Source organism: Ascaphus truei, chromosome 3 (genome assembly GCF_040206685.1).
Source record: "Ascaphus truei isolate aAscTru1 chromosome 3, aAscTru1.hap1, whole genome shotgun sequence".
NCBI lineage: Eukaryota > Metazoa > Chordata > Amphibia > Anura > Ascaphidae > Ascaphus > Ascaphus truei.
In genome coordinates, this window is record NC_134485.1 from 329,023,547 (window position 1) to 329,165,161 (window position 141,615).

The following is a 141,615-nucleotide window of genomic DNA, read 5'->3' on the forward strand; positions in this document are numbered from 1 at the left end:
ATCTCCTCTCTTCATTGGGTTTATTTGGCTGTTAAGCTCCTCATTTTACCATATTATAATTCCTCCTGAATTACGGCCTCGTTTTACACCTTTGTGTTTTTGGGCTGGGACTAGGAGCTGCCTATAACCCATAGGTATGGTAGACATCTCCTCCGATTGGATCCATGTTTCGTGGAGAATAAAAATGTCTATGCTCGTCAACTTGTTTATGAAGTCTGGATCTTGTGGTTTAGAACCAAATGCTGACGCATTCAGGCCCTGAATGTTCCAGCTGCAAATTTTAAAAGATCCCATCTTGGATTTTGTATAGGTTATATATCTTGTGTTATGCCTTCCAGTGAGCTAATTTGCAAGTTTTTTGTTTTTTTTTTTTTGTTTTTTTTTACACTAGTCTTTGTTGATACAATAAATGTAGGTACGTTCATTTTTCTTATTTCTGTACTTCTCTTTCTCTGCATGTAATGGTGTATGCTTGTTTGTGGTAGTGATTTTGGTAGGATTATGCATTTTTACATCAGTCTGGTGCAGATGGTAGTGAGCAGTTCCCGGATTTCCTTTAGTTCGTTGCTAGCCGTTAGTCTGGTTCTGGAGGTTGTTGTTGTGATGCTTTTCTGTGATGCTGTGTGGTTGTCCCAATGCTGCTGTCTACAGTATGTGGGTATCCCTGTGTCTTGTGAGATCTGTGTAGTCTAGGTCCCTGATGCAGTTTCCTGTCCTGCAGTGGGTATTTGGCTGTTCTCTCCAAGGTGACATCTTTCAGGGTCTTTGCAAAGTAGCGTATCCCTTGCTGGTTGAGGTGCACGTGGTCATACAGGTGTTGTGGTATGATGGAGTCATGTTTAGCCAGGTGTACATGGGGGAGAGATGTGCATGTTTTTGGCAACTCTGTGTTGATGTTCTGGATGGTATCAGTTGGGATATCTCTTCTTGGTAGTAGGGTATGGGAGGAGAGAGGAAGGAACCCTATATGATGCACTCAACCCTACTAGATGAAAATAATAAACTTTTATTAATGTAATGGAAAAAAGCAAACATAACAAATATATTTAAAACCTAAAAAGTGTACTGTGCAGTTCTGATGTGCAATCACTCTGTATGACCAAGTAGTGTCATAACTAGTGTGAAGCACAGTAGAATAGAGTAACTGTAGATTCTCACAATACTTGTATGGAAGTGGTTCAGTAGATGCACAATAAATATAACCCTGTCAGGGAAGTAACTGGTGTGCAATATACATGGGTATTGTGATACACACGAACACTGGGAGCATTGATAGTGCAGCACTGTGTTACAAAACTGCAGTAGGGCACATAGCACTGCTGCATACACAGGAAGCCAAATGCAAACCCAGGCAGGGAAGGACCCCGCTGGTAATAGATCAATGGGAGCGCTGCTGGGAGGTGGGTGCAAGTAAGTATATCCCGTGGTCAACCTGTAAAAATGCCGTTAACCCCCCTGGAAGACCTATTGTCTCCGGCATAGAATCCCTCAATGAACCTGCCAGTACCTATCTGGACCAGGTTTTGAGACCATACGTGACCAATCTTCCTTCCCACACAATAGACACCACAGACATTCTAAGGAGAATAAACGGTATACAGGTATCCAAAGATACATTCTTGGCATCGCTCGATGTGGAATCCCTGTATACCAGTATCCAACATGATGTGGGAATCAGATCTGTGTCACACTTTCTGAGAACTCGCAGCTCTGATTGTAATAATCATAATGAATTCATACTTGAGCTCTTGGATTATGTTCTAAAGCACAATTATTTTTTGTTTAAGGGCACCTTCTACCACCAACTCCAGGGTACTGCAATGGGCACCACGTGTGCCCCCACGTATGCAAATATCTACCTGGGCTGGTGGGAGGAGATGACAGTCTTCTCTCAGGAGATGCTGACACATACACAGCACTTCGAACTATGGTCACGCTACATTGATGACGTGCTGTGTCTGTGAAATGGGACAGTGGCAGAATTTAATGCCTTCGTGACAGCACTAAACTGTAATGATCACAACTTACGCCTAACAAGTGAAATTAACCAGGACCAGATTACATTCTTGGACCTGGTAATTTTCAAGGATAACGATGGCATCCTACAGTCTACAGTCCACACCAAGGCCACTGCCACCAATAACTTGTTGTTATTCACTAGTCATCATCCCAGACCACAGGTTGAGGGCATCCCAGTGGGACAGTTTCTAAGAGCAAAAAAAAACTGCTCCACAAGTAGTGACTTTGAGAAACAATGTCAAATCATGAGCCAGAAGTTTATGGATAGAGGCTACAGTAAGAGCTGTATTAACAGAGCTTATAAACGAGCCAAATATTCAGACCACAACATGCTACTGTATGGCAAAAAACAAATGGTGAACGAACCAAGTACAGTAAGAATAATTGGCACGTACAGCAGACAGTGGAGAGAGATCAAAAGGGTTCTCAATAAACACTGGCACATCCTCTTGGAGGATGATGTACACAAGTCAGTGCTTACTGATACTCCATCCATTACATACAGGAGACCCAAAAACCTGTCTGATACTTTAGTACACAGCCACTACAAAACTCCAACCACAACAACTTGGCTCAGTAACACCACAAAGGGCACTTTCAAGTGCGGGACTTGTAAGGCTTGTAGTTTCATTAACTCACAAAAAACATTCAAAAATGCCACTGGTTCATCCACATATACAATTAGGGACTACTTCAACTGTAAAACAAGTGCTGTGATTTATCTAGCGACATGTAGATGCGGTTTGATGTACTGTATGTGGGCAAAACCTCTCGCCAACTACGTCGCCACATCCTGGAACATGCAAGCACCATCAGGAATGAAGTAGATACGCCACTGGCACGACACATCAATCTGTCACATCACGGTGACACCACATCAGTGGCCTTTCAAGGCATTGAACATGTATCACTCGGTCTCCGTGGAGGCGATATTGACAATGCCCAACTGAGGAAAGAGGCTAGATGGATTTTTATTCTGGGCACGCAGGCACCTCATGGTTTGAATGAGGATTTCAACTATAGTGCATTCCTGTGAGATCCTCTCCACCATGTGCCCTATCTAACCTCCTAGCCCTTCAACACACCTATGGATAGGATTACCAATACTTACCTTAGAACCATTGTGTACACCTATGCTAATGTATGCATCCACTCAAATGCCCAGATTCCCATAACATAGTAATCATTAGAGGGCACATATATGCATTACATTTACACAATCACAGTATAAGTACTCAGATCTTAATAATACAGTAATTATAAGAGGGTACATTCATGCATCACATCATTCAATAAGGCAACCAGTCATTTTGCGTGCATCTGCTTTATTAAAGTTTTTTAACCACCATATCTATTTTTAACCACAGGACACCCCTGCTATAGACCCTGTTTGTGTAACTGATACCAGGGGCCGCGCTGACAGCATTAGGTAAAGGAGGAGCTTTCCTCTGAATGTGTTACCAGCGCTCCATGGCAACAACAGGGTATATAAGGCAGGTCTATGCAGGGCGTCCTCCCTCCCCGGAAGAAGTTCCCTTGTCTGGAACGAAACGCGCGTCGGGATGACGTCATAGCGACGCCGGCTGTACTGCTGCAGTGTCAAACTCATAGGAGTTTGCTTACGCTCTGTAGAATAGCTTAATACTTTGATGTGGGCCACAGATGTGGATCCCACTAGCTAGCAACTAGGTATATTAGACCTCCTGCTGGCACTGGCTAGCCCAAAGTATATTTACACAGTAGGGTTGTGATAATACTCCCCCCCCCCCGGAAGGAGCTGCAAAAGCGTGAGTTCTGGCTATTAGTCTGGGGTCCCCCCAAGCCCTGTTGAAACAGGTTGACCACGGGATATACTTACTTGCACCCACCTCCCAGCAGCGCTCCCATTGATCTATTACCAGGGGGGTCCTTCCCTGCCTGGGTTTGCATTTGGCTTCCTGTGTATGCAGCAGTGCTATGTGCCCTACTGCAGTTTTGTAACACAGTGCTGCACTATCAATGCTCCCAGTGTTCGTGTGTATCACAATACCCATGTAGATTGCAGACCAGTTACTTCCCTGACAGGGTTATATTTATTGTGCATCTACTGAACCACTTCCATACAAGTATTGTGAGAATCTACAGTTACTCTATTCTACTGTGCTTCACACTAGTTATGACACTACTTGGTCATCCAGAGTGATTGCACATCAGAACTGCACAGTACACTTTTTAGGTTTTAAATATATTTGTTATGTTTGCTTTTTTCCATTACATTAATAAAAGTTTATTATTTTCATCTAGTAGGGTTGAGTGCATCATATAGGGTTCCTTCCTCTCTCCTCCCATACGCTTATGTTTCACCCTGATAGCACCTCCCTAGAAAGTCTATTTTGAGCTGAGCAGGATTTAGGGTTGGGGGCAGGACTAGGGGCGGGGTTGGGGGCGGGACTAGGTGGCGAGTAGATTTTTTGGTTGGGCGAGTAGATTTTTGGGTGATTTGTCGAACACTGACTATATATATATACACACACACACACACACACACACACACACACACACACACACACACACACACACACACACACACACACACACACACACACACACACACACAGAAGAAGGACGGACAGAGTGAGACTCAGTGAGCAGTGTGGCACCGCAATGGAGGACAGGACAGCACCAGGTGAGGCAGTGACATGTACCTGGCTGCATTAGAGACTTGGACTTGACTTGCGAGTTGGGGGCACTTGAGAGCGCTCGTGCGTGCTTGCGCACATCATGCTCCACCACAGTCATCCAATCCTCTGCCGCCCGGTTCCTCTCATTCACGTGAGCACGCCACTGCTCACTGCCACACTGCTCCTCTCGTTCACGTGAGCGCGCCACTGCTCACTGCCGCACTGCTCCTCTCATTCACGTGAGCGCGCCATTGCTCACTGCCGCCCGGCTCCTCTCATTCACGTGAGCGCGCCACTGCTCACTGCCGCCCGGCTCCTCTCATTCACGTGAGCGCGCCACTGCTCACTGCCGCCCGGCTCCTCTCATTCACGTGAGCGCGCCACTGCTCACTGCCGCCCGGCTCCTCTCATTCACTGGCTGTTACTTCCCCTCCATCCCACATTGCGAGCAGGGGGGGAAAGGGAGCAGGGGGGGCGGGCCCAGCGCATGCGCGCCGGGACTGCGGGGAATCGCCGCCATTTTTTTAAACTTTTTTTTATTTTTTATTTAATTAATTAACTGGCGCCCAGCCAGAGTCATCGCGGGCCATGGGCCGTATGTTGTGCAGGCCTGGGCAAAGACATTCACTTTGCCATCTGCTGGACACATGTGGAACTGCAACCACACAAATCAGAATTCAGTCTGACATCTACAGTTGAAAATACAGATGTGATTAACAACTCACCAGCTTGCCGCGAGTTAGAGGGAATGTATATTGATTATATTACCTACGAAACATGACAAATGGCCATGCTTTTGTCCCGTGAAGTGGTAGTGAACAGGCAGCTACATCTGTACGTCCAGTTTTACATGTTTGATGTGCCTACGATATATTGACACTTTGTGAGAGCACATTTTTGAGATTCTTTATCTTTTGTATCACATTTTTATACAGTATTGCACTATTTGCATATTTTTTTATTATCTCTTTCCAGTATTTGCGCTACCCTTGTTTCTAAGAACTCAATTCTCCTGGAGTGTCAACTTAAATTCCCATGGTTAGTATAGCTAAGTGGGTAATACCAATGACGCTAGACATAGGTGATCCTGGTGTTGTATCATGTGGTGCAGTAGTACTGCAGTCTGTGAGAACTGTATTTGTGTTGATTCCACTGTCCCTAGGATATTGTGTACATAGAGAGGAGGCATTTGTTTGATTATTTTGTTATGTTTGAAGATGTTCCTAACAAGATCAATAGGGACATCAAGTTTGTTTTTTTAGCAGAGGGAGGATATAACCCCCTGAGTGATGCAAGCAAAACACACACACTGCCCCCTGTCAGGTGTGTGCATATATATATATATATATATATATATATATATATATATATATATATATATATATATATATATATATATATATATATCATTGGTTATATCACACCCATTGTAGTTTTTCCCGTGTTCTTACTTCAAGCCAAGTGTGGCATATAATTTAGTCATAAAGGACTCAGGCCCCCTGCTCAGCAATAGGTATCAGTCTGGGACCTGGAAAAGGAGGAGTTACACTAATATCATAAGGCTCCCTTGTAGCTATTATTTTAAGCTCCCCCATTCTATCTGTCAGGTTTTTCGCCTTAGCAAGCAAGCATTTAAGATTTTTTTCCCCAGCCTGTGCTACTGTTATCTTATCTGCTCCTGCCTTTCTACTCCAATTGGATTTAGTCTTTAGAAGTTTTCTAGTATTATCGGTATTTAATATGGGTGTCTCCCTGCTTGCCAAACTCCCACTTGCCCCCGTTCTTCCTCCATGATCCCTTGCTATTTCCCTATTCTGTCTACTTTATTATCTGGTTTTTGTCTCTCCCCCCCCCCCCTTTCATTTAATTAAAATGTAAGAAATATACGTTTAAGTTTCACTTAGTGTAGGTACAAATCATACTGAATGAAGTCTGGCAAAAGTTGCATGTGAATTACAGTATACTAGCAAATAAAGTCACCCAGGAGGTACATTCATATTAAGAAACATTATATTTGATATCACATGGCAAGCAGGTTATTTTCTGTTGACAGGTTCAGATAATTATACTCTTTATGTTCATGTGTCTATATTAAATAATGTTATGTTTCATAATGCAGCTTCATCATTTTGCCATCTGATCATGGTATAAGGGAACTTGTTGCTGAATGTGATGTTTGGTTGTCTATAGGTTTCTATAAGAAGAAAGAATGGTATCCAAATTGGTCCCTTGTGTGAAAAAAAGGAAACTTAAATGGACTAATACATGATTTACATTATACAAGCCTCACACATATCAGCTGTCAAGTAGCATTTAGAACCATGTGAGAATCTGTAGGTAGAAGGTAGAACTCTGAGTTTCAAAAGCTTCTATACTATAAACCATGTGTTAGTTCAATAAATGGTATCATACTCGCTATTGTTTCTATTAATTGGCCTATATACACGTAACACTGAAAGGACAATCTGTATTGTGTATTGTTGAGCCCTCAGAAATAATATTACTCTGCTCTCTGAGCTGGTTTGGGTGCAGCGCGACATAGCACATAATCAGATAGAATTGTAGGGAGGTAAGAAACAGGAATGTAGAAGAGTTTGCAGTCCCAGCCAGCGGAGTATCTCGTCCAGGGGTAAACCGCAATCAGGGCATGCTCCATGCAGTCTGTGACCTTGTACAGCTTGGAGTTAGCAGTTTCAACCACATTGTCCAGGTTCTGGACCCCTGTGTGCACATAAAAGACAGAAATGAAACATTATTAGGATTGTTAATAAAACCCAGCATCACCTTAGTTTAGTCAATTTATTTCTCATTGTTGCTTAGAGGTAACAAAACTAATTGTAAGTGTAGCCAGGCCACCTATGGCTACCATTCTACCCTTCTCCCGGCAGTAAGCCGGGGAGACGTAATTGTTCTACCGTGGGAGATCACCTTCAGTTCCCTGGTGCCTACCGCAGATGGAGACACTGCACTTATACCCCAGAAGCCTAGTCCTGTGTCCCCACTACCATCGGTGGATGACTCAGCCCTCCTGTTACCAGCAGGTATCATGCACCACAGACGTACTGTAGTAATGGCCATAATCTCCCACCGGGTGGGGGAAACACCAATACATTTGGAGGCGCTGCTGAGATCTGTTACCTAACAGGACAGACTTTCAGCGAAACAAGGCTGGAAGTAACAAGGTATGCTTCCAGAACAAATGCTGAAATTGAAGGAGGGAGGCTAGGTGTAGCGTCTGGGTGATCCGCCCAGTGAACGGAGCTACGGCCTATACTGCCCTATCGGGTGAATGGTCTGGAGACACAAAGGCTATTGCTGTTCTAAGAAGTGCTGAGGTGGGTAGTCGGGATGCCTAAAGGGGGTGCTCTGGTTAACTGAGTCCCAGTGACCTCTGGGGAAGGTCAGCGATACTGGCAGCCTGGAGGGGCACGTAAGGGTACTGGATAGGGAGTATCTTAGGTGGTGTGTCTGAAGTACAAGGTGTCTAGACCCCCAGAGTGCCACTAGCCTTAGCCAGACCATGGAACCACAGAGTGCTTGTAATGGGCAGTAATCATGTGCAGCGTATCAAGATGGAGCTGTGCTAGCCTGGGGTTTAAATCTACTCTTGGTAGACCATGTGCTGTAAAGATCCACAGGAAATAGATTCCCGTTGGAATTATGATTCCTATACAGTCGGACAATGGACTGTGCTCAAAATGGAGGTTCACTTGTCCGGGAATTCACCACGTGAGGCACATCATCCAAAATAGTGGTAACAACCGAGAATGGGAAATGCATTGGAGGTTTGCAGAAAATCTGCAAGTTCTGCAAGGTTCTGGCGTGAAAGCCAGGACCCCACCTAAGAGACTTGACTGGCTCAGCCAGGAGTCAGAGTCACGCCCAGTCCATGTTGCCGAGAGCCCCTCCTCTAATCTCCACCAGAGGGAGGGGGCACACCAATAGCCAATGCCTTAAGACTTTGGAGAATAAGGGAGGTACCGGATGTAGAGGACCGCACCTCTGTTATTTGGAGCCTGGCAAGCAAGAGGAGTGAGCTACCCATTACTCGTGTCCGTGCTTACAGAGAAAGCTGACCATGTCAAGCGATATGGACTTTACGCACTATCGACTACCAGGAGGACTCCTGGTGGTGAACATAGAAGGGAAGAGGTACTGCAGATGCCTATGTCCCAAGTGTGATTTCCCAGGTGGCGAACTGACCTGGGGAGCCAAGTGTGCTCACTGCGGAGCACGTTTCCTGAAGCCCACACTGATGCAGCCTACGAGATTTGCTGAAAAAGATGAGACTGACCCCACTACTTGGGTGGGCAATGATGCTAAAACAAATTAGTCTACCTCAACTATGGAGGCTTCGGAGGGCCCGTGTGCCCTAAATGAGGCCCAAAGGAACAGAGTATCCCAGTGACTACAGAGCAGGCTAATACGGTTCCAGACCCGGTCCCCGCAGAGGAACCAGAGATAGTCGGGGAATTGGAACCAGCCCACGAGCACCCGGGTAAGGTGACTGCCTTGGGTGATGAGACACCGTTGTTCTCAGAAGCGCATGAGCCGGGACCAGCTCTGCTGATTGCCACTGGTGGTTCGGAAATAATCCGGTGTCTCTCCCCTGCGGAGGTGTCCCCGCCTTCCTCCCATGCCAGCAGCAGAAGGTCTTCCGTGGTGTTTTGACCACTGTCAAATCTGCTGATGTAACGCCTGAATACCCGCAGACCTGGCCAGTCCCCAATACTGAGGTGTGTAAGGTTAAAACTGTCTCTTATCAGCTCTATTCCCCTCAGGGATTAATAAGGTTAAACAACAGTAGATGCTGGCCTTGCTATTTCTCTGAGACTATTGTAAATAGCTTTGAAAGCAGCTGTTTTGAGCCTGTCATATGCTGTTAAAGCAAGACTACCAGAAGACAGGACTGCCTTATAAGACACCATTGTATATCTCTTGCTCAGCAGCTAAATGTTTTAAGATTTACAGAAAAGGCATTATGTAAAGGTTACATGTAAATTTAGATGTGTAATCCATGTTTGTAACAGATGACAACGGTTTTTTTGTCCCTGCCTTATGTATAAAAAACTGCTTTGTGAACCATTAAAGTCAGTTGTAAGAACTCAGCCATAGTCTCCTCTGAATTCATACAGCTCAGGGCCCGTCTGCTATACTATTTGAGACAAACACATATCCGTGCCCTATGAAGCTCCCGGGAGAAATTGTGTGTGTGTGTATTTAGCTTGCCCTAACGGATGACCTGATCTGTAGAGATCTAACAAGGTGGGTAAGGGTATAACACGCACCCACAGCAGTGAGGGCGTGCCCGGAGTATGGTATGATTGTAGAGGGAGAGGGGGATTGGCCCGGTATTAAACGGGTTGCACCCCATTTGGCCACCCCTGACCTCACCATGGAGGCAAGGGGTTAACTGGACTGCGGTCCAGGAATGTGGTTTTTAACTTTCTGCAACATGAAAATGTGTGTTCCCCTGTTCTATTGTATTATCACCATGTAAGTGTCTGCACCACACACACACACTGGGATCCATCCGGGAGGACAAGGGTTAATAGTTAGGAAGTGATTATAGCCCTTTGTTTAATGTTCCCGCCTTTTCAGGCTCCATTTTGCAGGGTCCCATAGGCCGCCATTGCAGCTCCATTCATTTCAATGGCGAATTCAGCGATTTTCGACCTGTTTCCCTCGAAGACCAGCAGGTGGCGTCCGAGAGGAGGAGCGGCGGTTTCCCATTGTAAGTCAATGGGCCCATTGACTTCCATGGGGATTCCTCGACGTTGACCTCCAGGAACGAGTTGGCAGCCGTCCAAATCACAGACCGCAAAAGCGGACACAATGTCTTTTAAAAGAGCCTTTTTCACTATCAGTCAAGGTCAACGACAATTGGCGTGGGAACCCTAGGTTCTAGGGCACCTGGGAATAAAATTCTTTTTGCCCCTAGCTCCTAGGCCTCCCCACACACGACACCACCGGGTCCGAGAATCCAGGACCCCTGTAAAGGGTCGCGCGCTCTAAGAGGGTCGCGCCATTGACTTCAGTGGCGGAGCAAAGAGCAGCGCGAGAAAACGGCTAAGTCCGAAATCCTGAAATGTGTAAGCCCATATCTCCGGTTCTGGAAGGATCAGAGGGCCGGTATTTGGGGTGCATGCAGTCACGGTTCCGGCATGACTGCAGGTCTATTTCCGACCCTCTCCGACCAACCAGACGGAGTATGGGCAACTGTAAAATGAGTTTTCCCATAGACATCAATGGCGGCGGTTCCCCATTGAAAGGCTATGGCAGAGATGTCCCTTTGACTCCAATGGCGGCATTTCCCCATTGAAAGTCTATGGCGGCGGAACCCATAGGCACCAATGGCAGAGTTTCCCATTGAAAGTCTATGGCGACGGAGGCTGTTGATTTCAATGGGAAATGAGTGAAAAACCGAGATTTATTTTAAAGCGGAGAATACTATGATAAAGAAATAAAAGGTTTAAATTGTATTTGCGTATCTCTGGTCTGGAAGGTCGCAACGGGCTGAAACTTGGCCACAATGGAGAGTCACTTCCGGCCTGAAGGACTGGCCCGTTTCGACCCGCTGGGCACAACAGAACCGGTTCTTTTAATATGTCTGTATATTAAAAATTGTATTGAAAGCCCGCGAAGATTCCTGCATGCTGAGGAATGCAAATGTTCAGGGGGGCGACCTAATCTCTAGGAACAGACCCCTTGATCAAAGGCTCAGCCTCCGTAGCTGTTTATATTAGGGTGGAGAAGTGCAGGGCTTGAGTGGTTTGTAGGTGCTATAACTCACACCTACAAACAAAGAGTATCCTGACCAGATACCCCATCTGGTAGAATGGCTGGCACCCTGACTTGGGCGTGGGGCTGCAGAAATGAGACCCCCATGGCCCCAGTACACATGTGCCATCTAGCTGGGGGGCATGGGTTAACAATATTCCCACGTTAGAGATTAGGTACAGATAATTGTTCTCCAATAGCCTGCACTCAATTGTAAGTATAGGGCTGAAAATATATATAAACTGTTGCCAGCCTATATTCAATGTCTTCTTTTTACCAACTGATTGATGCCTGATTGCTGGAGAATTGCTATTGATTACTTCTTCATTCCAACCTCCTAAGTAAGTGTGACCTTCTTCTTATTTGTTATTTGCACTATCTGCTGTGTTCACCTATCTAAGGAATAAATATACTTTATTATATCTAAAGCCGTGTTCAGTTCAACCCAGTTATTTGGTGTATATTATATCTTGTCATAAGTTACCGTGACAATGATGCGTTGCCGGGCCTGGCGAGAAAGGGTTAACTTGATACTTGCTGTGTCCAGGGTGCCAGAAGTCAGAGGGTAGAGATCTGAGAGCCGTAGGTCAGGGGCAGGAGAGGGCAGCGTAGTAAGGTCCAAAGTCGAGTCCAGGGAGTAGCGAGGTACACGAAGTCAACGAGAGCCAAGATCAAATCCAAGAGTATCCAACGGGGGCAGGGACAGGAACTAGAGCTGTAATACAGAAGAGAGCCAGGCATAGACGACCGAACAACCGAAGCCACAGAAGAACTATGCAGAGTGAGGAAGGAGAGGGCAGACTGGGGTTATATATGCAGGAGGACCAATGAGAGCAAGAAGTGGAGCGGAGGCCTGTCTGAGCAAGCCCAGGGATAGGATCAGGTGCCCAGAGTGGAAGTCAGCCAGGTGAGTGGCGGAGACAGTCTGTAGCTGATGGGAGGTGGAGCCAGCGGTACGGGAGGATGGCAAAGAGGATTGGGTGCGCGCGCGCCCTGTAAGGTTCCCAGCCGCGTGTGGGAGGATGCGGCGTGCGCCGTGGAGGAGCGGCATGGCGTCCGACCGGAGGAAGTAAGGAGCCGACGGGAAGGGGGTCTGGGACGAGCGGCCGCACTGGGAGCTTGGGTGATGGGGACCCGCTGAGAGGCGCGTGTCCCCCAATCCCTTACAGTACCCCCCCCTAGAGGATCGGACTCCGGACGATCCTCCCAAGGTTTGTGAGGAAATTTCCGACGAAATTCTTTAAGAAGAGCTGGGGCATGAATGTGATGACATGGTACCCAGGAACGTTCCTCCGGACCATATCCCTTCCAATGAACGAGGAACTGAAATTTGCCCATAGAAAAACGTGAATCGAGAATGGAGTGAACCTCAAATTCTTGTTGCCCTTGTATTACGATTAGGTTGGGCCTATGAGAACTGTCCGGAAAATGTACATTCTGAATGAAGGGTTTCAGAAGGGAGATTGGAACACTGAGGGTATCCTCATGGTGGGAGGTAGCGAAAGTCGATAGGCTACTGGATTGATCCGTTCAAGGACCTTTAAGGGACCCAAGAATCTGGGCGCCAGCTTCTGAGAAGGAGTTTTAAGTTTAATATTTTTTGAAGAAAGCCAGACTCTGTCTCCAGGTTTGTACTCCGGAGCCACCTGACGTCGCCGATCTGCCTTAGCCTTTTGTTTTTGGACGGCCCCTTGCAAGGCTTTTTGAATCTTTTTCCAGGAGTCTTGTAGATTAGAAACTTGGATATCTGCTGCAGGTACACCAGAGGGCAGGGAAGAGAGAGGAAGGCTGCATGGGTGGAACCCAAAATTAATGAAGAAAGGCGACTCTTGTGTGGATTCATTCTTCAACGAATTAATTGCGAACTCCGCCCAGGGTAGTAGGTCTACCCAGCTTACTTGAGATTCTGACACAAAGCATCTGAGATACTGCTCCAAGATCTGATTCAGTCTCTCCATCTGGCCATTGGTCTGCGGGTGGTAACCCGAGGAGAAGAGGAGGGATATGCCAAGTCTCTGAGAGAATGCTCGCCAAAACGTAGAAATGAATTGAGTACTCCTGTCCGAGACAATGGTGAGTGGAACGCCGTGTACCCTGAAAATTTGTTTAGAAAATATGTGATCCAAAGTAACTGAATTGGGGAGACCCTTGAGGGGTACAAAGTGTGTGTGCTTGGAAAATCTGTCCACTACTACAAGGATCGTATTCATCCCCTTAGAAGGAGGAAGTTCCACGATAAAGTCCATGGAAATATGCTTCCAAGGCCGTTCCGGAATAGGAAGGGGAAGGAGAAGACCGGATGGCTTGTGTCGGGCGGACTTGCTATGAGCACAGACTGGACAAGCTCTGGTGAAATCAAAAATGTCTTTGCTCATATCAGGCCACCAAAAGGTCCGTTTAATAAGATCCACTGTCCTCTTGAAGCCAGGATGACCAGCTGATCTGGAAGAATGCCCCCACTCCAAGATCTTGTGGCGAAAACGTGGAGCAGCGAACAGACATCCTTCTGGCACCTTAAATCTCCTAGGGATATGAGCCTGGGCTTTGGTGATCTCATCCAGGATGTCGAAAGTATTGGCAGAAATAATGTATTTTGCAGGAAGAATAGACTCTGAAGATTCCTTAGATCCTTCCTCTGTAGAGAACTGGTGAGAAAGTGCATCGGCCTTGATATTCTTGGTACCCGGAATATAAGAAATCGTGTAATTGAAACGAGAAAAAAAAGTGCCCAACGTGCTTGACGGGATCCCAGATGACGAGCCCCTTCAATATACAATAAGTTTTTGTGATTGGTGAGAATTGCTACTGCCTCTTTGGTATCCTCGAGGAGGTGTCTCCATTCTTGCAAGGCTAACTTGATAGCCAAAAGTTCACGGTTCCCGTCATCATAATTTCACTCGGCCAAAGAGAATTTCCTAAAAAAGAATCCACAAGGATAGAGTCTTTCTTGGGGTGAGGACCTTTGCGAGAGTACCGCCCCAGCTCCCACATCCGAAGCGTCAACCTCAAGAGTGAAAGGAAGAGACGTGTCCGGGTGACGAAGGATGGGGGCACAGACGAAAGCTTTTTTAAGAAATTCAAAGGCTTTGATGGCATCTGGGGACCATGCTGCTGGATCAGCCCCATTTTTGGTGAGAGCGGTAATGGGTAGAGCGATAGTGGAGAAATTACGGATGAATTTCCGATAGTAGTTTGAAAACCCAAAGAAACGCTGGACGGCTTTTAAGGAGTTCGGCAACGGCCAATCTAGAACAGCCTTCAATTTCTCAGGATCCATGGTGAAGCCTTTGTCAGAAATTATATAGCCAAGGAAGGCTGTGGATGATCGGTGGAAGAGACAATTTTCCATCTTCGCGTAGAGGCTATTGGCACGAAGCCGAGCGAGGACCACCCTGGTGTGACGAATGTGCTCCTCCAGGTTTTTGGAGAAAATGCGGATATCATTTAGGTATACGATGACGAAAACACCCAAAATGTCCCGGAAGATGTCATTCATAAATTCTTGGAAGACGGCTGGGGCATTGCAGAGGCCGAACGGCATCACTAGGCATTCATAATGACCCGTGTTGAATGCAATCTTCCACTCGTCACCCTCGCGTATTCGGATTAGATTGTAAGCTCCTCTCAGGTCGAGTTTGGAAAATATAGAGGCTCCTTGGAGCCGGTCAAAGAGTTCCGAGATTAGAGGAAGAGGATACCGGTTTTTAACCGTGATTTTGTTAAGCCCACGAAAGTCGATACAGGTCTTAGGGAGCCATCCTTCTTCTTCACGAAGAAGAAACCCGCCCCGGCCGAGGAAGTGGAATTCCGAATAAAACCTCAGGCCGGGTAGAGAGAGGAGGTGAAGAAGCGTCGAGACCAGAGAGCACGGTAACGGGAGGAATGACCGTCTCCTTCAAGGTAGGACACCACTGGATCGGTAATTTGTCTGTCCAATTGACACGCGGGTTGTGAAGCTGGAGCCACGGCAATCCCTAATTGATCTGGACAGTAGGTGAGTGGAAGACATCAAAGATGATTACCTCCGAATGACCATCCGCGGTGGTCAGGGTGAGAGGAACAGATTCCAATATTATAAACGCTGGTTGGAGCGGTCGACCGTCGATAGCCTCAAAACCGTAGGTGACTTCTTCTTGACTAACGGAATTTGATTTTTGCAAGCATAGTCGTGATCCAAGAAGTTGCCACCAGACCCGGAGTCGATGAAGGCTTCCACTGCTACCCGGACATTGGGACCCTCGAGAGTTATGGGCAGAAGAATTCTCTTCGGTAGCTCTTTGGGAGGAGAGGGGCAAGGAGAGATGGTACCCAGTAAAAGCCCCTCAACCTTTACTGGGCGTTCTTGTTTCCCGGTCGCAGGCGTCAGTGATGTAGTTGATGTTCCGGGGACCCACAGTAGAAGCAGAGACCCTCATTTTGGTGGCGTGTTCTCTCAGCAGTCCGGAGCTGCTGGCTACCGATCTGCATCGGTTCAGGGGCGTCCAATGCAGGAAGTGCCAAGGGAGGGGACCTAGGAGAAGCAGACGAGGCCAGCATAAAACGGGGACACTGGCGCTCCTGGCGTCTCTCTTGAATGCGCTGATCCATCCGGATGCTGAGGGCAATAAGGTCCTCTAGAGATGAGGGATGAGCGTGAGCTTCCAGGTCGTCCTCGAGGGATTCGGACAATCCCTGCCAATATGCCGCGGAAAGGGCTTCATCATTCCACTGAGTCTCCGCAGCGATGGTGCAGAACTCCACCGCATATCTTGCAGCCGACCTGCGACCCTGGGAGAGATGAAACAAGGAAGACCTGCTGGAACTCTTGCCGAAATCTGGGGTAGTCTTGTGTTATCTCAGCTCTGTGCTCCCAGAGAGGTGAAGCCCAAGCGAGAGCGTCGCCCGTCAGCAGGGCGTAGACATAGGCCACCTTAGAGCGATCTGTGGGAAACTGAGATGGGGACATCTCGACCTGGACATCACATTGGTTCAAGAATCCCCGGCAAGTAAGGGGGTCTCCGGCATACCGGTTGGGAGGTGGAATACGTGACTCCGAGAGGCCCATAGGTACTGGGGCAGGAGGGGACGGTGCAGCTGGCGAGTCCCGTAGGGAGAGGTTAGAAAGCTGCTGTGCCACGGCCGTGACTTGATCGCTTAAAAATTGAAAGTGATCCATAGATACACCTTGGCCCACCTCAGGGGGGTCTGCATTTGTTGAGCTCTGCAAAATGTAACGCCTGAATGCCCGCAGAGGTGGCCAGTCCCCAATACTGAGGTGGGTAAGGGTATAACACGCACCCACAGCAGTGAGGGCGTGCCCGGAGTGTGGTTTGATGCATTGCCGGGCCTGGCGAGAAAGACTTAACTTGATACTTGCTGTGTCCGGGGTGCCAGAAGTCCGAGGGTAGAGATCCGAGAGCCGTTGGGGGGGGGGGGGCAGGAGAGAGCAGCGTAGTAAGGTCCAAGGTCGAGTCCAGGGAGTAACGAAGTACACAAAGTCAACGTGAGCCAAGGGTATCCAACGGGGGCAGGGACAGGAACTAGAGCTGTAATACAGAAGAGAGCCAGGCATAGACGACCGAACAACCGAAGCCACAGAAGAACTATGCAGAGTGAGGAAGGAGAGGGCAGATTGGGGTTATCTATGCAGGAGGACCAATGAGAGCAAGAGATGGAGCGGAGGCCTGTCTGAGCAAGCCCAGGGATAGGTTCAGGTGCCCAGAGTGGGAGTCAGCCAGGTGAGTGGCGGAGACAGCCTGTAGCTGATGAGAGGCGGAGTCAGCGGTGCGGGATGATGGCAAAGAGGATTGGGTGCGCGCGCGCCCTGTAAGGTTCCCGTGCGCGCGCCCCGGCCGCATGTGGGAGGATGCGTCGTGTGCCGCGGAGGAGCGGCATGGCGTCCGACCGGAGGAGGTAAGGAGCCGACGGGTAGGGGCTCTGAGACGAGCGGCCGCACTGGGAGCCTTGGTGACGGGGACCCACTGAGAGGCGCGTATCCCCCGATCCCTTACAGCTGTCTGATGATGTTAAGGAACCGAACATCCTAATGGCTCCGAGAGATGGAGGAGCCCGGCAACCATAACCGCGAGACCTGAGAGTCGGATGAGCCTGCCCCTTTTGGAGGTATCCAGAGGCCGATCCAGGGGTACAGATGGATGTGCCTTCCGGTGCCGATGTCCATGTGGATGACGCCGATGCCATACCCGTGCAACGACCAGATGTCGATGTGTTTCAGGTGTTGGATCTGGAGTTGTTCCAGGACCCCGCGATACCTGCCGGAGATGACGTCCCACTACTAGTGACCGCTGGGGCAGAGGAGAAGCCTTTGATTTCCACTCCGGTGGGTACCGCTATATCTCCGGTTAAAGGAGCTGCCTTTATGCAATCACTGAAGGAGCGTTTGGCCCGTAAGCAAGCGGCTACTGCAGTAGCCCATACAGCTTTGACCCCTTAGACAGATAGCCCTCCGGTATGGCCGGATGTTTCAACCGCTGCTTTTTTGGACCCAGTACCGGAAATATGTAATGGACCATTGGCTTATGCCCAAACTGGCACCTACACCCCATGTTTTCCGCATCACATTGGTGTCAGGTCCGGGCCTTATATCCACAAAGACTGCTGACCAGGACTCTGTTAGTTTCAGGCCCGTTACCCCATGACCCAGACCGCTGATTCCCATGTACGTTGCCTGTCCCCTTTTTTCCACAACCCCTAAGAAGATTTCCGATGAGGAAACCCAAACTACCAGGCCGGCCGAGGGTGGTGTGCTGCCGGGTGAGGCAGATCTGGCTGACTGGGACTATTATTCTTTAAGGAGGAGTAAGAGTGTGGCCCAGTCTCTCCAGCCTTCCTCTGACTATTGAGTGTGATGAAATGATTATGATAGAGGGTATGATGCTGCAGAGAGTGTTGCGTCTGGGGGAAGTCAAAAAGCAATGTCGGTAGTATCTAATTTGTCAGGGTTCTCATGCACCACCACACACACAGGGTACGTGTCGTACATGGATTGCAAAAGATTTCTACTAGAGATGGATGATGTGGTAGATCTTGGTGGGTGGAAGGAAAGTTCAGTCCCGTGGAGGCCGTAGAGGCTATGAGACGCAGAGGAAGGGAGATAAGGTTGGGTATAGTACAACCCAAGGGAGTGGCCTTAGACGATTACGAACCCCCGATTCAAGAACCAACGTTCTAGGTTCAGCCAGGCCAGGCTGAAGGTCATCGGTTAACTAAAATTAGCCGAGCGGCATGTTGTACAGAAGTACATACTCACATGGGTTCAAGTACCTCTATGTCCCTGAACCGTTGATGAGGGAGATTGACGAGAATAGGGAAACATGGCTGATCGAGGCCGTTAAGGCCTATGCTCTAGAACATAGTAGGAATAACTTCCATAATTTGGAAGAAAGAGTGACCTACGTAGTCGGAGTGTAGAAAGTAGGGAGATCAGTGTACATGGACCGGGTGGAGTATGTATCTGAACGATACCCTAAGCGGATGTTCTGTGACTGATGATTCAGGAGCCTTAGTTAGAAAACTGGACCCTGAGCACTATTATTGAGGAGGCAGCTATTTTATGGTTGTAGTCAAATAAAGCTGCTAATGGTTCCAGTAAGCTGTAATGACTGTGTTCACAGAGATGTATCATGTACTGTATAGTAAATGTGATATCAATCATGTGAATGTTTTGTTGTTCTGTTCAGGTTACCTTCAAGGATGGCACCTGAAAATTTAGGTCCAAAATGGGGTCGTTGAGAGTCCACCAGAAGGAGAGTGTAGTCAGGTCACTTATGGCTACTATTATACCCTTCTCCTTGCAGTAAGCCCTGATACAATCAGGCTGCCAGTAGATGATATGGGGTTTCCCCTTTCTTGGTGCTGGACTTGAGTGACAGCGGGAGACGGTGACATCAGACCTGGGCATGACCAATCATGAGACAGACCTGGTGCCCTCCTCCTAGCTATACTTTAGGGCAGTGCCGCCAAAAATTCAGGAGTGCCTTCCCCCACTTGAGGAAGGCAGGTCACACCCCCCCCTCCGGGGGAGAGTGAGTGTGGACCATACCGCTGCCTCTGCTAGGAAGGCAGGGAAAAGCTAGGATGGCTGCGGGTGCCCTTGGCCTCTGGTGACGGCAAAGGAACCATCCTTCAGTGGGTACCTGATAGTTGCTGCATTGGGCAGAACCCTGCCGTGTACTGTACTGTACAGAAGAGATAATAAACCATTCCTGTTGTTATACCTCCTGCCTGGTGCGTGACCTTACTGGGGAGAGGTAATTGTTCTACCTTGGGAGATCACCTTCAGTTCCCTGGAGCCTACGGCAGATGGAAGTGCTGCACTGCTAAATATATGTGGGTATGAACCCCAGAAGCCTAGTCCTGCGTCCCACTACCATCGGCGGACGACTCAGCCCTCCTGTTACTAACAGGTATAATGCAACATAGAAGTAGTAATGGCCATAATCTCCCACTGGGTGGTTGAAACACCATTCGTAAGTGTAGCCAGGTTCCCCCCTTGGTCCCTTACCTTGTGGCGTGCAGGGAGGTTACGGCTGCATGCTGCATGTTGAAGGGGCCGTGCGCCTGCACAGTAGTGAGGCTGCCATGTTAGGGAGGTGCGCATGCACAAAAGATTGCAAGCAGCGGCGGCCATGTTAGAACATGATCCGCGGGGAACTACAAGTCCTATAGTTCTAGGGTCACATATACGTAGGCACCCAGCCAATAAGGCAACTCAGATCCTCTGAGGTGAAGTTGGATACATTTGGCGCGCTTAGCTCACGCTGGCAGTTGAAGCCACGATAGGGAAGGGGAAGGTAGGGTCTGGGTGTCAGTGGCACCCAGACTAGACCAGATTACCCCCTTAGGTCCAAGATAGGCCCTACTCACCTGATAGATTGTGGTTGCTAAAGAGAATCCCATAGCTGGGACATTTCACCTGTAGCTCCCTATAGTTTGCGTATCGCACCAGTGAAGATGCCACGCGGTGACTTAAAGCCTGTGATCTGTGACCAGACCATCTACATTAAGAGACTCTCAAAGATGAGACCCTCCAAACGCAGAGGCGGACACCTTCGTGGATGACGACGTCTCTGGATCAGTGGATCCCTGTTGCTAGTTGGCCGGGTACTGGAGTACCCGGCAGGTACCTCAACTAAAGTGCACTAATGTTCCACAGGTAGCGTTACCATACACACTTTTGGGTGGGCTTTGACATTGGGTAAAAGGACATCAATGTATTGGTGCCAAGCACCCTTTGTATTGTGGGGTCACTTGTGGTGTATTGGGGTTGGGAGTGCTGTATGCTGTGTGGTCTAGGTATAAGATATATATGTGTTCAGTAATACCCGTTATTACATACTTGTGGTATAGTGGCGGCCGAGCTGAGTCTCATTCGGCCGCCACCACAATGCGCGGGAAAACGCGGCTTGTTTTTTTTAAACGCAGCGTGCCGCGCGTCACCGATGCGCGGTCACGCGGTACAGGGTGCGTGCGCGTGTGGCGCGCGTGCCCAGGGCTCCCCGAAGGTGGAGCGGGGTAAGGGGGGGATGTAGGAAGGCAGAGGGGGACCCGGGGGACCCAGAGAAGGCAGAGAAGAGAGAGCGAGGGGCGAGGAATGACCGGAGAAGATCCGGCTGGTGCGCGGCCAAGTTCGGCGCCAGCCCGAAAACAGCCGCGGGAGAAGCCGGGTGAGTGTTAGACTCAGCTCGGCCGCAACAGTATGATCATTGCCGTTATTTAGCTCCTGTGCGGGGATCATATCAAGGCAGACAATTGACACCCCAGGCTCCCAGAGGCAGAAGCTCAGGCCATCTGCCAGCCAGACAGGTAACAGCAGTACCGGTAGTCCCTTTAGTCAGGGGGAAGGAGGGCTACATAAGCTTCATAGGCAGATATTTAATGTGACTTTTGTGTTCCTGTTCTCCGATGTGCAGCGCGTGGCACAATATTACAAAGGGAGGAATACAAATGACTCCTGTAAATGTGTGACCTGGAAGTGTCCACTTCAGAAGGCATGTGATCACTGCAATCCTCATGCTGTCCCCTTCTACGTCTCTCTTCAAATGGAAATATTCCCTTCTACCCTTAATTCCAAATAGACAAGCAGAGGGTCTCACAGTTCTGGTAATACTGCTCTCCGTAGTCCTTCTTGACCTCTGCAGGTAGATTCTCCCACAGCCGCTTCAGATATTTCTTATGAGATTCTGAGACAGCCATTGCGGTTCTGAAAACGCCAGGCTCAATGATGGACACTTTTACCCCAAAATCACAAAACTCCCGTCTGCAGTGGGGGAAAAATAAGAAAAATACATCATTACTATCGTTATGAAAGCAACTGTTCCATCAAGTACCTAGAATGGAGTTGTGATAAGTATTTACCCATGCAACACCTCTGCTGTTTTATTTGTTCACAAACTAAATGGCACAGTTACTAGTATTAGCCTACATTAAACCTATACACTTTTGACTAGGATCCTGATTGTAATTGACAAAGCAATGCAGCAACAAATAGGGCAGATTTATAAAGTGGTTCTGAAATTAAACATAATAGTGGCCATCTTTAATGAGTATTGCTAATATTATGTTCCATTCATGTTTTTCCATACAAGATAAGAGAGGAGTTTCCAATGTGATATGGATGAAGTCACACTAGTATTAATTTTTAATGTCTGTTTTTGGTCTGTGTATGAACAGCACTCCTAATGGGAATTGTGATCTTATATACTATATTTGTGAAAGCACTGTATGCCTGTCTGGATGTCCTGTGTCCCTAGGGGAAATCTCATTGGTCCCTTGGCCCGCCCGCCCCCGCACAACTCTCATTGGCCTGAGGCGGAGTGACGGGCCAAAGGACACACAGACACACACACACACACACACACACACACACACACACACACACACACACACACACACACACACACACACACACACACACACACACACACACACACACACACACACACACACACACACACTAGGAGGGGGGGTTCCATACAATGTATTACCCGGGGGTGGGGCTCACAGTGTTAGCAGCACATCTCCCGGTCTCTTACACGCCGGTCCCGGAGGCTCCGCCTCTTCCTCACTCATCGTGACCCATGCGCACCTCCTCCTCTCCTCGTGTCTCCCTGTTTCCCGCGCTTTCACCCCCCCCCCCCCCCGGCGCCGCTACAGTCAGCGGGGAAGCGGAGCGAGAGCGCCCGGGATACAGCGGGGTACTCTCAAATCCCCACGGCTCTCACCACACATAGGCCACTCCCTCACCCGGCGCTCTCGCTCACCCCCTCCCCACCCACCCACACACAGAGCACGCACTGTGCGTCTCTCCCCGTCCCCGAGGGCGCTCCTCTGGCTGTCTCCGCCTCTCCCCGTGAAAGACACAGCACTTCCTCACTGGAGCGTCTCAGCCTCTCCGCTGAGGAGCCCGAGGTGGAGGAGGACGGCGGCCGGTACCCGTAGGAACAGGAGCGCGGCCGTGTGCAAGGTGAGTAAACGCAGGGGAATGGGTTATTTAATGCGTCCAACACTCACCCTGCCCTTTGCCCCCCCGACCCTCCCTGCTCCCCTGCCCTCCCTCCCCCTGCCCTTTGCCCCCCCTGACTCCCTCCCCCTGCCCTTTGCCCCCCCTGCCCTCCTTCCTCCTGCCCTTTGCCCCCATGCCCTCCCTCCCCCTGCCCTTTGTCCCCCCCCATTCCCTGCCCTTTGACCCCCCCTCCCTGCCCTTTGATCCCCCTCCCTGCCCTTTGACCCCCCCCTCCCTGCCCTTTGCCCCCCCTCCCTGCCCTTTGCCCCCCCTCCCTGCCCTTTGCCCCCCCCGCCCTTCCACTCCATGCCCCCTGCCCTTTCACGCCCGGGCAACGCCGGGTATATCAGCTAGTACTTTATAAATATATACGTGATAGCATCAGTATTTTACCATTAAAGGAATAGCTTTTGTCTGCAACAACTCATTGAGTCATAACGTTTATGCAACTAATGATTAATTGTTTTTGAGTTCTGGTCTGAAGTGTTTTTTTCATATATTTATATATCAACATCTATCTTGTAGGGGGATTTGTATAATGCCATCATTAGAGTGTTAGTTCCCTAAAGAGAATGCTTTTTTACCGTGTTTTGTAGTGTGGGACAGACACACTTATTTTCTTAGTGTATTACTAGACCCGAGGAAGATTAGAACTCGTGAAAGCTTGTCCTAAATTATCAATTATTAGTCCAAATTTAAAAAAAGTATCACAGAATACTGAAGTACTCCTATATTTTGCCCTATTACAACTAGACGAACATGGCTAAATTTTTTCGATTCATTTTTTGTGTAGGCTGGGCTGTATTCAGTCATTGTTATAAGGTTGTTGTGCCATCTATTGGTTGTTTAGAGGCACTAACTACATTATCTATTTTTCTGTTTTCAACCAGCCTAAACATAAAGTATGATTTTGTCTTCTGTTGCGTAGGCATCTACAGCTAGCAATCTGGTGACCAATGTCAGGGTTCATCTGTGTATCCTCTATTGCTGGAGCTGCAGCAGGGGGTGCTTGCTTGTGTCTGACCCATTTCTGTGTTTATAGTGTAGGAAGCATTGGCCTACTTCAATTATTGTAAAGAAGATAAATTGGAAATATCACTGCCATTGAGAGTCCTATATTACTGTATCTTTAAGACCTTAGGTGCCTATTTTAATGACCAAAGCTTAGCAAGTTGTTTAAGCACAAAAGAGGCTACCAACTTCCTTTAATATACACCTTCAATATGTGTCCTTGCTTTTTCTGCCCTAATTGTTGCTTTCCTCATTTGTAACCAAAGTGTCTCATTTGCCTAGATCCACTAAGCTTTGATGCAGAGTATTGCACTGTGATCCCGCATTCTTTTCCACATATTATTGCTGAGAATTGTCCACCCAGTAGAGGTGCAATTTTTTCATCTTCAACTCGATTGATGTGAGTGTTCTCTATTAACTATAGTTGAAGATTTAATACGGGATAATATTCAGGAATACCTAAGGGAAAACAAAATTATTAGTAATAGTCAGCATGGATTTATGAAGGATAGATCTTGCCAAATTAACCTTATTTGTTTCTTTGTAAGTAGGCATTTAGACCAGGGTAATGCAGTTGATATGGTCTACTTAGATTTTGCAAAGGCTTTTGATACGGTTTCACACAAGAGGTTGGTGTACAAAATAAAGAAAATTGGACTCAGTAATAATATATGCACCTCGATTGAAAACTGTTTAAAGGATAGACAACAGAGGGTTGTCATAAATTGAACTTTTTCAGGTTGGGCTAAAGTCGTGAGTGGAGTACCTCAGGGATCGGTACTGGGACCCCTGCTTTTTAACTTGTTTATTAATGAGCTTGAGGTTGGGATCGAGAGCAAAGTCTCCGTCTTTGCTGATGATACTAAATTGTGTAAGGTAGTAGAATCAGAGCAGGATGTCATTTCTCTTCAGAAGGACTTGGAGAGACTGGAAACGTGGGCAGGTAAATGGCAGATGAGGTTTAATACAGATAAATGTAAGGTTATGCATTTGGGATGCAAGAATAAAAAGGCGACTTACAAATTAAATGGAGATATATTGGGGGAATCCTTGATGGAGAAGAATTTAGGAGTGCTTGTAGACAGCAGGCTTAGCAATAGTGCCAATGTCATGCAGTAGCTGCAAAGGCAAACAAGATCTTATCTTGCATCAAACGGGCAATGGATGGAAGGGAAGTAAACATAATTATGCCCCTTTACAAAGCATTAGTAAGACCACACCTTGAATATGGAGTACAATTTTGGGCACCAATCCTAAGAAAAGATATTATGGAACTAGAGGGAGTGCAGAAAAGAGCCACCAAATTAATAAAGGGGATGGACATTCTAACTTATGAGGAGAGGCTGCTAAATTAGATTTATTTACATTAGAAAAGAGGCGTCTAAGAGGGGATATAACTATATACAAATATATTCAGGGACAATACAAGGAGCTTTCAAAAGAACTATTCATCCCATGGGCAGTACAAAGGACTCGGGCCATCCCTTAAGGTTGGAGGAAAGGAAATTTCACCAGCAACAAAGGAAAGGGTTCTTTACAGTAAGGGCAGTTAAAATGTGGAATTCATTACCCATGGAGACTGTGAAGGCAGATACAATAGATTTGTTCAAAAAAAGGTTGGACATCTTTTTAGATGGGAAAGGTATACAGGGATATACCAAATAAGTATACATGGGAAGGATGTTGATCCAGGGATTAATCTGATTGCCAAATCTTGGAGTCAGGAAGGAATTAATTTTTCCCCTTAATGGTTTTTTTTGTTTGCCTTCCTCTGGATCAATAAGTAAGTATAGATATAGGATAAAGTATCTGTTGTCTAAATTTAACATAGGTTGAACTAGATGGACCTACGTCTTTCTTCAACCTCATCTACTATGTAACTATGTAGCTATGTAACTATCATTCACGGTGTAATCTAAAAGTACTATGGTGTAATAGGATACATCTTAATTGATTGGGTAACCCATTGATTACTGATCCAGGCTGTAAAAGGTTAACTGCTTGGTGGTGGTGTGTGTATGTTTATGGTCATTTCCATCACTATTTCTGGAGTGTTTAGGGTGAAATAGTATCTAGTGTTACCATTTTCACAGAGGTGACAGCATCTTTAATTAAGAGTGCTAGTCCTCATTGTTTCTCTACGTTTTTATATTTTTCATGCATTGTATTGAGCACGAGTGAAAGTTCTAGTGCCAAGGAGGACTCTATTTGCAAAGACTTAGTACATTTTACACATTGGATACCACGGTCTATTTGGCTCTCATCCACAGAGCTGTAACGTTGCTGACTGCAAACAGGATACGGACCCGCAGGGCAGAGGTAGGGAGTAATACACCGACCTTGGCCTGGGTTCAGAGGCCTGGGATGCAGAGGTAATCAGGTAAGTTCCAGGGTCTAGGCAGGCAGCAGGCAAAGGGTAGTAAGGTCTGGTTCTGAGGTCGAGGCAGGCAGCAGGCAAAGGGTAGTAAGGTCCGGTTCCGAGGTCGAGGCAGGCAGCAGGCAAGAGTTAGTCAGGTCCGGTTCCAAGGTCGAGGTAGACAGCAGGCAAATCAAAGGCAAGAGAGAGCTCAGACAGACAAGGTATCCAGTACTTTGCATGAACAAAGACTAGTAGCAACTGTCTGCCTTTTAAAGGCCAGAGGCAGCTGCAGGAAATGACAACCAAAGAGAGGCTGATCTCCTGTCAGGGGAGTAAGGGCAAGATTTGCCAGGAAGCAAGATGGCCGTGGTGGCTTCGGACCAGATGATATCACTTCCTATCAGTATTCATCCTGAATGTTCAGACAGACAGATAAGAGCTCAGTGAAGTCATATAATATGATGTTAACCTAAATTATCATCACGTTCATATTAACGGTGTATCTTTAAAGGACTAAAATAAAATAATTTTTTCCCTGTAGAGATCATAGTGTTAACTATAACGGATGTTAGTGATAATAAGATGCAAATAATATGCAAATTAGGCATTATCGTAAAACATCACATAAAATCAGTGAAGGTTAAGACAGGGACTTAACATTGTTAGTTATACCTAAACTTGTCATTACTCACATCCAACTCTCCACAAATTGTTGGAAACAAATCCTCACCGGAGGTTTTGAGCAAATTTCACCCAGATATAAATTTAATTATCTACACGTTCACGAATCACTTAATCAACTAAATATTATTTTGATCATTTATTGTGTTGTGTGAAAGCGCCGCGCAATATCACTTTTTAGTGTTCATTGCTCATTATTAGCATTATAAGCACAGATTTATTTGAGCTTTGTGGATCTAGCCCTTAATGCTCATTGTAAGGACCTTATTCAATATACTGTAGTGAGAAGCCGTGTGACACATGGTTAATAAAGCATTACCGCTCATTGAGTATCTTATCAATCACTATACTGAATTTGTTAGGAGGATTAGTAATCTCAAGCAACAAAACTTTAAGTAGCAGTTTTTTTCATGCACCTGTGGAAAAATGGACTAAGACATTTCTCCCTCTATTACAGAGGTAAATGAGAATATTCACAGTTAGTGTTAGGACCTGCAAAGTGGCCATGCCGTGACGTGGCTGCAGGCTTAAAACGTTTTGGCCAAAGAGTTTAACTAAATGACCCTTACTTATGAGAAGACAAACAGATCAGTATTTAACTATAAACTTTGTCATTTGGATGTTGCATTTGGGCTTTTTGTGTTTTTGTTGTACAGTATACCGTACATTTGGTCACACCCAATAGCACCCCTTTTGACTCTATATATATATTGTGACAGAAACCAGGGGATGGTAATAAATTCCATATATAGGGCTCCCAGGATACTGAACAGTTTCTATCCTGTTTAGGCTGGAAAGTGCAGCCTCAGAATGCATGCACTCCATCCCACAGTTTGGCAAGTGCTGGAACTGAGGGATGAGGGATTCAGACCAGAGTTTGTCTGCTGCCTGATTTCTGTCACCTGTCCTGCTAGATAGAGATCAGGTATTTAAGGCTGATTGCCTGGTTCCTCTCCCCTCTCCCCAAGAGACTGGAGGCAGGAAGGCTGCTGGAAGCAGAGAGGGGAAAAGCCTCTCCCCAAACAGGTTAAATCATTCTGTTCCTTTTTTCTAAAATTGCAAAGTTCCTTATTTTTGTTGTTGGAAGCGGATAAGCCGCTCCAACCCCAGTCAGGGTGAACCTTAGTTAAGTTATTGCTCAGGTGACAGGGTTTTGTTTTGCTTGTGTTTTGTTTTGTATTCAGTGTGGCAGTCTCAGTGCCTGGGACTGAATAAACCAGGCAGTAGCCTGTTTAAAGGAACAGCACGTTACGCCTCGTCATTTAACCTACCTTAAAAGACTGTGTTCTAACAGTTCCGGAGAGACGGCAGAGCCCCGGAGTAAGCCGTTTGTCACAATATATATATATATATATACGTGTGCTCATTTGCATGTCATTTCCCAGATCCCTTGTTGCAGTGGAAGTGCTGTGTGCTGGGTGATAATTGTGAAAGACAGGGTTGCAGACCTGTCTAAGACATGCAAATGAATATACAGGAATATTTACAGTTGCTTTATGTTTTACTGTGGAGGGTTTTAGTCACCTTTTTTTACCCACCATAACCTTAATAAATGTGGTGATTACCTACTCTTTAATCTCATCTGAGCAAATGTCAGCAGCCAACCACACACTGATGATACCCATCAAGGTTGAAACATGTCTGTGAGTGGATTTACTGACTTTGTATCTCCCAAGCCCTTGCTTAAAAGCTGTGTTTAAAGCAGCATGCATTGGATAAGGGTTGCCCATGTAATGTGAGCATGAGATAAAAGGTGGCACTGTGTGGTCATTAGCATGTCATTTCCCAGAATCCCTTGCTGCAGTGAAAGCACTGTGCTGGGTGATAATGGTGAAAGGCAGGGTTGCAGACCTGTCTAAGACATGCAAATGAATATACAGGAATATTTACAGCTGCTTTATGCTTTACTGTGGAGGGTTTTAGTCACCTTTTTTTACCCACCATAACCTTAATATATATATATATATATATATATATATATATATATATATTGCCAAATGGAAAAATTAAAGGTATATACACATACCAAATGGTATGAGGCTGTCAGCATCAGCTGATAATAACATGAGCACGTCAAACAAGCATTAAAGTATGAATAAGTGTGGCACCAAACAATAATACCAGAATAAAGTGCAAATTAGTGATACCCAACAAATGTGAACATATATAAACTGAGATGCTGGCTGAATAAGAATGTATAAAAATACACAAAAAATGATTAAATTAATAAACATATATTCTGTGTGAACATCACCTTGAGAAAGGTCCCGTGTGGAGGACCGAAACATTGGTTTTTATGTCTCCCTAAATACAAGATCTTTTGACTACCTCGTGGAGTGCTGCCTCTGATATTCGGTCACACGGTATCATATTACCTATTTGGTTTATATAGGATTTGCACCCCCTTTTATCTACCAGACGGAGTGCCTTGCTCTTATCTATTTATTATATATATATATATAGCAACTGTAAATATTACTGTATGCTCATTTGCATGTCTTAGACAGGTCTGCAACCCTGTCTTTCCCCATTATCGCCCAGCATACAGTGCTTCCACTGTAGCAAGGGATTCTGGAAATTACATGCAAATGAGCACTCAGTGCCACCTTTTGTCTCAAACTCGTATTACACAAGCAAATCCTCAAGCCAATGCATGCTGTTTTAAACACAGCTTTTAGACAGAGGCTGGGATGAGATGCAAAGCCATTAAACCCACTCACAGACATGTTTCAACCTTGATTTTTTTATTTTTTTTTATTCATACATATTATTAATTTGCATAATTAACGGTTCACATATTAACAACCAGTAAGTATCCCTTTACAAAAGGTAACAAGCAAAAAACCATCACTATACATTTCTTTTATTGCCAAGACAGAAAACAAACACAACAGCAAAAAAAACATTACATTTTATACTTTCTGTATTTCCCTGTCTTTAAGGATCCTTTCTACTTGCTCTAACATACCCCGTGCCTTTGCATTGCTCTGTGCGATGCCCTTTATAAATTCATAAAAATTCTCTAATGTAGCGAAACCAAGTCCTTCCCTATACTTCCTCATATGCTCTGTTTCCACTGCTCTTACTCTCTGTCCCTGACACCCCTTACTTTCCCTATTCTCTCCACTTCCACTCTCACTCCTACTTTCCCCCATTACCTTATGTTCAGATGCTTTCACCTCCCCTCCTGAGTCCTCCTTTTTCTTTGGTTCTTTCTTACCAACAATTATCCTCTTCCCTAATTCTCCTTCACTCTCACTTCTGCTTACTTTCTCCCTCTTTTCTGTATCTATCTCAACCACTTTCCCCTTACTATCTCCCGCTGAATTTGCCTCTTTTGCCTGTGCAATCCCTTTTTGGCCTGCCTTTTCTTCACTTTCATTCCCACTTACTCCACTTACACTTCTCTGTTTTTTAGTTCCCTCCACGTTTATCTGACTTTGTGAGGACGAGCTATTGCTCTCACTTCTCTCCTTCTCCCTCACCTCTCCCCTAGCCTCTTATTTCAACCCACTGCACATGCTCCTTTTTTAGTTCTTCATATTGCTCTTTTGTCAGCTGTTTTCTTTGGTACATCATTTTTTCTAATCTTTCTATTATCTGTTCCTCACTACTTCCCCCATGCTGCTTCCGAAAAATACCAACCCAAAATAGAACATCTCCCACTGTGTCCTCAAAATGTTCCATCTTCTCTTTTAGGGTTACTTTCCCTGATACTTTTCCAACTTTACCCTCTACACCTTCCTCTCTAGGCTCCACTTTACTCTGGCTATCCTTATCTTCCTTTGTTTCTATCCCTTGCAGAATTTTACGCTTTTGAGCTTTTTCCCCTCCTATTTCCATTTCCTCCTCCAAGACATCTTGGGGACCTTCCCTCCCCCTCTGTGCATCTTGAAACTCCATACTTTCCGCCCAGCTAGGTTCCACCACACTCAATGACCGTATTTCCCCCTCCCCCGCATCTTTCTGATGGACTGCTCCCGTCTCCTCCCCTCCCCCCACCTCCGGTTTCTGGGCCAAGGAGTCCAGGAAGAGATCTTCCTCTTTTTTCTCCAAGATATCGCTTATAGAACCCGCCAAAGTTTCTTCAATTTTTTCTCCTGAAGTTTCTCCTTGTAGAAACTCAGGGGTTTCCTCCACTTCTGAGATCCCCCCCTCCTGTAAGTCCATCCTTCCCTCTTCCATTTGTCCCTTCCCAAAGATCAGTCCAACAAACTCTGCGGTATCTCCAGGCTCACTACCCCTTGCTGCTTGGGCGTAAGATTTTCTTTTTGTGCACTGCCGTGCAAAATGTCCACGTTCCTCACACAAGTCGCACTTTTTTGGGACTCGACAAGCCATTGCTGTGTGTCCTTCTTCTCCGCAATTGCGGCATACAGTCCCAACTTTGTCACACTCCTCCTTGGTATGTCCATATTTGTGACAATTCCTGCAATAAACCGGCTGGCCAGGGTAGTTTAAGAAGCCCCTTTCCCCACCAATGGCAAAACTTGCCGGCGGTTGCATTACTCCTCTTCCTCGTTCTGGGTCAGGCTTAAAATGCACCCAAAAACGCAGTTGTCCGTTAAAAAAGCCATAAGCGTTTCTTAACATTTCTCCTCCCCTTACCAGAGAACAATATCTCCTCAGGAAACACACAATGTCTTCCTTCTGTACAAAAGGGTTATACATATGTACAACAAGCAGCTTGTCCTCCAGCATAAGGCTCGGGGCCACGCTGATTCCCAACAGCCTTGGGCTCCTCTTTCCTCTCACGACACATTTCATAGATGTTCCAGCAATCCTCATCTGTATTCAGGGTCAGGTCATAAATGTCCTGCCTCGGGAAGTCTTGGAGGCAGTACACCTTCGTCTCATCCAGCTCCAGCATCTCTCCAAGGACTTTCTCCACCACATGTTGCAGTCTCACGCGGTCTCTCGCGGCTTCCTCGACCAGGAAACGGACTGTATTCCTCATCCCACCGAAAGCCATCGTCCGCCTTGAATAAGCTCAGGTGCGGCACCCAAATTGCAGCAGGTGGGTTAATCCCTTTCAGGCGATCCCACCAGGCAAAGGCGCCGGCCCCTCACTTCCGCATCTGCTCGCTCAGAATCGCTCGCTCAGGATCACTCCTCTCAGCTCGAGATGGCGTGCCCCCCCAAAAGCAGCAGGAGTCTTTAGTCCCCGAAGGGACGATGACTCAAGGCGAAGGGGACACAGTCTCAGCTACACAGCTGTTTCGACGTTGATGGGTCTCATCAGTGTGGGGTTGGTTGTAATGGCTAAGTTGGTTTTGGGACTATAGACTAGGTAATCACCACAATTATTAAGGTTATGATGGGTAAAAAAAGTGACAAAAACCCTCCACAGTAAAGCATAAAGCAACTGTAAATATTACTGTATGTTCATTTGCATGTCTTAGACAGGTCTGCAACCCTGTCTTTCCCCATTATCACCCAGCATACAGCGCTTCCACTGCAGCAAGGGATTCTGGGAAATGACATGCAAATGAGCACTCAGAGCCACCTTTTGTCTCATGCTCGTATTACACAAGCAAATCTCAAGCCAATGCATGCTGTTTTAAACACAGCTGTTAGACAGGTATATATACACACACACTGTATGTGGTGGGTGTTGGATTCAGAGCTGGCAGGGATTCTGTGTGTTTGATTAGTTATCTTCACTGATACTGTCTAAAGCACTTTTGTGCTGAAAAAACCTCATGTACCATCATGTTGGTTCAATGTAGAACATCATGACTGCAATCTGAATTGATGAAAGCCAAGATTAACATTAGGCATTATTAGCATGTAACACCGATACCACAAGTTACTATACAGTGTTTAATCTTAGCAAACCTTATGTCCCATTAACATGAATGTGACTTACAATGTTTTTTAATTACACATACAGTATAATGTTCCAATCTTTTCAGCCTTTTTTCAACAAATGTGCAGAAAACAATTATTTTGTCAACACGTAATTTTATCCCGTTTTTAGATTTTGGATTTAAAAAATACTAGCTACATTTTATCTGGTTCGTGTTTATTCACTAAAGCAATGAGAGAAAACTCGTTTCACATGAAACTATTTGGTTTGTAAAAGATAATTAAGATACTGTATGGAAAATGTCTCTATTTCTTCCAGTGCTTGGATTAAACTGTTATTATGTTATCCTTCTTTAAAGAAGGACGTGCACATGATCTCATGACTGAGCATGTAATGTCCTATCTGGGGATAATAGAAACTTTTATAAAAAGAGTTAGGTAATCCATGGAAATATTGTGATTACGTTCTAAAGGGTTAGATACTCTGATGGCCACCCAACTACAGTCATAGTTCATGGCCATGCTCTGTAATGTTCCCTGTTTATGTTGCTCACCTTAGACTATCGGAGAATGCTTCCACGCCAAACTTAGATATGCAGTACCCTCCACCAGCAATAGACAGTCTCCCTGCCATACTAGAAACATTGACAATACGTCCCTGGGCTTTTCTGATGAGATGCAGCAGATTCAGCGTCACGTCAATCATCCCCAGCAAATTCACGTCCAGCACCTTGGCAAAATCTTCCTTCTTTTGCCATTCATTGGGGCCTACGGCAATCGCAAACCCAGCATTATTTACTAAACCCCAGAGTCCTGCAAGATATGGAATAAGAGGGAAGTGTAGAAGGACATCAATAATAAAAACAATGTTTTTTTTCTGTGTTTTGACACCAAATAAATGAGAGATCCTTAATCATATTCAGAACATGCAAGTTTAATTGGAGCGCTCCTTCTGAGAACATGTCACTTTTTTCTTCTTGAATTTCTTTATTTGGTGCATTCAAAGAAAATACCGTACATGTTTGCATGAGGTACATTGCAAGATTTTTGGTACAAGCATAGTGACACCATACAACATACTGTATTAGCAGTGTTACCCTTCATTGTATTTTATATCAATGCCTCCTATATCTGTGAATGAACAAGTCACTTATAAGGACATTTGCACAGCATTTCCCTACTGATGCTGTAAAGTATGTCTATACACTACACAAAAATTCCCCTTTTTGTGAGTGATCCCTATGACTAAATAACATTTTCTCGTGACATAAAGCTTCACTCACCTGCATCTCCTACAGTGCTAGTGACCCACTTGGCAGCAGAGCTCACACTCTGGCTGTCTGTAACATCCAGGATTACTGTTTGTAGTCTGCTGGATGTCTCCTTCTTCAGGTCCTCTGCCCCTTTCTCTGTCAGACAAGTAGCCAGCACGCGCAGCCCACGCCGGTCCAGCTGCTTCGCCAGCAGGTTCCCAAATCCAGTGTCACATCCAGTGATCAGCACATATTTATCTGAGAGATTCTGCAGTGTCTGTCTCCCCCTGTGCCACCTGTACAGGAAAATCAGAGCCAGGAGCACCAGCAGAGGGAGCCACATGATGGGGGGTTCAGCTTCTTACTGTAATACAAATACTGTACATAACAGCAAAGTGTTTAAGAATTATTAAATACAGTTATATTTATCTCACTGGTTGTACAACTTTCTTTCTGTACTATCACGGCAAGTGCAGAGCTGCGAGGTCTGTATGTTATTTTATAAAATTAAAATGAATTTTTCCCCTCCAGTGCTGTGGAATCAGATAGTTGAGAAGTGTCTGACTATAGTGTGAACACAGTAAAAGCAATGTTCCTGCGGATAGGCCTGGTATAGCAATGTGTGTTATGTATACGGGATGGAAGCTAGCACTAAATACCAGTGACAGACTGGCCATCTAGGTAGGGCCAGTAAGGGGTCCATACACCACTTAACTTTAAATAAAGATTCCTTTATTACTCGGACTTGGAAAAAGTTTTTTGCTCATACTTTGCTCAGCAGTGCAAACGTCATAGATGTATGTATGTACTGTATGTCTTTATTTGTATAGCCCAGATAATAGAGAGAAATGCCGCACACCTCAAAAGAAAAAAGAATTGATACAGTTACCGGTGCTCCAGTGTTAGAACGAAATCCTGCAGTCAGTCCTGGATATATGAAAAAAGGAACATAGGGCACAACGGATTCAGCATATCCAAACTAATTGTTGGCTCAATAAATGAGTTTGGATATGCTAAATCCGTTGTGCCCTATGTTCCTTTTTTTATTTGTATAGCGCCATTAGTGTACATAACGCTTCACAGCAGTAATACACGTGACAGTCATATTACTAACAAATAGTACAAATAACAGGTTATGGGAATAAGTGCTTCAGACATAAAAGTAACGTTGAGGAAAAGGAGTCCCTGCTTTGAAGAGGTTACAATCTAATTGGTAGGTAGGAAGAACGTACAGAGACAGTAGGAGGGAGTTCTGGTAAATGCGTCTGCAGGGGGCCAATGTTTATGTATACGGTGCAAAGTATCAGCCACGGAGCTACTCATATGCTTCGCTAAGTAGGTGTGTTTTAAGGTGGGTCTTTAAAGGTGGATAGAGAGAGTGCTAGTTGGATATTGAGGGGAAGGGCATTCCAGAGGTGTGGGGCAGCCAGTGAGAAAGGTTTAAGGCGGGAGAGGGCTTTAGATACAAAGGGGGTAGAAAGAAGACATCCTTGAGCAGAACGCAAGAGTCGGGATGGTGTATAGCAAGAAATTAGGGCTGAGATGTAAGGAGGAGCAGAAGAGTGTAAAGCTTTAAAAGTTAGGAGGAGGATTGTGTGTGTGATACAGGGCTTGATAGGAAGCCAGGAGAGGGATTTCAGCAGGGGAAATGCTGAGAGATTTAGGAAAGAGTAGAGTGATTCTGGCAGCAGCATTTAGGATAGATTGTAGGGGAGACAGGTGAGAGGCAGGAAGGCCAGACAGCAGGAGGTTACAGTAGTCAAGATGGGAGAGAATGAGGGCCTGTGTAAGAGTTTTAGCAGTCAAGCAAAAGAGAAAAGGGCGTATATTTGTAATATTGCGGAGAAAAAAACACCAGGTTTTGGCTACCATTTTTGAATGTGAGATAAGAATGTGAGAGTGGAGTCGAGAGTAACTCTGAGACAGCATGCTTGTGCTACGGGGTGTATGATAGTACTTCCAATGGTAATGTGGAAGGAGGTAGTATGGCCAAATTTGGGAGGAAATATGAGGAACTCCGTTTTTGACATGTTAAGTCAAAGTTTAAGTCAGCGAAGGGCAATTCAGTATGATATAGCGGAGAGACAGTCAGAAACTTTGGTCTGCAGAGCAGGTGTAAGGGCAGGGGTTTAAAAATTAATTGTGTGTCATCAGCATAGAGGTGATATTTGAACCCAAGAGATGTGATTAGATCACCTAGAGAGTGTGTAAAGAGAAAAGAGAAGAGGTCCCAGGAAAGACCTGAGGTACCCCCACATAGTTATCTATAGAGGAGGAGGTGTTAACAAAAGAGACGCTGCAAGTACGATGGGGAGGTAAGAGGAGATTCAGGATACAGCTTTGTTATCAATACAAAGAGTGTGGAGAATGTGAAGGAGAAGAGGGTGGTCCACAGTATCAAATGCTGCAAAGAGGTAAAGTAACGTGAGTGTAATGACCATTTTCTTTGGCAGCATGGAGGTCATTAGTTATTTTAGTGAGGGCTGTTTCAGTTCAGTGAGTAGTGAGGAAGCCAGATTGTAGTGGGTCTTGGAGAGAATAGGTGGTGAGCAAATGAAGCGAGTGAATACAAGACATTCAATCCATCAGTTTGAGGATGGTAGACTGAGGTTCGGATGGATTTAACCTCCAATAACTTCAGGACTGTGAGGAATCAGGGATCGCGGCGTCCGCGCCCTGGTTCCTCTGCTCCTATATTCACCCCTGCTGCCGTGGCGCGTGTCTCTCGCCAGCGCCACTCACCTCCGGCGGTTCTGGGGGTTCCCCGTCGTCCTCGGCATCCCCGTCTCGCAGCAGTACCTCACGCGGCCGCCATGTTGCCCGGGCGCGCGCCTGAACAGCGTGCGCCGGGCGAAGTTAATTTATTCACTGCTCTGGCAGTGAAGATCCGCCCCCAACACAGGAATAAGATCTCCTGTCAAGACAAGAGTCCTCACCTGCCTGCCAATCAAGGGAACCTATCCAGGATGGCTCCACGCAGTCCTCCAGGTCTGCCTTCACTTCTGATTGGTCAGCCACACTTTATAATGCCAGTCCTTCCTATCATTCATTGCTCGACATAGTTTTCACTTGGATTACTACTCTGGCGTTTTCTCTCTTATTCTGTCAGGTTACGACTTGGCTTGGCGGACGTCTCTCTCTCTGGCTCTCGACCCCTGCTTGGACAAACGACCTTCCGGAATTCTCCAATCCCAGACTTTGGCTAACGGCAACGACAACGGCATTTCTACACCGGTACCGGCAAGTATTGCTAGCTAAATAACAGCTGGCCTGGCAACGCCAAATCACCACACTCCGGACACGCTCCCTTTGCTGCGGGTGCGTGCTTCTATACGTTCCTCACCTCAGTGAAAGGAACGGGTCTGGTCTGCGGGCAGCACCGGCGTAACATTATGTCGAGCCCACAAGACGCAGACCAGACTGTGGACTCTATGATGACGGCCATGTACCAACAAATACAGGCCTTAACGGATCAAGTGGCTCTCCTCTCCCAGCAGATATTGGACCGCCCTTTACAGGCACCGCCTGCGGCTGCACCCCCGGCGCAGCCTGACTTATCTTCCACTTCATTTTCAGTTCCGAAGATTCCGGCTCCAAGGCCCTACGCAGGGGATCCACACGCCTGTCGTGGCTTTCTCAACCAGTGCGAGATCCAGTTCGAGATGGCTCCCCAGTTGTATGCTACTGGCCGGAAAAAGGTAGCCTACGTATATAGTCTGCTCACAGGTAATGCACTGGCATGTGCCTCTCCGATCTGGGAACTATGCCCTGATATTACCCGCGATTACGCGGCCTTCAGACGGGACTTTCGACAGGTTTTTGATACCCCCGCACGTCAAGAGACTGCTTCTGATACCCTGCTAGAGCTTACACAGGGACGTCGGCCTGTGGGCCAATACGCCTTGGAATTCAGAACTATAGCAGCTGAGACTCATTGGGGTCAGGAGGCCTTAGTCGCCGTCTTCTGGAAAGGTCTATCGGAGTCTCTGAAGGATGAACTTGCTTCTCACACCAGGCCAGAGTCACTGGAGGATCTCATCTCCCTGGCTACTCGTATGGATCAGCGCCTTCAGGTACGCCGCGCTCAGCGTCAGCTTCCCCGGTCTACGCCTTTCCGTGCTTCCTTTTCCAGGTTCTCTACTAACCAGAGACCCGTCTTCTCCCCGTTACCGGTGCTGGAGCCCCCAGAGCCGATGCAACTTGGAGTTCAGCAACCTCGGGCACCGTCACGACAACTTCGCTCTACTGGGGAGTCGTGCCATCATTGCGGAGCTTCTGAGCAGCGCACCCGTAACCATCCACCATCTCCGGGAAACGACTAAGCCCAGTGAGTACGAAGGGGCGCTCTCTGGGTACTGAATCTCCTTGTCCCCCTCCCAGAAGGGAACTTCCCAAAAGATTGACTATTCCCGTCTCCCTTTCAGGACCGACTTTCCGCACCTCCACAGCTGCATTTATCAATTCCGGCGCAGGAGGGAACTTCATAGATCAAACCTTTTCTGAACAAAATCAGATTCCACTTTCCAGGAAGGACTCTCCCGTTGCCTTGGTCGGGATTGATAATCGACCTCTCACCCCGGCTTATATCTCCTTAGAAACTGGACCTATCACCCTTTCTACTCATTCTCACAAAGAGACTCTGGGTTTTGATGTTATTCATGCCCCGGGAACACCTATCACGCTTGGCTTGCCCTGGTTACAGAAGCATAATCCACTCATCGATTGGGTTTCTCCTAACCCTATTAACTGGAGGTCAAGATCAGAGGAACCTTCTTTCTCTATCAAGCAACCATCCTTTCTATTAGCCAACACATCCAGTTCTCTGAGGGAGTTACCTTCTCCATACGCCGAATTCTTGGACGTTTTCAGCAAGACACAGTCTGAACTTCTACCTCCTCATCGTTCCTACGATTGTCCGATTGATCTGGTACCTGGTTATACCTTGCCTAAAGCCAAATCTTATCCTCTCTCGTTGCCCGAGACCGAAGCTATGGACGAATATATTCGTGAGAATCTTAAGCGGGGCTTCATACGTCATTCCAATTCTCCTGCGGGGGCTGGATTCTTCTTTGTCAAAAAGAAAGATGGTACCCTCAGACCATGTATTGATTACCGGGGTCTGAACCATATCACGGTGAAGAATCGTTATCCACTCCCACTCATTTCCGAACTCTTTGATAGACTTCAGGGGGCCAATCTCTTTACTAAACTGGATCTTCGTGGGGCATACAACCTCATCCGCATCCGGGAGGGCGATGAATGGAAGACTGCCTTCAACACCCGTAGCGGACACTACGAATATCTAGTGATGCCCTTCGGGTTATGCAACGCACTGGCTGTTTTTCAGGACTTCATCAATGACATCTTTCTGGACGTACTTAATCGATTTGTCATTGTATACCTGGATGACATCCTTATTTTTTCTCAAAACTTACAGGATCATATCATCCATACGAAGTTTGTGCTTTCACGCCTCCGAGAGAACCGGTTGTTTGCTAAAATGGAGAAATGCATTTTTCATCAGTCTACCACTTCCTTTCTCGGATACATCATCTCCAACAAAGGCTTGGCCATGGATCCAGAGAAGCTAAAGGCCGTCGTGGATTGGCCACAACCCAATTCCCTCAAATCTATTCAACGGTTTTTAGGTTTTTCTAACTATTACCGGAAGTTTATCCGCAACTTTTCTACCATTGTCGCTCCTATCACGGCACTGACCAAAAAAGGTGCAGACCCTTCATCTTGGTCTCCAGAGGCTGTCACGGCATTCGAGACACTGAAACAAACTTTTGTCTCTGCTCCCATCCTTCGACACCCTAACACGAATTTCCCCTTCACCTTAGAGGTTGACGCTTCGGACTGTGGGGCTGGGGCGGTTCTGTCGCAGAAATTTTCTTCCCAGGATAAACTTCAACCTTGCGGGTTTTTCTCCAAAAAATTCTCCTCTGCAGAGAGAAATTATGACGTGGGCAATAGGGAACTTCTGGCCGTCAAGTTGGCTCTTCAAGAATGGAGACATCTTCTGGAGGGGTCTAAAGAGCCATTCACTATTCTCACGGACCATAAAAACTTATTGTATATTGAGAATGCCCGTCGTTTATGTCCCCGCCAAGCTTGCTGGTCGCTTTTTTTTTATAGATTTAATTTTGTGCTCTCATATATTCCTGGCACTAAGAACGTCAAAGCGGATGCTCTCTCCCGGCAATACTCTTCGGAAGAGAGATCAGAAAAGATCACCGAGTCCATCCTTCCTAAACAAAGAATCTTAGCAGCTGTAGCATTCAAGAATCTGGAGAGGACCATCAAATCTCAAGAGAATCTCCCGATCGGTCTGGTTGTTCCTAAAGACTCCTTGTACGTGGAACCCAAATTCATTCCTGAAATACTGGATTGGGGACATGCCGCCCGTTCGGCGGGACATCCTGGATTCAAGAAGACGTTGGACCTCATCCGTCGCACTTTCTGGTGGCCCAATATGGTAAAGACCATTTTTGAATTTACTCGGTCTTGTCCGGTATGTGCACGGAACAAGACTCCTCGTCAGAAACCGCAGGGTCTCCTCTTACCTTTACCTATTCCGGAACGTCCCTGGTCCCACATATCGATGGATTTTATTGTGGAGTTGCCAAAGTCGAATGGCATGAATACCATTCTTGTGGTAGTGGATCGGTTTTCCAAGATGGCACACTTTATTCCTCTCAAAGGTTTACCCTCCTCACCCGCCCTAGCTGATATTTTCTCCAAAGAGATTTTTCGGATCCATGGGATTCCCATATCCATCGTGTCTGATCGGGGTTCACAGTTCGTCTCCAAGTTCTGGAGAAATTTCACCAAGAGACTGGGTATCTCATCTTCCTTCTCTTCTGGTTATCACCCTCAATCTAACGGACAGACCGAGAGAGTTAATCAATCCCTCGAGAAATACTTAAGGTGCTTCGTCTCGAATTCTCAGGATGACTGGGCAGAATTACTTATCTGGGCTGAGTTCGCCTTTAATTCTTCCAGGAATGAGTCTACCCACGAGACCCCCTTCTTCATCAACTATGGATTCCATCCGGCTCGTCTACCTATTTCTAAAAATTCCTCTGGAATACCAGCCATAGACGAGCACATTGCCCTCTTACAGGACTCTTGGTTCAGAATCCAATCCGCACTACAAAAAGCATCATTGTCTTCCAAGAACCAGGCTGATCGTCACCGTCGTCCGGCACCTAATTACAAGATCGGAGACAAGGTTTGGCTATCATCCAAGAGCATCCATCTCAAAACTCCTTCCATCAAATTGGCTCCTAAGTTTCTGGGTCCCTTTTCCATCTTGGAGCAGGTAAATCCGGTTTCCTTCCGACTCCAACTTCCTCAAAGCATGAGAATTCCGAATGTCTTTCACACCTCGCTTCTCAAACCATTCATCTCCAGTAGCCTCTTTCCGGACCACACTTCTAAACTAGATCCGGTGATGGTACAGGGTAACGAAGAATACGAGATTCAAGCTTTACTGGATTCCCGTCTTTCAAGAGGTAAAGTCCACTTTTTGGTACACTGGAGAGGTTTTGGACCCGAAGAGAGGTCATGGGTACCCCTGAAAGATATTCATGCTCCAGGACTCCTCAAACGCTTCCGAGAGAAGTTTCCATCAAAACCATGGAAGGATCGTCCTGAGGCCGATCCTGAGGGGGGGGGGTACTGTGAGGAATCAGGGATCGCGGCATCCGTGCCCTGGTTCCTCTGCTCCTATATTCACCCCTGCTGCTGCGGCGCGCGTCTCTCGCCAGCGCCACTCACCTCCGGCGGTTCTGGGGGTTCCCCGTCGTCCTCGGCATCCCCGTCTCCCAGCAGTACCTCACGCGGCCGCCATGTTGCCCGGGCGCGCGCCTGAACAGCGCGCGCCGGGCGAAGTTAATTTATTCACTGCTCTGGCAGTGAAGATCCGCCTCCAACACAGGAATAAGATCTCCTGTCAAGACAAGAGTCCTCACCTGCCTGCCAATCAAGGGAACCTATCCAGGATGGCTCCACGCAGTCCTCCAGGTCTGCCTTCACTTCTGATTGGTCAGCCACACTTTATAATGCCAGTCCTTCCTATCATTCATTGCTCGACATAGTTTTCACTTGGATTACTACTCTGGCGTTTTCTCTCTTATTCTCTCAGGTTACGACTTGGCTTGGCGGACGTCTCTCTCTCTGGCTCTCGACCCCTGCTTGGACAAACGACCTTCCGGAATTCTCCAATCCCAGACTTTGGCTAACGGCAACGACAACGGCATTTCTACACCGGTACCGGCAAGTATTGCTAGCTAAATAACAACTGGCCTGGCAACGCCAAATCACCACACTCCGGACACGCTCCCTTTGCTGCGGGTGCGTGCTTCTATACGTTCCTCACCTCAGTGAAAGGAACGGGTCTGGTCTGCGGGCAGCACCGGCGTAACAAGGACATCCTGAATTAACTTTGCCATGAAATTTGTTCCCTGGTCAGTTTACATTACTTGGGGAAGTCCTAGCCGAGAGAATAGCTCTAACAGCCTGTGAGTAACCTGTTTAGCAGTGGTTGATCTCAGAGGGAAGGCCTCAGGATATCTGGTGGCATAATCTACGACAACTAGTATGAACTTATGTCCCTTCGCAGAGGGTTCTTAAGGTCCTACAAGATCTACACCAATCCTCTCGAATGGGACGGATACGAAGGGCAGAGGAACCAAAGAAGCCGGCTTCTGTCCCTTTTGGCTAGTTAACTGGCATTCTGGACATGTCTCACATAGTTTCATGATGTCACCATGTATGCCTGGCCAGTAAAACCGGGACGAGATGCGGTACGTTGTCTTATCTCTGCCCAAATGACCACTCCATGGGAGAGTATGGGCAAGGGTAAACACTGTTTTAATCAAACCTTTAGGGACTAATATTTGTCGAATGACCTCCCCTGTTTGTGTAACTTATTCACACGATATAGGATGTCATTCAATAGTTCGAAATGTGGAAACACTCTTACACCTTGTTCTTCCATTATATTGTCGTTTACCCGTACTACCTTCTCATATTGTCTAGCCAGAGCTGGGTCTTCCCTCTGCCTCTGACGGAAGTCAGGAAGATCCAGGTTTGGCAAAATAACCGTATCTATCTGTTCCTCACCCTGGTCATCTCCTGCCATGACTTGCAGTCTTTTGGGCTGACTAACGTTACCAAGTGTCCCAGCCTTTCTTAACCAGTCCTCTTTTTCCGCACGTCTCTGTTTACGTATCTTTGGGACGCGTGTCTATGGGGAAAAATCTCTGGGGAAAAAGGGAACAAGTCCCCGGGCTTCTCCGGAACCAGGGAAGTAGGCTCTGTAGGAGTAGGGGCTAACAATGTTACGAAGTGGGGCCAGTCTCAGCCAATTAGAACAGGAGCAGGTAGCCACGGAGCAACTCCTACTAGCAGTCTAGCCTCTGGATCATTGATGCGGAGGAGGATGTTCGCCATCTGGTATTTCTTTGTATCCCCATGGATACATTCGATATTCCATGGAGCTTCATAAGAAAGTCGGTTGTTTGGAATTAGACCCTCCAGGATCAGGATTTTACCAGATCACGAATCCACCAGGGCTTTCACTGTTTTCCCCTCCAGAGATGCAGGGACCAACCACAGATCGTTGTCCCCTCGGAGAGAAGCCGTGGCAGTCGTCAAACTCGGTCGTCAGCGGAATCTCTCTACGGGGTTCGCCGTTTGGACCTCTCCGCTGTGGGACGGGATCCTCCCTTCTGTTTGGTGGTGGAATCCTCTCCACCGGATGGGTGACGGGAGTCCAGGTTCTCAGGGAATACTGTGGGTGGCATCCTCCCTTGAGTGATCCAATGGCCTCGGATCCGGGATTGGCGTCTCTGCGGGAGTTTGTACCAGGACCCCTCCGAGATGGGAAAGGGTCTTCCAATCTGGTTGACTGGACCTCCCAAGCTGGCGGGTTGTAGATCCCTCAATTGTATGCTCTCCTGCCTCTGGCATCACAGGAAGCAGCTGGTGTTTGCACGGACCGATCCCAGCTATCCTGTTGGCTGTCGTCGCCAAGAAAGTTTTCCAGCAAGCGGACTGCTGAATTCAGGGAAGTTGCAGCATGTCTTTTTACCCAGGAATGGGAGGAGGGGGGCAGTATTTGTATGAACTGCTCAAGCACAAATTGTTCCAGGATCTCTGCCTTGGTATGCTTTTCTGGTTGCATCCACCTGGTACATAAGTCTACTAAGCAGTGGGCTATGACCCGGGGTCTGTCTCTGTGTGACGACTCCGGAGATTCCTTCCCCTCCTTGTACCTCTCTCCCATCTCCTGTTGTTCCTTCTACTCCTTCCCACTCCTCTCCATTGCCTTCTACCTCTCTCCCTTTGCCGCAGCGCGTCCCCCGCAGGTCTTGCATGCCCACGTGGTCCCTGAGTCTCTGCTACAATCCTCCCTGCTCCCTCTCTCCCGCGGTGCCTGCATTACCTGCCCCAGTTGTGGCGTCCATCCCATTGCCTCCTCCCTGCGTGGTGCCCGCGGCATGGCATTCCGCACTCCTGGTGACGCGTCCGGTGCATGCGCTCCCTCAGCCCACGGAGGACGCGCGCACACGCTCCTCCGCTGGTCTCCCTGACCCACCTGCTCCCTCCTCTCTGCCTCTGCGTGCCGTCTCGCGGTCGCAGGTCACGCGCGCGTTCCCCTCCTCTGGGCCCTGTGCCTTTCCTGCGTCCTCCCCTCGGTCCGTGCGGGCCATCTCTGTGTTGCAGCCTGTGCGCGCGCATCCCCAGCTTACAGAGGGCGTGCGCACATGCTTCTCTTATCGTTTTCCCCATGTCTCCGCCTCCCAAGCTCTACAGGCCATTCCCCTGACTGCCCCTTCTGCCTCCTCTTCTCTCCCTGTCCTATCCCTATAGGTATGCCCTCCTTTATAACCCCTGTCTGTCCACTTCTTCCCCACTCTGCATAGTTCCTGTTTCCCTGTGTGTACCTGGCCTATGCTGTGCTCCCTCTGTGTTCTTGTTGTTTCCTGCTCCTGTGTTTTCTTGGATTTCCCTGGTTTTGACCCCTGCTTGTCCTGGACTACTCTGCTCTCTCGTATCCCTTTGAACCCAGCTACGCATACCACTTCGCTTACCTCTGGCTTCCTAGGACCTGGCTTATACTCTGACGATTCTACCCTCTGGACTACTGAATATTGGCACACGGACACGACTATTCTTACGGACATCCCCAAGCGTTGCGAGTATATACTAACACTCTTCCTACAGGCCCAGCAACGCTATACCACACTCCAGGCTTGCTCCCACTGCTGTGGGTGTGTGGTATCATACCTTTCCCACCTCAGTACTGGGGTCTAGCCAGGTCTGCGGGCATACAGGCATGACATTATGCAGAGCCCAACAAACGCAGACCCCCCTGAGGTGGGTACAAGTATTACCATAGATGCCTTACATTTTGTTAGGGATCAGCTGTCCACGGTCTCCCAGCAATTGGCCACATTTTTCCATCAGGTGGGTTCCACGGCTTCTGTGCCATCAATGTCTACTACCTACGCCAGCCCTGGTCCACAGATTCCCTCTCCGAATCGCTATGATGGGGACCCCCTCGTCTGCCGCAGTTTCTTAAACCAATGTGAGGTGCAGTTTGCAATGTCTCCCTCCCTGTTTCCTACTGGCCGTGCTAAGATTGCTTATATATATGCTCTGCTCACCGGAGACGCTCTTGCTTGGGCCTCCCCCCTATGGGAGCGTAAAAGCGAAATAACGCAAGATTATCCGTTGTTCAGACTTGAATTTCAACTTGTGTTTGATACCCCCGCACGGCGTGAGACAGCCACCTTCTCCCTGTTTCATATTTCTCAGGGCCGAAGATCAGCTGCCAAATACGCCATCGCGTTCCGTACGCTGGCCGCCGAAGTACAATGGAATAATGAGGCCCTCACTGCTGCATACTGGCACGGACTCTCTGACACGTTAAAAACGATCTGGCTACTCATGCTCGGCCTACGTCCCTGGAGGACATAATCACCTTGAGCAACGGCACGAAAGACACTGTTTCCGATCTTCTCCCTCTGTTGTTTCTCACAGGTCGCCCGCTACTCCTCTCCTGGCCCTGGAGGCACCGGAACCTATGCAGGTCGGCAGTCAACAGTTCCAGGCAACCGAGAGAGCGCGGCGTCGCCTGAACAGGCTGTGTTTTTACTGTGCTTCCTCGGAACATCGTCTCCAGAATTGCCCCCTGAAGCCGGGAAATGGGCACACCCAGTAAAGGTAGAGGGGCTTCTACTGGGTACTGTCTCTCCTAACCCCTCTCCTTTCAAAGCTCTCCCAAAGAAGTTTATGCTTCCAGCCACGTTGGAGGGTCCCAACCTTGTCGTAAAGGTTGAAGCGTTCATCGATTCAGGATCGGGAAGTAATTTCCTTGACCAGCAGTTCCATTGGAGAATAAAATTCCCATGGTCAGAAGGAAGAGCCCTATTGGCCTTGAGGCCATCGACGGACGACCGCTCCAGCCGGCCTTCATCATTTGGGAGTCTATTCCTCTTACCTTGACCCTGGCTGATGGTCACAAGGAGGTAATTGTCTTCGATGTTTTCCAATCCCCTTCCGTACAAATTATTTTAGGATTGCCTTGGCTTCAACTCCACAATCCGCGCATTGATTAGTCCGGTACTCTGCCTATCCAGTGGCCCTCGTCTGCAGATGCCATGTCAGTGGATCCTCCCATAGTTGTGCTTGCTGGTCTGGACTCCGTACCTGCCGATCGATTGTCCCTGTCTGCTGTGTACCATGAGTACTTGGACGTCAACAACAAGGTACAAGCAGAGGTTCTCCCTCCTCACCGTCCGTACGATTGCCCTGTCGACCTCATCCCTGGGACTGTCCTGCCTAAGTCTAAGTCTTATCAACTCTCCATCCCGGAAACCGAGGCCATGACTACTTATATTCAGGAAAATCTGGAAAAGGGATTCATCCGCAACTCTACCTCTCCTGCCGGGGCTGGCTTCTTCTTTGGGAAGAAGAAGGATGGATCACTGAGGCCATGCATCGACTTCCGCGGACTCAATAAGATCACGGTGAATAACCGGTATCCTCTTCCGCTCATTTCTGAACTGTTCGACTGTCTCCAAGGGGCCTCTATCTTCTCAAAACTTGACTTAAGGGGTGCCTATAATCTCATTCGTATAAGGGAAGGAGACGAGTGGAAAAGAGCATTTAACACACGTTCTGGACATTATGAATATCTTGTTATGCCTTTTGGGCTGTGTAACGCCCCGGCCGTGTTTCAGGAAATTATGAACGACATCTTCCGTGATGTATTGGGAACTTTCTAGACGACATTCTTATTTTTTCTAAAAATCTGGAGGAACACATACAACATACCAAAATTGTGCTCTCCAGGCTTCGTTCTAATCGCCTTTACGCCAAGATGGAGAAATGTCTGTTTCACCAGGCTTCCACGGCCTTCCTAGGCTATATCATCTCCAGCCAAGGTTTTTCCATGGACCCAGAGAAGCTAAAGGCGTTTCTCGACTGGCCACTCCTTAATTACGCTCAAGGCTGTGCAACGTTTTCTTGGCTTTGCCAATTATTACAGGAAGTTTATCAAAAAAATTTCTTCTATTGTTCTTCCCATAATAGTGAATAGAAAAACAAGCGCAAATAATATTACTAATAAATCAAAATAACACAAATTATATACTATCCTTAATGAGTGCAGCTCCCGACGCAGAATTCAAACCAGATTCAATCAGCAAACGAAGGAGAAACAGGTGCGCTAATCACATCAGGACATGGAAAGAAAGGGAAAACACAAAATAGTGCAATATTGTCACCCTCAACAGATAATTTCAGTGTCTCCAGATGGGTACTCCAGATCCATATAGAGGGGGGGAAATCCATATAGAAAAAAGGGAAAGCAAAAATAGTATAGTACTGTTTTTAATGTTAAAAACACAAAGTATTCCACTTACATAAGTGCCTTTGTTTGAGAGCATTCAGACCGCCCTGGGTCATATGGTCAGACAAGGATATTCACAGCAACAGCATCCGCTCCACGGCCATCACAGCAGGTACTGGGCTGATTAAAGTTGTCCTCCACTCTGGATGTCATCAACAAGGGCTTCTTAGTAATCACTGATTCACCCAACGCGCGTTTCCACTGCAAAGTCTTCATCAGGAGATAATCTAACTTTCCTCTATGTTTCCCTCCCTTAAATAACCCCCCGCATTAATTTTCAAATTGCGGAGCATCAGATATGACGTCATCACGTCACGCGACGCATCACGTGATGCATTGTCATGCATCTATTTGCATATTCAATGTCTCAAAACTTTACAAAGTCCTGAGGTGTGCTGGCCAATCTTTGCCCTATGTTTAACATACAAATCCACCATCGTGTGGTTGGATTCGTAGAGGTCCCACGTGACGTCATCGTGTCACGTTTCTCACGCAACACGTGACGCGTCATCACGTGACCATCAACAACTCTAAACTTTATAGAGCCTTGACACGGACATTCCTTGCAACTAATAGGTACAAGCTGATATAAGAAAAACAACACCATACATAGGTTGATATAACGAAGCGTCATTGATGATGTCATTGCGCACAATGTAGCATAGAGCATTATATTATATATTTATGCATTAATATGCCATTTGGCATGAATAATAAAAAGTAAGTGGCTTTCATCATTAATAAGCATAAACATTGCTCTAACCTTACATAATACATGAATAAATGTCTATCAATGTTACAAACATGATGCCATATAAACAAATAAACACAATATTTTACATGAAAATTACTATTGTATGGTGTTGTTTTTCTTATATCAGCTTGTACTTATTAGTTGCAAGGCATGTCCGTGTCAAGGCTCTATAAAGTTTTGAGATGTTGAAAATTAATGTGGGGGGTTATTTAAGGGAGGGAAACATAGATGGAAGTTAGATAACTCCTGATGAAGACTTTGCAGTGGAAACACGCGTTGGGTGAATCAGTGATTACTAAGAAGCCCTTGTTGATGATATCCAGAGTGGAGGACTACTTAAATCAGCCCAGTACCTGCTGTGACGGCCGTGGAGCGGATGCTGTTGCTGTGAATATCCTTGTCTGACCATATGACCCAGGGTGGTCTGAATGCTCTCAAACAAAGGCACATATGTAAGTGGAATACTGTGTGTTTTTAACATTAAAAACAGTACTATACTATTTTTGCTTTCCCTTTTTTGTATATGGATTTCCCCCCCTCTATATGGATCTGGAGTACCCATCTGGAGACATCAGTTGGTAACTTTTAATAACCACAACGCTTTCATTTCACGTTAAACACGTGAGTGCAAATTTTATAGAACTTTCAACACTGAAATTATCTGTTGAGGGGGACAATATTGCTCTTCCCATCACTGCCTTGACCAAAAAGGGCGCCGACGTCTCATCTTGGTCTCCTGAGGCCATTTCAGCCTTTGAGATTCTCAAGAAGGCGTTCGTGTCTTCCCCCATCTTTCGTCATCCGGATACCTCCCTCCCCTTTACTTTGGAGGTTGACGCCTCAGACGTAGGAGCTGGCACAGTTCTTTCCCAGAGAACTTCTCCCCAAGAGAAACTCCACCCTTGTGGTTTTTGTTTCACGGAAATTCTCATCTGCAGAAAGAATTATGATGTCGGTAATCTGGAACTTTTGGCCATTAAGTTGGCTCTCCAAGAATGGAGACACCTTTTGGAGGTTTCCAAAGAACCAATCGCTATTCTCACTGGCCACAAACATTTGTTATATATTCAGGGGGCTCGTCGCCTAGGCTCCCGCCAAGCTCGCTGGTGACTCTTCTTTTTCCGCTTCAACAACACCATGTCATATATTCCTCGGACCAAAAATGTTAAAGCGGACGCCCTATCTCATCAGTTTGCCTCTGAGACTGAAGCTAAGGAAATCTCGGAACCTATTCTTCCGGCCAAGTGCATAATTTCTGCTAACAACTTTGATGTGTTGGATGAGATCAACAAGGCACAAGCGCATATTCCCAGCAGGTTCAGGGTACCAGAAGGATGTCTTTTCGCAGATCCACGCTTTCGCCATAAAGTGTTACTTTGGGGTCATTCCTCTAGAGCAGTTGCTCATCCAGGCTTCAAAAGGACGGCATATCTCATTAAACTGACTTTTTGGTGGCCTAAAATGAATCAAAACATTCTCGAATTTACCTCCGCCTGTCCTGTATGTGCCCAGAGTAAAACTCTCCATCATAAACCTTCTGGACTTCTTCTACCACTCCCCATTCCTGAACAACCCTGGAAACACATTTCGATGGACTTTATTGTTGAACTGCATATTTTCAAGGGGGTGAACACTATTTTGGTCGTGGTTGACAGGTCTTCTAAGCTTGCACACTTTATTCCCCTCAAGGGTCTTCCCAACTCGGCTACCTTGGCGGACATCTTCTCCAAAGAGATCTTCAGGTTACATGGAGTCCCCATTTCTATTGTCTCGGACCGTGGGTCTCAGTTCATCTCAAAATTCTGGCGGGCCTTCTCCCAAAGATTGGGTATCTCTCTTTTATTTTTCTCTGGATACCATCCAGAAACCAACGATCAAACTGAAAGGATGAACCAAACTCTTGAACAGTATCTAAGATGCTTCATTTCAGACTCACAAGATAACTGGGTGGATCTTTTACCATGGGCCGAATTTGCCATAAGTTCTCTGAGGAACGAGTCTACTCAGGAGTCTCCCTTCTTTATCAACTTTGGCTTTCATCTCAGTAGTCTCCCTCTCTCATTCTCCTTCAGGTGTTCCTGCAGCCGACTCTCATATCACCAACTTACAAGAATCCTGGAAAAAGATTCTCAAGTCCTTACAGTCTGCGGTTGCCAAACAAAAAACCAAGGCAGATCGTCACCGCCAAAAGGGTCCTTCCTTCAAACCTGGTGATCTGGTGTGGCTGTCTTCCAAAAATATTAGGCTCAAAACTCCTTCACCCAAACTGTCCCCTAGATTCTTGGGACCATTCAAAATCTTAGAGAAGGTTAATCCAGTAGCCTATCGTCTCGATCTTCCTCCCACAATGAAGGTTCCATCCGTGTTCCATGTTTCCCTCCTTAAAGAATTCATTCCCAGTCCTCATTTCCCGGACCCCTCTCGGAGACCCAATTCAGTGTCCACCCTGGGCCAACAGGAGTACGAAATAAAGTCTCTCATCGACTCTCGATTGTCTAAAATTAGACTTCAGTTTTTGGTACACTGGAAGGGCTACGGGCCTGAGGAACGTTCCTGGGTACCTGCACATCACATCCATGCCCCCATTCTACTTTCTCTATTTCATCAGAAATTCCCCCCTCAAGCCGTGGTTGGATCACTCGGAAATTGATCCTCAAGGGGGGGATACTGTGACGACTCAGGAGATTCCTTCCCCTTCTTGTCCCTCTCTCCCATCTCCTGTTGCCCCTTCTACTCCTTCCCACTCCTCTCCATTGCCTTCTACCTCTCTTCCTTTGCCGCAGCGCGTCCCCCGCAGGTCTCGCATGCCCACGCGGTCCCTGAGTCCCTGAGTCCCTGCTACGATCCTCCCCGCTCAAACTCTCCCAAAGTGCCCGCATTAACTGCCCCAGTTGTGGCGTCCGTCATGTTGCCTCCTCCCTGCGTGGTGCCCGCGGCGCGGCGTTCCGCGCGCCTGGTGACGCGTCCGGTGCATGCGCTCCCTCAGCCCACAGAGGGCGCGCGCACACGCTCCTCCGCTGGTCTCCCTGACACACCTGCTCCCTCCTCTCTGCCTCTGCGTGCCATCTCGCGGTCACAGGTCACGCACGCGTTCCTCTCCTCTGGGCCCCGTGCCTCTCCTGCGTCCTCCCCTCAGTCCGTGCGGGCCATCTCTGTGTGGCAGCCTGTGCGCGCACATCCCCAGTTTACAGAGGGCGTGCACACATGCTTCTCTTATCCTGTTCCCCATGTCTCCGCCTCCCAAGCTCTACAGGCCATTCCCCTGACTGCCCCTTCTGTCTCCTCCTCTTCTCTCCCTGTCCTATCCCTGTCGTCTTCCACTTCTCTCTCTACTCCTCCCCTCTCTCCCATTGGTATGCCCTCCTTTATAACCCCTGTCTGTCCACTTCTTCCCCACTCTGCATAGTTCCTGTTTCCCTGTGTGTACCTGGCCTATGCTGTGCTCCCTCTGTGTTCCTGTTGTTTCCTGCTCCTGTGTTATCTTGGATTTCCCTGGCTTTGACTCCTGCTTGTCCTGGACTACTCTGCTCTTTGGTATCCCTTTGAACCCTGCTACGTATACCACTTCGCTTACCTCTGGCTTCCTAGGACCTGGCTTATACTCTGACGATTCTACCCTCTGGACTCCTGAACATTGGCACACGGACACGACTATTCTTACGGACATCCCCAAGCGTTGCAAGTATATACTAACACTCTTCCTACAGGCCCAGCAATGCTATACCACACTCTGGGCTTGCTCCCACTGCTGTGGGTGTGTGGTATCATACCGTTCCCACCTCAGTACTGGGGTCTAGCAAGGTCTGCGGGCATACAGGCGTGACACTCTGTTTGCTGATAGTCCATAGCCTCATCAGCTGGAAGAGCCTGGTAGGCTGCATGAGCTGGAGCCAGAGACGTTACACAGCGATCAACTGTCCAACCGTGAGCCATGGCTACCCTTTCAAAAGTGAGGAGGAATGCCTCTGGATTTTTGGTTGGCTTCATTTTAAGCAGCATCACCGGTGGGTTATTTGGAATCTCTGGTCTGACTGGGGCTGGGCCTGGAGCCAAGCATTTGGAGGAGCTTTTCTATTTGCTGGGCATGCCTCTCCTCTCGCTGGGCCTGTTGCTCAGCTTGCCAGACCTGCTGGCGCAGGAACTGAGAAAAAATCTCTTCCATTTTTTTTAAAAGTGTGTGTCCCTTCGGTTACAGGGGCTGTCTTAATCCCACTTCTGACACCACCTGTGGCGGGACGGCCTGTAGCAGAGATCAGGAAATACTCCACACGTGTAGTTTCAGGTTAAAGCAAATCTTGAGTGGCTTTACTTCTCCACAGCATAACTAAACATGTGGGCACACTGTCCCTTTCAGGCATAAACAAAACATAGCAAAATAAATCCTGCTCCACATTGGGAGAACTTACTAACACTGCAAGCCTATCTATCAGGCTTGCTGGCTAATCCATTTACCAAACCGTTAACATATATCAAACAATCAGAAAACAATATGAACAGTTCTTACTGTGATTTCAGAGATATACTGTAGTTGTGAATCCATCTGCATAGCAGCTTGTCTAGGATAGCTCTGAGACAGCCTCCTGATTACCAGCAAAGACTTCCTTATATCTCATCATGCTGGTTGTCAGGTGTCTTCTTACTTCCTGATCGCCCAGCTTTTTCTCCTGGGTTAACCTTCTGAGTGCTGGATGCAAGACTCAGATATATGTTTGCCAGGCATATTAATCAGTACCTGACTTCACCCTGTCACACTGGCCTCTAGGTGAAGTAGGGGGGGGGGAGACGGGTTACATTTGGAGGCGCTGCTGAGATGCGAGACAGGATAGGCTTTTAGAGCAGCAGGCAGCAGCAGAAAGCATGCAGCAAGGGGTCAGGCTCCTGAGGCTACACCAGGGACCTTGGGCACCCAGCCATGTTGAGGAAGGGGGGAGTCTCTCCATTTAGCTATACCAGATAGGGGATAAGCCTAGACCCTTACCGAGAGGGCATACCCTGAGGGTAAGATACTGGGGTGCGTGGTTACCCTTTACTCCACATATAGTCCTAAAGTGGGGGCATACCCTGTGGCGACACCAGGGCACGTGTTTACCCTACTTTAACTAGTTTGTACACAGTGGGACAGTCTATTAGCCTGGGGTTCAAAGATGTTCCAGGGGCAGAGCGCTAGCCAGGGGTTAGTGTCTTTTCCAGATTCTATAGAGTTCGTGCTCACAAAGTGGGGCAGTGTATTAGCCAGTGGTACATGTTCCAGGTGCAATGCATTAGCCTGGGGTTAATGCTTACTCCAGATTCTCCAAAATGGCGTCCACCACAAGGGTGGGAGCATGTGCGCGGACTGCTGTCCAAAATGGCATTCCCACCAAGCAAACGGGACCGTGGGTTGCTGTGCAAAGTTTTGCAGAAAGTTGCAAGCAAAGTGTAAGCTTTTGGCACCAAAAGAAGGCACCGCCCAGTGAGCTGATTGGCCTAGGTCAAAGCCAAGCCCAGCTAAGTAATAGAAGCCCCAACTCTGACATCCACCCAGGGGAGGAGCTAGTGAGAAGCAGCCAATTGAGGCTGTTGTAGGAGATGGGATGGGTTTGCAGCGCAGACCCCAGAACCATTTCGTTTTGGAAGAGCTAAAGAGAAGAGCTGCTGCATACACGCGGGGCCTCACTGTGTTAAAAAGGGCTCTATCTACTGGTCGAGTTGATTTGGAAGCGGCTAACTACATTCTCCCTGGCGGCTGCCTAGTGGTGAGAGTGGGAGGAAGCTACCATCTACGGTGCATCAGTGCACATTGCCACCTGCCTGGAGGGCCCTTCGACATAGAAGCACGGTGCCAGCACCGTGGCACTTATTTCCTGTGGCCGGCTAGCCCAGTGCCCACATAGACATGCCTGTTGCATTTGCGAGCTGTGACACCAACCGGTGCAACTGTTTTCCAGTATCCCCCTACCGCAGATGCTGTGGGCCCGTGTGCCCTTGTGAGCACTGCTGGGGGCGTCGGTGGTCCGGTGCCACTTCATAATGATCCTACCTCAGCTGCAGGGTATGCTGTGGGCCCGTGCGCCCTACCGCGACTGTCGCGGCCTACAACAATGCGGGCCCTCGAGTGACCGTGGAGCATGGTGGATCCCTAAGTCTTGTCGCCTGGGCGATTGGCTCACCCTGTCATCACGTCCTGGCGGAGGTCCCCCCCCTAGATGACGAGTTGTATGCTGCGGGACCTGTGGCCGAAAGACCCCCACTTAACTGTACAACCCGGATGAGTTCCGGTCCAGAGTGTCTATTTGCTGGGACCTCGTGAACTCAGGGCGATTGCCAAATTCTCCCCAGCTTGAGTATATTCATGCAGTCCTGACCAAGAGAAAAATCTGTCTCCTTCATACCCGTTCCTGCGGAAGCGGGGGTTCTGGAGCCATTGGAGATCTCCACAGCTTCAGACAACGTTGAGGAGTCAATCGACCGCCAGCGGAGACAACACTGGACGTCCCCTACCTTGGGTGAGAAGTCCAGTTCCTCTGTTGCAGCAGAGCTGGTTGTGGCCTACTCGCTGGTAGCATCGGTTGCGGCCTCGTCCGGTGCGCCGTCTGGTGACGAGCTTCCGGTCTCACCGGAAGTGATGTCATCAATGGCGCCGGGCGGTGGTAATACCGGAAGTCTTGCGAGAATGACGGCCAGGAGTGACGTCACCAAGATGGCGCCCGTGGAGCTGGTCACACTACCGCTGGAGCCTGAAACGGTGTGTGTAGACCTGGCCCCACCAGATGTCGCCAGCAGCAGTAAAGAGAATCCCTGTGCAAAGGGAACGAAGAGTGTTTCTGCCTTGATAACTTCCCCTGCTGGACTTGGTAGAGGACATCGCTTGGCAGCAGCTGAGGCATCCCTCCCAGTTGAAAGAGAGGTGAAGCCCAGGACTGTATCCCCTAAGAAAGAGGTTTTTGAGTCCCAGTCCCTGGCCCTATCTTTAAGTACAACTTCTGCTATTGCCCCCATACTGGACTTAAAGGATTTTGCCCAGAGTCACTCAGCCCCTACCACTGCCTCGTCATCCACGTGCAGTTCTCAGGGTGTGAAATCCATTGATCCTGCTGTTCAAGGTTTTGTACTGACCAAATTCCCTGAAGAAATATATGTTAACAAGTGGTTAAGTGATGGTTCAGATTCAGATGACAACAAATCAGTTTCCAGGTGTATTAAAAGGCCGGGAAGTCAGACTTCCGGTGACGTCACCGCCGATGGTTTGCTAATGAAGGAGCTCCCGGCACCCTCGCATACATAGCTACAAGAATAGGCACTATCCCCCACCCCAAACTCCCCGAATTTGGCTCCCACCCGACATCAAACACCGGAGAGATGACAGGGAAGGCGCAAAAGATGAACCCAAACCCTGTCACCAAGTTCTTTGCTCTGGCACAGCGCCTGGTAGACATCAGCCCTGCAGGGCAAGATGGCGCTGAGGAGGAACCGGAGCACGAGGCGCGCAGCGGCCGACATAGCCCGATCGAGACGGACCCCCCCGTCCTAAATAAAGAATTTTTTGACTCCCTCATAGTCAAAATGAGGAGGGGGTCCAGGAACACGGAGAAAGCCCTCCAAACCATACGAACCGAGGTGGGAGCGCTGACGGAGCGGACGGAGGACCTTGAGGCAAAAATGGAGGGAGTAACTAACTAGCAGGCCGAGACCCATGAGGAGGTCTTGAGATGTGGGGAGGCGATCCGCGACCTGCAAAGTGCGCTCGAGGACCTCGAAAATAGGGAACGGAGGCAGAACATCCGCCTCAGAAATATCCCTGAAGCTATCACCCACGAGGAACTGCAGCCCTACCTCCGCAGACTCTTCTTGCAGCTTGTGCCCGACCTGTGCGAGCACGACCTTTATACCGACCGAGCCCACAGAGCCCTAGGACCGAAGCCATCAGACCCCAACCGGCACAGAGACGTGGTGCTCAAAATGCACGTTTACTCTGCAAAAGAACGAATCATGGCGGCTGCCAGAGATCTGCGCTCCGTTACGATGGACGGAGTGGCAATCCAGCTCTTCAATTACCTGTCCAGCATAACAATAAACAAAAGAAACGCAATGCGACCACTTACCTCCCACCTCAGAGACCAAGGGGTTAAATACCGCTGGGGATTCCCCTTTAAGTTAGTGGTGCTCTGCAATGGCCGCCACTATACGGTGTCTGCCCCTGAAGATGTGAAAGATTTTCTAAAAGCATTAGGGATCCCCCCTCCCCAGAAGAACAACCGCCCCCCCACTGATGCGACGACGGAGACGGGCCCCCAGGAAACCCCCCGAGCATCGGATAGGCTGGCCAGCCAATGACTTCGTTGAATCCTGACGACCCCGCCGCCTTCCGGAGCTGAAGGAGCCACAGGACGCCCTCGCAAGCATCCCGCACAAACCGTGCCCCAGCTGCTGCAACGACCGCAGCAGACGGCTGCCACTAAAGACCCCAGCGGCTAAGAGACCCCACAGGCCCTGCAGGCCCCAACATAACAGCCCACGAGCTTTCTCCCCCCCTCCACACCCCACCCCCCTTCCTCCCCTCCCCTCTCCCTCCTCACCCCCCTTCCCCCCACCCCCCACCCCACCCCCCTCTCTGTCTCTGCCCCTGCCCCCACACTCCCCACCCCTGCCCCCTCTCTCCCGACCCCTCCCCCCACTTTCACCCTCCACCCCCCTCCCCCCTCCGCCCCTCCCCCCCTGTCTCCCACCCTCCCCCCAAACCCGAGTAACCTACCCACTTACCTTCCCGTACCCCCCCGATGCAAGGGGAACCAACACTGTACCCATGGAGGCCTGGTCACCAGCGGAGGAGAGCAACATCCACGCGCTGCTCCTCCTGCCCAGCAGAGGTCATCTTCTCGCGATCCCGACGGACGAGACCAGCACCAGGCCTCCAACCTGAGGAGGCCAAACGCCAGAAGCGGAGAACAGGGACTCAGCAGACAGACGCCCCCTTTCAGGGACAGCCGCCGGAGGCCCCCTTCCCCCCCCCAACCTGCCGGAGGCCCCCTTCACCCCCCAACCCGCAGGGGACATGTTGTATGCGCAAACATTGGCCCCACTCCCAGCTCCCTCCCACCTCCCCCCCAAAGATAGGCCTGCTTCCTCCTTGGCCCCCACCGCAAGGGGCCTATGCTCCCCTCCCCTTCCGCTCCCCCCCTACCCTGAAGGTGCGCACCCCCCCCCACACACCCCAACTCCCCCTACCCCCGAAGGGTCTCCCCCCCCTCCCCAGTCAAACCAAGGCCCGCGCTGGGTGCCGCTCCCCTCCAAAATGACTCTGCTGTCCCCCCAATATACCTCCACCCCACCAATCAGCTAAATGATAACGCCAGGAGGACCTCCGAGTACTTAACCCAGTGTTACCTCCCGTCCCTCACACAAGAAGTCTGTGTAGAACTCCGCAAAGTCACGCGCGATGTCTTTCTCGTTGTACGAGATTTGGCCGTTCTTGGTCCTGATTTTTGTGATCTGGGCCTTTGTCTTAATGCCTCTTAGTTTCGAGGCCAGAAGCTTGTCTGCTTTGTTACCCCTATCGTAGAACCGCTTGTTGGTCCATTTCAGCGCTCTCTCTACCTCGTCAAGTTGGAGCACTTTTAGTTCCGATCTTGGGGCCTATGCAGAGAGCAGCGCTATTTCGAAATTCGCCATTTTTTGGAGAAAATCGCGCAGAAAGCAGCAGAAAATGGCGAGTTCCGAAAAACGCGCCAATTTTTCTTTTCTATTTGTAAAACTCGCCTCGCGGCTGGCGAGAACCTCAATCTCGCCAGTTTTAAAAATATCCGTATGCAGAGAGGCGCGAACGGCATCTAGCGGCTGTTCGCGCCAATAAAATGGCGCGATTGTCTCCGTTTTGCCTCGCCAAAAAAAACTGCCGCTCGCGGCCATTGCAAAGGGAAAAAAAAAGGCGCGAATTTGTTTTAACACATTTCTGAAGCGCGCATCTCGCCAATTTAAACTCGCCACACGCATCCATGTTAAACATAGCAGAATTCGTACTTTTCTGCATATGGAGATTAAAACTCTCCAAAAAAGCTACTTTTTAATAAATTCGCCAATTTTAAAATTCGCTGCTCTCTGCATAGGCCCCCTTGCCTTTTCAAGGGTTCTAAGCACCTTTTTCGAGAGGGATTGTTTGTGTAAGCGCTCTAGCGCTAGGATTTTTTCAGTGAGTTCTTTCTGGGCTTTTTGCTTTAGTTTTTTCTTATAGGAGGCTAACGAGATGAGTTCCCCTCTAATGGTGGCTTTGTCCGCTTCCCAGAGCATTGCTGCTGCTGCTGGGACCGAGCCTTTGTTTAGTTGGAAAAAGGTGCTTAGTTTTTGCTTGATCGTCTTGACCACCTGAGGGTCATTGAGGAGCGAGTCGTTGAGTTTCCAGTTGTACACTGATGACTTGACGAATGGTAGAGAGAGGGTGAGTGCGATAAAGGGGCCTCATCTCGGAGATTTACAAAACATTGGAGGCAGCTCAACCCCCCCACAACCACTCATATATGCAAAGGTGGAACGAAGACCTGAACACTACCATAGACCTTGAGGACTGGGAGGATATCTGGGAGGCAGCTACCAAAACATCGATTTGTACCGTCACAAAAGAAAACATCTACAAAATACTATTTCACTGGTACCTGACCCAGAGTAGACTGAGCCAGATCTACCCAGGCACCCCCGACGAGTGCTGGAGGGGATGTGGTCAAAGGGGAGACATGTTCCACATTTGGTGGACATGCCCGGAGATCCAAAGATTTTGGACCCGGATCCAGAGCCTCCTGACCGAGACTCTGGATGTAGAAATCCCACTGGACCCCCTGACCTATGTGCTGGGAAAACCAGTCGATGACCTTCCTGCCCCCATAGCTAGACTCACAGCAGCGATCCTAACGGCCGCCAGATGCTGCATAGCAGCGGCCTGGAAGAAAATCAAAGCCCCCTCCAGGAGAACGGTAATCACTAGGATAGATGGAATTATGAGTATGGAGAGACTGACGGCCATGCTGAGGCAAAAAATGCCGCAATTTTATAGAACCTGGGAACCTTGGCCGGGGATGGGAACCCCGATTCTGGCACAAACCTTAGTGCAGCCTTAGATCCCAGAACTCCGAACCCCAAAACATACCATCCCTGCTATATTCCCCCCCCCCTTCCTCCCCCCCTCTCTCTTCCCAAGTCATCCCCAACTATCCACCCGCCCTTCGTCACCCCCTCTCTTTTTCACCACTGTAAATGGGAAAATGGCTTATTGTGTATCATCAACTGCCCCCCTACCATGTACATGTAATGTGCCTCGTTGCCACGAGGGCTTGATTACCAATGCTTGTAAACATGTACCAATACGCAGACTGACACCTATAAAGGAAAAATATTAAAAAAAAAAAAAAAAAGGCCGGGAAGTAGAGGCTCCTAATAGTCCTTCAAGAGGTTCTCAGGGTCCCTGTCAGAGGCTTCTATACAGTAGTTTCATTGCCATCGGGGTCAGCAAGTGACTTGTTCCCTTTACCAGCCAAATCTGTAACTGCTGGATCTGAGTCTACCTCTCCAGAACCATGTCACTGGTAGTACCCCTTATTCCAAGTTTATGCCCCTGAGTTATGATACACAAGGTTCATACTGAGCAGCGGTCCCATTGTGGACCATTGGTGGGAAGAGGGAGCATTTAATATCGATGAAAAAGCAGAGATTCTCTTTAAAAGAGAGAACGAAATCAAGATGGGTGTCCGCCTCCCTAAAGGTTCTCCCAGCCTGGATAGAAAAGTTAATCCGCAAGACCCAGGGTTTTGAGTATTATGAGGAAAGGGAAGGGGCAGGAAAATTGTCAAACTGAGCAGAGCTGATAGAGCAATACGTACCAAGTTTAGGCAGTCCCATGGGTACTATTTCCCGTATGTTCCTGAGCCTATCATGCAGGACATAGACGACAACCGGCGGGAATTGTTAAGGTTGGATGTTATAGATTATTTGCAGAGAAAGACCAGCCATAAAGAGTTCATCACAGAATCCCTGATATATATCATCATGGGGGAGTGGATGATAGGGACGTGCATATTCAAAGACCGAGTAGAGGTACGCCAAGAAGCAGGTGTACCCAAAGTGTATTCAGTGTGGATTGAAGAGTTTGACAGGTGGCCTGTTAAGAAGCCGGACCCAAGATATTATCTTTGAACCAGATTACATTGTTATGTGTTCCTACCATCCCTGATGTAAGTGGATGGTGCATTATTAATCAAGTCATGTAATTTTTCTGTCATTCTGCAGGTCTCCAGGATGACAGACAGTGCCCCTAAATTCGGACCCAAGTGGGGTCGTTGGGGTTTTTCACCCAGGGGAGGATGTAACAGGGTATGTCCAAACCTTGCCTGTTCCTCTCCACCCAGTGTATCTGCTTTATAAACCCTGTTAAGATCCAGGCATTAGCACGTTAATCTGTGGGCTCTTGACCCCCCTTCTGCTTCACGGGACAGTGAAGGAAGGTCTGTTGTGACTCATGGCCTGTGTACAGCCCCTTGTAGGTGGGTACAGTCCATGAGCCCACCCCTTCTGGAAGTTTCTAAAGGGAGTAGGCTAAAGTTAGAGTAGTTCCTCTGAGCTCCTCATGGAGTGAGGATGTGCTAGAAGAGTCTTCCTCTCCACCTTGGAGAGAGAGAATGGAGGAGTGTGTCTCTGCCTGATCCCTGGCTAGGGTGAAGGAGGGATGAAGCAGGTGGAAACAATGAGTCTTCCCCATTGCGGGGTAAGCATGTTCAATTGGCTGGCTAGTCAAGACCACCTGGAGCAGTGGAAGTAAGCACCGTCCAGAAGTCCTGAGGTGTATGCAGAAAACTGTGCTGCTAAGCTGTGTAAGATGTATACTGCGAATAAAGATCCTGCAATTATACTTCAGCCTATGGTGTCAGTCCCTGGGCTGAGAGAAGGTATGTGTGTAGTGGTGGGTGCTGACGCCTACACTGTGGGAGCCATCACTACTGGAGGTGCTGAAACACCATGAAAGAACCAGAGTCCTGTGGACCAGTCATGTCTGTCTCATAACATCCTGCAGACCACTCAGACCTCCTGCGAACCAACAAGTGAAGCACCAAACAGGGAGGTAACACGCTCCCTTCCCAGATACTGGCCTCTCGGTGTGGTAGGGGAGGGGGGGGGGGGAAACACGGGTTACACATACAGACGTAGGGTTAATGTCATTTTCTGGTACCCATCAGCTGTAGAGGATTCCCTGCTTAAAGACCCCTGGGACGGGAGATTTGTGGAGATGCAGAGTGGTGGTGTGCTGTGTGCTGCATCTTGCAAACAGAGCTGACAAAAGCATCAACTTTCCATTTGGGCTGAGTATTGTGCAACTTGTCTCTTTAATAAGGGAGTGTAAAGTCCTCATGGAGTAAGAGTGCGTTGACGGACCGGGGTTTGGCCGTGCAGCCTCTATCCTCCCCACCTTCTCATCCCCCTCTCTATAGGGCACCGTTTGTTTGCGAGTGAACTCGTCTGCAGTTTACTTCCGGATCAGCAATATTGTGGCTTTCTTCATTTAGGAGGCTCAGCTGACGGACTCCCTGTTACTACCACTCATGGTCAGCAATTGGTGAGATCAAACCAAGTACTATTATGTACATTTTACATACTGGAAGTGCCTAAATATCTCTGTTTTTTCCTCTGGACTATTCTGTATTTGGTGATTACACATTACTCTCCCCTGAATGAGCTAGTCCACTTGTACAGTATATTAATGTGTGTATAGTTTACAGGTTTTTCCTCTACTGGATATCATCTTATGATTGGTCCTATTGTTTTTTTAATCATTATTGTTTTTTATTGCATTTATATGTTTTTATTATCTATCTCAAATTGTTTATCAAGTCAGGGGCATTTATTATCTAAATAAATTGTTTATATTTTTCAATATACTATTGGTTATTTGCGCTCTTATTTTTTTTTTTTTTTTCAACTTTATTTGCGCTCTTATTTTTGTGTGTGTTCGTGTGTAAACAATATATATATATATATATATATAGATATATATATATATATATATATATATATCTATATATATATATATATATATATATATATAACAACATTACTATTCTCACGTCCGGTAAAGGAAGACTGCACTCAGATCAGCATAGGCAAAAAAGTCTGTATTAGGCATTAATACAAAATGAACAGGCCGCTCAATCCTACTTTTCGGTTCCGGAGTGGAACCTTTCTCAAGGGGGGTGCCAATGTTTCGGTTCTGGAGTGGAACCTTTCTCAAGGGGTGTGTATATTGTGACAGAGTCACTGACTCAGTAGGCTGTGACAGTGAATGCAGAGATGCTGCAGCCAGATCACTAAGTGTTAATCTCCTCAGACAGAAAGAAGCACACCTGCAGCCTAATTAAACAGGGGCTGAACTATCAGTGAAACAAGTGCTTTAAAAAGCAGGAAGTTGCTCACACAAGGTGAGCTTGTTTTTCCACAGGAAGGTGGAGAGAACTCTCCCGGCTTGGAAGCCGTAGCAGCTGCTGCTGCTCTGTTCCCCAGTCCTGCGAGGAGCTTTGCTGCTGGGACCAGCTGGGACCAGCTGGGACCCCAACCCAGGATAATGATAAACATTGCTGCGAGGCTGGACACAGCCTGCTCCCCGGAACCGTGTTCCTGTTTGCTGTTTGGAGCTGAAACAGATAAGACTTTATTCTTATTATGCTTATTGGTTATCGTTTGTGTAGCATGTTTTGGGCATGACCAGATTAGCTGGCTGTCCTGTTAGTAAGGGCTCAAGAAGTGAGTTAGTGTCCCTAACGGGACTAGGCTTTAATTTGCAAGAAAGTAGTTTCTTAAATGGACAGTGCACCCGTATTTATTTTGGTTGTGGCTAATAAACCACTATAGTTGAACGTTTCCCACCGTGTCTAGCGTCTTACTGACCCCGCCGCGAGGCCGTCCTGCCACAGGTGGTGTCAGAAGTGGGATGCTACGCCTCTGGGGGTCAGTAGATGAAGATGTGTTGAGACACTGAACTCAAGCAAAAAAAAAAAAAATGATTTTTTGCTGAAGCATGGAAGTTACAGCTAGCAAGCGCTGAGTGTAAATTTTGCCCCGTCGTGTATGAAAGGATTGCTGTGTAAAGCTAATGCCTTTTGCTGAAGTGAGTGAATTTGCAGCTAGCAAGTGCTGTGAGCAAAGTTTGCCCTGTCTGGTAAAAAAGAAAGTGAAAATGAATTTTGGCAAAGATGTTGCCCTAAGAAGAACCCAGAAGGTTCAAAGATTGTAAAGCCCATACAAGTTATGTGTGTTGTGCAAAGTCTGCCTCGTCGGGTGTGAAGAAAAAAAAAAAATCCGGGGTTTTAAAATGGCCGCCGTCATGTGTCAGTTTTGCAATGTACATAACCATACAAAACAGTGTCCCTTCAGGCCATACGATGATGATGATGATGATGACGACTCGTATGTGGCCCCTGGAGGAGAGCCGTACCCACAGATGAATTTAGTATGCTGGGCCTGTCACAAAGTAGGTCACATTGAAGATGTGTGCCCCAAAATTTTCAAAGACAAACAGCTGCAAAAGCAAGCAACGCCCTATGAGTGCAAGCAAGATGTGGAAGCTGATACCAGTGAGCGTGTGCCCAGTACCACTGATATCTCTGGAGCTAATAAATCAAAAAGAAAGAAGAAAAAGAAAACTGTTCCTCAAATCACAGGGGAAGTGACCAAGCCACTTGAACCTGCGCTGTCAGGACATGCGTCAGAAAGGCGCCGAGATGTGCTGCAGACCGGCGTGACCGGCAGAATTGTCACAGGAACGGTGGCAAAGGAAAAGGAGGAGCAAAGGGAAGCTGAATCCTTGATCCAGGGAAAAGAGGCCTTAATTTCTGCACTACAAACTGCCCAGCGTGATTATGATGTCTTACAGAAACAATTGAATAGGGAGCGAGAAGCTAATGCAGAGGTACAGAGGTGTATACTCCCAGCTATACAAGAGTATGCGGCTTTAAAGAAAACAGAGCAACTCTTGCGGAGTGAGTTGGAGGAGCTGACGACAAGCTTGAATAAAGCCAACACCGCAATTGCTAACATGGAATCAGAGAGAACAAGTCCTGACTGGAGACTATGCTATCAGATGTCCCAGAGAGATGTGCAAAACTTCATCAAAGACTTAGAAGTTTCTCACCAAGAAGCTAGCACGCTCAAAACAGAGCTGGAGCTCTCACGCCAGGAGGGCCACAGTCTAAACACAGAGCTGGGTATGTTGAAGGAAACCCATGAGAATGCCCTGAGGGATTTAGAGACTGTAAGGAAGGAGAATGTAAGTCTGACGCAGAAAAATTCAGACTTGACTGATCAAATCAGTAAAGGTGATAAGAAGCTCCACCAAGCAGGAAAAGTGGAGAAGCAATTGATCCAGGAAAAGCTAGAGGTGCAGGAAGCACTGCAGAATGCAGAGTGGATGCAACGTGTCTCCCTGCAGCAGCACACACAGGCAACGCACTTATGGCAGAGCCAGCTGCAAGAGCTACATGCAAGTCTGCAAGCAGCCAAGGAGAAGCAGCGAGTGCTACAGGAACGGCTGAGTACCCAGTATGTCCCCACAGAACAGCATGAGGAACTGAGGGCCACGCTGTATGCCACAAGAGCATCGCTAGGGGCAGAGCTGGGTACTTTGAAGAAAGCCAATGAAACGGACCTAAGGGATATAGAGACTGTGAAAATGGAGAATATAAACCTGAAGGAAGAGGTTTTAAACCTGACTGGTCAGGTCAGTGATGGGACTGAGAAGCTTCACCAAGCGCAGAAAGTGAAGACGCAATTGGCGCAAGAAAAAAATGAAGTACAGGCTGCTCTGCAGAATACAGAGAAAATGCTGGAAAAAGAATGCCTCGCCCTGGAGCAGCTGAAGATCACGTTGAGCGCCACAAGAGCATCGCTGGAGGTGGAGCTTAGAAGCCAGGTGACTCTGTGTGAGAGGGAACATGAGAAGGTCCAAAGACTGGAGCAAGAGCTGGAGAAGCAGAGAGGCAACTCCATCTCCATGAGTCAGTATGCCAAGGAGAAGAAGCCTGGAAGACAGAAGCAACAGCGATACTGGCGACAAGAACTGCAGAGCTCAAAAAGATGGAGGAGGCGTTGATGCAAACCCAGAGTAAGCACCGGGAAGAGGTGAAGGCCCTGAGAGGGGACTGGCAGCATCAGATTGAAGAGCTGCAAACGCAGGTTGCTGAGCGCAAGATACAGCTCGCCGAGCGGGAGAAGGTGACCGTCCGACAGGTGGTTTGCCTGATGTTGCACCATGAAATCGAGATGGCTGATATCCACAAGCGGCTGGACTACACGACCAATGAGGGGGCCCGGCTACAGCTGGAGCTAGACAAGGTCCGGGAGGAGCACCAGCAGCTGCAGGTCCAGAATAAAGAAAGAGAGACAGATTTAAGCCTTGCTCTGAGTCTGCTAGGAGACGTAGAATCGCGACTCAATTCTAACGAAGATGAACTAGCAGCCGCACTGAGTGAAAGAAGAAAGGCAGAAGGACTGCTTCAAGACCTGAGGAAGAACCTGGAGTCTGAGTGTGCTGGCCGCAAGATGGCGGAGAAACAAAAGTGTGACCTGGTCAAGGAGCTTGAGGCTCTGAAGACTGAGCGGGACGCTACGTTGGACTCTACGGCTGACCAGCAGGAGGTTTCTCAGATGAAGCTGGAGGAAAAGCTTGCAACCCCAAGACAGACGTTTGGGTTACTGAAGCAGTCCAAGGAAAAGGTGGCGGTAGAGATAAAACAAGGGAGGCACTCCAGGAAACATGACCGTGATACCGTTGCAGAACTACAGTCTACTTTCCACAAGGCACGGAATGCGAAGGTCAAATTGCGATGCACTAGCACAGTAAGAATCCAATCAAACTACAGTGCCCAGGGGACACAAAGTGGATTCCTTGCCATGAGGGCAGCCACTGTGAAGAGACAGCCGCGAATGAGACGGAAGTGTGCCCGTGATCATAAGAGGCGAAAGACCGCACAGATGGTCCAGCAAATCTCCCAACAGAGTAAGTTAAAGAGTCAAGACAGAAAGGCCCAAGCCTATGAGTCTGCTGACCGTAAAAGAGATGTGCCATGGGGTGTACTTCGGGTTAAAAGGAATCCCGACCAAGTTGAAGTACTGAAGATAAATGGTGTGGAACCCAACACTGAAGGTACACTGAGGAAGAAAGGTCCAAAAGAGAAGGCCAAACAGTCACTGGCGAGTGTATGCAATGAGCTGACCGAGGTCAATGCTCTTCTACAGGATATGGGAGACTCTGAGCACAAAAGGACAAGGACAACAATGCATCTTCAGGATTTACAGATCAAGGACACAGGTAGCGTGGATATACCAGCGGATGCCGCGAAATCAAGGAAATTACAGTTAAAGATTGCAGATTTAAGAGTGCAGCTTAACGAAGCCAAACAAGCCTTGGAGGACTCCATAGTTTTACAAGATTTCAGTCTTGCTTCTGAATTAAAGGAGATAGTGAGGTACCAGTCCTCAGGCCCAGATGGCCTGGTAATTACCCCAAAAAGAAAATGCCTAAATTGGAAGGCAAGAAAAAAAAAAGGGGGAGGGAAGGGCCGACGTCAGACATTGGCGACAAAGATGCTGGTGCACGGGAATGGTGCACGGACCGCTCCACAGGACAATGTTTCGCTGGGGAGAGGGATATGTGACAGAGTCACTGACTCAGTAGGCTGTGACAGTGAATGGAGAGATGCTGCAGCCAGATCACTGAGTGTTAATCTCATCAGACAGAAAGAAGCACACCTGCAGCCTAATTAAACAGGGGCTGAACTATCAGTGAAACAAGTGCTTTAAAAAGCAGGAAGTTGCTCACACAAGGTGAGCTTGTTTTTCCACAGGAAGCTGGAGAGAACTCTCCCGGCTTGGAAGCCGTAGCAGCTGCGGCTGCTCTGGTCCCCAGTCCTGCGAGGAGCTTTGCTGCTGGGACCAGCTGGGACCCCAACCCAGGATAAAGATAAACATTGCTGTGAGGCTGGACACAGCCTGCTCCCCGGAACCGTGTTCCTGTTTGCTGTTTGGAGCTGAAACAGATAAGACTTTATTCTTATTATGCTTATTGGTTATCGTTTGTATAGCATGTTTTGGGCATGACCAGATTAGCTGGCTGTCCTGTTAGTAAGGGCTCAAGAAGTGAGTTAGTGTCCCTAACGGGACTAGGCTTTAATTTGCAAGAAAGTAGTTTCTTAAAGGGACAGTGCACCCGTATTTATTTTGGTTGTGGCTAATAAACCACTATAGTTGAACGTTTCCCACCGTGTCTAGCGTCTTACTGACCCCGCCGCGAGGCCGTCCTGCCACAATATATATATACAGCCCTGAGGAAGGTCTCTCTGTGAGACCGAAACGTCGGCTTACGTGTGTTTTATGTCGTGAATACATACTTTTGGATTAACCCCGTGCAGTTTGCTGTCTCTTTACTGGTCCCTGGATTGGTTCGTATGTTATATATATATATATATATATATATATATATATATATATATATATATACATACACACACATATATATACAGTTTATCAATTTGAAATATTACTGTGTGCTCATTCGCAAGTCTTAGACAGGTCTGCAACCCTGCCTTTCACCATTATCACCCAGCACAGTGCTTTCACTGCTGCAAGGGATTCTGGGAAGTGACATGCAAATGAGCACAGAGTGCCACCTTTTGCTTCAAAACCATATGACATGGTCCCCTATAAGCTTATGCATGCTGCATTGCACCGCTTTTGAACACAGCCTGGGTTAAGCTGCATAGTCAGTAAATCTATATCCTCACCGGGCAGACTTTGCAGCAGATTTTCCAGAAAGAACGATACAGCACACAAAGTAAGATGAACTCCAAGGTGTATTGTAGGTAATTGACACAAAAACCCAACGTTTCGGTCCTACAAACGGGGCACTCCCTTACTAAAGGTCCTGTTTGTAGGACGAAACGTTGGGTTTTTGTGCCACTTACCTGCAATAAACCTTGGAGTTCATCTTACTTTGTGTGCTGTCTCGTTCTTTCTGGAAAGCATGCTGCAAAGTCTGCCCAGTGAAGATATTTTTGTCTATTTGTTTATTACAGTATGAGACAAGCATCAACAATTAGTATTATACACGTGAGTGCCATCTGTTCATATATGTATATACTGTATCTGTTATCCGACTTTCGACACATAGTGTTGAGCTTCAATGTATGAAAAATGTGGGTATTTCTCCCCCCCCCACCTTATTCTTTGAAAGTTTATGTTTTTGATTTCTCTGTACCCCTCCCCCCCATGTAGACCTCCACCCCCCCAACCCCCCATAAGTACATTGAAGGATAAGATATTTTCTGGATGTTTCAAATGTTCAATGTACTGTTTTCTGTATATTTGAAAATACAAAAATTTGGTTAAAAAAAACCTCTCCAGTCATGAACTTGTTTTGCAAAAGAAAAAACCCTTTATTACACTGCGTTAAAAGCATTATTTCTATAAGGGACACTTGCAAAACTTTAAAGAGGTTAAATCTGTTTTAGAGACATCTGGAGTTAGGTTACCATATGTTAGAGCAGGGGTGCGCAAACTTTTTAGTCTGTGCCCCCCACCCACCTGATCACCGGCGTTAACTGGTCTCTGACCAGGTAAGTGAGTTACAGAGGCGTCACGCGTGCTCCCTCAGCATTTCATTTAAATGCTTTGGGGAAGAGTGCGAGTCATCTCTAAGCGACACGCCACCCCACCCAGAAAATCATGTGCCCCCAAGTTTTCACACCCCTGTGTTAGAGCATCCTTTGACTTCTCAATGTACAGTATTACAGGCATACCCCGGTTTAAGGACACTCACTTTAAGTACACTCACGAGTAAGTACACCTAGCTCAATAGGCATGCGCCTGAACAGCAATACCGGCTCCCTACCTGTACCGAAGCTGTGCACAAGCGGGGAGACTATAGAGCCTGTTACACATGCGTTATTTACATCAGTTATGCACGTATATGACGATTGCAGTACAGTATATGCATCGATAAGTGGGGAAAAAGGTAGTGCTTCACTTTAAGTACATTTTCGCTTTACATACATGCTCCGGTCCCATTGCGTATGTTAATGCGGGGTATGCCTGTACTAAAATTTTGGAAGTTCCCTGTTGCTCGGAAGGTAAGATACAATACAGAGTTAGGTCCTGTACTTGGGGCATTATCGAGTATGTGATGATTTTGGAGGATATGTTACCTCTTTATTGACCCTTTGTTTATATGAAAAAGTACGGAGTTGGATTATATAAAACCACAATTGGTTTAGCCCTTTCTTGAAATGCTGTTTACTTACAGTATAACCTATTTTGTAAACTCAAAAAAAGCATAAAAAGCACTCACCTTTAAAAGGTTACAAAGCCAAATATCTGAACAATCTCTGTAGGTCAGTGGTAACGTGGCTCCCAGCTAACAAGTCAAACATGCACATGCACACAGAACTGTGCTGCTACTGCATAATATCTGAAGGAGGGATTATCTCTCAAATAAAAGGCACAGCATATTTATTCAGCAGGAAGGGGGGGCGAGGGAGGGAGACAGAGACACTAGAGGTAAAAGCAAATAGGCACAGTTGCCTCAGGTCTGACTTAAGTTTTGCATTTAGCCTATTTTCTCAAATACAAAGAAATAATTACAAAAACTATAGTTGATCTAATAAAAAAAAAAAAAAAAGAAGGAGTAGTGGATATAAAGACAGGGCAATTTACAGTGTAAGTGAATGAAGAGACTGGTCTATTGTGTTCCCTAATAAGCAATATCAACTTTCACCTGAACACCTTTATACATTGAAGCTGACTGCAGGGCATTGTCAGGAGATGCGGTGCCAGCCAGTGTTGAATCATTGTAACTACTCTGGATCCAGGCTCACTTGTAGCATGTGAGAAGATCCATGTAGCTTTAGGCCCAGGACAGAGTGAAATCAGCATCGCTGAGGCGGGCTGAGCCGCGCTGAACAGATGCACAAAGCCCCTGCATCTATAATCAGCGCGGCTATAGTTTCTCCCTCCGCAGGCTTGCTGATGCATGCGGAGGCTGAGAAAATCAGAAGAGATAGGAGAGTTTTAAAATGTTGCCGCTTGGGGGAGCGGAGGAGCGGTCACGTGACCGCTCCCATCCAATAGGGCTGCAGCCTTTTTTTCCCTACTGTGAGCAGAGCCACCAGACCAGAGGCAGCACAGAGGTGTGTGTCTGTGTCTGTGTCTGTGTCTCAGTGAGTAAACACTGAGATTGCTGCAGGGGAGCCTGGTTCAATTCCCGGTGTCAGCTCCTTGTGACCTTGGGCAAGTCACTTTATCTCCTTGTGCCTCAGGCACCAAAAACATAGATTGTTAGCTCTACGGGGCAGGGACCTGTGCCTGCAAAATGTCTTTGTAAAGCGCTGCATACAATTAGCAGCGCTATACAAGAACATGCTATTATTATTATTATGTGTGTGTGTGTGTGTGTGTGTGATGTATGTGTGTGAATATATTTATCAAAGTTGAAATGTTAATAAATAATTTATTCTCACATGTCTTTTTTTTTTCATTTTTAAAATATTATATAATATACACACATACATATACACACACATATGTTCCCCAATGACACACAAACACACAGACCATTTTAAAGTGACACACACACACACACACACACACACACTGACAGCTTCCAAGTGACACACACACACAGTGATACCCGCCTCCTAAGCGCGCTTGCTGTCTCCTCTGCCAGGACAGCAAAAAGCTCCTGGTAGAGCGAGAGACAGCAAGCAACAGCGAGCAGCAGCACAAAAGTGTTTACTATGTCCCAGGCCTTAGGCTGCGAACCCGCTGCGGCCGGCGGCGGGCGTGGCCGCGAACTACCAGACCCTTGCCCGAGTGGTCCCTGCCCCCGCTGCCTCCTACCGACAGGGCTGACTACGTACTGTGACGCGTCAGCCAGCCGATGCTGCAAGAATCTTGTGAATTTCGGCGTTGACGCGTCACGTGGTACGCGAGTCAGCCAATGCTTAATATTAAAATCATCACATTATATTAGGTTTCTCCACTCAATTTCATGTTCTTTGCTTGCCATTCTATATCCACTCTATTTACTCACCATCATCAGCTCCCTAAACAAATCAGGATGTTGGTTTGACTATACATATGTCAAGTGATAGTTTTTATTTACCCCTTCTGGTCGATTAACATCATTTAGAAGAGATTAAGACAGGAGTGTTCTACAAATATGTTTTCTTTGTTAATATATATTTTAAGTTTATTGATTTTAATAATGTTATGTGTTTGTATTTCACAGCACACTATGTGTTCACCCTTTGTGCTGCGCATAATTCTGCGCTCTGTCTTTTCATTCTCCCACCCCGCACTTGGGGTATTCTGTGAGCCTCTGACGCGACGGTTGGTATTGGTCCGGAGCTCACTGTGTCTGCTCCCACTGCGGGGAGGGACTAGTGTCTTGCAGAGCGCAGTTGCGCACGCACTTAGAGCCCCAGTGAGGTATACAGTAAGGGCCATTGGATGACGCGCTCTCCCCACGCCCCACGGCCTCCATTGACATTGAGGACTCTCCCTCAGTTGGTTACTGCGCAAGCGCGTACTACTGGGGGTTGCTAGACCACGCATGTCTCCGGATTGGTAGTTGGGGGCGGAGTTAGTCACTGTCGTCTCTGTGTCTGAATATACTGATTAGGTGTATACACATCAGAAGACCATTAGCAATCAAAGTGGGTGGATCGCATGTGAGCTGTGAGTATTGGATGGTTATGTGTCTATATACTGTATATGTTAATAAAGTTGTGATATGTATACCTTGAGAAAGCGCTCTGTGAAGCGTGAAACGTTGGTAGGGCTCTCCATTGCCCTGTTTTTCCATGACTAATAAATAATCTTTTTATGGGATACGCACCCTCCTTTCTACTTTTTTGATACCTACAGTAGTGCTCTTCCAGTTTTTCTCCTTCTCTATGAAACGAAGAGAGACTTTATTAAATATGGAGATATCATGAGATGTCCTCTGCTGAACATGCTAAAAATGACATGTGTGTATCCGTGGAACAGAGTCGCACATAATGATTACAGACACGTAATGTCTAGCAGGTATTAAGAGACAGATATGAAATTTCTCTTAAATTTAGGATTACAATGGTATATTTAGTCTCATTGTGTCCGCCATGAGTGCCTGAATGTATTAATGTGTCTCATGTGTGAGTAGCAGAAGTGACGTTATGAGTACATTTAGATATGGAAAAGGAGTTTTAAACGTCCTTTGGTGGGAGGTGTTTTACTCTGTTGTAAGACTGTCAATCTCACCACGGATTTACGACAGGGGTTGGGTTTAGGATGTGTTCAAGGGGAACAAATTGTATTTATGTCTGAGCAAGTATTATGAAGATCAAATCTCACCAGAGGCATGCTTTGGACAAAGTATGGGAGATCTCAGGTTCTGAACCAGCACCTCCCCGGAGAAAATCCATAGCATTTGGAAATTTTTATTTTAAGAAGCTGTTCTGCCTTTTATTTTAACTGTTTGTTCTTTGTAATACCTTTCTGTAATCCAAGCACTGTATTTGTATAAAAAAAGAAGAGGACTGCTCAAAGCTCAAAACGGAGAGAAAAAAAATTATATTTAGTAATGTCAATGTATTGTTGGAGGGAAACGTGTAGGGCGTTCGGCGTAGTGACGTCATCTGGGCAGGCTGTATGGGAGCTGTGTACCGTTGGTAAATTGTATCCTCCACCAGATTGCCACTTTATTTCTTACAGCAGGTTTCTGCTACTGTGTGCTGGCTGACATTTCATTGCCGCTTGGCTACTGTATGTATATTGCTGTTCATTCACTGTATAGTACCGCCGTGTGCATTCTTTGTGTATCAATTGAATGCTACGCATTTTCTCTTACTAAGTTTTGCAACTTCACCCTGCATTGATTAACACGGCTTGGAGTTAATGTTCAGCCAGGATCACTGTATACTACATCCTCTGTATAGCAATTGGCACATTGCTATTAAGCAGTATTATTTACACACTAGCCATTGCTCATTTCAATTTTCATACCATACAGTGACTCAATATGCTATATTTTCTTGTGGTACATTACCAGCAACCATAGACTATAGTTAGCATTCATATATACCATAGCAATTTTTGCAGCGGAGTGTCAGCTTTTTTACTTTGTATTTGCAGTGCCAGTCACTTTATCAGCGCACTAGGCACTTTAATACCTATGTCACTATTGTATCAATTTGCAGTTACATTATCATCTACCACCATATTGTGTTTAGAGCTGTTGTCTTGCACAGGCTCAATCCACATACCACCAACTTATGATTGTGTTGTGCCTTCCGTGTAGATATTATACCATATAGTGATAAATCATTATCCTAGGGTCATGTGCTATAGGTACATACTGTTCATTTCATCTGGTTTCATCAACTACTTATATTATTTACCTTTAGTACAGACCATATCCCTGATTGGCACCACACTAATCAATCATAGGTTGGTTTGATCGGTATGCTGTACTTGATACCATATTATATATCTTGATTAGCATTTGATACTGTAGTCACATTAAACAGAGGCAATCTCGAGGTACTACGCCCTATCTTAGATATGTGTCTTCAGGTGTTTATGTTGCTTACTTACCTTTCATAATTAGAGGTAAATTTATACTATGCTATACACCTCTAGCTCAACCTTACCACCCCATCTCCCTCCCTATTCATTTTAATTACATTTTATTATATATTATCACATTCATGCTTGTAGAATTTATTTTAATTAGATATCCATTAAATGTTATGTTTTAATAGTCATTAATGAGCTTCTAGTTTGAGTGTAGTGGTGTCAACACACCTCTATCTCTAATTTTTGACAATACATTATAATCAGCTCATCTGATGCACCCAATGCCAATCTAGGCATTTGTGGGCACACTCATATTTACTACTATACTGATATTATTAGTGAGCTGTATATTCTGTTTGTGTTTCGATATATTTTATCATATTTGCATTCCTCAGGTGGTGGAAGTGGATAGTTATGATTTGCAATTAAGTAGGGGCTAATATTAACTCACTGATTTCTTGCAGAGGAGAAAGGTGGGGTGGCTAGAGTAGCCATGTGTATTAAGCCTGGTTGCATATCTAAGGCTAAGTCCGCGCTCCCAGAGTCAGCGCTCCCGCGCTGCAGACAGGCGGGGCGCTGACATACACAGACCACGATATGCGGTCTGTAGGGAGCGGGAGACGGAGCGGGAGGTGGGCGGGAGTGGGAGGTTTGAGCGGGAGGGGGCGTGGCTTGAGCGGAGGGACCCACTACTCTCCCCCCCTCCCTCCACGGCTCGGGTAAGTAAAAGCAACACACACACACACACAGACAGAGGCAGGCACTCACGCACTCAGGCACACACATACACACACACACACACACACACACACACAGACAGACAGACAGAAACAACAAAGGGGTGGGGAGTGATCACAGGACCATACCAATTGTATAATGTAATCAATTATGTAAGTGAGGTAATCAAAAAGATGGGTGCAAACTGTGAACTGAAAAGTGAATCAGAAAAGGGAAGGGAAACACAAAATGGATGTGCACCCTAAAAGAATTCACTTATATGCACACCAACCTAATATAAAAATTAACTTTTAATAAGTGTCTTAAAACATATATTACCAAAGTAATGTGCAATGTGGATTAAAAATGTATTAAATCTGAAGTATCTGGCATCCGTGTCTTTAATTATTAAGTCGTGCTGTCCCAGATATCCACTTCGTATTAATGGGTTACTGAAGACAGAGGATGCTAGGAGTCAGGGTGTTAACCCCTCTGGAGCAACGATGAGACCCAGTGGTGATAATATATAATTTTTCACAGACAGAGCTACTTTGCTAGTTAGACCAGTGCTACGCACTGCAATAAGGGCCCTGGTGTAATGACGTTCAAGTGCCTGGATAGTGAGGTTAACCGATATAGTGTAATAATAATGTAGACACTGCAACATACAACCACCAGACTCAGCAGTGCTAGGATAAGTAGCACAACAATAGTGTGAAGGCACCTCGCATAGAGTGCAAGGAAAGCAAGCACACAAACTGTGAAATTAAATGGATAAATAAACAACTATCTACTAGGGTCTGCAAAGTTAGAACCAGGAGACTTCAGACACTGCATTAAAACAGCTCCAAGTAGGAGACTGACAACATTGCGCGTCCAACGCGCGTTTCCCTCCAGCAAAGGAGCTTCTTCAGGGACAAATTTTACTGGGGGAGAGAGGTCTGAACCCTTTTATACACACTCAATACCCTAATTACAGAGTGAATTGCTATCAGCTGCTTGCACATGCGCACTGATCTCACTTCCAGACAGATTCAGCAAAGTACTCAAACACCAATAAATAATTTATCAAAGAAAATTCCATGACTTGTACCTTTATTTAGGCATATTCCCAACATAAACCGGCTGTTCGCAAGGTTTTTAAAGCTATAAACTGTGATCGCCATTATCCAGTGTCTACTGCGCATGCGCAGGGACTTAGGCAATATTTTCATTCAAGTCCGTGTACATCGCGCATGCGCGGCGACTTTGGCTGTATTTAGATACTTTTATGTTCATTGCGCATGCGCAAGGGCATAGGGAGTGTTTCTATCATTGTCGCGTTGTGTATATTGCCACCGCGCATGCGCGAGGACTTAGAGTTAGATGGTTATACCTTTGTTATACTGCGCATGCGTTGGGACTTAGAAATATTTCGGGCAAAGCGCTAGTACGAAGTGCGCATGCGTAACAACTTAGAATTTATTTGACCGGTCTTTATATACTGCGCATGCGTGGGCACTTAGAAATTTTCAGCGATTCTTGGTAATTTCTATAGCGCATGCCCGGGGACTTTGAAATTATGTCAGAATGCCCTCCGTCATAGTGCGCATGCGTTGGGACTTAGAAATAATTCCGAAAATTGCATACAATGCTAGTGCGATCTGCACATGCGTAAGAACTTAGAATTTATTTTCACAGTTTTTGTATACTGCGCATGCGTGGGCACTTAGAATTTTTTTTCGCGATTCTTGGTAATACCTATAGCGCATGCCCAGGGACTTAGGAATTATGTCAAAAACTGCCCAAACATGTTTTTTGCTCATGGAAATGCAAAATTCCTCAGGGGAAAAGGATGTTCATGAATAAAATTATAATGGGGTACATACAAGGGGCATTGAGTGTGAATAAGGGGTAAGGGTATATAGAACCTATGTTACACGTATTGTAGTGGTTGACAGTGCAAATAAAATTATCTGCAGTCCCCCATATGTGTAGATCACAATGTGTCAACTTTCAATGCGGTGTTGGATAAATCAATAAAACAATTTGAAAAAGTGTGACTGTATATGTGTCTGTATTTTATTATTTGCTCATTATATATAACACATATACGCACATTGCACGGATACTAAACCCACTGCTGGGTTTAGGACTTAAGTATTATAGTCACTAGTCTAAATAATAATAATATAATCTATATAATATTTACAATACCAAGGCTGGAAGTTGTCATAGTGGAAAATGAAAAGACATAGCTGGATATCGGAGAGACAAGTAAAATCTATAAGCAAAATGCAAATAGATGGCAGGATACATATGTTCGACCAGATAGTCCCTTGCTTAAATGAAGGGCGTGAAAGTAAACCCCTCATTAAGGCCGTTTGGGCTCCTAGTTTTTAGCTTGTAAATCCATTCTGCTTCAATACGAAGCAGGGATTGGTCAGTGTTTCCACCTCTCATGGGGCATTTCAACTGATAAATGCCCATGAATTTGATGGCATTAATATCGCCGTCATGACATTGTGTGACATGTCTAGCCACGGATGTCTCAGCAGAGTGTTTGATGGAATTAATGTGTTCAAGAACACGTCTGCGTAGCTGTCTGGTCGTCTTGCCGACGTATCTCTTACCACAATTACATGTGATAAGGTAGATAACGTGGGTGGTACGGCAATTAATGAAACTATCCACACAGAGTTGTAATGTGTTGTCATGATTGGCGAATGTTTTGCCAACATTGATGTGTCTACACGCTTTACATCCCTGGCACCGATACATGCCTTTCACGGGACTCAACCAAGTGGTGGTCCTAGCCCGCTGGAAGTGGCTGTTCACTAGAGAATCCAGTAGGTTCCTAGACCGCCTGCTGGTAATAGTGGGTCTAGGGCCTATAACTTTTGCCAGGTCCTCATCTGCCTGAAGGAGATGCCAATGTCTGGCAAAGATCTGTTTAATGGCCCACCATCTCTTATTAAAGGTGCCAATGACTCTGATTGTTTTGTCCTGTACCTTCTCCTTATTAGTGGACAGGATTGAGGCCCTGTCACATTGTAGTGCCCGATGATAAGCCTTATTTAATGTTTTGATGCTATATCCACGATTGTGGAACCTAGATCGAAGTTCTTTAGATTGAGTGGTAAATTCTTCGATCGTGGAGCAGTTTCGCCGAAGACGGAGATACTGCCCTATTGGGATACCCGCTACCAGACTCCTGGGATGCTGGCTCTGTGCCAGTAGCAAGCTGTTGGTTGCTGTGCTTTTCCTAAACACCTTAGTTTGTATGTTGCGCTCATGATCAACATAGATGTTCAAATCTAAGAATGTTATGGAGGTGGTACTCAGCACAGTAGTGAGCCTCAGATTAAGCGTGTTTGTATTCAGCTTCTCAACAAACTCGTGCAATAGTTGACTGGTTCCTTCCCATAGAAATGTGGTCAGTGTACATAGATAGTTCCTCATTAAAGACGTGGTTACACTCCCACCAGCCCAGGTACAGGTTGGCATACGTTGGTGCACAAGCTGTGCCCATTGCCGTACCTTGGGTCTGGTGGTAATAAAGCCCATCAAAAACAAAATAATTGTGTGTTAAGACGTAGTTCAGTAGGTCTAACACAAATTAGTTATGTATATTAAACCTACAGTCCCTAGTTTTGAGGAAGTGTCTAACAGCAGTAAGACCATTCTTGTGGATGATGGAAGTATATAACGATTCGACATCTAAACTCACTAGAATGGTCTGAGATGTAACGTGGATGCCATCCAGTCTCTTTAGTGTATCTTTCGTATCCTGAACATACGATGGGAGACTGATGACAAAATCCCTCAAGACCTTGTCTAGATATATGCTGCTACCTTCGGACAAACAATTGTTGCCCGAGACAATTGGGCAACCAGGGGGGGACTGTAGGCGTTTATGTACCTTAGGTAGAGTATAGAACGTCGCAACAGTTGGTGACTTGCGATACATAAAATCAAACTCACTTCGGCTTATCATGTTCGCGTCAAGGGCATCCTGTAAGATGTTCAACAGTTCTAATTTATATTCAGATGTGGGACTATGTTCCAGGATCTCATAGCAATCTTTGTCATTGAGAAGTCTCATGTTCTCCTTAACATAGGCTTCGGTATCTAATATAACAATGTTACCACCTTTGTCTGATGGTTTGATGGTGTAGTCCTTGTCAGACATTAAATCTCTTAGGCCAGTTCTTTCCTCAAATGTGAGGTTATTATCAGACTTGTAGTATTTTGGTTCAGCTTCAAGGTCCCTAGTGACACAGCCAACAAATAATTCAACAGCCGGACAGATGGTAATACAGTAGGTGGAGTAAAGTGGCTCTTGGTCTTAAGGTGAGTAAAAGGACCAGTTATGTCACTATCAGGTACAGTATTTTGGTCAAACAACTGATAGAGATCCTCAACATCTTGTCTTTCCTGTACAGTCATACCATCTGTGAGTACATTAGGGTTATTGGCAATACGCTTAGAGTGGAATTTATGTAGCAATAACCTTCTGCCAAAGAGGTTCAGGTCCTTCACCCACTCGAATAGATTGAAGTCCGAAGTAGGTTGGTGTGCATATAAGTGAATTCTTTTAGGGTGCACATCCATTTTGTGTTTCCCTTCCCTTTTCTGAGACAGACAGACAGACAGACAGACAGACAGAGGCAGGCACTCACGCACTCAGGCACACACATACATACACACACACACACACACACACACACAGACAGAGGCAGGCACTCACGCACTCAGACACACACACAGACAGGCACTCACGCTGCTTTCACTCCACACTCCTCCTCGCTCCCCGAAGCCTCTCCTCCTCCCGAAGCCTCCCCATTGGCTCACAGCCACACCACGTGACGCGTCAATGCTAGGGAACACCATTCTCTTGTATCCCATAGCGGCTGACGCGCCACAGCGTGTAGTCAGCTGTGCAGCCAGTGGGGACCGGGACCGGCTCCGCAGGATTCCCCTGCTGGTGGGGAACTCGCGTGTGGCCATCTACGCCACCGAGCGCAGCGGGACCGAGGCCTAAGTCACGTGCTCACTAGTCTGCTGTTCATGGTGGTGGTATATTGGGATGGATTGAGGAGAGATACAACTCATTTGAGGGACCTTTGCGAAGGTGAAGGGTGGGGCAGCTTGTGGGTTGTGTATTGATTTTTGATCCTGTAGAGGAGATATTGTCCGTTTGACAGATTTTTGCGGAAGTGAACAGTGGGAGTGCTTGCGGGCATGAGTATTAACCCTTGTCCTGTATGCAGGTCGCGTGCTCGCTGTGGGTCGTACGTAACAACATTAAATTATTTTATACTGGAGCTCCCTGCAGTGCTTGTTAAGCATTGGAAAGAGCTATTCTTCAGACACACGAGTTAAGGCATCAGCAGCTGCATGCAGGTGACCTCAGGTGAACTACGCAGCCCTAAAACACTTAATATTCATGCCGCCAAAGCTGCACAGCGCGCTCAAATACCTTGGAGGGAAATAGGGAGAAGGGGAAAAAAAGAAGATGCTGAATAAGAGTGAGGAGAGGAAAATTAATGAAGCAATAGGATATGGGGGAGGAAAAAGTAATGCAGTTCCATGTGTTATATGTGTAAAAACCTCCCCTTCCCCCCCCCTTACGGGACATCTGCATGCTACGTGTGTAGCGGTGCTGGTTAGCTCACCTGCTTAAGGCCAGGAAGCCTGAGTCACGCGGATGTTAGTGGGAGTAGTAATGGCACAGGCTGGTACTTCATCGTTGCAGCGCCTCCATTCTGTGGGGTAGCTGCCGGTGGCAGAGAGTATTCCCTACGGGAACCCCCTTTTCCGGTAACGACACAGAGACTAGGAATGGTTCACCTTTTATTTGGCAGGCCAGTATCCGATTCCCTCTCTTGCAAGAGAGGTACTTCTTACACCCGACAGTCATGGAACATCTTCCCTTGCATCTTGCATTACTGTTATTCCCTGACTAGGCCCTCCAAGGGCTTGAGGCCCTTGAGGCTAGTCGCCACCCCCTAATGGGGTAAGGATGATACCGCCTCACTCTATGGGGAACAGGCTACATCCTGGAATTGTCTTTCTAAATTTGGGTCAGGAGCCTCTTATATACCTGGGGAGGGGTTAGTGACCCTGCCCCAAACTGGGCAGGTTTTAGAGGAGGTACCTGTGTCACACCATACTACATGCGACCCATTAACACCCCCCCCCCCCCCGAGGCATGACGCTCCCAACTGCCATCCAGCCTGCACCTGGCTATGGCAACAATCTATCTAGTGTGCCAACGGACTCACACCCTGGCCTATGTGAGAGGGATTTAACCCCAGCACTGCCTGCACTTACCAGTGGCCGGGGAATACATACTGTAGCTACGGGCACTTGGCTAGATATGGTAAAATCACCCAGCATAAATAGTACTTGCATTTTAAAAGAGAGTAGGAGAGGGAGTTGTTGGATTTATTTGAGTGATAAGTATGATGTAAGAAGCAGATGGAGTAGATGGCTGTAAAATGAGGGAGATGTCAGAAGAGAATGGGACATTAGGAAGGAGGGTTTAGGAGAGAGAGTGTGGAGGCAAAGGTGCAAGTGAGAGAGCAGAGGTACATAAGGGAGCGCAAAGTAACTATTCAATCTCCTGCGCCAACACTTTCTGGTTTCTCCCACGTTGTCCTGGCAACCCTCCCTTCTCTTCCCTGTGACTTGGGCTGCTCCCCTTTCCCTTGTATTTTGGTGCAGTCCTACTCCTTTTTCCCCTATGACCCATGTCCTATCCTGTCTTTTCAGTCCATGCCTGAATGTTGCTCAGTTTTAATCTCTCAGCTCTCTTGGTAAAGCTTTGTTATGTACCTATCCCTATAATCAAAACTTCCTATTCCCACTACTTCCCGTTCCCATTCCCTTAGTGTGTTTAAACCTTTTGTATTTCTGTTTGTGCACCAATAAACACCTCAGAAAATAAGAAGTCTCTCCTTGTATGGAGTAGGGATTGAGTTAAAGGGCCTGCCTCTACTCACTAGCAACAGTGAGCTTGGGACAGAACAGTAATAGTAGTCCAAAGCTGAGAGTGGGCTGAGGTCATTACTTTGTGCTGTTGACAGATGCATTGCGCAAATGGCAGAAAAATGGAAACAGCCTATTCACTGTCGCCTTCGAGGCAACTTAGATGTAGGATGAAGATGTTCTGATTGAATTCAGTTGTGCAATACAGGTCTTACAGTTCAGAGCAATACAAATACAAGGACGCACATTAAGCCTCTCTGACATCTGCGCACCAGAAGAAAGCTTTCAGCGCGCACTGGCATGAGAGAGAGCCCGGCATGGGACAGAGTGAGGGAGGCCCACGGCTGGGGGAGAGCCAGGGCCCAGCGGTAATGCAAGGCCCGGCAGCCGGCGCCCCTCAGCCATCGGGCCCGGCCTGTGACTATCCCCAAGGTAAGTCTGAATTATTTATGTACGGTATTTGGAGTGTGCTTTTCTTATATGCATTGGGGGGTAAGTGCTTTCTTTTAATATGTATTGGGGAGTGTGTGCCACATTCGACTGAAGGCCAACCGGGAGATTTTTATTTTTTTTATTTAATAAAGCACTTACAATACCTCTGGCATCCTCCCGGCATCTTTCCCCTGCAACTCACTTTAATATGGCTACAAGGCATCAAATGATGCTGCATTGCCACGGCAACAGGACACTGTGATGTCACACGGTGTCAGGTTGTCATGGCAACGGGCGTCACATGATGCTGTTACGTCACATGGTGTTCTCTTTTGTAACGCGTAGCTCACCACAAACAAATCGCGACCGCGGTGCTGAGGTAGGGGATTGGATAACGCTGACCCACAGCCACACGGGCGCTTTGGATGTAGAGTAGTCGTTGAAGCCAGGTAAGGGTTGTAGATTGGAGAACGACTAAGATGCTTGCCAAGTTCAGGAGTGGAAAGTTTCGGATCGTCGTAGTTCGTAGCCAGGTTCAGGATTGGAGAATGTCGGATTGTTGGAGTACTTACCCAAGGTCAGGACTGGAGACTGGAGAATCATCGTACAAGCCGAATCAGGAGTAGAGAGAAGCAGAGTCCAAGGAGCTAGCAGGGTTCATGCAATAAGAGGTTAAACAGGATACAAGGCAAGGCAAGGCAATTTTCAGCAACAAAGATGTGGCAACGAACGGCATTACAATGACTATGCTCAGCAATGACTGATTGCAGACTTAAGGTAAATATAAGAGGAGCCTCCAATTGCCAGCCAGGGCGGAACCAGGAAGTGAGAGTCGATTGGCTGCTGGTGCACACAGGTGTGCCCTATGATGCAGCCTAATCACGGTTGAGGGAGGAACTTCTCGCGCGCGTCATGGAGGCCAGGAGGCAGAGTTAATCCCTATTTACCACATATGAGCGCAATATCTGTTTGTTTCACAGAGTTTAGAGCGTGCATCACTCCCACGCCGATTCCTGGGACCAGAGGGGGCAGAGCCAGTCATGCGCCGACCTACGCGCGTCACGGAGGTCAGAGGGCAGGGCCTGACTCGCGCGTAAACAGGGAGGCTGGCCAAACGTCCACGTCATGTGACAGTGATGGGGACGGGGTCTGAATCCACTGACGGTTTTACAGAGTGCACAAGGTCTTCGCGCGTACTGGGACCATGAAACCACGCATGCTGGGTGTCCGTCACGGAAGGCTTTTTGAGGTGAGGAGATGGTCTGCGACCGCCAGGATGGCAAATCCTCACACCTTTGGCATGACAACGCCATTTGCTGCCGCGTAGCCATATTGCCAGTATTTGCAGGGGGAAGATGCTGAGAGGGGATGCTGGGAGACATTGCCGCCGCCACCACCACCACCTGCCCATGGTTGCCACCACCCAGAGGTTTACTATGTAAACCCATAGCCCGGCGATACGTGGCCAATACCCGTAGTCTCCGGTTGAAACTCGGATTTGTGGCAACCCTGATTGGGGGTGTTTGAGTATGGAAATATGGGCCTGAGAATTGGATTATGGTTTGGGGTCTATGAGTCACATTATGGTTTACAAAGACTTTTCTGATGACAAAGTTTGTTAGGAGGTCGGGAGCATGAGATACAGTTGCAAAGAGACTCTAGACAAGAATGTTTACCAAAAGAGAAGGGTTACTGTTAGCAACTCTCAGGGTCATACAGTATGCAACTAACAAGATTACAGTTGTTGTTGTTGTAGGAATAGTGGGTGAAAGCTTATGCTGTTTAGCTTGGCATAATACTGTAGGTATTTTTCATAATCCTTATATGGGCATTACATTATTTTACATTATTACATTATTTTAGCTATATATGGCTATAGCATGGAGAGTCCCATTAATATCTATGGGGCTTTCTGTGCGATAGCACCAGTTTGGGGCTATCACAGTTTACAGAATGAAGGGCTATAGAGAAATGTCAGCAGAGGATAATAAAAGAGTGCCTACACTCACACAGAAACTTACAAAACATATATAAAGGTTATATCACCTCAAATATTTATAAACGACATTTTACAAAGGATTTGGAAATTGCATCTGGCTCCTCACTCCAGTTGCTAATCTCACAACTCCATCGGAACGCAGGTACCATGTGTACAGCAAGGCGCAGAATTTCACTCATTGAGTGAATTTCACTAATTGAGCGCACATTTCATATGTTAAACGTTGATTGAAATGTCTGGATAATTCTAGGGATATCTTACTGTATTTGCCTGAGAAGGTTGAACCGAATGTCATTGCTTCCGGCATTTTATACAGTATTGCAGTCATAACAATACTCCAGGCCACATTGAAAAGGATCCTTGTATTTTTGTTGCTGAAGTCAAAGAAAATACTGTAACTGTATATATGTTAAGTGTGGTACAAAAAGTAACAGGTCAATGCAAAAAAAGGAAATATAATTGGCCAGGAATTAGAGATGATTTATTTATAAAATCTTTTACCAGGAAGTAATACATTGAGAGTTACCTCTCGTTTTCAAGTATGTCTTGGGTACAGAGTTATGATGGCAATACATGGTTATACATTCAATTTACACAAATTTAATGGACAGTGAGAGATAATTCATGATTATAGGTGTATGTAACAGTTAGAGACAAGATTAAAATGTGAGACACCTGAATTCTTAAAATTACTTAAACGTGAGGCAGTTTTTTTTTTTTCAGAGTCTTTGGTAGGTTGTTAGAGATATGCGGTGCATGGTAAGAGAAGGAAGAACAGTCCGATTCCTTGTTGAACCTTGGGACCATGAACATTCTTCGGATGGATCTCAGATGATAAGTGTTACATGTGTTAGGGGTGAGGAATTTGTTCAGACAGGCGGGCAGCTTGGCCAGAGAGTATTTGAAGGCAAGACAGAACAAAATGTGCTTTGAGTCTGGACTCAAGAGAGAGCCAATCTAGTTCTTGGAGCATTTTGCAGTTGTGGGGTGCTGTACCATATACTATGTCCCCATAGTCTATAATTGGCATTAGCATCTGTTGTGCGATGCGCTTTCTGTATCTTGGGAAATCTCAATACGTGACACATTTAAATGGAAGTAAAGAAACAGTACATTGGTATAAAAGAAACAGGAAATGTACCACAGTTGAATAGAGCAAATGTCATAGTCTGCGCTGGGCAGGTATGAGCTTTATAGCTGTTGTTAGAAAGTATGTACTTATAGAGAGGCCTAATAGGAAACCACGTCAGATGTGATAACTTGTTCCCTCATTCGTTCTGTACAGGGCTGGCTGGAGAGGAAGAGGAAGAGAGGCAGGAGATAAAGAGAGAAGTGAGGGGAGTGAACAAACCCAAAGGGGAAAAATAGAAGACATTAAAAATAAAATGCCAGAAGGGTGGAGGAGGCTGCAGAACATGAGGAAGTGTCAGAAAACTGAGAAAATCATAAAGGAGATGAGAAAACACATGCGATTTGAAACAGCAAGACAAGTAGGAAAAAGAGTGAGAGGACATGCAAGCATTAAAGTGGAAAGATCCGAGAATAGAGACACGCCTATCATATTGAAATTGATAAAGGGCAGGCACTCCTAAGACCAAAGTTAACAAGTGGCAGTAGCATGTTTAACAGGTTAAATGCAGATGATTGAAAATCCGGCAAGTATATTGTGATGGTTTGGGGGTACCCAGGCCATTAATAAAGGTATTTGGCCCGGCTGTGTGCCCCTGAGCCATATTGGGGAATTGTGATTGTCAGCTCTTCAACCCAATCATGGCATGTAACTGCATTTGTAATAAAGGTGCATGTGTATTTTTACTGTTCCAGGAGTGCCAACCAGCGGAGATGTGCAGGGCGTGAGATTCAGGGGTGATTTTACGGTAAAATGTTGTCATGGTGTGTTGGGGTAGAAGGGGGCCAGTGTTGCGGGTTACCCCAAAACATGTACTCAGGAATCCCCCCAGATTCCTGAGGACATGAGGAACACAGACCACCGGATAAAATCCTCCCTAGAAATCAGTTTGCAGCTCATCGCTAAATCTCTCTGCTTCAGCACAGACCAAGAACAGAAAGACCAGGCAGGGAATTGACTTACATTCAAAGGTCCCCGGTACATGCCCAAGAACCCAGAACCAAGGGGGTGTTCAGTGTATCTCCCGCCAGGTATAAGGTGGCGAAAGTTATATGTTTTAAGTTAAAGTGTATCATATGGCAAGGTTTCCCTGTATAATCCCTGCCGAGATTACTGTCGTGGCCGAGTTTATTCTAACATTTACCCGGTCTCGGCCGCGACAGATACCGGGCGCGCGCCAAGGTGTCCCGTGCGCGCGCCGGAGCCTCGGAGGATCGGTCCTCCGATCGAGGCACCCCCCTCCCCTCTCCGGGTCCACCGGATCCCCTGGAGCCCCCCACTGCTATCCCCCACATTAGAGGAACCCAGGGCTCCCTCGGGGAGCCCAGGGCACGCGCGCCATGCGTGCACGCTCCCGATGAAGCGTGACCGCGCATCGATGACGCGCGGCACGCCGAGGGAAAAAAAACGAGCAAGCCGGGAAACCTCCCGGCTTGCGGCACTAGCCGAGTGAGGATAAAGTGTGCCGCCTCTGTATGTCACTGAGGAAGCCAAAGGCGAAACGCGTTTGACAAAATTTGGACAATCCAGGCCACCGTAGTTAGAAGGAGAAAGCTCTACCTGGCTTTAGGACTGAACTACTGCCAATGCGCATGTGCAGGAGCAGAGCTTAAGCAGGAGTTCAGTGAAGGGAGCAACCAGGACTGTGCACGAGTCCAGGCGAGTCACCCGTTGACACCGACAGCTGACGTCAATTCCTACCCTGAGACAAACACCTTAAGATACAAGGGAGAGGCTTGTGGAGTCTAGAGTCAAAATCCTTTCAATGCCATATGCCTATTATCGTTTATGAGTGAGCATTCTCTTTTAAATCTTATTTTCTTCATTAAACGTTTTTACACTATATCCTTCTCCTTTATGTTTTGAGGCACATTTAAGAAGAATCTCTGTATAAGTGTTCTTCTTTCTGATACCTAATGTCTCAACATTAAACTGCACATTAATTCCATTCTAACCACCCCTCTTCTGTGGTTTGTTGTTTTTTTTCCCCCTACTGTACATGTCTTGGGAACCATGAGTATAACCACGCGCCAGAGGACTCCTTTTTTCTGTGATTGACATTGTGTGGAGGATTTTGAATCACCTCTATGAACTCTGGCAGCGGGACTTCTCTGTGCATTTATTGAATATCTGCATTTGAATCAACAAACGGCTGGCGCTACTATATCTTTTTTCCCTATTTCTCTGTGTAAGTGAAAAGGAAAATGGTTTTAAAAGTCCCCAAGGTTTATATTTGTAATGCGTAGCTCACCACAAATGAAGCGCGACAGCGGTGCTGAGGTAGGCAATTGGTTAACGCTGACCCACAGCCACGCGGGCGCGCCTAGGATGTACAGTAGTTGTTCAAGCCAGGTCAGGATTACAGATTGGAGAATAGTTAAGGTACTTGCCAGGTTCAGGAGCGAAGAGTTGCGGATCGTCAGAGTTCGTAGCCAGGTTCAGGATAGGAGAGTATCGGATCGTTGGGGTACTTAGCCAAGGTCAGAACTGGAGAGAGGAGAATAGTCGTACAAGCCGGATCAGGAGTGGAGAGAAGCGGAGTCCAAGGTACTAACAGGGTTCAGGCAACAAGAGGTTAATAGACAGGCAAGGTCTCAGGAACAAGAATGCAGCAAGGCACGGCGTCACACTGACTATGCTCAGCAAGGATAGCGAGCAGACTAAAGGTATATATAGGAGGAGCCTCCAATAGCCAGCCAGGGCGGAACCAGGAAGTATGTGTCGATAGGCTGCTGGTGCCCACAGGTGTGCCCTATGATGCAATAGAGATGAAGGGAAGCAAAGGATGCACTGCAACTGGAAGGTTATTATGAAAAAATATATGGGCAAACTCCAAAATAAAATAGAGTGTATTTATTAAATGGACTCACACATGGGTGTATATAACGGCCGCACCAACGCGTTTCTTCCCGCAGGACTTTATCAAGGTGTATGTTCCTATTTCTGACTATCTTTTTCAATTATAAAGATGTATGTGTGCACACACGGTATTTGAGCATCGCTCTACCTACTCTTCTCCTGTGCCCTATGATACAGCCTAATCGGGGATGAGGGCAGAACTGCTCGCGCGCCGTCCCACGTGCGTCACGGAGGCCAGGGGGTGGGGCTTTGAGCACACGTCACTCCCATGCCGATTCTTACGGCAAGAGGGGGCGGGACCAATCACGCGCCAACCCGCGCGTGTCACGGAGGTCAGGGGGCGAAGCTGAGAACGCGCGTCATTCCCACGGCGATCCTGACTTTCACCAGACCGAGGTGGGGCTTGACTCGCGCGTCAGCAGGGAGGCTGGCCAAACGCACCCATCGTGCGTCAGAGATGGGAGCGGGATATCAGGACGTGCAAGGTCCACGTGCGCGTGCGTACTGGGTCTACGAAACCGCGCATCCTGACTGTCCATCACGGAAGGCTTTTTGGGATGAGGAGACGGTCTGCAACCGCCAGGATGGCGAATCCTCACAATATTGTTATTAAAGTAATGTTCAGAGGAAGTCATTCAGTATGGATAACAATCCATTTGCATGGAAAACAGAGGCGCTACTCCGCCCTCTAAGCTTCAAAGGCAATCCAGGATATGGAGGTGTTAAACCTTTTGTTAGCAAGGACTAGCAGGAAACTTCAATATGACATCCTGGCCAGCTTCAAAGCACTCAGGATATGGAGTTGTAAAAGAAAGGGGAAAAAAAACTTCAATAAGCCATCTGTCACCCTGCCCAGCTTCAACGGCACCAGGTAAGAGGGGCAGGGTCTCATATGCTAAGCGGCCAAGGTGTAAAGTTCGCACATGCCTAGAGCAGAATGAGAAGCCCCTCTGTCAGGTTTGCAAAGTATTGGCAACTCTGTGATAGGGGGAAGGAAATAATCCCACAGAGAAGATAGGCTGTACTAGTGAGGAATAGGAATGTTAACCCTATAAGAACCTGTGCACCCCATCATGAATGCGAGTCATCATGCTGTAACAGAGTCATCATGCTGTAAGTGTCATACCATCTAAGGATTCATGCAAGAAACATCTAAGTTTCAAGATTTTAACGTTTCACCATGAATGAAGCAGCTCCAGCGGAGTAAACAGCAGCGGCAAGTTGCGCTACAGACCGAGGACTGTTTCAGGCTCTTTTTGCGAGCAGCTCCAGCGCCTGGGAAATTGCTCCTAGAGACTTTGTTTTGGCAACATTTCGTTTTGGGAACATTTGATTTTGTTTGACCCAGTTCCAGTAAGTGTATTTTTCGTTGTAATTGTAAATCAAGCTGTGTATGTTCATTCTGTAAATAAATCACAATTTATTTTAACTCTTGCTTTGCTCAATCAAAGGATCTGGGTATTTTGATGTTAAAAGTTCTGATCTCCCGTGACATATACAGAATCTTTTTCTGGGATTTAGATCTCTCTCTCTGTTTTAAAAAAAAGTAGATGACACGTTCCTTTTGTTTCTATAAGCGGGAGGAGTGTAATCCCTGTTAGAGTGATCAATTCTTAAACAATTTGATCGTTGACCATTAAATATAGGGAATGCATAATCTCTTTGATAATAATTATTATGGACATTTGACCATCCAGTTCTTTGGGGATTTATCCTATTTTGATGTCTTTCTCTACTAACTTTTCTTACAGAATAATAATTTTCTTCTGTTGAAGCATTTCTATACACTTTGTTAGTATTTTTAAGATAGCCTGAGAGGATCCTGTTCAGCTTTCATCTATATCCGCCAGTGCCTGCCAGATTGATTCATGCTGGAGGCTGTGGAGTGGGGAGACTATTTGTACTTTTGGTGCTAGTGGAGCCTGTGAGCACAGAACGCTATTTTTCATTGTACAGTTTGTGAGTACATTGATTTTATTCTCTCTCTGTTTATAAAGTGTGTTACCATAAGTCTGTACGTTCGCATTTTATCTTTTTCATATCTGAAACATCCTGGAGTTTACTCTCTGATCCTTGCCTATATACAGATCATCATCTTGTATTCCACCATTTGTTCCTAATGCTGAAAAGAATTTGGAGTGTGTGAGTGCAGTGATCATTCAATATATTTTTGTTATACGGTGTTGCACTATTTTGTGTTTTTCTCTTTTCCCATATCTCATGAGAGCTGCGCTTCTGTTTGTTTTCTACTCAAACAGTATTACAAGAATGTGGTACAAAATGACCTAGGGCTATGTGAAAAGCCAATATACTATATGTTAAACAGTGTTGATGTGTGTGCCAACATCTCAAACTTGGCATTTGGGTACAACAACTAATGTTGCCAAAAAAGTATTGAGGAGAAATTCTAAGGTTGGCCTATGAGGTACCCATGGCAGGTTCTCTAGAAAGGGACACAACTGTCATATATTTAGTTCAGGTTTTTAAGGCCACAGGTATAGTGGGATGTTGCCAATTCTTGTGGAACAAGTCCCACTTGTCAGATGACAGCACCTAATAGACAAGGAGACAAGGCACCTCTGATGCCAATTCCTGTAGTAGAACATGCCTTTGATAGGGTGGCTATGGCTATCATAGGTCCTCTAGCAAAGAGTAGTAAAGGTAATAGGTATAACTTGATGTTCTGTGACCCCGAGGTTGTTCCTTTGAGCAGCATAATTGCTAAACTAGTGGCTGAGGAGGCAGTAAAATTATTCAGTCGTGTGGGAATACGAAAGTAAATTTGAACAGATCAAATTTCACCTCCGCCTTATTAAAAGAGCTGTATAGTCTCTTAAGTGTTAAAACTGTCAGGACAAGCACCTATCAACTACAGACAGATGGTTTGTTAGAAAGGATGAACCAAACATTAAAACGTATGCTTCAGAAATGTATTAAAGAAGACACAAAACCTTGGGATAAATTGCTACCCTACCTTATGTTCACATACAGAAAGGTTCCTCAGGCATCCACTGGGTTCTCTCTCTTTGAATTACTTCATGGGAGACAACCCAGAGGAATCTTGGATGTAATACAAGAAAACTGGATAGGGGGAATCTCAAGAATCTCAGAATCTTGTCATTTATATTACTGAGATGAGGGACAGGTTATCTAAAATGAAAGAACTTGCGCAGGAAAATCTGAGAGAGGGGCTCAAGATCAGCAGAATATCTGGTATGATAAGAAATCTAGAGATTGAAGGTTTCCACCTGGTGAGAAAGTGTTACTGTCATTTCCTACTAAAGAAAGTTACTCACTAAGTGGCAAGGTCCCTTTGAAAATTTCCGTCAAACTGGACCTGTTCAATATGAGCTACTAGTGTTAGGTAAGTGCCACAAGACTGTGTACCCTGTAAACCATGTAAAATTGAAGAAAAGAACAGCAGAACCATCTCTCATGATACTCAGAGAATGAGTCCAAGATATGGCAGAAACAGCTAACCAGCGCCAATCTGCAAATCAAGAACTAGGGGAGATTAGCATTATTCAACAACTTTCCCAGACACATAAAAATGACTTGAAGTCTGTTCTGAGTCCATTCAAGGATACTTGTTAAAAAACCCTGTGAACACCAATTTGATTGAGCACATAGTGGACACGGGAAAGGCAGACCAGATCCGGCAGAAACCTTACAGGATCCTGTACAACTTTAAATCAGTAGCACTGCAGGAGTTTAGCAAAATGCTTACATTTGGAGTGTTATAACCTTTAAAAAGTGAGTGGAGTTCCCCTATTGCACTGATACAAAAGAAAGATGGAGAGATACGTTTTCATGTACACTTTCGTACGATCAATGAGATAGCTAGATTTCACACCTACTCTATGGCAAGCGTTGATAAACTGTTGGATATGTTAGGCGTGCCAAATATATTTCCATGTTAGATTTTATGATAGGGTATTGGCAGACTCCAGCTTGTAAGGACACGCCTATTCCGAGTGCCCTGGATCCTCGCACTCCATACATACTAGGGGCATCTTGCCGTTGGATCTCGCCATCGCTGTGCAGCCTGGACTTCAGCAAAACATAAATTAAAACTTTTCATTAACCTTTTTCTTCCAGAATCAGTACCTCGCCTCGGTCCCCATCTATATGTGTTTTTCTGCTTCAGTGCTAATTCGCACCAATTCTCTCACACTTTTCCTGCATATACCCCAATCACCTCTGGTAGTCCTATGCGGTGTGGCAGCCTTTACTTCCAGAATCAGTACCACTCATGGGTCACTGTCTGTATTAGTTTCCCTGCTTCAGCACAGTTATGCATCAATTCTTTCACACTTTTCCTGCATATACTACAATCACAACTGACAGTCCTATGCGGTGTGGTAGACTTCACTTCCAGAATCAGTACCGCTCGTGGGTCACTGTTTGTATTCACTTTTTTCCCCCGACACCTGTGCAGTCTTTAGATGCTTGGGAAGGGAGTTAACCTCTTCACTCTCTTACATACCTCCCCCTTACAAACCCCCTGTGTGATGCAAGCATCACACTCACACAACCCCTTGTCAGGTTTCTCTCCAGTGTGCCATGGACATGTAACATGATGGACATTGGATCAGTCAATAACTAAGGCTGGGGAAGAGGCACGAATGGGCAATTTTTACACACTTGGCCAGCTCTAGAGTAGCGCTATTCACAGCGCTACTCTAGAGCTGGCCAAGTGTGTAAAAATATAAAACGAATCAATTATATTGTTTCTAAACAAAAAATACAATTTTACAAATATAGTGACTAAAATATATTTGGTAACTGTGGTTTAATGCAAAGTTGATAAACAACATGGCACAGCTGGTTCAGCACTAATCAAATTTCTCTTCACTCTGGACAAATTGAAAGTCCAAAGAAGTTCCAAAATAGTGCCCTCTTTGCTAGTGTAAGAATAAGTGACAGACAGACAAACTCCAATCAATGTCCGCTCTCTCATAGTGCCCCCTGTCAGGTTCCTCTTCAGTGTGCCAAGGCCATGTACTTATGATGGACATAGGATCAGCCAATAACTACGGCTGTGGAAGACACAGGACTGCGCAGAATAGATCTTTTAAGAAGGGTTATCAGGGCGTGTGAAGTTAGATCTGCATGAGCCTAGATGACTTCAGGCTCAATAAAAGTGTAACCCGGGGCCAGCCTGTGTCCCGCTAAGAGTGACCAAACATTGACTGGAAGGAGATCAGTACAGCATGCAGTGAGGCCCTACAGATCATTGCCAGGATGTCGCACGGAGTAGTGTGTACCGTCGGAGGGGACCCTCAATGGTTGAAGTTCAAGTGGTACCAAAGTATTTTGTGAAGTGCAGACCTGCTACACTTTGTTGCATTAAAGAGCTCCAATGGTATTCTGCCACCATCACATAGATACCAAGTATTGGGTGGCCGCGTCCTCAGTGACATTGACATACACTTGCGCAGTGTTTATGTGTATGTAGCCATGGTAAGTTTATGGGCTATATTTCTACTCTCCTCCTGGTGGTAATTCCTTTGTAAGGGCAGGTTTGCCAGGAGTGATCATGGATTTTCCCTGCTTCAGACATTGCACTAAATCAGTGAAGGTAGGTCACCTGACCCTGTGTCCAATCAAGAGACACAAGGGCGGTGCCTGATGAAGCTATTTAGGGCAGAGTCACTTCCTATTTAGAAAGAGTGAGAGTTGGAGTTAGTTTGTGAGAGTTCACTAGCCACCTGATGAGTAGAGCTGTTAGATCTATAGGTGAAACAAATACCTCCTGCCCTGCTTAGGGGGCAGGGGAAGAGCTAGACCAACTCTGGGTGGCCCTTGGCCCAGAGTGGCGTCAGGGGGGACATCCTGAAGGAGGACAGCTAGCTGTGTACACTGTCTGTTCCTGATTTACTGCTGCTGCTGCTGCTGCTGCTGCTGCTGCTGCTTCTGAGAAGCAATAAAGAGTTTAACTTAAAGAGACAGAGTGTGAGATTGGAATCTCTCATCCCTGGGAGGGGATTCTGCTGTAGGGACTCCACCCCATATCCCTGAGGCCTACTACAGATGGAGGCACTGCACCATTAGTGGAGAACGAAGGCACCCACCCGGGAAACCTGTCCTGTTGTTCCCCATGTCACTGCGGGAGACTCAGGCCCTCCTGTTGCTAGCAGGTATGCACCACACTCAGACACGTAGCCAGACCTTGAGACACCCTAGGGTACCCGATATGAGGTTGGGGGGGGGGGGGGTCGATGGGCTACATGTAATTTTATGTAGATGTGCTGCAATATGACTGTGGTGATCCTTTGTTAAAGATCACAAGGTTACCAAGTATCCATCTATTTTTTTGTGGTTTCCCTTAATCATCTCCTATTTTTTCCTCTTGTTTTATTGTCTCCCTTTCCCATCCCCCCCTTTCTCTCCCCTTCCCCACTCTACCCTCTCTTGTCCTGGGCTTTATGTGTTAGTTTTGTCTTGTTACACATTTGTGCCTTTCTGTTTTGTGGCTCTTGTGGTCAGGGCCGCCAACAGGGAGGGACAAAGGGCACTGGCGTCCAGGGCCCATGAGTCATGGGGGCCCGGCCGCCCAGGCCACCTGCGCGGCCATTAATTTAGTTTTAAAAAAAAAATGCTGCACCCGGCACCGGTCTCCCTGTTGGCAGCGGCAGAAGTAAGTGAGCTTCCGGTGCGCTGGCATGAGAGGGAGGCCCGGTGCGGGCGGGAGCAGCATCGTGGCACAGGGGACTATATATTGTGACAGAGTCACTGACTCAGTAGGCTGGAACAGTGAATGGAGAGACGCTGCAGCCAGTAAACAGAGTGTTAATCTCCTCAGAGAGAGAAATCACAGCTGAAGACTGATTAAACAGGGGCTGAACTCATCAGTGAAACAAGTGCTTTAAAAGGCAGGAAGTTGCTCACACAAGGTGAGCTTGTTTTTCCCCAGGAGGCTGGAGAGGCTTCTCCCGGCTAGGAAGCCCTAGCTGTTGCTCTGGTCCCCAAGTCCTGTGAGGAGCTTTGCTGCTGGGACCAGCTGGGACCCCAACCCAGGGTAAAGATAAAGATTGCTGTGAGCTGGACGCAGCCTGCTCCCCGGAACCGGTGTTCCTGTTTGCTATTGGAGCTGCACTACAGATAAGACTTTATTATGATACTTATTTGTTATACTTTGTAGAGCACATGTTTTGGGCATAACCAGATTAGCTGGCTGCCCTGTTAGTAAGGGCTCAAGAAGTGAGTTAGTATCCCTAACCGGAATAGGCTTTATTTTCTAGAAAGTAGTTTCTTAAAGGGACAGTGCACCCGTACTTTATTTTGGTTGTGGCTAATAAACCACCACAGTTTAAAGTTTCCTATCGTGTCTAGCGTCTTACTGACCCCGCCGTGAGGCCGTCCTGCCACAAGTGGTGTCAGAAGTGGGATGCTATGCTTCTGGGGGTCAGTAGATGAAGATCTGTTGAGACACTGAACTCAAGCAGAAAAAAAAGCGTTATTTTGCTGAAGCATTGAAATTACTGCTAGCAAGTCCTGAGTGTAAAGTTTGCCCTGTCGGGTATGAAAGGATTGCTTTGTAAAGCTAATGCCTTTTGCTGAAGCGAGTGAATTTGCAGCTAGCAAGTGCTGTGTGTAAATTTGCCCTGCCTGGTATGAAAGAAAGTGAAAATGGATTTTGGCAAAGATGTTTTCCTAAGAAGAACCCAGAAGGTTCAAAGATTGTAAAGCACGTACAACTTACGTGTGTTGTGCAAAGTCTGCCTCGTCGGGTGTGGAAAAAAAAACACGGGGTTTTAAAATGGCCGCCGTCAAGTGTCAATTTTGCAATGTACATAACCATACAAAACAGTGTCCCTTCAGGCCATATGATGATTATGATGACGACGCATATGTGGCCCCGAGATGAGAGACGTACCCGCAGATAAAAGCTGCAAAAGTGACCAGTGTCCAGAGCGCAGGACCCCATAACCTTGAAGTCGGTGACCAGGAGTTTGGAGCCATGCTGGCTAGAAGGAAACCAGGTGACTTTCTAAAGGATTCAGTATGCTGGGCCTGTCATGAACCAGGACACACGGGAGAGGTGTGTCCCCAAATTCTCAACTATAAACAGTGGCAACAGGAGCAACATGATGAATATTGTCTCCCACAGCTGCAAAAGCAAGCAACGCATTGTGTGTACAAGCAAGATGTGGAAGCTGATACCAGTGTGTGTGCCCAGTACCACTGATGTCTCTGGAGCTAATAAAGCAAAGAGAAAGAGGGAGAAAAAGAAAAATATTTCTCAAATCACAGAGGAAGTGACCGAACCACTTGAGCCTGCGATGTCAGGACAACCGGCGTCAGCAAGGCACCAAGATGTGCTGCAGACCGGAGTGATGGGCAGAATTGTCACAGGAACGGTGGCAAAGGAAAAGGAGGAGCAAAGGGAAGCTAAATCCTTGATCCAGGGAAAAGAGGCCTTAATTTCTGCACTCCAAACTGCCCATCGTGATTATGATGTCTTGCAGGAACAATTGAATAGGAAGCGAGAAGCTAACGCCAAGGTACAGAGGTGTATACGCCTAGCTATACAAGAGTATGAGGCTTTAAAGAAAACAGAGCGTCTCTTACGGAGTGAGTTGGAGGAGCTGACAAAAAGTTTGAATAAGGCCAACACCGCAATTGGTATCATGGAATCAGAGAGAACAAGTCCTGACTGGAGACTATGCTATAAGATGTCCCAGAGAGATGTGCAAAACTTCAACAAAGACTTAGAAATTTCTCATCAAGAGGCTTGCGCGCTCAAAATAGAGCTGGAGTTCTCACGCCAGGAGGACCACTATCTAACTACAGAGCTGGATACATTGAAGAAAGTAATCAAAATAGGAAAAGGGTCATCCCTGCTCTACCTTAATATTCATAAAAGTGTAAGGAAAATGGCGGTGCAAGGGGAATGACAAATATGTTTGCAAGAATGATCAAGAGATGATCACTAAAAGATCCCCACTTAATTGCACTCAGCCTAATTATCGTATTTATTAAGACACAACATAAGCGTCCAAAATTGCATTTATGATGCAAACACCAGGTAAGTACAAAAATAATAACATTTTTATTTAACTCTTCTATACAAAAATATATATAAATAACTAAATATACACATACACTATAATAAAATGTTAAAACCAAAGTCTCTTTTGTTTACACAGTATCTACCAGATCTTGCATACAAATCAGATAACATCTGTACCAGTGCCAAATATTCACTGATATCTAATTACAGTCTTCTACATAAGGTAGTGTATATGCAGAGATCTGGGAAATGAAAATACCCAAACATGGGCTGTTGCATGGAGATATTGTCTAATGATTGTTACTTATGTCTTCAATGTTGGATACAAAATAAAGTATACATTGGTATGGTGTTACAATTCTTTTCCATTCAGTAACACTATTGTAACTATTTGGATACAGGTATAGCTATCATAAGCAAATGTTAGCATATAGCTTGATCCAGCAAATATTTATAACGTTCACCTTAGAGATTTGATTGCCCTTTTTTTACACGGTATATACAGTAAATGACCCTGCATAAGGGAAGGGGTATGGTCAGGTCGTTTCTTGAAATACACACATGCTGTTTGCTAATGAAGAGTATATACTAGTATAGTATCGCTATCATAGCGGTTCAGAGTGTATGGTGACCACAGTAAAATATTATAAGTAACAGATCATATATATAAAATAGAATTATCCCAAAAAACGCTTTCTGGGCTGTTTCAAAGCAGCCATCACAGGTAAACTTCAGTATATGGCTCAAGTCCACAGCCAATTTTCCGCGTGTCATACAAGGGGTTAATTACCTCTTAGCGTATACAAGTCCCAGTGTCTTAGTTTAATGTGACCAAGGCTAAACATTTGCGTGTTTGAGGGTAAGTATAGACCAATACAACCGTGATTTCGCTTCCATGCGTCTAGTGTTTGTTCCGCATACTGTGTACTGCATGTTCCTCTGAGCTGGCTGACGTCATCAGTGGTAGCGTCGCAAGGCTGCCCGACAGCTGTTTCGTGCTGTAAACGGTGCTTCTTCAAGGGGGGGGGGGGAGTATGCCTGCACTCTTAGTGTCTGAGCATGTATACCTCCCCTGGGGGTGGGACTTAGGGATGTAGCTAATGTATATTCATGTCCCAATTATATCTGTCCCAATAAGGTCCCGTGCAGACCTCTTAAGGATAGCATTTTGGTATATTGCTATTCGTTTACATTTGAATAGTACAGATCCTACTGTATGATGGGTGTTAGCTCTCTTGTACCAGAGATAAATCTAACATGGGAAAGTACTTATCAGACATTGCAGACCACCATGTCTGCAGACCAAAGTAATTATGTCTCATTGGCAAAACTATATATACACACATATGGGTTAGCAGCAGTTATAGTGGTGTAGGAATGAAAGCTAGATGGACGGACCGCCCATAAGGTCAATACGGTCCTACTAAGAATTATGTTATTTAGTTCTGACTACCAGCGGGATATTCATAAGGTCATATGTATTGAACCAGAGGAGGTATACCCAGGGGAGGTATAAATGCTCAGACACTAAGTGTGCAGGCACACTCCTCCCCCTTGAAGAAGCGCCGGTTTACGGCACGAAACAGCTGTCGGGCAGCCTGGCGACGCTACCACTGATGACGTCAGCCAGCTCGGAGGAACATGCAGTACACAGTATGCTGAACAAACACTAGACGCATGGAAGCGAAATCACGGTTGTATTGGTCTATACTTACCCTCAAACACGCAAATGTTTAGCCTTGGTCACATTAAACTAAGACACTGGGGCTTGTATACGCTAAGAGGTAATTAACCCCTTGTATGACACACGGCAAATTGGCTGTGGACTTGAGCCATATACTGAAGTTTACCTGTGATGGCTGCTTTGAAACAGCCCAGAAAGCGTTTTTTGGGATAATTCTATTTTATATATATGATCTGTTACTTATAATATTTGACTGTGGTCACCATACACTCTGAACCGCTACGATAGCGATACTATGCTAGTATATACTCTTCATTAGCAAACAGCATGTGTGTATTTCAAGAAACGACCTGACCATACCCCTTCCCTTATGCAGGGTCATTTACTGGATATACCGTGTAAAAAAGGGGCAATCAAATCTCTAAGGTGAATGTTATAAATATTTGCTGGATCAAGCTATATGCTAACATTTGCTTATGATAGCTATACCTGTATGCAAATAGTTACAATAGTGTTACTGAATGGACTAAGAATTGTAACACCATACCAATGTATACTTTATTTTGTATCCAACATTGAAGTCATAAGTAACAATCATTAGACAATATCTCCATGCAACAGCCCATGTTTGGGTATTTTCATTTCCCAGATCTCTGCATATACACTACCTTATGTAGAAGACTGTAATTAGATATCAGTGAATATTTGGCACTGGTACAGATGTTATCTGATTTGTATGCAAGATCTGGTAGATACTGTGTAAACAATAGAGACTTTGGTTTTAACGTTTTATTATAGTGTATGTGTATATTTTGTTATTTATATATATTTTTGTATAGAAGGGTTAAATAAAAATGTTATTATTTTTGTACTTACCTTCCCTGGTGTTTGCATCATAAATGCAATTTTGGACGCTTACTGTTGTGTCTTAATAAATACGATAATTAGGCTGAGTGCAATTAAGTGGGTATCTTTTAGTGATCATCTCTTGATCATTCTTGCAAATACATTGAAGAAAGCCAATGAGATGGTCCTAAGGGAAATGGAGACTGTGAAAATGAAGAATATACACCTGAAGGAAGAGGTTTTAAACCTGACTGGTCAGGTCAGTGATGGGACTGAGAAGCTTCACCAAGCACAGAAAGTGAAAACGCAATTGGCGCAAGAAAAATTAGAAGTACAGGATACACTGCAGAATGCAAAGAAAATGCTGGAAAAAGAATGCCTCGCCCTGGAGCAGCTGAAGGTCACGATGAGCGCCACAAGAGCATCGCTGGAGGCGGAGCTAAGAAGCCAGGTGACTCTGTGTGAGAGGGTACATGAGAAGGTCCAAAGACTGAAGCAAGAGCTGGAGAAGCAGAAAGGCAGCACCTTCCCAATGAGTCAGTATACCAAGGAGAAAGAGGCCTGGAAAACAGAAGCAGCAGCGATCCTAGCAACAAGAACTGCAGAGCTCAAAAAGATGAAGGAAGCGCTGATGCAAGCCCAGAGTAAGCACCGGGAAGAGGTGAAGGCTCTGAGAGGGGACTGGCAGCATCAGATTGAAGAGTTGCAGATGCAGATGGCTGAGCGCGAGATGCAGCACGTCAAGAGGGAGGAGGTGTCCGTCAGGTGGCCTGCCTGATATTGCACCATGAAGATATTGCACCTGAGATGGCTGATATCCACAAGCGGCTGGACTACACGACCAATGAGTGGGCCCGGCTACAGCTGGAGCTGGACAAGGTCCGGGAGGAGCACCAACAGCTGCAGGTCCAGAATAAAGAAACAGAGGCAGATTTAAGCCTTGCTCTGAGTCTGCTAGGAGACGTAGAATCGCGACTCAATTCTAACGAAGATGAACTAGCAGCCGTACTGAGTGAAAGAAGAAAGGCAGAAGGACTGCTTCAAGACCTGAGGAAGGACCTGGAGTCTTAGTGTGCTGGCCGCAAGATGGTGGAGAAACAAAAGTGTGACCTAGGCAAGGAGCTTGAGGCTCTGAAGACTGAGCGGGACGCTACGTTGGACTCTACTGCTGCCCAGCAGGAGGTTTCTCAGATGAAGTTGGAGGAAAAGCTTACAACCCCAAGACAACGTTTGGGTCACTGAAGCTGTCCAAGGAAAAGGTGGCGGTAGAGATAAAGCAAGGGAGATGCACCAGGAAGCATGACTGTGATACCGTTGCAGTACTACAGTCTACTTTCCACAAGGCAGGGAAGGCGAAGGCCAAGTGGCGATGCAGTAGCACAGTAAGAATCTAATCATACTACAGTGCCCAGGAGACCCAAAGTGGATTCCTTGCCATGAGGGGAGCCACTGTGAAGAGACATTTGCGAATGAGATGGAAGTGTGCCCGTGATCATAAGAGGCGAAAGACCGCACAGATTGTCCAGCGACTCTCTCAACAGAGTAAGTTAAAGAGTCAAGACAGAAAGGCCCAAGCCTATGAGTCTGCTGATGGTAAAAGAGAGGTGCCATGGGGTGCATTTCATGTTAATAAGAATCCCGACCAAGTTGAAGTACTAAAGATAAATATTGTGGAACCCAACACTGAAGGTACGCTGATGGAGAAAGGTCCAAAAGCCATCACTGCTAAAACAGAGTTGCTGTCTTCACAAGAGAAGGCCAAACAGTCACTGGCGAGTATATGCAATGAGCTGACTGAAGTCAAGGCTCTTCTACAGGGTAAGGGAGACTCAGAACATAAGAGAACGATGCATCTTCAGGATTTGCAGATCAAGGTCACAACGTGGCATAGAGTCCTGGTAGAGAGAGCTAATAGACAGAAGGAGACTCAGGAACCTTTGCAAGAAGAGACACAACAAAAGTGGAGCATCAACCTTAAACTGGCACAACACAAGGAGATAGTGAGGTACCAGTCTTCAGGCCCAGATGGCCTGATAATTACCCCAAAAAGAAAAGGCCTAAATTGGAAGGCAAGAAAAAAAAGGGAGGGAGGGAAGGGCGGACGTCAGACATTTTCGACAAAGATGCTGGTGCACGGGAATGGTGCATGGGCCACTCCACAGGACAATGTGTCGCTGGGGGGAGGGATATGTGACAGAGTCACTGACTCAGTAGGCTGGAACAGTGAATGGAGAGACGCTGCAGCCAGTACTCAGAGTGTTAATCTCCTCAGAGAGAGAAAGCACAGCTGAAGCCTGATTAAACAGGGGCTGTACTCATCAGTGAAACAAGTGCTTTAAAAAGCAGGAAGTTGCTCACACAAGGTGAGCTTGTTTTTCACCAGGAGGCTGGAGAGACTTCTCCCGGCTAGGAAGCCCTAGCTGTTGCTCTGGTCCCGCAGTCCTGTGAGGAGCTTTGCTGCTGGGACCAGCTGGGACCCCAACCCAGGATAAAGATAAAGATTGCTGCGAGCTGAACACAGCCTGCTCCCCGGAACCGGTGTTCCTGTTTGCTATTGGAGCTGCATTACAGATAAGACTTTATTATGATACTTATTTGTTATACTTTGTAGAGCACATGTTTTGGGCAGAACTAGATTAGCTGGCTGCCCTGTTAGTAAGGGCTCAAAAAGTGAGTTAGTTTCCCTAACGGGAATAGGCTTTATTTTCTAGAAAGTAGTTTCTTAAAGGGACAGTGTGACGGGAGCTTTGTGACAGGCTATAATAAAACACCAAATAACTGGGTTGAACTGAATGAGGCTTAGATATAATAAAGTATATTTATTCCTTAAATAGGTGAACACAGCAATATAGTACAGTAACAGGCAAGAAGTAACACTTACGTGGGGGTGGGGAATGAGAAGTATCAGTTAGCAATTCTCCAGCAATCAGGTCACAATCAAGATGGTATTAGAAGACAAAGGATATAGGGTTGACCACAGTTTATATATCTTTTGTAACCCTATCCTTAACATTAAGTACAGGCTATTGGATAACAATTAGCTGTATCCAATCTTTAACGTGGGAACACATTTTAATCTATGCCCCACTGCTAGTTAGCTCATGCGCACTAGGACCCTGGGGTCTCATTTCTGTAGCCCCACATTTACATCGGGAATGCCAGCCAGTCTACCAAATGGAATTTCTGGCAGGATATCCTTTGTTGGAAGGTGTAAAATATGACACTCACAGACTGCTCTGGTTTGAGTCGTCTCCGCCCTCAGGTAAACAGTACTTGGCAAAACCCTTTGAACAGTACTTAGGTCCTAGACATTGGGTCGCCTCTCTGACCATATGCTTCCTTGTATGCAAAGAAATTTCCTCTGGGTTTTATCCCTGCCATGGGATACAGTATTACAGGTATAATACAAACATATTAAAATATCCAGTTCCGTTAGGTCCAGAGGGTCCAAACTACCCAGATCTCAATGCCGTAACTGGGACACCATATGGTCCGAGTTTCAGCCTGCTACGACCTTCGGAACCGGAGTTACACAAATACCACTTAAACCGTTTCCTATTTTAATACAAAAACTCCGCTATAAATGAAATCACGGTTTTTCACTAAATCCCCATTGAAAACAACGGGCTCCGCTGCCATAGACTTTCAATGGCAAACCGCCGCCATTGGCGGCTATGGGAATCCACTGCCATAGACTTTCAATGGGGCATCGCCGCCATTGAAGTCTATGGGGTTTCTCCGCCATAGCCGGTCAATGAAAATTGGCCGCCGTTGAAGTCTATGGGAGAATTCCCAAACTTTCAAGGGGGTCCATACTCTGTCGAGTTGGTCCAAGATGGTCAAGGATGGTTCTGCAGCCATACCGGAGCCGTACCTACAGGTACCCCAAACCCTGGCCCTCGGGACTCTTCGGAACCTGAGGTATGGATTCATTGTTTGTAGCTTTTCGGACTTAGTCAAATTCCTGAGCTGTTTCTACCGCCACCATTGGAACCTATGGCGCGACCCGCTCTCTCGGCACGACCCTTCTTGGGGGTCCAGGATTCAGGGACCCGGTGGTGGTCGAGTGGGGGGAGGTCTAGGAACTAGGGGCAAAAATAATTTTATTTCTGGGTGCCCTAGAACTGTAGATTCCCACGCCACTTAACGTTGAACTTGACTAATCAGTGATCAAAGCACTTTTTCAGAAAAAGTATCCGCTTTGCGGTTTTGCGTTTTGGACGGCAGCCAACTTGTTCCTGCAAAGCGCCGTCGAGGAATGTCCATTGAAGTCAATGAGCCCATTGACTTACAATGGGAAACTGCCGCTCCTCCTCTCGGATGCCACCTGCTGGTCTTCGAGGGAAACAGGTCCAAAACAGCAAGATCCGCCATTGAAATGCATTGAGCTCTAATGGCGGCCTATGGGACTCTGCAAAATGGTGCCTGAAAAGGCGGGAAAATTACACAGAGGGCTATAATTACTAAAGAACTATTAACCCTTGCCCTCCCGGATGGATCCCAGTGTGTGTGTGATCTTTTGTTGGAAGGTGTAAAATATGACACTCACAGACTGCTCTGGTTTGAGTCGTCTCCGCCCTCAGGTAAACAGTGAGGGTGGCAAAACCCTTTGAACAGTACTTAGGTCCTAGACATTGGGTCGCCTCTCTGACCATATGCTTCCTTGTATGCAAAGGAATTTCCTCTGGGTTTTATCCCTGCCTTGGGATACAGTATTACAGGTAAAATACAAACATATTAAAATATCCAGTTCTGTTAGGTCCAGAGGGTCCAAACTACCCAGATCTCAATGCCGTAACTGGGACACCATATGGTCCGAGTTTCAGCTTGCTACGACCTTCGGAACCGGAGTTACACAAATATCACTTAAACCGTTTCCTATTTTAATACAAAAAACTCCGCTATAAATTAAATCACGGTTTTTCACTAAATCCCCATTGAAAACAACGGGCTCTGCTGCCATAGACTTTTTTTTTTTTTCAACTTATTCTTTATTTGTTTTTTTGTTTTGTTAAGAAAAATGGGGAGTGGGATACAAAACACAAAAAGGGGAACATGTTACTTGCATATCACATACAGTTGTATCAAGTGAATAACACATTCAATGGGGAGACAATAATGACATCACTGTTATTACAGCGTTTAAAGTAGTGAATACAGAAAATTAACTCAAAAGACTTAAAAGGGAAAAAAGAAAAAGAAGGAAATGTCATTGCTTTTAGAATATTCATTTCTTTTGTTGTCACACCGGCTTAACCTCCATGCATTTATAGAGTATCCGAATCTGGATACTGGATACCCTCCAGGCTCACCTCTGCATTTTATACAATTACGATTCCTTATCACACCAGGGTTGTCTCAATAGTGAAGCTCTTGTTATTTATTGTTATATATTATTTTATTTTTTATTTTTTTATTAATTTCCTTAGCTTGTGTGTTTTTACCCCACCTATTTTTTGGTTTTCAGGACTGGAGAGTAGCTCTCGAAAGATATCTATTCCCTATATAGGTTCTCCACGGTTCCCAGACGTCTATGTATTTCTGTACTGTGTCGTTTTGTATCCCCGTCAGTTTTTCCATAAGACAGATCCTCCATAATCTCGCTTTTACAGCGTGTATGGCCGGCTGCTGTTCCTGTTTCCAGTCTTTGGCTATTTCGCATCTGGCAGCTGTATATATGTGTGTCAGGAGTTTGTCGTCAGTTTTTTCTATGCTTTCAATTGGTCTGCATAGTAGTACCTTCCAGGGGTCTAGGGGGAAGTCATACCCAAGAATTGTCTGAGCCATATCATGTGTGGCTCTCCATAGCTTTGTTACCTTTGGGCACGTCCACCACATATGTATAAACGATCCCTGCTGGCCACACCCCCTTGTACACACTGGGGACATGTTTCTAAAAAAATTGGACAATCGTAGTGGGGTGTAGTACCATTGGTGGAGCATTTTATATGCATTTTCCTTTATTAATACACATGTGGAGCTCTTTGCTATTCCTTCAAATATGTTATCCCACTGCTCTTGATCTAGTTCTCCCAGCTCTTCTTCCCACCTCGCCCTCCATTTGGGCTTTATCTCCAATTCCTGTTTACCGTCTGCAAGTATGCTGTAAACTTTAGAGATTAGGCCCTTTTTGTCCTCCCCCATGAGGCACAAATCCTCAAATGTTGTGAAATCGCTATACGGACCTGTCTTCTGTATGTGGTCCCTCAATTGAAGATACCTAAAAAAGGCCGAATCAGGGAGGCCATAGTCTCTCTTTACTACCTCAAACGTCTTAATAGCATTGTTTGCCCATAGATCTTTTACCCTTATGATATCTGCCTTGAACCATTCTTTAAACGCTGTTGGTTCCGTGCCCGGGATAAAGCTAATATTGTCAAATAGTGGTGTCAACTGAGATTTGTTGGTGGATAGCCCATGTTTAAGTTTCAATGAATCCCACATGGCTAGCGAGTGTGTGATAGATTCCAGGGGCACCATCAGTGCTGGTCTTTCTTTCTTTGTTAACCACAGTATCATTTCTATGGATGACCCAGATATCACATCGGACTCAATTTCCACCCACTTTTTCTTCCGTTTATGTGCATGCCAGTGAACCAGTTGGCTTACATGCGCCGCTTGATAATATTGCCACAAGTGTGGCAAAGCTAGCCCCCCTGACTGTTTGGATCTATATAATGTGGGCAGTTTTATTCTCGCTTTTTTGTTATTCCATATGAATTTTGTGATAGCTTTCTGCAGCTCATGCATGTCCCTGGCTCTGACCTGTACTGGAAGTGTGTGGAAAAGGTACAATATTCTTGGCAATAAGTTCATTTTGATGGCAGTTATTCTACCCAACCATGATATATGATATCTGGACCATTCTTCTAATTCTTTTTTCAGCGTTTTTATTAGTGATGGGTAGTTGGTCTCATATATAGTGTCGGGTGTGTTAGTCAACCATATTCCCAAGTACTTTATAGCCTGTTTCTTCCACATGAAATCAAAGTTTATTTTTATTAGCTTTAGTTGTTCCTGAGGGAGATTTATATTTAGGGCTTCGGATTTTTCGTTGTTTATTTTAAACCCCGATAGTTTCTGGAACTCTGACAAGTTACTAAATAAGTTTGGGAGCGAGGTGAAGGGTTTTGAAATGGTTAACAATATGTCATCGGCGAACAATGCTAGTTTATATTCTTTTTGTTTGACCTTAATCCCCCCGATATCTGGGTTCGCCCTGATTTGGGCTGCTAAAGGTTCTATCGCCAACGCGAACAATAGGGGTGACAGGGGGCAGCCTTGTCTTGTGCCATTCCTTATGTTGATTTTCTCAGTCTGCATATTAATATAGGATACTTTAGCTGTGGGTTCTCCATATAGTGATGTAACAGCATTCATAAATTTGCCTTTTACCCCGAATGCTCGAAGTGTCTCAAACATATATCCCCAATCAATACGATCAAAAGCCTTTTCGGCGTCTAGAGATAGTAGCATCGAAGGCGTTTTATCGAGTTTGGCTATCTGGATTAAGTCAATTGTTCTTCGTGTATTATCCCCGGCCTGGCGACCTCGTATGAATCCAGCCTGATCTGCGTCTATCAGTTGCGGAAGATACGTATTTAATCTTGTGGCCAATATTTTGGAAAATATTTTGAGATCGTTATTGATCAAGGATATCGGTCTGTAGCTTTTGCATTGGGTGGGGTCTTTTCCCTCTTTATGTATTAATATTATTTTTGATTCCAGCATCGTTTGAGGAAACTGCTCTCCCTCAAGAGCTTTGTTAAATATCTTTAGTAATTGGGGAGCTAATATGTGGGCCAATTTTTTATAGTAAATATTGGATAGACCATCTGGTCCCGGGGCCTTGGAGTTCTTCAACCCCGTTATTGTTTCTAAAACCTCTGTCGACGTAATTGGCTGGGATAGTGTTGTTATATCCTGTTCTGTGAGTTTAGGCAAATTTATTTTTCTGAGAAAAGCTCTCTGTCTTTTCTTGGTGGTGTTCCCTTTATCTACTTTATCTCCATTGTATAGCTCTTTGTAATATGTGGTGAATTCATTAGCTATTGTCTGTGGGTTTGTTGTGCACACCCCATCTTTTCTTCTAATGCTATGTATTCTAGATTGCATTCTATCCTTCCTCAATTTTGTGGCCATCATTGTGTCAGCCTTATTGGCCTTCTCGTAGAATTTTTGTTTTGTCCAAGCTATGGCCTTTTCAGCTTTATCTGTAAGTAGTAAATTTAGTTTCCCTCTGAGGTCCCGCAATTCGGTCTCCATGGCTATGCTATGATTTACTTTATGTGCCTCCTCTAGGGTCTTTATCTTTTCTTGCAGGCTTGTTGTTTGTTTCTGTCTCTCCCTCTTTCTATGCGATGCGACGCTGATAAGTTTTCCTCTCACCACTGCCTTATGGGCCTCCCAAAGGATATAGGGTGAGTTCACGCTACCTTCGTTTATTCGGAAGTAGTTGGAGGCCTCGTTACTGATCTCAACTATGACTTCTGGCATCTTTAATAGAGACTCGTTTAGTCTCCATGTCCCTTTACTTGGTTTCTTGTGTATGTCGTCAATGTGCACTTCAACTGGACCATGATCTGACCAAGTAATAGGGTGTATTGTAGCCTTTGTAATCTTTGGGATCAGTAAGGAATCTACAAATATGTAGTCTATCCGTGTGTATACTTTGTGGGGGGCTGAGTAGAAAGAGAAGTCCCTTTTCTGCGGATTCATCTCCTTCCATGCATCCCTTAAATCAAACTCTTTAAGTCCCTCTCTTAGGGTTTTTCTCTCCCCCTTTCGGGCAGCCGTTGTCTTAGCTAGGGCAGGTTTAGATCTGTCTTGTTTTTCATTTAAGGCTATATTAAAATCTCCCGCCATGACCAGGCGGCCCCGGGAGGTTGTGCCCAGCAGCCGAAACAATTTTGTGAAAAATATTCTCTTATTTTCATTTGGTGCGTACACATTAACTAGGGTTATTTGTGTATCTTCTATGCTCCCCGTGATTATTAGGTACCGTCCTTCTGGGTCCCTTCTTACCCTGTCTACCTTAAATGGAGAGTTCCTTGCTAGGAGTATGGCCACCCCTCTTTTCTTTTCGTCCTTTGCCGAAGCTGTGTATATCTGGGGGTATAATTTGTCCCAATACGTGGGGGTGGAGCCAGCAGTGAAGTGCGTTTCTTGTAGGAATATTATGTCCCCTGATAGTCTTTTATATTCCGTCATGGCTAGCTTCCTTTTTACTACATTGTTCAATCCCTTGGTGTTATGCGATATTAGTGTTAGTGTCATTTGTTTTTACCTGGGTGTGAGGTCTTCTTCTCTAGTGGATTCATTTTCTGGTTTCCCTTGAGGGTCGGCCTGGAGGGTATCCCTGCACCTCGTACAGTAATGACAACATTCAAACATGTAAACATCAAAAATAAAACAACATATATAGGATAATCCAGGTGACTAACATAGCCTGGATTTGTGTGTTCACTGGACGTGAACGAACTTTCTCTGCGGTTGCGCTGTAGCGCTAATCTCACACCCATAACCTTGGGTGTGTAATGGCCGTACTGCGGCCCCAGGCGGCGGGCCCGCTCAACAAATCAACTTTTTTTTTTTTTTTTTATCAGTTAACATTTCTATCCCGTTTTGTTTATTTTTTATTTAATATAGTAGATCTTCCTTGCCAGGTGTGTACCTCTATACCATTGTGACCAGCTTTATACACTGGCGACACACTTTATTCGAGCTCGGCTAGTCCCACGAATTCGGGTATACCCGGGTGTATTGAGGTTTTTGACTGTTTTCTGCCCGAGTGCATTGGGTTATTTTCCAGGCAGGGATTGAAGCATTTTATTCCCGCTGGCTGCAATACTGCACAGTATATATATATATACTGCATTACAATTCAGGAATTTATGCCATCTGGTAGACACGCAAAGCATTGCAGCCTATTAAATCCTAATCATTATCATTTAACAGATCAGCCGCCCGTCAGCCAGGCATGAACCCAGGCTGGGAAGGCAAACGCAACGGGGCTTGTCAGAGGTGAGGAGCGGCGCATTCCAGGTATCTGCCAGGTACATACTGGGTATTTGCTCGAATAAAGTGTGTCGGTGCAGTATCGAGCAGGCATGATTCAACAGCCGGGTTCATACATTTCCCCTATCTTGTCTACAACTCCTCCCTCATACATTTTTGCTTTTTCATTTATGTATTTTTGCATAACTACATGTATTCTGCGTACTGTCACCAGTACTTCTACTTCTACCTTACGGATTACCCGCTCAAGCATGGGGGAGGGAATGATGTTGGCCCCTACTTATTTCTTATCTGGATCTATGTAACACATCTTAGTCTATCATTTGGACATAGTTCCTTATGTCGGGATTTACGGGTCTTCTCCACTTTAGCAGGTTTTGCATAGACCTAAAATTTAAGATTTCTGGGGATCCTTTGGATTTCTTCTATGTGGAGTGGCTCCTCTGCCCACTTCTTTCCATACGGGTCTGACGGGAGGTGGTCTGCGTTCTACGCTGGACATGGAGTCTGGTGGTTGCAATCCCAGTCTTTCTAGGAAGTCCACTCCCTCCTCTGGATCCTTCATGTAGGCTTGCGTTCCATTCCTGGTGGCGATGAGGCGGAATGGGAACCCCCACTTGTATCGGATTTCGTTGTCTCTCAGGACTTTTGTGATATGTCTCAGAGCCATCCTCTTCAACAGCGTTAATGGGGCTAGGTCGTTGTACACGTCTATCGTCACATCTCCCCATTTCAGCCCTCCTTTTTCCCGTGCCAGGTTAAAAATCGCCTCTTTAGTTTTAAAGTAGTGCATCCTCACCACTACATCTCGAGCTCCGTCTCCGGCTTGTGGTCGCGGTCTGAGAGCTCTATGTATCCTGTCCAGGATCAGTAGTGCTGGGGGTGTTTCCGGGAGAAGGGTCTGTAGCCATTCAGTTGTTGCTCTCTCCAGATCTGTGACTGTCTCTGGAATGTTTTTGAACCTGAGGTTGTTCCTTCTTGCCCTGTTTTCTTGATCCTCCTGTTTTTCCTCCACGGCAGCCATTCTGGCTCTTAGGGCCAGGATCTCCATATCCATAGTAGTCTGGTTGTTAATGGTTTCATCCACTTTATGTTCCAGTGTATCAGTGCGTTCTCCTATAGAGCTGACCTCTGTTCTGAGGTCTTTGAGAGCGCTTTGGAGCTCTTGGTGGAGTAAGGTTTTTAGGCTTGCATATAAGTTCTCAATGTCTTTTTTGGTTGATGTTTGTTCACATACCTCAGGTTCATGTTCAGTGTCTGACTGAGTGGGAGATGGCGCTCTGCTTTCTGATCTGCCCGCTTTGCTTTTCTCCTTTGTCTTGAAGAAGTCTTGCGGGGTTGCTTTTTTCGGAGCCATTCTGGGGAGTACTATATCCAACGCCTCCAGTCTATGCGTTTCCTACTTCTTTTGATTTGTTAGATGCTTTGGTAAGCCCGCCGCCTCATGGAGCCCGCTTCAGGCCATTGTGGGCTGCGCCAGGTGCGCACCACCGAGGGACATTGTGGTGTTGATTACTCTTATTTTGGTAGTTCTCACTTACGTTGCTCAGGGACGTACCCCACCAGCTATAGCCGTGCAGGTGGGATTTAGTTATTAGCTTTGGTTGCTTTATCTGTCAATTTTCATGATGTTGTTAAATAGCCCGGCCGGTTCGTGCGTAGGCTCTGACTATGACTGCGGTATTTCTTTATTTTTTAAACGTAGGTAGCCATACATTGGGGAGCTCCAACGGCAGGGGAGGTTTTTCAGCACAGTGGCTGTATATATATATTTATTTTTTTATTGTGAAGATTAGGGATGGGGAGAAAGTGTGTTGGAATACAACTCAGAGCCCTGTTTTTCAGCTTTTCAGTGGTTGCATATGCTTGTGTGTTACCCAGGCTGGTTGGTTTTTGTGTTTTGGTGTTTTTTCTTTATTTAAGTGCCTGGGGGGTGATATACCTTTAAATCCAGCCTGCGGCGGCCATCTTGGATTTCGGTGACACGCAGGCTGGAACGCAGAGATCCAGGCAGCTCCGATCCTGCTGTAGCAGCTGTTCTCAGCCCCCCTCCACACCGCAACAGAGCAGGCAGATCGATGGCAGCACAGGGAGGCAGGGGAGCACAGGGAGGCAGGGGGGAGCAGCGGGAAGGCGCGCTGGTCAGATTTTCTGCCGGCCGGGAGAGGTAAGTGCTGCGTGCAGCTACAGTGCCATGGCAGCCATGTTGATTATCCTCCCGTCGCACCCGAGCCCTCCGCCACCACCGCAGGCCCCACCAGTAGCCTCAGTCCCCAGTAGGGACGGCAGGAGGTGTGTAGGGGGGGGGGGAGCGCAGGACCACGGAGCAGGAAGGCGCGCTCTGACGGACCTCTGGTCTGGGGAAGGTATGTCCGGTACTTGGCTCTCTCTCCCTCACAGAGCTATGGCAGCCATTTTAGATGCCATGCCCGGCTGATAGTCTGCTGGCTACTCCCTCACTTCTTCCTCCAGAGCGCGCAGGGGGAGATAGGCTCAGGCGGGGGACAGGCTGCAGCCCTCGTGAGGAAGGGCGATCAGGCCCAGGGGGACCGAGGCTCAGGTGTGGGTACAGCTCGCAGCACCCGTGAGACCCCTATGTGAAATGGCGCCGAGTGACAGGGGTGTGCAGCGCTCGGGAATAGGGAGACAGGCTTGGCTTGGCAGTTGACAGGTCTGCCACAGCCGAGACCCGTGGGAGGAGGGGTGTCCAGAAAGAGAGATTTTCCTAATTTGGGTTGACAGGAGTGGGAGGCAGACCAGGTTCCAATTTAATTGTTTGAAGGGGGGTTGGGGGGACAGATCTGCGAGTCAGCTCGCCTGTGTATTCTCCAGGGCCTCAGGAGGAGAGGGGCAGAATCCAACTCACGTTTTTTCAGCTCTGTTCTTATACTCTTCTGCTCTGTGATAAAGTCAAATATGTTGTACTTTGCATCTGTAAGTGGGTGTCTGATTTTGTGGTTTTATTGAGTGCCTGTTTATCCGTATGATACTGCAGGGCCTCGTGTCTCTTCGGCCTACAGTAGGTTTACAAGCAGCCACACCATCTAGGCCCCATAAGTGGGTAATTTCCCCAAATATAGTCCGATTTGTTCAAGTCTCAGTTTGTGGTGATCCCCAGCTCTACTACACTCTAAATCTGTGTCTTTTTTGGTAATTAGAGCGACGATGCCCTGTGATGGATAAAGCTTGTGGTTTTGCTATTCAGGAGCTTAAGCACTACACGTCCATCTTGTCTGAGCTCCAAGCCACGCCCCCCTTGTTTGTCTGCCATAGACTTTTAATGGCAAACCGCCGCCGTTGGCGGCTATGGGAATCCACTGCCATAGACTTTCAATGGGGCATCGCCGCCATTGAAGTCTATGGGGTTTCTCCGCCATAGCCGGTCAATGAAAATTGGCCGCCGTTGAAGTCTATGGGAGAATTCCCAAACTTTCAAGGGGATCCATACTCTGTCGGGTTGGTCCAAGAGGGTCAAGGATGGTTCTGCAGCCATACCGGAGCCGTACCTACAGGTACCCCAAACCCTGGCCCTCGGGACCCTCCGGAACCAGACACTGATATAACAAGATATCACAATAAAGCATGAGGAAAGGGGAATATACATTTTCATGCTATAACAAGGGTTAAACCACATTTCTGGACCGCAGCCCAGTTAACCCCTTGTCTCCCTGGTGAGGCCAGGGGATGGCCAAATGGGGTGCAATCCCTTTAATACCAGGCCACCCCCTTTCCCCCTCTACAGACAGTGCAGCCGTACTTTATTTTGGTTGTGGCTAATAAACCACCACAGTTTAAAGTTTCCTATCGTGTCTAGCATCTTACTGACCCCGCTGTGAGGCCGTCCTGCCACAATATATATATATATATATATATACACACACATATACATACACACACACACACATATACATACACACACACACACACACACACACACACACACACACACACACACACACACACACATACATACATACATACATACATACATACATACATACATACATACATACATACATACACACATACACACACACACATTCCCAGTAATATATATATATATTCTAGGTGCTGGCTAGGGTACTGGGCATCTCCTCAGTACTGGGCGTCTCCTACTGTTGGCCACACATAGTGCAGACCCTGGGCCATGGTCCCTGGACTAGTTAACAGGCTAATCCCCCCAGTTGCAATACACTATCTGCCTCAAGGGACTAGAACAGCAATAGCCACACACCCAATTTACAACACCCTCTTATGGCACCCAGGGCCCTACTTTCCGCAGTACTTCCATGGAAAGTGTACCTAACACTTCCAGCTCTGCTTCATTGTAAACCTGTCCTGATTCTAGATCTCAGCAGCTCGCCTCCAAATGTAACCCTCAGACCCCCTCCCGGTCGCAGATCGGACACCCTAGGGTGTGTTAAAGTCTTGCTACATGTGTCTAGGTGGTGCATACCTGTGTGGAACAGGAGGGCCTGAGTCTCCCGCGATAGTATGGGGGACAACAGGGACAGCTTTCTGGGGTACATGCCTTCATCTCTTAGTGGTACAGCGCCTCCATCTCTGGCAAGCCCTAGCAGGGTAGGGTGAAATCCTTCCAGAGAACCCCACTCAGGGGCGAGAGATTTCAGCCTCAGTCAAGTCTTTGTTAAAAGCAGCAGCAGCTTCCTTTATTCACACAGCAGCAGCACACAGCAACAGTACACAGCAACAGTCCCAACCACACGCTGGTATCAGGTACAAGGTCTTCTTTCCCAGACTGCACACCCTCAGGATGGTCTGTGGGTGTTCAAGGTCTCCCTGCCACGACCCCAAGCTGCGAGCGCTCAGGGTGGGGCTAGCTCTTCCTTCACCCCCTATGCAGGGTGAGAGGCATTGGTCCACCACAGTTCTATCAACTCTAATCAGGGCCTGCCTGAGCTCCTCCAAGGTAACACACTACTAGCACTCTCCTAGAACTCTCCTCCTGGAACTCTCCTAGAACTGCCACACTAAATAGGCTGTGGACTGCTCTTTATGACTTTGGCAGGCCCCTCCCCTATGTCTATTGCCTTAGACACAGAGTTAGGCGGCCTACCTCCACCACTCAGGGCAGTGCTTGAAGTGGGGGAAAACCATGATGACTACTGGCAGCCCACCCTTAGCAGGGCTTATACCAGTAGGAGAAAGATATATAGCCCAATTTCTTACCAGGGCTATATATCTTACCCCTCTTTTGTATTATTTCCCTATTCACTGCTGCAGTTTCCCCCTTTCTTCCCCTTCCCCACATCCCTTTTCCCTACCCTCACTCTACATTTCAACCCGCCATCACTTCCCACACTCGTCCATCGCCTCCACTTCCTCACCCCTTTCCCTACACCCCCTCCCCCCCTCCCCACGGCTCCTCCCCCCCCATACATTGAAAGTTCATCACATATGACATATCATCCATGACTGATATTTTTACCCCATTTCTTTCTTTTTACACTTTCTCTATAATTGAGATATATTTAGTTATGACTATTTATTATTTTTGTCTATATAATATAATACTGGCATTTGCCATGTGTGTATTTTATGAATATGTGTTATTGTTATCATTGTTTTTATAAATATAAACTTCTAATTGTTTTTAACTGCATATTATGAAAATGTGTATACACAAAGATTCCATATGAATATTAATTTTTAGTTTATTTTTAATTACTAGGTGTTTTGTCAATTGATTTTATCTCTGTTATGATTAACTTTATATTTCACATGGAATCATTGTAACATCTTATGTATATTACAGTTTGTCATATATTTATTATTATTATTTTTTCTTTTATTACATAGTTTTTAATAACTTAATTATAGTATTATATGTGACAGTGCTATGTTTTCACACCTTATACAGTAGCAGTGTTTTAGCACTAGAGATTCCGTTTAACTAAGTATTTATCTTACTGGAATATAATTAATAGTTGTCCTTAGATTTATAAAATGCAGAATTTAAATTGTTAAATGTTCTAATTGCAATTCCAATATGTTACGGCTCGTTTTTAGGAGAGGTAATCTCATTTAGTTTACCCACCAATCACGATCGAGACACTCCAGTACTTATACACTGCCATTTCTGTTCAGAGACATTCCCTTTGATAAAGTTGCATTTGTTGCGACGAAACGCGTCAGGGACGTACCTTACGACACTACGTCATCACGCTGTGTGTTTCCTTTACGGCCGGGGAGCACATGGAGCTATAGTGAGGCTTACTCTGCTACCTTACCGATTTGGAGGATTTCAAGTGGCACCGGAGGAAAAGCGCTGTTTGGGAACTTGATTCCAGCTGATCTTGGACTCTCTACCTATTGCGGACTGTACCAGCCTTGGTGGTGATTATAAATCACATATTGCTATAGTTTAACCTGCACATTGTGAGTGTTTTTAATCCCCCCATCCATATTTCCCTACATTAAATGTTAGTGTTACACTATGGGGCGTGCGCTCTCTGTTTTGTTTTTCTCATATATATATATATATTTATATATATATATATATAAAAGGAGAAAACACTGCTGCGCTAGCTGGAATACCAAACAACAAGGGTGACAATTGCACAAAAATAGATAACCAGAGGGATACACTAGGTACCTAAATGTACAAAGTGGCTGCCAAGGACAAAACATGAATAAACATACAAGACAAACAAATGGGAGGGAAAGGGTGGATGGAAAGGGAAGGGAATAGGAAAAGTGAGGGGAAAGGGAAAAAAAAAAGCCCCAAAAGATATGGTGAATAAATAAAATTAAAAATAAAAGTGTCTTTCAACAGCTACTGGGTGTCGCTGCCAGTCTTCAGGAAAAAAACACCTTCCTCTTGATCTGTAGAACGAAAAGAAGACAGCGCGGCTCCCATAGCATAATCCTGTGATTTAATAATTAAAATATACGTGCAGATGAATCACAGACACTTACAGTGTGCAATAATAAAATAAGACATTGATATAAAGTCTTTACAATCACCCGATGGAGCCTCCGTGGACAAAATCACGTGTGTGGTGTCCAACACACTCCTGCCGTGGATGCCAGGAGGGTGCGCGCGCACCCGGTCTCCCCCTGGTTGTAAATCCCGCGGGTGTGTCCACCAATACCATGGGATGCTGACACAGCAGTCAGACTTCCTGCATCAAGGTTTCAAACGTAATGAAAACGGACCGGCTCCAAAGCGAGCGAAATACTGAATTGCTCAAAATATTAGTTGTGTATTATAAAAGTCCAATGCTAGCTCCTTCCCTAAGTGGGTTTAATGGCTTTGCATCTCATCCCAGCCTCTGTCTAAAAACTGTGTTTATAACAGCATGCATTGGTTTGAGGATTTGCTTGTGTAATACGAGCTTGAGACAAAAGGTGGCACTGAGTGCTCATTTGCATGTCATTTCCCAGAATCCCTTGCTGCAGTGGAAGCACTGTACAGTATGCTGGGCGATAATGGGGAAAGACAGGGTTGCAGACCTGTCTAAGACATGCAAATGAACATACAGTAATATTTACATTTGCTTTATGCTTTACTGTGGAGCGTTTTTGTCACTTTTTTTAAGCACCATAACCTTAATAATTGTGGTGATTACCTAGTCTAAGTCTCAAACCAGCTTAGCCATTACAACCAACCTCACACTGATGATACCCATTAAGGTTGAAACATGTCTGTGAGTGGGTTTAATGGCTTTGCATCTCATCCCAGCCTCTGTCTAAAAGCTGTGTTTAAAACTGCATGCATTGGCTTGAGGATTTGCTTGTATAATACGAGCTTGGGACAAAAGGTGGCACTGAGTGCTCATTTGCATGTCATTTCCCAGAATCCCTTGCTGCAGTGGAAGTGCTGTATGCTGGGAGATAATGGGGAAAGACAGGGTTGCAGACCTGTCTATGACATGCAAATGAACATACAGTAATATTTACAGTTGTATATATATATTTATATATATATATGTAATGGGTATTTCCTCTGGTGTGACCCGCCCAATCTCTTATTAGCCCCTGTGTTATATCCAGCCCCATTACATGGTCGTGTCTGGTGGTGCACCTGTTGGCAACAGGACTCCTGAGTCTCCCGCATGATGGTGTTCGGGGATTGTCAACCCAGACAGGCAGCTGAGGTAGTGTGTGCGAGTCCTACCTATATCACGTGCAGCGCCTCCACCTCATCAGGATCTATGCGTCCACAGGGAGATGGTTCTGATGAGGAACTTCTTCTAGGTGGTTACTGTGTCACACTCACACAGTGGGGTTGTCTTTGAACAGGGCATCTTTATTGTTCATGTAGCAAACTGCCCCCTTGCAGCGAACAGCTCAGCCGCACATCTCGCCGTACTGTCCCCTGAAAAGGTACGCCCTCCCAATGGAGTGGGATCCCCTCTCCCCGCAGGGAGATCACCCCTGTGCCAGGTCCCTGGACACAGTGTGGCCTTGTCAGGCTTGACGCTACTTTATGTAGAAATGGGCCACTAGTTACTGCACTAGTGGGCCCTTCATTTCCCAAGTCTCAACACAGACTTATTCTTGCAACTTTCTCCACTGCTCTCCCTCCAACACACTAACTTTGAGCAGTTCTGTGCCTTATATACCTCAGGAACTGTCACATCGCTGATGTCACTAACTGTGGACTCAGAGCATGTAGGTGAAGGAGTTGGGGTGCTCAAACCCGCAGCAACTCCATCCAAAGGCATAAATCTTAATAACCCCTGGAGATACCAATGGGAGTGGGTAGGCATACTAAAGACATGTAGGTATAATAATGACTGTTTGCTGTCAAACCCAACTATAATAGTCTAAGCCAATAAACCCCACTCACGTCATCTCCAGGTTTTTTCTGCCGGCGTGCAAGCCAAGAAGGATCCAGAGTCCAGAGAATTCAATAGAAAAAAACGAATGGCGCACAGCCAGGGAGCCAGGTGTGGAATAAAAAAACTTTTCTTTTATTGCAGCATGATGAGAGACAAATTCACCCCCTTGGGGGACACAGATAGGGACCTCCTGGTGTCCCTATCTGTGTCCCCCAAGGGGGTGAATTTGTCTCTCATCATGCTGCAATAAAAGAAAAGTTTTTTTATTCCACACCTGGCTCCCTGGCTGTGCGCCATTCGTTTTTTTCTATTGAAGACTCAGAGCATGTAGCCACTCCCTCCATACATAGGGCACCTCACCAGGGTGTGAGGGCAAACCTCCATGATTACTGCTGGCATCCCTGTAACTTACCAGGTTTACTGCCAGCAGGGGAGACACCTGCAGACCATTTTACAGCATATATATATATATTAGAGAAACAAGAAGAGGAAAAGCGCCCGATCCTTGTGTAAAATCCAATAAAAAGGTTTAATGTTATGAAACACGACAAATGCACACTCACAATTTGTCACTGCATAAAAAGCATTGTATGGGTAAGCCTATGCGCCCACATGTAGCCAAATCGCTGTCTGTTTGCTCCGTCTCATCAGACCTCGATGCTGCTGGTGTCACCCGGTAAACAGTCCTTCCGGCAAGCCACGTGGTTTAGTTTGCTACGGTGGTGGAGTAGCCCAGATGCCAGGCGCCAGGAAGGAAAAGGAGTTCCCTGAGCCGCACGCATCATTGACCTAGTTTGCCAGGAACCACAGGCTGCCGTTTCGGGTTGCCGGAGGGACTGTTTACCGGGTGACACCAGCAGCATCGAGGTCTGATGAGACGGAGCAAACAAAAAGAGGGCGTAAGAGTGGGAAGCAGGGGAGAGACATACATGCCAGGTGGGAGAATGAGATGGGGTGAGACGGAATGGAGAGAAATACATGGGAAGGGGGGGAGAGGGAGAGATGGGGCTCATGAGGTGTGAAATAGGGGGGGTGGCGGCGGTTAATACCACCGACACGGGGGGGCCCTGCTTAAAATGTTTTTCCCGGGCCCCACAATTTCTGTTGGCGGCCCTGCTTGGGGCCTATGAATCATTCACCACATCCATATTTGTTTGTTACTTTGTTTGACATACTGGCATTGGTCTCACTGTTAGTTCTACAGAATTTGTGATACAGTACATCAAATCCATGTTTATTGTTAATATAGATAAAGAGTTCCTTGTTGATCCGGATGGATGAAGGGAACCAGGAAAGCACAGGAACAAAAAGCGGGGACCAAACGATAATATGCCATAGACAAGGTTTTTTAATCCATGAATGTGGCACACGTGAACATACAGGTGAGGACAAAGTGTTCCTCTAACATGTTTCGCGCTCTTGCAGCGCTTTGTCAAAGAGTGAAACACTTGACTAGTTACTTCCTGGATATAGCTCGGTAGAAAGCCCTGCCCTCAGTGTCATGTCCTCTCCGTCAATCCAAGTGGTGCTCACTAGAGTATCAGGGTGGTAAACAAAGCTGGAGGGGCGGAACTAAAGGGAGGAGGGAATCCCTGAGATAAACACTGAAATAAATACATTTAGATAACATACAAGCAAATTACATAATAAAACGGTATATGAAAAAGGTACATAAATGCAATACATAAACAAAAAATCAACAAAAGATTAAAAGCAAATAAGAAGACATCACCTGTAACTCAAAAACATGAAAAATTGAAAATTTGAAAAAGAGCCTAACATATGATAAATAAAAATATACAATCATTATTAGCCTATATACTGAGTGAAGGAATTGTACTATATAATACAACATGAAACAACCATAGAGGAAAAATTGGTAGAACCATAACAACTAGAATAGAGTAAATCTATTAATAAATCAATATCACCTGAGATCAAATATGTCTAAAGTTAATCTCAGTCTATATAGAAATAAACTATAATACATATTAGACTATAAATAAATTAATAAATTGATGTTTGATGATTGATGAAACAACACGATCAAACACAATATATAAAAAACTTTTACAAGAAATGATGTAATTCCCAGTCTTGGTTTATACCTTCAGGAGACAATGTTCCTAATGAGGCAATCCAAAACATTTCCCTTCTATTAAATTGGGCAATCCTGTACCCATGGCGACACATTGTTTATGTGATTATTACCAGTGTTCCTCTCCCCTATTTCTCTGTCTCGCCATTGGGGACTTTTAATTACACTGTATATATCCTGTCACGTTTATCGTCGGATTTTAGAGTTAATAAAAGTTTATTATTTTTTGTTTTGTGTTTTGTGGTCTTGTGGGACCTTTTTGTGGTCTGTTCCCATTAGGGTTTTGTGGTAACAGTTATTAAACTACTACTTTATGTATACACTTTTCCATTGGTATCAAGAGTGCATCTAATAGGCACTTGAGTGACCCCTTGTGGTCACTTATTTGTGTTCTGTACGTGTTCTATTTTTCCCTTTGCACCAGTTACGTTATTATCTGTATATGGTGAGCGATGTGTCTTTGTGTGTTTTCTAGCCCATGAACATAGTAACAAGTCACTCACCAAATAATATATAGCCCCTCTGGGCTCCCCCTCGACCCCCCTAGGTTCCCCGAGTACCTCCGATCCAGCGGGGGAACCACCGGTGCGTGCGGGAAGTTGCCGGGTGCCGCCGGAGTGGCAGGTGGACCCGGCGCAGTAGTGGAGAGTGTGGAGGCAGTCAGGGAGCGCTCCGGTGGTGGGACGCCGATAGGGTGCCGCCATTTTGGATGCTTGTGCATGCGCAGAACGACTACAATGCACAGCAGACATTACCAGAGGACTTGCGTATGCGCAATGCAGGGAGATAGCAGCGGCCATGTTGAAGAAAGCTCTGCAGGGGAGATACAACACCCAGCAGCCCTCGGGGATGCTAGATCACATGCCGGCCAGCAGCCAATAGGGCTGCGGCTTCCTTGCAGGTGGATATTGATACATTTGGTGCGTCTGAGACCACGCCAGTTTGAGCTGGGACATCAGAGGGTAAGGGTCTAGGTGCAGGGTGTCAGTAGGCCTCTGCACTAGGCCACAGACCCCCTGTTAGGCCCCAGCTAGGCCCCGACTCCCATATAGCTTGTGGCTGCTAAAGGGACAGGCCCTTAGATAGGGACACTGCAGAATGCCACCCAGCAGCTGCGGCCTGTGGTCTGGGACCAGACCACCACCACAAGGCACAGAGACTATCTTCATGGTGGAACACTCCAACCGGATACCACCCCACGTGGAAGCGGACACCATCACGGACAACGTCGCTGGATCAGTGGATCCTCTCTTCTGTTGTGGCATTACCGGTTGTGGGATCACCCGGCAGGTACATCACCTTGACAAGTGCACCAACTGTACACACATTAGTAGGGCAGCGCTGTCTCACACATTGGGTGGGTTGCTACTTGTGGACACCAGGGTGGTTGGGTGCCCAAGAGCCACTCAGTACTTTGGAGACTATGTTACCAGGTGTGGGCAGAGTGTTGGAGGGTACGGCCATGCGTGGCCTAGTTGGTGGGACTGGTACCATTGTTATGTTATACCTGCAGTAAACTGTTATCTTATACAAGTGTGTATTTCTTATATTGGCCTGTGACGGGGTTATCCAACACAGTTAGGATCCCACCCAGGGATTTTTAGTGGATTTTATATCAAGTTAGGATGTAATATAGTGAATACTCTGAGCTATTCTTATATCAACCAGCGCTGACAATGCTAAATGGATATGCTCTATAATTGCACTTTAAACTATGACACCATAACATACTAATGAATGGCAAATTAAGCCTGATCAGTGCTGGGGGGTATATAAGAATGAAGAGGAGATACAGCCACTAACCCCTGATGAAACTTGATGAATAAGCGAAACTAGTAGGGTCTGCTAGGTGGCGCTGTACTTTTTTTTTTTAACTCTGAGGTTTCCAGGGACTATAAGCTGTTTCTTGCTGGCATACAGCCAGAGATGATGCTGTAGACATCAGTTGCAAGTCGTCAGTGTTGGGAACAACAACCCGAATGGAATTAAAGGATCATGGTGCGAGGAGCCTAGCTATTGCAGGCGACAGCAGTGTTCCCGAGAAGCAGATACTACACCGGTAATCCCTGACGAGTGACTAACCAAGAATGACGACTGGACATCATAACGTGACCCCTACGAAAACGGTATCCACGTGTTGTGTGTCACGGATTTCTGAATTGATGAAACAGGGTCCTCACCGTGGTGCTTACTTACCTGTTTATTCCTCTGATGCTGCACTTCAATTACATTACTTGTAAGTAAGAATAGGGGCTTGTGGCCTAAAACATTTACCTTTCAAACTTACTTAAAGAGGTCTGTGTTTGTCTTCTTTTTGTTTGTACACATCATTTAAGAATCATCTTATTCATCTATCGGATATACCTATATTTGGTTATACATTTAGCGTTCCATTAAAATATGGATAATATATTCGGATAGAAAGATTGAATATCTACTGGTTTATACTTCTTATCGTCTCTCCATTGGGGATTTTAGCCTTGCACTGTAAATATTTGTTCACGTTTTTCGTGGCAAATGAGTTTATTAATAAAATGTTATTATTTTTAATGTTATGTAGCCTAGCTGGTCTAGACTGCCTTTCTGCCTCCTGTCGTAGAAGCCCTGATAGACCTGCGGGCTGTGACAGGTTAATCTTAGGGGCTTTTGAGCCCCTTGCTACCCTCTGAGTGACAGAAGAGGTGGTGACTCATTGTCTGTGTACAGCCAATAGTGGCAGCAAGAGTCTGGTTTTCCCTCTCCCAGGGGAGAGATGTGTGAGATCTACTCTGAGGACTGGAAAGGCTGTGAGTCTCTCCCATCCGGGATGAGCGTGCCTTCAGCCCCTATGGGCTGGGAGAACACCTAATTTCTACCTAGGCCTCATCACTATCTGAGGTCCCGCAAAATCCAGAAGTCTGGGGACCATTCCATTCATCTGCACCGCTGTATATATATCATCACAATATACCCGCACCAATAAACCCGCCCTTTTATATACTCCTGCCTGGATATCAGTCTTTGGGCAGGGAGGATGGATGGAGTGTGTTTTAGTGGAGACTGTCTCCAGAATACTTTGGAGCCACTACAACTGGAGGCGCTGACACCTTGAAGAACTACTAAAAGTCTGCCCTGGTCCCCCTACCAATGCAGACACCTCAGCTCTTCTGACCCTCACAGGTATGCTAGCACCACAATACCTTGTAGCAGTAATAACATCTCCCAGAGGGTGGGGAAAACAGTACTACAGTTATATGATTGCTACTTTCGTCTGATTATTTCCCTCATACTAATGGGTGGTCAATATATCATATACTGTATATGGGATTACATGTATGGACATCATATATATGGATGTAATATATTCCTGATTATTAGACTTGAGTGCACTCTAATAGGGCCTTAGTGACCCCTAGTGCTCATTTGTTCAAGTGTATACTTACAGGTTAGCCCTACAGCCCATATCCAAGTGGCCCATTATAAGTGGCATGAATACTGAACAACTGAAGTTTAAAAGGAAGGAACTCTTACCCTAATGGATCTTATCCTTCTTCTCTCCTCGGGTAAAAACCATCTCTAAATCCTCATTGAAGCCTTTGCTGTGTGTATTATATAGTATATGCAAGTGATCCAATGCTAGGTAAAAACCATCTCTAAATCCTCATTGAAGCCTTTGCTGTGTGTATTATATAGTATATGCAAGTGATCCAATGCTAGGTAAAAACCATATTTGAATGCTGTTTTCTGTCTACCCCTAATCAAATTAAGTGTTGCCACCTAGGCAGGGAACACCCTGTGTAGAAAACCATCTGTTTGAATGTGCCTCAGATGTGCTAATTAAGCAGACAGAACCACACTGTCAGGTGACTTTTTAGGCCTATATAAACCCAGTCAGAACAGCTAGTCTGCCTGCAGTCCATATCCAAGTGGCCCATTATAAGTGGCATGAATACTGAACAACTGAAGTTTAAAAGGAAGTTCAAAAGAAGTGAGGAAGAAGTGGACACCCCCAACTGGCCCTGATTCCTGCATTTGAACTACGCTGGAAAGGAGGATATCATCAATACCAGACTGCATCATTACTGCTGTGATGCTGCCTTTACCATTTATATTTGCTGTGACTTCACTTCTTCTCAAATTATGCACTTCTTTCTACCAGCCTCAGTATGTCTCTAACTCTATTCATATATCTCCATCTCTCCTTCCTTCATCACTTCTCAGTTCACATGAACTCCTTTCTTACCTGCGTCCTCTCACACCACACAGCTATATACCCTGCACTAAAAAACACCCCTACAAATCATCCTCACACATCCTCTTTCTATCCATGCTTCTCCTCCTTGCTTCTGGGGATATCTCTCCCAATCCTGGTCCCTGTCTTATTCCTACATGCGCTCGTCCTCACCTGCCAACTGCAACCTCTACTCCTTCTGGTGTCAACCCCTCCAACCTCATACCCATCCCCTGCCACCCTCCCTCCTCTTTCCCTTTCTCCTGTGCCCTTTGGAATGCTCGCTCCCTCTCTAACAAGTTCCTCTCTGTGCATGACTACTTTCTCTCTCACTCTCTGCTCCTATTTGCTATAACTGAGACCTGGCTCACTCAGTCTGACTCTGCTCTGGAAGCTGCCCTCTCCTATGGTGGCCTTTCCTTCTCCCACACTCCGCGCACTGATGGCAGGGGTGGAGGAGTGGGGCTCCTGCTCTCCTCTCTCTGCCGTTACCGAACCCTTCCTATTCCTCCCTCTCTTGCTTTTCCCTCCTTTGAGGCTCACACTGTCCAGATTTTCTCTCCTCTCCCTGTTCATGTGGCGGTCATCTATCGCCCACCTACCTCTACTCATCCCCCTTCTGCCTTTCTCTCTCACTTTGAATCCTGGCTCTTTTTCTTCCTCTCCTCAGACTCCCCTGTTCTTCTCCTTGGGGACTTCAATTGCCACATTGATGACCCCTCTCTCCCTTGGGCTTCCCGCTTTCTTTCTCAAACCTCTTCTTTTGGCCTTCAACAGTGGACTGCAGCCAGCACCCACAAGGATGGCCACTACTTAGACCTGGTTTTCACTAAGAACTTCTCTCTCTCCGATTTCTCCATTTCCCCTTTTCCTCTCTCTGACCATCATCTCATCTCATTCTCTCTATCTCGCTTCTCCCCTTCTCCATCTCCATCTACACCCCGCTTCTGCAGAAACCTGCGCTCTATTCACTTACCTGACTTTGAGTCCACTTTACGCTCCTCCCTCTCTTCTCTCAGCTCTGCTACAGACCCCGACAACCTGGTAAGGAACTACAACTCTGTCTTGTCCTCCTCTCTTGATCTACATGCCCCACTTTCTCTCTGCCGCACTCGCCCTTCTAACCCTAGACCCTGGCTAAATTCCCACACGTGCATGCTGTGTTCCTCCACTCGTTCCTCTGAACGCCTCTGGAGGAAGTCTCACACTCTCGCAGACTTCCTTCACTACAAATTTATGCTATCCTGTTTCAACTCTGCCCTCTCGCAAGCTAAACAAGCCTACTTTTCTGCACTAATCAACATGCACAAATCTAACCCACGCCGACTGTTCTCTGTCTTTGATACTTTACTCAAACCACCCTCAGCTGCCTCTCCTTCCTCCATCTCCGCTCAGGACTTTGCTGACTATTTTAAAGAAAAGGTGGAATCCATACATCAGAACATCCCCTCTGTTTCTTCTTCCCATCCTACACCTCTTCCTAACTCTCCTCCTGCCTTCCTTGAGTCTTTTTCCACTGTCTCAGAGGAGGATGTGTCGCTGTTGATCGCCTCTTCTCCCTCTACCACTTGCCCTCTTGACCCCATTCCCTCCCATCTCCTAAAACCTCTTGCTCCTACTATAATCCCTACGCTCACACACATTTTTAACTCCTCCCTCTGCTCTGGAACCTTTCCATCCTCCTTCAAACATGCAACAGTCATACCATTACTCAAAAACAGCAAGCTTGACCCTACCTGTCTTTCTAACTATCGACCTGTCTCCCTCCTGCCTTTCGCCTCAAAACTCCTTGAACGTCTTGTATTCTCTCGCTTGCTCCACTTTCTCAACACCTATTCTCTCCTAGACCCTCTACAATCTGGCTTCCGCACTGCTCACTCCACGGAAACAGCCCTCACTAAAATAACTGACGACCTCCATGCTGCCAAAGACAGAGGTCATTACACTCTGCTCATATTACTCGACCTCTCTGCAGCATTTGATACTGTGGATCACCCTCTTCTCCTTCACATTCTCCATACTTTTGGTATTCGGAACAAAGCTCTATCCTGGATCTCATCCTACCTCTCCCATCGTACTTTCAGTGTCTCTTCTGCTAACACCTCCTCTTCCTCTATTGATCTCTCTGTGGGAGTACCCCAGGGCTCTGTCCTGGGACCTCTTCTCTATTCTCTATACACACTCTCTCTAGGTGACCTAATAACATCTTTTGGGTTTAAATATCACCTCTATGCTGACGACACACAAATATACTTTTCAACAGCCGACCTTACACCTGCTATACAGACCAAAGTTTCTCAATGTCTCTCTGCTATATCATCCTGGATGGCCCTCCGTCGCCTTAAACTCAACATGGCTAAAACAGAGCTCCTCATACTTCCTCCCAAACCTGGCCCTACTACCTCCTTCCACATTACTGTTGGAACTACGATCATTCACAAAGTAGCCCAAGCACGCTGCTTTGGGGTCACACTCGACTCCTCTCTCACATTCGCCCCTCACATTCAAAACATTTCTAAAACTTGTTGCTTTTTCCTCCGCAATATAACAAAGATACGCCCTTTCCTCTGTTGCTCGACTGCTAAAACTCTGACTCAGGCCCTCATTCTCTCCCGTCTTGATTACTGTAACCTCCTGCTGTCCGGCCTTCCTGCCTCCTGAAATCCCTCTCCTGGCTTCCAATCAAATCCCGCATCTCACACTCCATTCTTCTCCTCACTTTTAAAGCTTTACACTCTTCTGCCCCTCCTTACATCTCAGCCCTAATTTCTCGCTAAGCACCATCCCGACTCTTGCGTTCTGCTCAAGGATGTCTTCTCTCTACCCCCTTTTTATCTAAAGCCCTCTCCCGCCTTAAACCTTTTTCACTGACTGCCCCACACCTCTGGAATGCCCTTCCCCTCAGTACCCGACTAGCACCTTCTCTATCCACCTTTAAGACCCACCTTAAGACACACTTGCTTAAAGAAGCATATGAATAGCACTGTGGCTATTCTGAACACATGATACATAAAGCTTGGCCCCCTGCAGACGCACTTACCAGAACTCCCTCCTACTGTCTCTGTACTTTCTCCCTACCTACCAATTAGATTGTAAGCTCCTCGGGGCAGGGACTCCTCTTCCTTAATGTTATGTTTATGTCTAAAGCACTTATTCCCATGATCTGTTATTTATATTATCTGTTATTTATTCGATTACCACATGTATTACTGCTGTGAAGCGCTATATAAATAAAGACATACAATACAATACAATACAATACAGCTACGTCCTTGACAGCATTAAGTATTATTTAAACAACAGTCACAGACTCTACCGTGGTGATCCCATGGATTGCCAGCCCCCCATTGCTCTGGACATAATCCGCTTACCAGTGATGAGATATAAAGAAACATCTCGTCCATCTGCTCGAACAGCTGACGTTGGAGTCCACCTGCATAATTCTTCGGTCAATTGTCGTAACATATGCTGGTTATTGCATATAACACCCTTACCTACAGCTATTTTGGACGTGTGTTACTCACCATTGTCACTTGCACCAATATAGGTTTTTAAATACTACACCATGAGTTGTGCGCTTTCCCCCTCTTGTTTCTTTTCCCTGGGAAGCACAACATTTACACCGGTGCGTTGTCTAGGATTCACCGGGACACTTGGGAGATGGATAACCAGTGGGAAGGAATTACTACTCATGAAATATGAAATTTGTGTAAACAGATTGAGGCGCCATGACTGCAAATCTGAATAGAGTGGCTGATAAACAGTGATGGATATCTCCATACTATCATGGAAGGGTTGCCTCGATTAAACCAACAGGATCTCCAGCAAGCACAACAAACAGACCCAGGTTAAAAAAAAATTCTCACATGGCCTGAGATATTGAGGAATATTGCAAGAATTGTGGGCGGTGCGTACCCAGGAATACCCTGCCTATAATGCTGCTACGTTAGTAAATATAACAAGTATTAGACCATTGAATTTGGTTTGCATGGAATTTCTGTCGTTGTAATGGGATAGAAGAAACACTAGTACCATTCTAGTGGTCACTGACCACTTCACCAGATATGCCCAGACATTCCTAACAAAGGATCATTGAGCCATTACAACCGTTAAGCTATTGTGGTACAAAAACTTTGTCCATTATGGATTGCCAGCAAGGATTCATTCCGACCAAATATGGGACTTTGAAAGTCACCTCATCAAGGAGTTTCTACACCTCTGGGGAATAAAGAAATCACAAACGCCGCCGAACCCCCTGCAGGGGGATCCATAACTGGAGAGGTTTAATAGGACCTTATTAAACATGATGGGCCCATTGAATACACAGGGGAAAGAACAGTGGAGTCAGCATATGCATCACCCGGTACATGCATATAAGTGTACCCTAACTCTACAGGGTATTCACCATACTATATGATGTTCCGATGAGAAGCAGATTACCAATTGAGCATGTTTATGGTGTTGCAGCAGATGGCACATTCCCTACCACTTACATGCAATATGGGAAGAAACTCAAGGAACAGCTGCAAGTGGCATATAAACTGGCAACTACTGCTGCTGATACGACCAACCAGGGAAAAAAGGCCGGTATGATAAACAAGTGCACAGCCAAGAGTTACAAGTGAATGACAGAGTGCTTATCTGGGAATCTGGGTATACTTAAGTAATAATCCCAGAAGAACAGGGCATTACTGGCCAATAATGCTCTGGCTGGAAGAATTGAAGGCCTGAGGAGAAGCCGAGGGACTTTAACCCAGCCAGGGCATTATTGGCCAGTAATGCCCTGTTCTTCTGGGATTATTACTTAAGTATACCCAGATTCCCGGATAAGCACTCTGTCATTCACTTGTAACTCTTGGCTGTGCACTTGTTTATCATAGGGGATTATTACTATTATAGGCTGAATGTAGGCTTTTCCCATAAATAATAGACACTTTTGTGTAGTTACTGTACAGTATATAGATTTGTATTAAAATAAAATGGTAAATACATTAAAGCACCTCAATATACACGTACAGTGCAGCTATCTATATCCACACTGCTGCCCCTTCTGTGTACACACACACACACACACACACACACACACACACACACACACTCTGTAGCTACATCCAAACTCTGCTGCTACACACACACACACACACACACACACACACACACACACTCTGTAGCTATATCCAAACTCTGCTGCTACACACACACACCCCACCCCACACTGCTGCTACACACACATACACACAAACTCTGCAGCTACATACACACACATACAAACTGCAGCTACACACACAAACACTGCAGCTACACACACACAAACAGCAGCTACACACACACACACTGCAGCCGCACACACACACACACACACACACACTGCAGCTACATACACAAACTGCAGACACACACACACACTGCAGCTACACACACAAACTGCAGCTCTACAGACACACACACCCACAAACTGCAGACACACACACACTGCAGCTACACACATATACAAACAGCAGCTACACACATACAAACTGCAGCTACACACATACAACACACAAACTGCACCCATACAAACTACAGCTACACACACGAACACACACAAACTGCAGCTACATACACAAACTGCACCCACACAAACTTCAGCTACACACATACAACACACAATCTGCACCCATACAAACAGCAGCTACACACACATACAAACTGCAGCTACACACATACAACACACAAACTGCAGCCACGCACACAAACGGCAGCTACACACCACATATACAACACACAAACTGCAGCTACACACATACTGCAGACACACTTACTTTACACACTCTCTCTTCTCTCAATTAATGGATCAGAAAAGAACCTGCATCCTTGCATTGGATCCAGAGGCAGAGGCATTTACTACTTTGAACCCCTAAAGCGGGATGATGCACTTGAAAATGAGTTGTGTAGAATGCTGTGAGCGCACCCCATCTGTAGGACAAGATGAACCGGAGCTGCTTATATCCCATACACACTCAGCAGGGAGGGATGACAGTGGCACCACAGGTGTACTCGCCCCAGAAGGAAGTTGAGGCCCCCCCATTAGACTAACCTATGATTCTCCTGAAGTGTTGAAATAAATCCCCATGGTTAGTATAGCTAAGTGGGTGATACCAATGACTTTAGACATAGGTGATCCTGGTGTTGTATAATGTGGTGCAGTACTACTGCGGTCTTTGAGGACTGTATTTGTGTTTTCACTGTACCTATGCTATTGTGTACATAGAGAGGAAGCATTTGTTAGATTATTCTTTTATGTATGAAGATGTTCCTAACAAGATCGATGGGGAGATCTAGTTTTTTAGCAGGGAGACACTTTGTTGAATTAAAGAGCTCCAACAGTGTGTCGCCACCATCACATCACATACCCAGGATTTGGTGTCCGCATCCTCACTGACAGTAACATACACTCGTGCTGCATTTATATGTAATGTTATGTTGATATGCTGTAATATGACTGCAGTAAACTTTATTAAGAATCACAACATTTCCATATTCTATATGTATACGCACGTGCACACGCGCACACACATACGCGCACACACACGGTGACATCGATGCCAATGGCGGCTTGAGGGAGAAGCTCCCGAGCCCTCCGCACGAATAGAGTAAAAAAAAGCATAAAAACGAAATAAAAACCTCCAGGCAAAGAAGGTGTATCTCAGTGTACCACCTGACGGTGGCTCCGGTGCGGTGCTGGGACCTGGAGTATCAGGTTCCGGCGTTCCGGAGAGTGGCGTCGGAGACCGCCGGAAAGCCCCTGCCCCTGACACGTGCCCTGCCCCTGTGCAGCCCGCAGAGTATAAACCTTCCGGAGAGACCGGAGAAGAGAGACGGGAAGCACTGAAAGCCCCGAGGAGTCGGGAGGAGAGAGGAGTCGGCGGTGCCCGAGAACGGACCCCCGCCCCCCTGTGGAGTGCGGGGATCACCCGCTGTGACGGCCGGAGGCCAGGTGGAGAGACCCGACCGGAGCTCCCCCAGATATAAGCCCAGCTCCCCCCCCAGGATGGCATGAGAAACAAGAAAAGGGGAAAAAAAGGTAATATCCAGACCCAGAGCCCTGCCGGGGGGGAAAGAAAGCAGTGAAGGGAGACATAGATCCCAGTGGCTTGGAGAAGGGGGAGGGGGCGGCCATCTTGGAGAGGCAACACGTGGAGGCCTCAGTGCCACACAGGGGTGCCTAAGAACTATCTATAAAAGTACTTCTCGAGCCGAGAATCTCACTCAAAAGCAGGGGGGATATACAGTACTGGAGCCCCCCAACCCCAGGCTATGAGCAAGAAGGCTAAAAACCCTGCCCAGCAGAGCGTGAGTAGCTATTTCAAGCTGGCGAACAAACCCTCTGCTAGAGCTGAAATGAGCAAAAATGGAGGCCCGACGCGCGGCCCGGCGGGCACCCCAGAAAGACCCGAACGCAGCGCTGAGAAGGAGGTACAAAACATGCCACCAGACGCAACAAAAGTATATCTGAAAGAATTATTCATAAGAATGCGTACGGGGTTTCAGGAGGATCTGGCCAGAGCTATTACAGAACTCAAGACTGAAATGAATACCTTAAAAGAGAAAACAGATACTATCCAGAAAAAGGTAGAGGCTGTTGAGCAGTCTTACTCTCTTGCGGAGGATGAGATAAATAGACTAAACTGTGAAATTCAGGCCCTAAAAGAAAATGGAGGAACAGGAAAATAGGGACCGCCGACAAAATCTCTGTGTGCAGTACATTCCAGAGTCTGTTGAGCCGAGCCAATTGCAGCCCTATTTGAAAGAACTTTTCACTAACCTGGTCCCTGAACTTACTCCAGACCAGTTGGAGCTGGATCGGGTGCACAGGACCCTGGGCCAGAAATTGGAGGACCCCAAAAGAGCCAGGGACGTAATAATCCGATTTCACTCCTACACGTCAAAAGAAAAAATTCTCACAGCGAGCAGAGAAAGAGAGGCCATACAGTTCCACAACTCCACTTAGAAATCTACAGTGACCTCTCTAAGGCAACAGTGGACAGACGAAGGGAAATGAAACCTCTGACGCAGACATTGCGGAATCATAAAGTGAGGTACAGGTGGGTGTTTCCTTTCAAGTTGGTGGTGCAGAGAGGAGGGAAGTTCCATGCGGTATCTTACATGGAGGATGGTCCCCGATTCTTGAGGGGACTAGGTCTGCAGCACAGAGAAGGAGAGGAAGGGGAGCCTGACGGATCTAAGGAGGGACAGAGCAGCCAAACACAGGCGAAAACCCAACAACCTCGCAATGCTTGGCATCCCAGAGGAACCTAACGTAAGAAGAGTGAAGAAAACCAGCTGAGCAGCATCTATTTCTTCTTATCTTCTGACCCGCGGAATTAAAGAACTTCTTTACACAGTCCTCAGCATGTCCTAGTTCCAGATCAGGCAGAACCCTCTTCTCAGGTCAGTACTCAAGCCTCAGAGAACAGAGTCCTGGGAGGTCTCGGGACATTATGACTCTCGGTGAGCAGGGAGCCTTAGATAAAGAGGCAAAAACTCCCAGAGGAGGACAAGAGAGAAGATGGCCAGGGAGGAGGGAGGGAGAGCGGGGAGAACAAAGACACTTAAGTTCGGGTTGACTATGTTCAAAACAAGGTTTAAGGTTAAAGTTAGAATGTTAAAATGTTTATATTCTTAAAATAGGGAAAATAGGGAAGTTCTGCTCTAGGAAAACCTATACAAAATATGTTATGTTGATGCAATGTACTTTTCAGTGTTCTCTCAACAGGTTGAGCATTTCTGATCCTCTGGCACCATCTTGTAGTCAAATGGAGGAAGTGGTACATCCAGATCTCTCCTATGTAAGGAGAAAGGGATAAGTACAGGTATAGACGCCAAGGGTTTAGAGGCCCTAAGGGACCAAAGAGTTTGCACTAGGCCCAAACAGGGTATTCAAAAGTTATGTTTTGTATTGTTCAGATTGATTTTCCTAGCCCTATCGAAGGGCTCTGGACTTGCCCCAACTGTTGCTGGGACACGACACATTGAAAAGTCTCCAGAGGGCTCTATGCCCAACTCTCTCACCCTTAGCGTGGTGAGGGTCTCTACTCCAGGGCTCGTTTGTAGCCCACCTTTTCTTTTCTTTTTCCTCCTGCTTATTCTCTCCCCTTTCCCACCCATGTCACCCCTTGTTCCCCTCTCCCCTCCCATCCAAGTCAACATCATCCAAGTAAGACCCGGAAGATTTAGAGAGTTACCGTGTCTCGCAAAGGTTGTATATAGGAAAACCCAGCAAGGAAGCGAATAGGATCCTCCTTCACCTTGGGAAAGTGGAGGGAGTGCAAGATACCCCTCTTTCAAAAAAGTAAAAATGGCCCGTAAAACATCCATAAAACTAGTGTCTCTAAACATTAAGGGGTTAAACTCAGTAGTAAAGAGAAAACTAGCCCTACATGAGCTTTAGAAAACGAATGGAGACATATTATTCCTCCAAGAGACCCATTTTATCACCTCATCCCCCATAAATACGTTTGCAAGAATTTTCCCACAAGCACCCTACGCCTCATATTCAGAAAAAAAAAGAGGAGTAGCAATACTTTTCAAACACAACACCCCGTTTATTTTAGACAAAAAAGTTGCAGACACAGAAGGTAGATATTTAATCATGTACGGTTCTCTTTCAGGGGTTAAAATAATTTTGATCAACGTCTATGCACCAAACGAAGGCCAGTCAAAATTTCTGAGAGATTTATGCGAGAGCCTGCCTGCTCAGTCCAATACTGCATTACTCGTAGCAGGAGATATGAACATGGTAGCAACTCCAGAACAGGATAGAGCAAGTGTAACAGGTATCCCACATCCGCGTGCCACGGAAAAAAATGCCAAGGAATTTAAACATATACTAAAATAATTCTCACTAACTGACATTTGGAGGGCGCAGCACCAGGGGCAGCGGAATTACACATTCTATTCGCCCCCACACCAGACCTACTCGAGGATTGACTACTTCCTAGGTAGCAAAGACATTCTACAAGCATCCTCCTAGTCAGATATCGGAACAATATCATGGTCAGACCATGCTCCTGTCTCACTGGTACTCTCTCTCCCCTTCTCTAAAACTGCCCAGTCTAACTGGAAATTAAACGACTCAATATTAAACCAAGCAGATATAGTAAAGGATATTAAACAAAAACTCAGAGATTACTTTACGCTGAATAAGGGCTCAGTAAAGTCACCAGCTATGCTATGGGAAGCCATAAGGCCACAATAAGAGGAACTATTATCTCCATTTCATCATATAAGAAAAAAGCTAAACAAAAAACATATAATGAATTGGCTGAGAAAATACAGCTCCTGGAACAAAAACATAAAAAAAAATCCCTCTAAAAAAGTATTCAAATTATTGGACAAAACTAGATCTGAACTTAACAGGTCCAATTATATGAGGTGGAGAGAGCGTTAAGGTGGACAAAACAAAAGTATTACGATAAGGGAAACAAAGCGGATCGGCTACTAGCATCCAAATTGAGAGGTCTAAGAACCAAATCACAAATTTCACCCGCCAGGACACGGGTCAGAGCCACCGGACACCTGTGAGTACAGCTACCCCTACGCTGCACGCTGCAGGACACCGCTCGGCATCATCTGAGACAGACGCCCATCGCTGACACAGGTAAAAGACTGCACGCCACACGCACTGGCTAAAGGCCTACACACACCTACAGCATGGCAGAACTCAGAGCCTCACCAGATATCACGCAGGAGAGTGATCACTCAGACACAGAGACCGCTGTGCAACTGCAACAGGCGCAGGCAGAGGCAAGGCCCAAACGGACAGTCACACTGACACAAAAGGCCCGCGAAAAATATGAGACTGACATTGAAGCGCACCGTGCTAAATTAGAGTTGGCCTGGGAAACAACCACACTGGGAATGCGCAATGTTACTAGTGTTGGCAACTATGCGCAACAGCTCGAGCAGGCAATAACGCAATTAAGGACTGATCACTTGCGTTATCAAGAGCTGTCAGAGGCATACATTACTTACCTGACCAGGGCCAACACCAGCAAAAGCCTACAAGAAAGAGACTTACAGAGTAACATTGACCTGACACGAGACAGCCGCGTGCGAACCACTATCACGGAGGCTGAGAGTAGGAGAAAGGACCTTTTGCTGGAAACCGCATCACAGCGCTCCAGCGCATCCAGGCACTCATCAACGTCAGCAAGATCAGCACAATCTCACGCGTCTCACGCGTCAAGCGCAAACGCCACCAAGGCGCGAGCCACCGCAGAGGCCGCACGTGCCAGGGCCGCATACGCTCAGAAAGAGGCAGTCATGAAACTAGAAAGGGCCCGCTTAGAAGAGGAGGAGCAGACAGCCGCTGCCACCGCCGCTGCAGCCACTGCCACCGCCGCTGCAGCCACTGCCACCGCCATCGCCGCTTCAGCCACTGCCACCGCTGCACGGAAAAAGGCAGAGGTGGACGCCAACCTAGTGGCCCTAAATCAAGAGAAGGACGCCGCCGCCACCATAGCCCAAGCTGAAGTCCTAGAAGCAGCCGCGAGACAGGACGGCGGGGAGCAACCGTACAGACGGATAGCCTCAGAGGATCCAGCCCAATGCACTGAAGACTACGTAAGGAGCCTCTTTAGTGTAAACACCAGCGCGCCATCTCAATACGGAGGCAGTGACTCCACAGACACCGAAGACTTGCTAGGTCAACGAGGAGAAGAAGCTGTTCCGTCAGTGGGACATGCTGCCTGGGATAGCCACAGCTGCAACAGTGATCCACACGCCAACGCGCACACGGATGCACCACAACAGGCTCGCAATCCAGGTACACCCACACGGGGGAACACAGCCCCTCACACTGACCAGCAGCCACCACGCGTCCACGCCAAGAAAGAGGCGACCGCACAGACCCTTCCAGCAACTACCTCAGAACGGGACAAACACGCCGATGCCTCAGGCCTGACAGACATAGCCAAGTACATGATCCGGTGTGACCTGGTGCAGGCAGGACTCATCAGCTTCGACGACCGCCCTGAGAACTACCGGACGTGGAAGTTCACGTTCAAAGACGCAATGAACAGCTTGGACTTCTCAGCGAGGGAAGAGCTTAACCTGCTATTCAATTTCCTGGGGAACGAATCCAGGGAGCACGCGAAGAGACTTCGGGCGGCAAACGCGAACCAACCCCAAGTAGGTCTTGACCTAGTGTGGGAAAGGCTAGAAGAGTGCTACGGTAGCCCCGAAGCAGTCGAGGATTCGCTCTTCAAAAGAGTCGACAGCTTCCCCAAGATCACAACTAAAGATTACTCGAAGTTACGAGAGCTCGGGGACCTGCTGCAAGAGCTGGAGTTTGCAAGGAAAGACCATTCCTTAACAGGTCTCAACGTGTTGGACTCAGCTCGTGGAGTGAGACCCATCCTGGAGAAGCTATCCTACAACCTCCAAGAAAGATGGATTTCACAAGGATCCAAATACAAAAGGGAGAAGCAAGTCGCCTTCCCCCCATTCTCATTCTTCTTGAGCTTCATCCGCGAAGCGGCAAGGACAAGGAACGACCCAAGCTTCATCTTAGGTGAGCAAACCACACACAGTGCAAGCAGCCTGAGGACTGAGGGACCAGTGGCGCGATACGATAACACCCAAACACCCATCTCGGTCCACAGGACGGACGTGCATCCCACGACCCAAACTACTCCCGATCAGTCGGTCGCCGGAGACAAGGAACCAAGGGACCTTAACAAACAATGCCCTATACACAAAAGGCCGCATCCACTTAACAAGTGTGTCGGATTCAGAATGAAACCCATAGAGGAGCGAAAGAACTTACTCAGGGAATGGGGAGTTTGTTTCAAATGTTGTGCTTCCACAACTCATTTATTCAAAGACTGTAAAGAAGAAATCAAATGTACAGTGTGCGAAAGTGACAAGCACGTGACATCGTTACACCCAGAGGGCTGACACTCCACCAACTCAACAACCCATCCTCCGTAGCGGAGCATGGCGGGGAGGAAGGAGAAGGAGAGCCAACATCCGTCACATCTCAGCGCACCGAGGTTTGCGGAAAAGAAAGCGACAAAATGTCCTGCTCCAAAATATGCCTTGTCGAAGTGCACCCCCAAGGACAACCTGAGGAGGCTATTCGGATGTATGCAATCCTCGACGACCAAAGCAACAGATCATTGGCAAAGACGGAGTTCTTCAACTTGTTCAACTTACAAGACAATGCGTCACCCTACAACCTCAGAACCTGTGCAGGGTCAACTGAGTCAACAGGGAGAAGAGCAAGCGGTTACGTAATACGTTCGGTGGATAACAGAGTGAAGATAACTCTCCCCGCACTCATCGAGTGCAACCACATGGCTACAAACAGGGACGAGATTCCCACACCAGACGTGGCACGTCATTACCCGCACCTCAGAGGAATAGCCAACTACATCCTGCCGGTAGAACAAGGCGCCAAGATCTTGCTGCTGCTCGGTAGGGACATCATGAGGGTACATAAAGTCCGTAAACAGCATAACGGACCACACAACGCGCCATACGCCCAAAGACTTGACCTAGGATGGGTGATAGTGGGAAACGCGTGCACTGACAAAGAGCACGGACAAGAATATGTTGACGCCCGCAGAACGGTGGTAACAGAATGTGGGCACACATCTCTCTCTGAACCATGTCTTGGCCATCTCCAAGTGACAGAAGGGCCAAGTGAAGAGAAAAGACAAGGTCATACCCCTGAGATCAACAAAAACATGAATGCTTAGCGGTTCAGATAACCAAGGATGACGAGTCGACTCCACTGAAGGAAGAAAGTAACCTCCCAAAGGTGACCGACAAAGGGATCGTACAAAAGACAATAAACAATCGGACGATCCTCTCGCGAGCAATGGCACGGCTAAGACGTACAGTCGTTCCTCTCCACAGAGTATCAAGTGACAAAGCAACCAGCTGTCACGGCTGGCATAGCCGCAAAAGATTGCCCCCTACAGGTGAAGCCACAGTGTCAAAAAGACTGTCCTCTCAGACGTCAAAAAAGAGACAGTCGCAGAGACATTTCACAAAGGGATTTACAAGGGGAAAAGAGACTGTTTTTCGTCATGTCCAAGGAGAAAACAACCTCCTGAGGGCAGTTAATAAAGAGATACAAAGGCGTATCACCAAAATACGTGGAAACGTTCTCTTGCAAGAGGAATGCACCAATGACTTAGGGTGCACAGTGTTCCAGACCACAAAGGACGACGAAAAGCAAACACCATTGATGGGAGATGGAGAATTCCTGATGTCAACAGTCAAGGAGCTCGTCAGAAACGGACCTGGCAGTTGGGCGAACCCGCTAACATTCCGTTCACCAAGAAGGCGCTTCCCAAACAATGGAGAACATGCCATCTCTAGGTTCACTTCGCACCTCTGCGACCTACAAAGGGAACCAGAGACCAAAAACAACTTTGTGGCCTTCATCCAGAAGATATTCCTTACCGGCCACGCAAAGCCAGCACCTCTAATGAAGGAAGGTGAAGAATGCCGGTACCTCCAATCATCTGAGGCCTACCACCCTCAGGAACCTGATCAAATCCGGGTAGTGTTCAGCCCCAGCACTCAGCTCCAGGGAGTCTCCCTGAACGGCACCCTCTTTACTGGACTAGATTCGACAACCAGTCTTCCAGGAGTGTTGTTCCGCTTCCGCAAGGAGCCAAAAGCCATCTCCTTCTGCCAAACGCCAGGTGATAGAGCGACAGGCTACCACGACTGGCATACCTATAAGGGGATGCACTCTGTGGGTAAAACTACAGAGACAAAATGACTGTTCTCTCACAAGGCTAAAAGGAAACAGTGCCAGAGACTTTTACACAAAGACATTGTGGTGCAACCAGCAAACCTGGAGCTGTGCATCCACCCTGCATCTTTTGCCAAAGAACCTTGGCCAAGGGACCTTGATACCAGTGATACCAGTCGGTGTCACATCGCTATGGGGACATGGACTCTTGCATTGTTTGAGAATGTGATGTTATTTTTGTTATGCATTGCACATATGTTCCACATATTCAAGTTATATAGTGGTATTTCCAGATACCAGACGGGGAGTGTCATGGAACAAGAACTGCATTTCTGATTCACCCCCCTCTTTCCTTTGCAGCTTCTGCCTGTCAGTTCTTATTTTCAGCTGCATGGAGTTTGCACACACATACTGTGCCTGTGTGATATGTAACAATGTTGCATTTCTTGCCTCTGGGCATGTAATCAGTGAACTGCTACTGCAGCTTCTGAGATCATCCAAGTTAATGGGCTTTCCCATTTCCCCCCCCCCTGTCCTTGCTGACAGTTAGTGCAGTCTCACTTCACTTTTAGTGTGACCCTTGCCCCTCACTTCCTTTTCCACCTTCACCACCGGCTGAGTGAGTACCCTGCTGTAACTGCTCTAGTGGTAGGATTACCCTTTTCATCTGTCCTTAACTACAAAGCATTCACAGAGAGGCACTCTTTAAACACCAACATCTCTTCACAAGTGCCTGTCTTTTATGCTACTTTCCCCAAATAAAGTAAAGAAAAGAAACAGAACTTGTTGTGCTTTGAAAAGAGGGCCGAGTTGAAACTATCTGGGCTAATCATCCCATTCATGACCCTGGCCTCCAGAATAATTTTGTAGCTAAAGGCAAGATTCTACCATTTCATGAGATTCAGAATAAATATCAAATCACTAACCTCCCAATTTTCAGCTTCTTACAAATTCGCCATTATTTACAAACAATTACAAAAGATTCAGGGTTTCCGCCCTTAACAAGATTTGAGAAAATATGCAGAAGAGGCTATTACTGCAAAGGACTGATTTCGGAGGTCTATCTGGGACTGGCAATTAAGGCTACACATTCTAACCATAGTTACATGCTAAAATGGGCAGCAGATTAAAACCTAGAAATATATAGGGAAGACTGGGAGGATATTTGGGAACTAGCTTCTCAAACATCAATTTGTACCACAATAAAAGAAAACATATATAAAATTCTATTCCATTGGTACCTAACCCCTAGTAGGCTGAGCCAGATTTTCCCCGGATCCTCAGATTTGTGCTGGAGAGGATGCGGGCACAGAGGAGATATGGCTCACATCTGGTGGGAGTGCCCAAAAATTCAGGGGCTCTTGATCATGATACAAACAATGATACGAGAACTCCTGGGGGTGGAGATGTATGTTGACCCGCTGACCCTGGTACTGTCTAAACCAATAGAGGGCCTACAACCCCATGAGAACAAAATGATAAGTCACGTCCTCACAGCGACCCGCTGCTCGATTGCCGCAGCTTGGAAAAAGACAAACGCCCCTTCCAAGCAGACAGTACTGAGGCGAATTAGAGATATAAGATTAATGGAACTCCTCTCGGCACAATTGGGCCAAAATGTGGATAAATTCCACAAGATTTGATCAGTATGGCCAGACAATTAGCGAAGGAATTACTGGGTCATATAAATCTGGAGACAATAAGACAC

The 141,615-nt window shown here is 46.5% G+C and overlaps 1 protein-coding gene across 3 annotated transcripts; it reads right to left on the reverse strand.

Moving 5' to 3' along the window:
* Positions 1 to 6,558: 6,558 nt before the first annotated feature.
* Positions 6,559 to 70,231, reverse strand: LOC142489889 (retinol dehydrogenase 7-like). 3 transcript variants are annotated; one of them, XM_075591450.1, is made up of 5 exons: positions 70,102 to 70,231; positions 34,105 to 34,438; positions 33,376 to 33,634; positions 21,554 to 21,717; positions 6,559 to 7,400 (listed from the first exon to the last, which is right to left on the reverse strand). In XM_075591450.1, exons 2-5 carry the CDS (start codon positions 34,415 to 34,417, stop codon positions 7,180 to 7,182), a joined length of 957 nt encoding a protein of 318 aa, XP_075447565.1. In that variant the 5' UTR covers positions 34,418 to 34,438; positions 70,102 to 70,231; the 3' UTR covers positions 6,559 to 7,179. The 3 variants fall into 3 exon arrangements, with proteins under 3 accessions (XP_075447565.1, XP_075447567.1, XP_075447564.1); XM_075591452.1 differs by lacking the exon at positions 70,102 to 70,231 and adding an exon at positions 34,934 to 34,974 and having other exon boundaries at positions 34,105 to 34,452; XM_075591449.1 differs by having other exon boundaries at positions 6,560 to 7,400; positions 34,105 to 34,452; positions 70,102 to 70,220.
* Positions 70,232 to 141,615: the final 71,384 nt, after the last annotated feature.

What these genes read in the sequence shown, in the direction of transcription:
- LOC142489889 (XM_075591450.1), bottom strand. Translation starts at nt 34,417, where the DNA reads ATGTGGCTCCCTCTGCTGGTGCTCCTGGCTCTGATTTTCCTGTACAGG. An exon ending in GCATTCTCCGATAGTCTAAG is followed by an intron (nt 21,718 to 33,375) that starts GTGAGCAACATA and finishes CCCCCACTGCAG; the next exon opens with ACGGGAGTTTTGTGATTTTG. An exon ending in AGAGCAGTATTACCAGAACT is followed by an intron (nt 7,401 to 21,553) that starts GTGAGACCCTCT and finishes ATGTGCACACAG; the next exon opens with GGGTCCAGAACCTGGACAAT.